Source organism: Pleurodeles waltl, chromosome 4_1 (assembly GCF_031143425.1).
Source record: "Pleurodeles waltl isolate 20211129_DDA chromosome 4_1, aPleWal1.hap1.20221129, whole genome shotgun sequence".
In the NCBI taxonomy this organism is placed as follows: Eukaryota; Metazoa; Chordata; class Amphibia; order Caudata; family Salamandridae; genus Pleurodeles; species Pleurodeles waltl.
The window spans coordinates 862,470,375-862,614,553 of record NC_090442.1 but is presented as its reverse complement, the minus strand read 5'-3'; positions in this window follow the sequence as shown (position 1 = coordinate 862,614,553).

The following is a 144,179-nucleotide window of genomic DNA, read 5'->3' as shown; positions in this document are numbered from 1 at the left end:
CCAAAAAGAAATCTGAGGAAGATTCAGAACAGAAAGTGGGTGAAAATAAAAAGGTAGCAGACACTGAGAGTGATTCAGATGATGAGTTTATAACTCAGTTGTTGCAGAATCGTCCCCCACTGTATAATGCAGTTGCAACAGTAAGCCAGAATGTGGCCACAGCTCCAGCTACACAAAGCCAGGTTCAGATAATTTCAGATGTACCTGTGGTTAATGTTACACAGGTGCCAGTGGTTTATCCAAAAGTTCCAAATGTAAATACAGCTCAGAATGTTCCAGTTACAGCTATGCCACAGCCAATTCAGAATACAGGAATTACTGAGTCCACACCTAATGCACAGACCCTTGTGCAGTTTGTGAACCAGTCAAACAATGCCTATGTATTCCCCAGTGATGACAGCACAGAATGTTGCTCCAAATCAGTCAAATCAAGCTTTTGATACAGTATTGACTATCCAAAGTAAAAAAATAGTGTTACCGCCAAGTCAGAAGAATTTTTCAGGACCAGAAGCATTAACAGTTCCTGTAACAATAGGTCCAGTAGTCCCGTTGAATGCCCAGGTTAATAATCAGAGTGTTCTCCAGATTCCAAATCCAGTATCAGCAATTAATTCACCTTTTGGAACTAATGAAGAAATGGAGAGATTGAGCATGACTGTTCAAGCCATGACCCCTATGAATTAATTTGGTTCGAACCAGACACACAATAAAGTGGGTCCACTGATTGATGTGACATGTCCCCCATGCTCTACATGTTCATGTGTATTAGCTCAGGAGCAGACGATGAAAACATCCTGTATTCATCCACAGCCCTTAACTAAATGTAATAATATTAGTTTACAAGGGTTATCAGCACAACAATTGACTGAATGGTTTGACAATTTGAGCGGAGCATCAGTTCCAGGTAAAATGCCTGAGGGAGAAAAGACATTAAACATGGCTAGATTTCAATTGGAATTAAATGAGATGATTGACTGAACACTTGAATTTGACAGATTAGATTCTTACAATGAAAATTAATTGTGCTTCATGTGCAAGAGGTTTTATGATAAATTAGCTACTTTACCTGAGAAATAGGAAATCAAAATGAATAAGTCCTGACAGTTGAAGAAGAGTTACAGATTAGAATTTCATTCAAGAGACATTGCAACATTGAGATCACATAGAATGAAAATTGACATCAAGGAGTTGATTCTGAGCATTCTAAAATGGTGAGCATTAGATAAATGGAAAGTCAGATAGGCAAAGAAAGGAGATCAGAAGAGAAAGCTGACTGCATCTTCAAATGATGTACAGTAGGCTGAGGGAGCTGTAAAAATGATGCCAATGAGAAAAATTCCAGGAGGGAATTTTGTTCATGTCCCATGGAGCAGAAGTACATACTGTCATTCACAAATGATTACCCAACGTTGAGGGAGAAACCAGGGAAACGGTACCAGCAAACAGAAAGTTTGTCAGTCTTGTGAAGTAGTTGTGGGAAGATCTGAACACTTCGTTTGAGATTGTGATTCCAGCAGATTTATGGGTTGAGTGCAAGAGGAGTGTTGATTGTCCAACTCGTGAGCACCCAGGAGATGCAATAACAGATGCGTCATCTGAAGAGGTGATGAAAACCTATTACAAGGTGATTGAGTTTTTGAAAACTAGAGTTTCCCCTAAAGAAATTAATTGGCAAAGAATTGAAAGAACTTCTCAGGAGACAAAGGAGTCTGTTCATGCTTATTATGAGAAATTGTTGCAGCCCGCAAGCAATACAGTGGCACTGACTTTATTGAACTGATAGTCATGGTTCATTTTATGTTTAAATTCATTCAAGGATTGAAGCCTGAAATTAGCAATATGATTCAGAATAATTTGATTTGCTGAGAAGGAAAGCCGATTGATGACATATTGCATTACACAAAATACTGTAGTGATGATATTCAGTTGAAGCAGAAAAGGTTGAGGGAAAAGGCAATGGTGATGGAAATTAAGTCTGCTCAAGCAGCAGGTATGCAGGGCCCACAGGGAATGGTGATTGTAGTAGAAATGCAGGGAACACATCCGCAAGGAAATATGATGCCTCAGGTCAGAGGAAGAGGTTGTTGAATTTGAGTAGATCCGAATGCAAATGTATCTGATGTTCAGAACATGAAGAAAATGCTTCCTTATAATGTGTGCAGCTACGTCAGACATTGGAAATGGGAGTGTCCCTTTAGTAATGTAAATATTTGGTGCTAGGTGGTGGTGTCTGTCAGATGCTTGACAACATTCAATTTGAAAATCAAGGAGTTCAAAGGCCTCGATATCAAAACATTAATGTTCCTACAGGAGCAGTCCAAATGCAGGTTACCCAGCAACAAGTACAATTTCCCCAACAGCAGATTCAAGTCCCACAGCAAATGCAGATACCACAAGCTCCAATGGCACAGCAACAGGTAATGGTTCCTTAGCAGAACGCGAACCAAAGAACAAATGGAAATTTAAATCAATTAATCACAATACCCATTGAGTGATTTCAGTGATGATGAAATGTGTGAAGAATATATGAGTGAGAGTTTAGAAAAGAAACTATCTGTGTGTTGGCTGCCTCATTGGAGGTAGATCAGTTTGGTCCTTATGTGAAGGTGAGTGTTATGGGTCATGATGTGTCATCCCTGTTTGATTGTGGAGCAACTTCTTCCACTGTCAGATCTGCAGAAGTCCGTAATATGCCAATTTCTGGAACAGATCAGGTCGTAGAAGTAATACCCAGCATTTGGTAAACCCCATTACAGAGCCCATTCTGGTTAAAATAGGAACCTTTGAAGGTCTGCACCGATTCGTAGTTTGTGATACAAGTCCTATGAGCTTGTTATGAAGAGACTATCTATGCAACTTAAACTGATCCATCACTTGTACACATGAAGGGATAGCAATTCAGACCAATAGTGATGATGAGACATCCAGTCAAACTTATGAGATGTATCCTCTCATTACATTGTTTCCTGCCATGACTGTAAAAGACTTGCCTGCTGAATTACAAAACACATTTACGCTGAGAGTTTGGGATCTTTCTGGAAAAGATATTGTATTTATTTGAGGTGTTGAACCAGTCAAAGTAAGTGTTAAGCCAAATACAGCTGTCTCCAGAACACAACATATTAACATGACCACAGAGGTAATTGGAGGTATTATCCCATAATTGCAGACTTTGTTGAACAGGGAGTTCTAAAAGAAGTGATGGCCATCCCATGTAATTCACCAATTATGAGACTGTGAAAGCCCAGTGGAAATACTACATAGTTCAGGATTTCAGAAAGGTGAATGAAATTGTTGTATCCTGTTGTCCTGTAATGCCAAATCCAGCAGTGATTTTATTTCAAATTCCAGGTGAAGCAGAATGGTTTTCAGCTATCAAATTGTCACAGGCATTTTTATTAGTGCCTTTGCATGAGGATAGTCAATTCCTCTTTTCATTCCGAATCAGCAGCTCTGTGTATTCATGGTGCCATATTCCTTAGGAGTTTTCAGAATCTCTGTCTATTTTTAATCTGATCCTGAAGAAGAATTTAGTCTGTGAACATGCCATTACAGTCTGCTTTAGTGCAATACATTGATGACCTACTGGCTGCATCCAACACATGTGAAGCTTGCAAACAAGATACCCTAGCATTATTGAATCATTTGGGTGAAAATAGATACAAGGTTTCCCCTGCCAAATTACAGTTTTTCCAGAAAGAAGTAAAGTATTTGATTACCAAACTGAGAAAGGTGCAAGGAAACTGTTCCAAGAAAGAGTTGCATAATTATGCAAATTAATCCTTCAGTTACACAGAGGGATGTCCGAATGTTTTTGGGCATGGTGAGCTATTGTCACCACTGGATCCAAAATTTGAATGCATGAACGCTTTCACTGAGTTGAGGGAGAGTTTGTGCAGAGCTCCAACTTTGGGAATGCCTAACTACATGAAAGTTGTTGCAATGTTTTGTCATGAACGTGATGGTTGTGCTCTTTCAGTTTTGACACAGTCGCATGGAGGAAGAAACAGGCCAGTGGAATATTCTTCCACCAGATTGGAAGTGGTCAGTGCTGATGTGAACATAAGTCAATGCAAAGGCATTGTGATGGGACATCCTTTAATTGTTTATTTACCACATTTAGTTGAAGTACTTTTGACCCGGTCCAAAACACTATATTTAATCAATGTATGTCTTATCCGTTATGAGGTATTGATCCTTGGGTGAGCTAATGTCAACTGTCAAGAGGTGCACCATCTGGAACCCTGCCACTTTATTGCCTGTAAATGTTAAAGATTCAAATGATGTTAATGAAATGGAACTTGACTGCTCAATGTCACTGAACTGTGCACCAGACCCAGACCTGATTTTCAGATTTAGTAGAGAATTACCAAGTTGTATTTTTTGATGGCTCCTGTTTAAGAGATCATGAAGATACTCTGAGTGCTGGTTGTGCAGTTATCTGGAGTGGGCAAAGTCTCATGGCTTCAAGGAGTCGTTTCAGCCCAATTAGCCAAATTGGTTGCTCTTTCAAGAGCATGCTGCATATCAGAGCAGCTCAAAGTGACAATATTCACAGATAGTCAATATAGATTTGGTGATGTGCAAGACTATGGGCAGTTATGGCACCAGAGAGGTTTTATGACTCCGTCAGGATCACCCATTTGAAATGGTGAAATAATTCATAACTTGTTGAATGCTCTACAGTTACATGAGAAGATTGTGGTTGTCAAGTGTATAGCCCACCAAAAGTCGAATGATTATGTATCATTGGGCAATGCCTATGCTGACCAATGCTGACCAAATTGCAACATATGGTACACTCCATTGTGTCACCTCCTATGAAGAGTGGAGTGATGGAAGTGGGCCAGAGAGACAAATCTAAATTTGTTGATGTCAGTGGTTGATACCTGGGATGAAATAAAGAGGTTCGCGGGATGAAGCAACAGAAGAACACAATGATTGGATTAAAGCAGGTTGTGATCAAAAAGAGGGAGATGATGTTTGGATTCCAAATGAAGGGAAAATTGTGTTGCCAGATTGTTAAAATCGATGGCTAGATATTATCATGATCAGGTTCATCTTGGTAGAGATGAAATGATTCATACTTTCAAACATGATAGTCTCAACGTAGCTAAGCTGCTTCTCAGGAAAAGATACCAGGTATGGATTTCTGACTTCTTTGGAATCAGATCAAGGAACTCATTTTAATAAGGAACTCATAATGTTGTTGTGAGCAGCACTAAACACTGTGCCAAAATTGCACTGCAGTTACAGACCAGAGGCATCTGGATTGGTGGAACAAATGAATGGAACACTGAAAGTTCAATCGGCAAAGGGTTGTGCGTCTGCAACATTGAAATGGCCTGATGCATTACCACTTGTTCTGATGAGCATGCATAGCACCCCTGACAGAAACACAGAACTGTCTCCCCATAAGGTTCTTTTGGGTCGTGAAATGAGGCTACCAGCAGTACCTGCAAATGCACTTTTGAATGTAACAGATGATTTAGTGGTGGATTATTGCAAAGGTCCAACTGATGTGGTTCGCTCTTTGTCTCATCAGGTTGAAGCAGCAACAGTTCAAACAGCTCAATGACAGTGTCACAGCTAGAAAGCTGGTAACTGCCTTTCAATCAAGAAGCATATCGGGAAGACTTGCCAAGAACCAAGATTTCAAATTATCTTGGTGATGAAAACAGCTGTGAAGTGTGCTGGTCTTCCGAACTGGATCGACACAAGCCATACACATAAAGTACAATGTCCTCTTGAAAGCAAAAAGTCTGATCCCTCAAGAGCGAATGCTGATGAAGAAGGGGTTCATCTTGACCAAGTTGTGTGGACAGAACAATTGGCTGAAGCAGCAATTGTGCAAAGTGATGAAGGTGCAAGCAGCCTGCATGCAGACAAAAGTGCAGGAGTGCAAAGTCAAAGTCAACTGATTTCTGCCAGTACAGCAAATTCAGTTGCACCCAAAAAGAGAACTGTGAAAGGAGATAAGCTGCATCTGAACTGGTTTCTGATGAACTCCCATCAATAACAGAAGCAGTTGAAGAGTCAAATCAGAGTCAAGACGAAGATGGTGCTGAAAGTAGAAGGAAAAGGAAAAGAGCGCCAAGTCGAAGATACTTCTCACATGAATGGATTTATCTTGTCACAAATGAATGGGAGAACAAGTTTATGGCCTTTTGTTTTGACTGTGAGAGTTCATTTGAACATTCCTTAACTTGTAATTGCATGTGAACCGAGTTTTATAATAACTTTGCCAATTGATCAACAAAGACATTACACTCTGGAAGTGACCATAAGCGATCATCAGACTGTGTTTTATTGAAAACAAACATTTGAACTATTTTTGAGAGCTGTTAGTTAAATCTTGAAGAACTTTTTTGAAGAACGAAAACTGGTGTAAATAGTGCAAAGACTTTGAAAAGCTGCTTGTTTTTTATTTTTATTTGCTTTTGTTTTATATTTTTTATATTTTTTTCCTTTCCTCCTCTGATTCTACAAAAATGTTAATCCTGGACAGGGCAAATACAGCAAATGTAAATATGTGTGTATTGGTATAATTATAGTATGTATGATTGCATGCATGCATTTTATTGGTTGCAATGAATGACAACATCCAAGCAGGATACATTCTATAAAGATGAGGGATTGCTTCATTTAGATGATACAAAAGGAGATTTGTCTTCCAATGTTTAGTATAGTTTGCTGTGTGAGTATGTGGGCTCAATCAAGGTGTGTGATTGTTATGTATATACACAATTTCCTTTGTCAGTTAAAGAGGGAATTACATATCAAAGCTTACCACTATCTCATGGCATTAGTTGCAGTCTATTTTTAGCACGTTTGTACAATCAAGAGTACATAGAGTATGTCTATTCAAATTGTGATGTAGGGGGTCATTACAACATTGGCGGTAAATGCCGCTTACCACCGTGCAGAAGACCGCCAACACACCGCTAAAGTCGCGGAAAACCACCACAGCTATTATGACCCACAGCTCGGAATCTGCCAAAATTTAGACACCCACACAAGTCCGCCACACCAAAGGTCAGTGATAAACTGGCGATAACAAAACCGACACCGTCACGCCAACAGGAATACACTCACACTATCACGACCCACGAATCCATGCAGCGATCTTTCAACCGCGGTATTCCATTGGCGGTATACACCGCCACGCTCAAAATACACACACATTTACAAAACACTACCACATTGGACAAATCGAAATGCACACACCTGAGACACATACACACACCACTCCCACACATCCAATACAATATAAAACACACACCCACATCACCCACAAACCCTTACGACCACAACTGAAGGCCAGAGAGAGACACCACCATCTACAAACTAGCATCCACAGGCACTCAACACCATCACTCACACAACATCCACGCATAAAACACCACACACCCCTGAACATCACCCCACACATCACAACACACACCACCCCACACATCACCCACACCACCCCATGGCACCGTAAATACACCCCAGGTTCTCTGAGGAGGAGCTAAGGGTCATGGTGGAGGAAATCATCCGGGTAGAGCCACAGCTATTCGGATCGCAGGTGCAGCACACCATCATAGCTAGGAAGATGGAGCTATGGCGCAGAATCGTGGACAGGGTCAACGCAGTGGGACAGCACCCAAGAACACGGGATGACATCAGGAAGAGGTGGAACGACCTACAGGGGAAGGTGCGTTCTGTGGTCTCAAGACACAACATTGCAGTTCAGTGGACTGGCGACGGACCCCTACATCCTCCCCCACAACTAACAACATGGGAGGAGCAGGTCTTGGCTATACTGCATCCTGAGGGCCTCACAGGAGTAGCTGGAGGAATGAACTCCGGTAAGTCAAATCTTAACTATTACATCCCCACCCTACCTGCATGCTATCACATACCCCCAGCCTCGCCCTCACCCCCATCACTCCAACTCCTCACATATGTCCCACTATCACAACCCACTCATCCCAACACCAAGCCCTGCATGCAACACCAAAGCATGGGCACCCATCACCAATGCATGGCCACTGCACATACCCACACACACCCCTAAACAATTATCACACAAGGTCCCACACAAGAACGCAAGCACTGGGGTACAGGGTCACCCACCCATTGCACACCATGGCACACACAGATGCAATAATCATGCGTTTACACCCCTGCAGGACCCCTACCCAACGTCACCGGACAGGAGGGTCCGGACATGTCCACTCCACCCACAGAAGACGCCCACAGTGATGAAAGCAGCTGCGTCCAACTGGATCTAGATGACCAGCCCGGCCCATCTGGGACCACAGGACAGTCGGTTCCCCTCACACTGGCACAAGCCACAACAGAGCCTCCTCCCCCTGAAAACACCAGCACAGCACCCACCCAGTGGGCCCATACCTCTGTCCCCAGGACACGTCAAGCAGCAATGTGTCCACCACTACAGGGAACCCAGGCTAACACACCACCCCAACAACACCAGGGACCTGGGGGCAGTGGTAGTGGGCACACGGTTCAGGGGACAGAGGCCCAGGAACACAGTGGAACTCGGAGGGCTGCTGTGCGAAAGGGGGAGGACAGGCCCAGGGAACCCACTCTCCACAAGGCTCTCTCCAACATCATGGGAGCCTACCACCATTCCCAGGAGACGATGGCAATGGTACTGGCCAAGTTTCAGGAGACCCAGCGGCTGCAGGAGGAACAGTATTTGGGGTTCAGGGAGGAACTCAAATCCATCAACACCACCCTGGGCACCATTGTAGGGGTGGTGAAGGAACTCGTCAACACCAGGAGGGACACTGTGGCACAATAAGGGGCCCCTGACACTAGCCTGGACGATGAACTGCCCACCACCTCCGCCTGCGCTAGTGGACAGGAGGCACTGCCACAGGACCACGACACCAGCACCCCACCCCCTGCAGATGGAGAACCACCCCGCAAGTGGTCCCTGAGATCCACGACAAAGACAGAGAACAATACCAAGACCCCCGCCAAGAAATGAGACCACCCTGATTGTCATCCTTCTGTCCCACTTTGTCACCCTGTCCATCCTTAAATTGCCCTAGCTCCACTTCCTATGCCCCTATGGACAATGCACCTGTGAGACAATTAGACTGAACTCTGCCATGGACATTCCTCCACCATCACCCCTGACCACTTTAATACTACCTCCACCATTTTCCACTTAAATAAACACCCTTAAATCACAAAACAATCTGGAGTCAGTCTGTGCTTTCGAAAATGTGTATTTGCAATAACTGTGTAAAAATGTTATATCCATTGTATTGTCAACATACCTATGTCACACAGCTCTAGTCCATGGGGCAACAAAGCAGATGTCACACAGTGGGACCCACATCTGTGAAATTGAAAGGGAAAGTGACAACTTAGGGTCCATACACTGGGTGAAAGTGACAGACAGATGAGAGGTGGAACAATTATATCAGATGTAGCAGGCAGTGATGTCTTCTTACCTGTGTCTCACTGGAAGTATTGATGAATCACTGTGTTTCTGTTGTCGATGTCCTCTTCTTCTGCTTCCTCTTCTTCACTGTCCACAGGCTCCACAGCTGCCACAACACCTCCATCTGGACCATCCTCCTGCAGAAAAGGCACCTGTCGTCGCAAAGCCAAGTTGTGAAGCATACAGCAGGCCACGATGATCTGGCAAACCTTCTTTGGTGAGTAGAATAGGGAACCACCTGTCATATGGAGGCACCTGAACCTGGCCTTCAGGAGGCCGAAGGTCCTCTCTATAACCCTCCTAGTTCGCCCATGGGCCTCATTGTAGCGTTCCTCTGCCCTTGTCCTGGGATTCCTCACTGAGGTCAGTAGCCATGACAGGTTGGGGTAGCCAGAGTCACCTGCAAATGTTGAGGGACAAATGTTAGACACACACTAACCTGTAGGGACATCCCCATACCCAGACACCTAGTCACACTGTATAGGCTCCATGTCCTCACCTAATAGCCACATACGGTGCGTCTGGAGTTGCCCCATCACATAAGGGATGCTGCTATTCCTAAAAAATGTAAGCGTCATGCACTGAGCCAGGAAACTTGGCATTCACATGGGAGATGTACTGGTTGGCCAAACACACCATCTGCACATTCATTGAATGGTAACTCTTCCGGTTTCTGTACACCTGTTCACTCCTGCGGGGGTACCAAGGCCACATGTGTCCCATCAATGGCACCTATGATGTTGGGGATATGTCCTAGGGCATAGAATTCACCTTTCACTGTTGGCAAATCCTCCACCTGGCCGGAAAACGATGTAGCTGCGCAAGTGTTTCAGCAGGGCAGACTCTGGACAACACGTTGGAGAACATTGGCTGTCACATTCCTGATGCTATGGCCACTGTAGTTTGAAAAGACCCACTTGCAAGGAAATGGAGTACTGACAGCACCTGCACTAGAGGGGGGATTCCCGTGGGATGGCGGATAGCTGACATCAGGTCTGGCTCCAACTGGGCACACAGTTCCAGGATTGTGGCACGATCAAGTCTGTAGGTGGCAATTACATGTCACTCCTCCATTGTCAACAGGTCCACCAGCGGTCTGTACACCGGAGGACGCCGCCACCTCCTCACCTGCCCCAGCGGACGTGCTCTATGGAGGAGAACAGCAAGCAGAGAGTCAACCAACACTGAGGTACGTTAACACAACTTTATTCCTCAATTTTTTAAAACCGCTATGTGCCTGTATTAGTGTGTATGCAAGGCCTAGATGTGTGACGCATTTAAAATTAATGCCATGTGGCCCCCTGAAATGGTGTTTGCCTTACCTGTAATGTGGGACAAGGGGATATGAGGTAACTGCGCTGGCGTTGTACACTGTCGCGTTAGGCGGCCGAAGACCGCGGTGCAATCCTGCATTGGTTAACATTGGACCCTATGGGTCCGAGGAGCCAATGACGATGTACGCCGGCGGTGACGATACGCACTGCCACGGACGTCACCGCCATTTTTTGTCTCTGTTCACTCACTTGATACCTGATCTTCGACAGGAGAGGACCTACACTGCAAGTGCTGCTGTGACCTAGGTCTGGAAGAGACAATGGCTCATGTGTCTGGGGAAAGGGCCCCTGCCTTCAGCACGGAGGAGTTGGAGAAACTAGTGGATGGGGTCCTCCCCCAGTACACGCTACTCTACGGTCCTCCAGACAAATAGGTAAGTACACTGTGAGCATGCCGAATGGGCAATGCCTGTGTGGAGTGGTGTGGATGGAAGATGGGGGGGGAGAATGAGGCGTGCATGAAACGACAGTGAGTGCATGTGCGTCATGGCAAGGGTACGGATGCGGGCCAATGACTGTGACGGTGCGGACGGTCATATCTTCTCCTTTTCCCCTGTACTATGCCTGTAGGTCAGCACCCACCAGAAGAAGGATATTTGGCGTGCCATCGCCAAGGAAGTCCGGACCCTGGGGGTCCACCACAGATGGAGCACCCACTGCTGTAAACAATGGGAGGTCATTCGCTGCTGGAGCAAGAAGACGGCGGAGGCCCAGCTGTGGTGGCCTCCCAACGTGGGAGGGGTGTCCATCGCACCATGACCCCCCTGATGTTCCGGATCCTGGCGGTGGCGTATCCGGAGTTGGATGGGCGCTTGAGGGCATCACAGCAGCCACAAGGGGGCGAGTACACTCTCATTCATCTGATTCTGCGTACAGTGGAGGTGTCTGGGTGGGGGAGGTGGGCTGTGAGTTCCCCTTGGCCAGGGCGATTTTAGTAGGCAAGGTCCTGTCGTAAGGCAGGCCATGTGGCACCCCACCCCACCTGTGTTCAGAGCCAACTACACCTAGTCAGGCTCCTGTGACTTCCATGTGTGCAGCAATCGGGCATAGGCCTTGTACCCCATGTCCCTGTGATTAATTAGGGAACTCAAAGTCCACGGCGTAGTGCAGGGGGCTTCTGTGCCTGTAGTGTCCGCCAACGCTAGCGGTATTGCATGCACTGAACATGTCTTTCTTCTGTCTCCCCCCCCTTTTTGTGGTCTCCCTGTTCTTGTGTGCATTAGCATCATCAGGCGGAGGAGCAGTGGCACCGGAGCAGGAGGGAGCTCCATCCCACATGGCCCTCAAGGGCGAGACAACGGAGTCTGAAGCCACCAGTGGGACGGAGGGTGAGGGGAGCTCCACAGCGGGGACAGGAGCTGAGACCAGCGACACGGACTCCTCCTGTGGTGGGAGCTCCCTTGCGGTGGCGGGCCCCTGTATGGCCACCGCATCTACAGGTACAGCCGCCACCCCCCTTACCAGCACCGCCCTCCCAGCAGCCCCTCAGCGTGTGCCCCGTGGCCACTTACCCAGGAGGGTGGGCATCTCCTTCGCTCCAGGCACCTCAGCCCCTGCCCCAGTCAGCCCTGCTGCCCTCAGTGAGGAGGCCATTGACCTCCTCAGGTCCCTCACTGTTGGGCTGTCTACCATTTTGAATGCCATCCAGGGTGTAGAGAGGAAGTTGCAACAGACCAATGCATACCTGGAGGGCATTCATTCTGGTCAGGCAGCCCAACAGCAAGCTTTTCAGACTCTGGCCTCAGCACTGATGGCAGCCATTGTCCCTGTGTCCAGCCTCCCCCCTCCAACTTCCTCTACCCAGACCCAAACCCCTGTACCTCAGCCTATCCCAAGCACACCATCAGACCAGCATGCACACACCTCAACACACAAGGGAAGCTCTGGCAAACATAAGCACCACACATCCACAGGCTCTTACACAAGCATCATACCCATGCACACATACCAACATCCACTGCCTCCACTGTGTCCCAATCCTCCACATCTCCCTCCTCCCTCCCTGTCTTGTCTCCACTCACACCTGCATGCACTACATCTTCAGCCACTACGTCCATCAACAGCACACCCATCACCCCACCCCTCTCACAAGCACTCACCACCCCCACTACCATTCACACATCCCCTGTGTCCTCTCCCAGTGTGTCTGTGAGCCCACCTCCCATGGTACACAAACGCAGCCACACAGCCACCCAACAGCCATCCACCTCACAACAGCCTCCAGCCCATGCACCTTCACCCAAAGTCAGCAAACGTAAACCTCCTACAACCACTACCTCTTCCTCCACACCCAAACCCCCTCCATCTACCCGTCCCAGTGTGTCCAAAAACCTTTCCTGTCCAACCTTGACCTCTTCCCCTCACCTCCCCTACCCCTTCAGTCCCGTAGGGCCCGCCTTTCCAGGTCCCAACCCAGCACCTCAGCCACAACATTAGCGGAAACAGTGGTGCCAGCAGTAACCGGCTTCTGGAGTGCACCAAGCAGAAGGGCAGCCAGTGTGCCAAGGAGCCCACCCACGGACAGTCCCCCACCTCAAAAACATAAAAGGTTGGCCAGTGCCCGGCGGGAGAAAGGCAAAACATCTACCACCAAAGCCTCTCCCAGGAGTACAGTTGGGAGTGGGAAGACAGCTGCGCCACCATCCAAGGTGGGGAAGGGGCACAGAAAGACAGGCAAGTCTAGAAAACCTGCACGGCGGACAAGACCACCACCAGCACCACTGCCAAGGACACCCCGGCCACCAGCACCACTGCCAAGGACACCGCCGCCACAAGCACCACTGACAAGGACACCGCCGCCACCAGCACCGCTGCCAAGGACACTGCCCCCACAAGCACCACTTCACAGGACACTGTCGCCACCAGCACCGCTGCCAAGGACACCGCCGCCACCAGCACCGCTGCCAAGGACACCACCGCCACAAGCACCGCTGCCAAGGACACCGCCGCCACCAGCACCGCTGCCAAGGACACCACCGCCACAAGCACCACTTCACAGGACACCGCCGCCACCAGCACCACTGCCAAGGACACCGCCGCCACCAGCACCACGGCCAAGGACACCGCTGCCACAAGCACCGCTGTCAAGGACACCGCTATCACCAGCACCACTGCCAAGGACACCGCCGCCACGCGCACCGCTGTCAAGGACACTGTTGCCACCAGCACCGCAGGCCAATGAGCGGCAAAAGCTCTGACGCTACTTGGGCTGCCACAAGCAGGATGAAGCACTCTGGGAACCAAGCCCCCTCCAGAACCAGTGTAGAAAGGCATCCACTACCTCAGTCCTTGGCAGGATGAAGCACTCTGGGCACAAAGCCCCCTCTAGAACCAGTAGAGTATCACATCCACTACCTCAGTCCTTGTCAGGATGAAGCACTCTGGACACCAAGCCCCCTCCAGAACCAGTGGAGTATCACATCCACTACCTCAGTCCTTGGCAGGATGAAGCACTCTGGGCACCAAGCCCCCTCCAGAACCAGTGGAGTATCACATCCACTACCTCAGTCCTTGGCAGGATGAAGCACTCTGGGCACCAGGCCTCCTCCACAACCAGTGGAGACTGTTATCCACTTGTGATACTGTGGCTTTGCACTCCCCAGGATAAAGCAGTAGGCAAACCACCCACTTGAGAGACTTGTGAGACTTTGGCTTTGCACTCCCCAGGATAAAGCAGTGGGCAAACCACCCACTTGAGAGACTTGTGAGACTGTGGCTTTGCACTCCCCAGGATAAAGCAGTGGGCAAACCACCAACTTGAGAGACTTGAGACACTGTGGCTTTGCACTCCCCAGGATACATCAATGGGCATGGAGCCCCCTCGTGGATCTGGCGTCGTACACTCTTCCGGCTGAGGTGCCCCCCCTTCCCTTCCCCCTGAGGTGCCTGTTGTATTTCAATCTGATACCCCAGCAGTGTTCTCTCCATTTTGATCGGGTATCTTGTGTGGGCCTCGCCCATGCATTTTGGGCCCAGTGGTCCAAGGACTTTAATGGTGGAATACCTTGGACTTGTATTCTTGGTGTATATATTTGTTTATAGTGTATATATATATTTTTGAGTACTGGAGTTTAATAGATTACAAACATTCAAATAATTTCCTTTTGTCTTTGCATTATTCCGGGGGGGGGGGTTTGGGGGGTGTAACTGTAATGTATCATGATGTATTAGTGTGTGTGTTGTCGTCGGTGAGGGTGGGGATGGGGGTGGTGCATGTTGCGTGTGTGTGTGTCACTCTTTTTTCCCTCCCCCCTCCCCTGTGTCGTAGGTGCAGTACTCACCGTGTTCTTCACCACCGGCGTTCGTGCTCCTGGTAGAGGAACAGGAAGACAAAGGCAGGGAGTATCTGGAGTTCCAGTTCCATGGCGTCCTGGTTCCCCGTGGGGTGTGTAGAGGTGAGCTTTTTCCCTTCCAATTCCTGTTTCCGCCGTGTTTTTGTTCGCGGTGAATGCACCCCGGAAAAGGTGGCGGATTGGACTGTTGTAATACTGTGGGTGGTACATTGTTTTCCGCTTGTTTGTTGGCGGTTACCTCGGCAGTGTTTGATTGTACCGCCGTGGCGGTCTGAGTGTTAAAGTGGCTGTCTATGTTGGCGGTTTACGCCACGATCGTGATTCCATTCTTTTTACCGCCGGCCTGATGGCGGTTTTACAGCCACTTTAACACCGACCGCCAGGGTTGAAATGACCACCTTAGTGTTCTCCTTTATTTGAACAGCATTGCAAAGGCTAAGAACATAGATATAGTAAGAGGATTCTTTGAGCCTACACTGACTTTTGCACAGCATAGGCACATCGGAATAACTGAATTTGTCTTCTCACACAGGTGTATGCAGCTCTGCCCTGGGGATTAAGACCCCTCTCTCCCCCAGCTTTTACATGGCGGTTGCCCTACCATGTAAAAGCTTGCAGAGACGGGGTGCAGCACTGTCGCGCTTCTCTGAGTGAAAAGCACGCAGGTGCTGTTGCATCCTATGCACCGCAACATTGCCTCTGGCTCAATTATGAGCCGGCGTCAATTTTGTGGGATGCTCCTTGATGGCCAGCGGGCGGAAACACCAAACTTCTAATGGGGCCCGTGGGAAGGCAGTCGTACTGGCGGCAACTTGACAGCGGAAGTTTGGTGGGTAGCCTTTTCTGCCCACCAAACTCTTAATGATCCCCCATTTAAAAATGAAAGGTTTGGCATTCATATTAAATAAAGTAATAATGTAAATTAATTTTACGAATGTTATTGAAAGTTTTAAATTAATATGAGTTGATTGTACTGAATTAAATAATTTGATGAATATGAGTTACATGTTTGCAGAAAAATAAATGCACGTTTAAAATTATTCCAACATGTTACGAATAATGGTTGCAATTAAATATTTGTTTTGTATTTTTTAATTGAATTGCAAGGTGCACAATAGGCTCATTAATGAATTAATGTGTATTAACGCTTTCTTAGTTTAACTAGGCTGAAACATTCATTTTGCAGCAGTAATGGAAAATCACTTGTTTATTCTGTTCCCTCTGACCTGAATTATTTTCCTAAGTTGCTGATGTGATACTGAATGTCCTATTGTATTGAAGGCGAGGAACGTGTTTGTCACTAACAATGTTGCATTATTTGTTCTAGCGTTCGATCAAGACAGGAAACTTACGATTCCCATGAAAATGTGTTAGTTCATTTAGTGTATTGTGAGAGAAGAGCCTGATGCTGCAAAAAGTAAATAATGCAATATTTTGTTGGAACTGTGTGAAATCACTGAGATGGCAATGCATTTTTGCTAGAAAATCTGGAACAGTTGCAAGTTTGATGGTGCCATCGAAAGCCATTGGACACTGAATCTGACGCCTGAAGTGCATGCACTTGAAGGACCAATCAAGAGGATTGTGGTTATTTTAATTAGGGAGAGACTTTGAAAGTTTGAGAGTTCCACTCCTGCCTCGAAGCTGAGAGGGTCTATCTACTCTTGTATTAAGTCTGCTGTCACCCTCTGTCTTTTTTACGTCCTCTGGTGAGTTTTCTCATCTTAGTCTTAACTGTCCCATTTGTTATGCGGTTTCAGTAATAATAAGGCCAACTAATTCTGAACTGCTGATCTGTCCTATGTGCAGCCCTTGTTCTGCACTGTCCGGATGTTGCTGTCAACTGACGCCAGAAGAAGGTGAATATTCCGCCTGATGAAGCATTGCTGTCTGCTGTCCCATGAGGAAAGGTATAACTAAATGTGTTATTTTCTGTTAGATGATTACACCAGCATATTTTTATAGTGATTTGCCCTAAATACATGGTTTCCCAAATTATTTTTGTTTTTGTTTTTGCCCACGTGTTTGCCCGCTCCCACACATGCAATTCTAAATTTGTATCAGGGATGGCTCAGCCCTGAAATCTGAATGTGAAAACTGTATTTTGATGATTTACTGATTTCACCATCATCTGCTTTGAAGTCTAATTGTTATGTGCATATTGTGTTGTTGCTAACCTATTTTATTCTTTTGGAGTGTTTAGACGTTTCGGTGAGCCTATGATTTATATGTATGTTTATAACTTAGTTTTGCACACCATATGTGACATTGATTTTGGGATTGTAATAAAGCTTTGAAACTTTATTTAGTTTGGAATCTAATTGTTATATTGTTTATGGTATCTGGAATTGCTTATGGTATAATGTCATTGATTTGTGATTGAATGATTCTGACTACTACACTCTTCACCAAGTCCAAAGATCGAGTCGACCTCCATAGGTGAGAATAGTAATGGTGTCTCACCTGCGTGTTTATGGTTTTTGAACCAGAGGTGGGGAGAAAAATCTTCCTGGCATAATGCGCCTGCAACACTGTATAACATTTTGGTAAACATTAACATTCAAAGAAGCTGTCAGAAACACTACATACTTAAGTAAAGAACTGACTGGTCTTCCAACTATGCCAAAGGTGCTTTTGGGCACTCAGGCCCTCATTACGAGTTGCCATGGTGGCAGCCACCAAAACACCACCAGTGATGGCGGTATACCGACTGCCGTATTACAAGTTACATAGTGAAGACCGCCAAAAACAGCCTAATCTGACAGTGCCAGGCCGACTGAGGCTGGGAGAGAGGCGGTCCCACCACCAGCCCCACCACACCGACAACATCCTGCCCTCCATATTATGACCCACAAATCAGCACAAGGGTCATGGCATGGCAGAAAATTATTGGCAGTGCGAATCGCCGCAGTCAAAATATCACCTCCACCAGAACCCAACACCACATTGGACAGTATGAATACCCCACACCTGACACACATACCCACACTACACACACGCAAACACAGCACCATAAAACACACCCCCACATAACCCACAATCTTTTGCAAATACAACCACAGGCAGACAGCGAGGACCCACAAACCCATTACTAACCACTGATACACCATAGGCACATATACACTTCACACTCAGCACACACCACACAACTGCACCATGAACACCATACACATCACAACACACCAGGAAACATAGTTAAGCACCCGACACACATTCCATCAAGCCCCAAACACATCACCCTTGCACACAACACCCCTCAACCACTTCACTACCACCATGTCCCCTCAAAAGTACCCACGATTCACAGATGAAGAGTTGAGGGTCATGGTCGATGAAATCGGCAGGGTAGAGTCACAACTATTGGGAGCACTGGCCAAGCAAACATCCATAACTAGGAAAACTGAGTTATGGTGAAGGATCGTTGACAGGGTCAACTCAGTGGGCACCAATCCACAGATAACGGAGGGCATCAGGAAGAGGTGGAATGACCTCAGGGTGAAGGTGCATTCCATGGCATCACAAGACCAGATTGCTATCAAGAAGACGGGCAGTGGGACCCCACATCCTCCCCCAGAGTTCACATCATTGGAAGAGAAGGTCTTGGACATCATGCATCTAGAGGGCCTAACTGGAATAACAGGAGGCCTGGAAACTGATAAGTCACTAACACTCCCCTTGCACCAACAACTCTTGTACAGCATGCGTCCCCATCACCCTATCATCCCCCAATTCACCCCATCTCACACTTCTGCCCCCCAATCACCTGATGCATCTCCCCTGCATGCCACACCACCCGACTCACACTATCCCTACACAGTCCCACCCTATTGCATGGATAGCACTCGCAATGGCATCACATCTCCCACAATTCATCACTCCCTACACATGAAAAGATGCCATTCCCACCTCACAGTGGAACACCTGCATGTGAAACCATTGCACAGGCAACATATACTGGATGCTTTGACTGCGTACTACTACATGGCAATGACAGCAATGCTATCCACTATGCACAACCCTCAATGGAACATGGAAACAATGTCACAATCCATCACCCACAAACAATGTCTGCAGTGCAGCATCTGTCATTACCATCACCGGGAAGCGAGTCAAGCCACTGTATGCATCAGACTATGATGCGAACAAATACACCTCCACAATGTAACTCTCTCCCTCCACATCCAGAGGGACTCCTGCCACTGCCACCCTGCAGAGGATGGCAGAGACAGCAGCCAGCCCTCCCCAGGATGAAGGTCCCAGTGGTTATCTGGACATTGACGACTTACCTGGCACATCTGGGACAAATGGTCAGTCCACCACAACCAGTTCCACACTGTCCACATCTGATTCCTCCACCCCAGTTGCAACAACAACACAGCCAACCCCTCATCCCCAAACCTGTGTTCCAAGAACTGTTCAATCAGCAGTGTGCCCCACAGTGCAGGAACCAGAGTCAACTCCTCACACCCAAGATGATGAAGGTTCTGGTGTAACTGGGAGTGGTTTCACTATGCCAGGGGCACAGGCATTGGGGTCAGTGGGAGGGCACCTGCGGGCGAAGGGATGAGGCCCCTAAGGGAAATGGCTGGCCAGGAGGGCAACTCCCTAGTCCTAGTCCTGGGAGCATACTAGCAATCCCAGGACAAGATGGGCCAGATCCTCTCCTCAACCTTGCAGGAGAACCAGAGTCTGCACAGGGAATACCACCAGGAGGCCACGCAGCAGTGGCTGGCCCACAATGCCACCATGGCTTCCACTGCAGGGGTGCTCAAGGAACTTTAGCTACCATCCTACGTGCATCCTCCACCCACCAGCAGGCTCCTTGCACTAGCCACATACCAACTGACCTATCCACTTCTACCATAGGTAGTGGAATGGAGGTCCTGTCAGAGGACCCGCAGACCACCATCACCCCTCCCTCTGTAGCTGAGGAACCCCACGCAAACAAAGTCGCCCATCCAGACATCCTGCAGGACCTGATACCAAGATCAAAACCACTGCCAGGAAGTGACCCTCTCTTGAACATTCCCCCTTGTGTGCCACTGAGACACCCTATTGACCCTATTGACTGTCCATTGTCATGTCTCCATTTTCCCATGGCCCCTTGGATACTGGATCTGGCCTACCCACAGCTGGACCAAGCCCACTGAGATTATTAGATCCACCATGACTCCACTCATCCTCCATTGCGCTTGTATATCACATTAAACACCTTTGAGCACAGCTACTGTGTCTCGTAGGCTCTCATTATTCTAATGAGACTACTGGATTTTGAGCAGCAGAATCGCCTGTGGTGTGGGAGAGTCTGACCCACTACAGGTGACACATGTCGCTCCCATCTGGGCTTTGCTCCAGCTAACTAGCAGTGCCTCATCTCCAGCCAAGGGCGGGATGGGTGGACAGCTGAGCGCATGACATAATTGATTTCTCTGGGGAACCGTATATAATGACAAACAGAGGCAGTATATGTTTCAATAATGTTTTAATGAAGCAACTGCATCTTAGATAGAATTTTCAAAAGACTAAGGCCCTCATTATGACATTGGCGGTAAATCCCGCTTACCACCGCAGTGACGGCTGCCAACATACTGCCACAGAGGCGAACATCCATTCACCAAATGATGACACACACACCAATCCAACAGAATACTACCACATAAACAAATCCGCTAACCCAAAGGTCAGTGCTAAAGTGGCGGTACCAACACCCATACAATTATGCCAACAAAACAAAGCCCACCACATTATGACCCACAAATCAGCACGGTGGACATTCAACGGCGCTAAACTATTGGTGGTACACACCAGCGCGCTCAAAAAGGACACCCATATACTAAACTGCACAACATTGGCCAATACCAAAAACACACACCTGACACTCATACACAAACCACACCCACCCACCCACAGCACTATAAAACACACACCCACATTACCCACAACGCTTTACGAATGCAACGTATTGCCACCAGACTGACACCAAGACCACTGTGACAACTAGACACACACATCACATATACCATAAATCCCTCACACACCCCACTTCGCACACCCAACGACAGTACCCAACACTCACATACTTACACACACCACACAAAACTCATGTCCCCAAAAAGGCACCCCCATTTCACTGATGAGGAGTTGCGGGTCATGGTGGAGGAAATAGCCAGGGTAGAGCCATAGCTGTTTGGAGCCCAGGTACAGCAAATATCAATTGCCAGGAAGATGGAGCTATGGCGGATGATCGTGGATAGGGTGAACGTTGTGGGACAGCATCCAAGAACAAGGGACAACATCAGGAAGAGGTGGAACTACCAATAGGGGAAGGTACGTTCTGTAGCAGCAAGGAACCAACTCGCCATCCAGATGACTGGCGGTGGACCCCCACCTCCTCCCCCACAGCTCACAGCATGGGAGGAGCAAGTCTTGGCAATACTGCATCCTGAGGGACTCACTGGTGTTGCCGGAGGACTGGACACAGGTGAGTCAACATTTACTACTTATCACCCCCATACCTGCATGCCATCTCACCCCCTCACTCCCATCACTCCACTCCATCCCACACACTGCACCTACACATATGACTAACCCCAATGCCAAGCCCTGCATGCTATACCAATGCATGGACAGCCCTCCCAGCCCTGCATGGACACCCATCTCAAAAGCATGCATAGCATGGAGAACTAACAATCACACAATACATCACCATACACAAACAAAGGTGGCAGGGCAACAGCAACAATAGAGGGGAAATTAGGGATGTGCAATATGTCACAGACATGAAGCATAATACATCACTTACATCGCCACAGGTGCCCCAGCCAATCTTAGCATAGAGGAGGTGCCACGACAAACCAGTCCCCCGACAGAAGATACCCCCAGTGATGACAATAACTCTGGACTTCTGGATCTGGATGAACTACCTGGCCCATCAGGGACCACTGGTCAGTCAGTCACCCCAGCCCACTCCCAGTCAGCCACAGAGCCTCCCCCATCAGTATTCAACACCACAGCATCCACCCAGCGTCCCCACACCTCTGTCCCCAGGACAGATCAATCAGCAGCGTGCCTACCCGGACAGGGACCCCAGTTCACACCTCGCCCCAAGACAATCAGGGACCTGGGGTCAGTGGCAGTGGGCACACCATTCAGGGGACACAGGCGCAGTGGAACAGGGACACTGGTAGGACCGTTGTGCGCTAGGGGGGCTAGGGGGAGGACAGGCCCAGAGAACCAACTCTACAGGAGGCACTCACCAATGTCCTGGGGGTCTACCAACAATCCCAGGACAAGATGGACAAGATCTTTACCAACATGCATGAGAACAAGGGGCCACAGGAGGAACGCCACCAGGAGATCAGGGAGGACTTGCAGGTTCTCATCACCACCATGATCTCCATAGCAGGGGTGCTGGTAGACATGGACAACATCATGAGGGAATCAACAGCACACCAGCAGGCCCTTTCCACTAGCCAGTCAAATGACCAGCCCTCCCCCTGCAGAAGTTGAAACACCCCACAAACATTCCTTACGACTGTCAGAGTCACCAGATCCTCGGGGTCTGCGCACGTTCCCATCACGTCCACCACTGAACAGCTCCAAAACTCTGATAGATAAATCGCAGAGGCTAAGAGAGTTCAAGAGGGGAAGAGGGGATTAGGAAGGGAAACAGCTGGGAAGGAGACCTGTCGTAAGAAAAAGGTTAGAACACACAATATGAAAATTATATCTCCTGAAATCAATACTAGACTATGATTCTAAGCATAGTCATTAGGAAAACATGAACAATCGAAGAATTAATTTTAAAATGACTAAGTTTCAAGATGGCCGGATACCTGTAAGGGAATCAAGATAGATTAAATGAAAACTTTCTTATTCAAGTACTTTCCTTTACATGAGAATCAGAAAAACATTCTGACTAAATTTGAAACCAGTCATATAAATCCTTTTTTGAGAATGCATACTAAGACCATACAATATTGCATCTAGAAACTCTGATCTTCTGTGTACTCTTGAAATGTTTCAACACAAATTGCGCATAGTGTAGATTTATATATATATATATATATATATATATAGTAAACACCATAAAAGGATTGTGCACCATGAATAACACAATATGGATTCAGGAAAACAAATCACATAACTTGTCAACTCGAATATTACATAATAAATATCTTAGAATAGTGGCATACAATAAACAACATGAATTAAACTCGAGGAGAGAATCGTGAGTCTTGTCGATTCGAGTGTCACCATGTAAAATGCCAAGAAATGGTAGTACGCAATGAATATCAAAGTCAAATCAATCATCATTAAACAAATTGTGTGTTCTGCCGATTCTTAAGCCACCATGTAAATGTCAAGAAATGGTTGCGAGCAATGAACAACAAAGTTAAAACACCATAAAACGAATCGCGCGTCTTGCCGATTCTTAAGCCACCATGCAAATGTCAAGAAATGGTAGCGTGCAATGAATAACAAGATTAAATTAGGAAACGAATTGCGCGTCTTGCTGATTCGCAAGTCACCCTGCAAATGTCACAAACACTCAAGCACATATTTCACACGCACAAAGTACTCTGTCAAATCATAAAAGAATTAGGCCCAAGAACATGAGAGTTCTTGATAATGGCGTCAGAAGGCCAGCCCAACCACCGTCTTACCGCCCAGAACAAGGATCTCCAAATGAAGAATGAAAGTCAGATGTCTGGAAGATCAAATAGGCCACTGGGACAGACGCTCAGGAAGTAGCTGCTGCTCTGCACTGGGACCTCTGAATAGTGAGCACTTGGAGCTGGGCTGGCTCCTTTTTATAGAGTCTTGGCCCAGCCCACAACCACACCCAGGCATGTTGCAGGGAAAGTCTCTAGAAGGCCCTGGAAAGGGACCACACCCTAACATACTCTGAAATCCTGCAGCAATACATTGTAAATGAACAGCATTTGTAAGCACATTAAAAATAAGTCTTCAGGATTGAACTCTGCAATGCAAAAGGTTAAACAACAACATATCAGCACAATGCATAAATTACGTTGTTTTGAGAGTGCTGGGTTTTTGCATTCTAGTCGCCAATAGAGAGCGCACTGCCCTGGTGTTGACAGCGACCCAGACAGAAGCCAGAGACACTTGCCAAGACCAAGACCACCGCCAGGAAATGAGACTTCTGATTGTCCCCCTTGTGTCCCACTTTGTCACCTTGTCCACTTTGAACTGCCTTTGCTCCCCTTCCTATGGACCCTTGGACACTGGACTTTGTGCTACACACAGACTGGAACAATACCCTGGACTTTCCTTTACCATCACCCCATTCCATTGTACTTTTTAGTCAATTAGTTGCACTACAATAAACACCCTTGAACACAACTTGAGTGACACTGTTTTATGTGTTGAAAATGTGCATTTATCGAAACAGTCACATTTAGTGCAGATGATCTGAACACTGTGATAGCATACAAATAATGGCCTGTAGCTGTCTGTAGTAAACACATCAGGACATATCACCACCATCTGTAAAATGACAAGCCATCGGTGACAGTAAGTTGAGATGCAAAGGAAGTGAATGCCTTCATGATACAGCCACACAGAAAACTTCAATAGTCAGAATAATGGTCAGTTCCACTGTCTCACCTGTGTGTGATTGGAAGTATTGTTGTATAACTGCCTCCTCAACCTCACTGTCCTCAGGGTCCGCTGCTGCCACAGGGTCATTTCCAGTCCCCTCCTCCTGCAGAAAAGGCACATGTCGTCTGAGGGACAGGTTTTGCAACCTGCAGCATGCCACTACTATCTGGCAGACCTTACCGGGTGAGTAGCACAGGGATCCACTTGTCAGATGCAGGAATCTGAATCTGGCCTACAGGAGGCCAAAGGTCCTCTCGATTATTCTCCTGGTTCGCCAATGTGCATCAGTATAATGGATCTCAGCCCCTGTCCTGGCATTCCTAACAGGGGTCAGGAGCCACAATAGGTTTGGGTAGCCAGAGTCACCCTTAAGTATTAAGGGACAAAAGTGAGCCTTACACTATGCTATGGGGATAACACTTGAAGGCATACAGTGACATACGGTGGATCGGGACTCTGGCTCACCTATGAGCCACACCCTGTGCCTCTGTAGTATCACATTTGGGTTATTGCTATTCCTCAGAACGAAGGTGTCACGCATCGACCCAGGGTACTTGGTAATAACGTGGGAGATGTACTGGTCCACCAGGCACACCATTGGCACATTGTGTGAGTGGAAACTCTTCTGATTCCTCAACACCTGTTCATTCTGGCTGGGGGGCGGGACAAACACAATATGTGTACCGTCAATAGCCCCAATAATATTGGGAATATGTCCCATTGCATAGAATCCCGCTTTCACAGTGGCCAAATCTTCCACCTGGGGGAAAGAAATGTATCTGCACATGTGTTTCACCAAGGCAGACAATACCCTTACCAGCACGATTGAGAACAGTGGCTGTGACATTCCTGCTGCCAAGCCCACCGTCACTTGGAAAGAACCAGTTGCCAGGAAATGGAGCACTGATAGAACTTGCACAAGAGGGGGGATCCCAGTGGGATGACGGATAGCTGACATCAGGTCAGGCTCCAATTGGGCACAGAGCTCTGCGATTGTGGTCCTGTCCAATCTATAGGTGAGTATAATGTGCCTGTCCTCCAGTGTAGCTAGGTCCACAAGGGGTATGTACACGGGGGTGTGTCTTCTCCTATTTATCCAGAGTGGTAGGTATCTAAGGACACAAGAGTGAGTATGCTGTCACAATTTGCACAATGGAACCACCACCTCAGTGTGCATACAGCATTAATGTGATGGGACAGTGGGAATGGCAATGTATAATTTCCATAAATTATGCAGTTATGGAAGATCTGTATGTAGTCCACCACCATGAAATGACGACGCCTGTCCTGTATGTAGGGACAGATGGAAGTGAGGTAACTCCCCTGACGTTGGGCATCATGGTGGAAGACAGTCTTGCACCGCCGTGAAATTCCTCATTGGCTAATATGGGGCTCTATGGAGTACAGTGGTCAATGGGGATCAGCGTCGGTAGTGACGGTGTACACCGCCGCAGATGTACCAGCCATTTTATGTCTATAACCTCACTTGATTCCTGACTTTGCACCAGACAACAGCTACACTGCGTGTGCTGCTGAGACCTGTGTCTGGAACCTACCAGGGACTGTGTGACCAGGTAAAAGGCCCTTGCCTTCACTTCAATGGAGTTGGAGCGCTTGATGGATGGGGTCCTGCACCAGTATGGATGGCTGTGTGGGCCTCCAGACCAACAGGTGAGTACACCTTGAGCACAATGCATGCAAGAGGGTTGCATGGAAATGTGTGCGTAGGCATCATGTCATATGTGGGGGGGTGTCTGGTGGTAGTGTACATGGTGTGCGCCGGGCGAGGTGTGTGCCAATGGATTTGGAAACAGGATTTGGGAGCCATATGTTTGAAAGGCTGGATTGTATGTGTCATGCTATCCTCCGGTCTGTATTACCCCTGCAGGTCAGCGCCCATCAAAAGAAGGGATTGTGGCATGCCATCGCCAAGGACATGCGGACCCTGGGGGTCTACAGCAGGTAGAACACCCACTGCAGGAAAAGGTGGGAGGACCTTAGACGCTGGGCGCGAAAGACTGCAGAGGCCCAGCTGGGGATGTCCTTCCAACAAGGAAGGGGTGCCCGTCACATCCTGACCCCCTGATGGCCCGCATACTGGAGGTGGCTTACCCAGAGCTGGATGGGCACTTGAGGGCATCACAGCAGCCACAAGGGGGTGAGTACAGTGGGCCTTACTACAATAATTGGTAGGTGGCATGGGATTCGGGTGGTGGTTGTGAGTTAGTGGGTGCCCCTTAATGCCAGGCCAGACATTGCAGCGTGATCCAGCTCAAGGGTAATGGGTGTATGGCAAATGCAGGTAACTTAGCTTGTTTGCATTCCATGTCATTCAGGGCTTTGTGGATCCCAGGAGGTGTGCAGTTGGTGGTGTTTGTCCCTCATCTCGCTGTGGCATCTAGCCAATTCAATTCCAGTGCAATGCATAGTGCTCAATCCTGATCCCTGTGTGATGGTGCCAACTGTGGTGTTGGTGCTGCAATTGACCCAGTTCTCCCTTTCTCGCCCCCCCTTTCCTTCTGTCATCCTGTCCATGTGTGCATTAGCATCATCTGGCAGAGGAGCAGGGGCACCAGTGACAGAGGGAGCTGCATCCCACAGGACCCAGGAGGCAGAGTCCACTGACACCGAGGGAACCAGTGGGACGGAGGGCGAGGGAAACACTGCAGCAGAGACAGGAGGTGACAACACTGACTCAGGAACCTCCTCCGATGGAAGCTCCTGGGTGGTGCCAGACACCTCTGTGACCACCCCAGCTACAGGTACAACTGCCACCCCCGTACCAGAACCACCCTCCCAGTTGACCCTCAGCGAGTTGCCCGTGCCTGCTCACCCAGGAGGGTGGGCATGTCCTTTGCCCCAGGCACCACAGGCCCTGCCCCAGTGAGCCCTGCTGCCCTGAGTGAGGAGGTTATTGACCTCCTGAGATCCATGGGGCTGACATCCTTAATCCTTAATGCAGCAATGCAGTACATTCCTGGAAGGCATCCATGGTGGATTGGCAGCCCAACAGACATCAATTCAGGCTCTGGCCTCCTCTCTGATGGCAGCCATTGTCCCTGTTCCTACAATTCCCCCTCCAACTACCAATTCCCAGTCCCAGTTTTTCCTTAACCCCAACCCATCCCATGCACACATACAGGCGAGCATGTACACAAGACATCACACAAGAGTGGCACAGTCAAACACAGGCACCACACTTCAGTCCACAAGCACTCACACAAACAACAGACAGTTGCACAAACATCCACATCCACTGCCTCCACTGTCTCCCCTTCTTCCTCCACCTCCTTCACAGTCACGTCCACACTCACACCTGCATGCCCTGCTTCAACAGCCACCACCAGCATCACAATACCAAACAGCACACACACCTCACTAGCAGACACCTCCACAACATTCATGCACGTGCCCCCTGTGTCCTCTCCCACCCTGTCTGTCACCCCTTCCTAAAGGACACAAATATAGGCATTCAGACACCCAACAGCCATCCACGTCCTATCAGCACACTGGCCATGCACCTGCACCCAAGTCCAGCAGACGTACTCCTCCAACAACCCAACCTCAACCTCCACTCCCATCCCTCCTCCCTCATCTCACCCCACCGTCCTTAAGAAGCTTTTCTTTGCCCAACTTGACCACTTACCTCCCCCTCCACCCGCCCTGCCCGTAAGAGCAGGGTCCCAATGACCCAGCCCAGCACCTCAGCCAAACAGTCCACAGGGACAGTGGAGGCACCTCCTGGTCGTGGAGGCAAGAAAGTGACGGTTCCCACTCCACCAGCCAGGAAAGGGAAGGGTCCCACTCCACCAGCCAAGAAAGGGAAGGATCCCACTCCACCAGCCAGGAAAGGGAAGGATCCCACTGCACCAGCCAGTAAAGGAAAGGATCCCACTCCACCAGCCAGGAAAGGGAAGGATCCCACTCCACCATCCAGGAAAGGGAAGGATCCCACTCAACCACCAATGCCCTCCATCAGAGGGCATGTAGGCCACCCTCCAGGGACAGTTGCACATGGATCCCCCTCCACGGGCAGTAGGCAAGTTCCCCACCTCAGAGACTGTGACCTTGCACTCCCCAGCCTTGAGAAATGGGCATGGAGCCCCCTCTAAGAGCAGTGGGCAAGTTCACCACTTCAGAGACTGTGACCTCGTACTCCCCAGCACTGGGAAATGAGCATGGAGCCCCCTCCAGGAGCATTGGGCAAGTTCCCGACTTCAGTTGAGGTGCCACTCACCCCCCTTCTCCCTGAGGTGCCTGTCCACTTCCGAGATGTTGCCCCTGCACAGTGTTGTGAGGAATTTGTCAGGATCAAGTTGGGGCTTGGACTGTGCCCTGTCATCATGTGGGCCTCATGTACTTTGGACTGGGCATTGGCCCTTTCTCTACAATTGTTCTAAAATTGGTTCATATGGTGGGTGCTATTACAATGTAAGTGCTGCCGACCTGTAGTCCTTGTATTATTATGCGTTGGGGCGTGTGCCATTGGTTTATGTCTGCAGCTGGTTGTGTGTATGGTGTGTGTGTGTATGGTGTGTGTGTGGATGGTGTGTGTCGTGCATGCCGGCTTTTGATGGTGTTCGTACCGCCCCGAAAATCGTGGCGGTTTGCAGGGTCATAATATGGTGGGCGGTACCTTGTCTTCCGCCTGGCTGTTGATGGCTACCGCCGTGGTGCGTGGTCTTAACGCCCTGGAGGAGGTACATTGGCTGTCTATGGGAGTTATTACCGCTATGGTCATAATTTGGCGGTAATTACCACCAGCCTGTTGGCGGTATTACCGCCAGTTTAATAGTCACCACCAATGTCATAATGACCACCTAAGAGTCTTACTCCATAGACAACAATGGAAACATTGATTTTACACAAATTACTTGCGTAAAAAATCAAGCTGCACAGGTAAGGGCGTGTCCAAAAAGTCAGCGATGTGTCGATTCCTTACTCGCAAGTGAGGCCGTGCGTCGGTTTCTTCTCCAGTCGAGTCGGCGGTTCGTTGATTTCCGGACTGGCCCCTCATATCCGTGCAGGGTTGCAATGACTTTGATGCCCAGGGACGATGCCTGAGAAATCCAGTTGCACGGTGTTAGAAAACCGTGCTGCTTGGAGTTTGCGTTGTTATCAGCTGCCTTTCAAGGGCCCAGGGACTGGATAGGACACCACTTGGCAGGGCAGGAGTATCAGCAGGGAGTCCAGGTGCTGGCAGAGGAGGTCTTTCATGGCTCTGAGTCTTCAAAACTGAAGGCAAGCTCAGTTCAAGCCCTTGGAGATTCTTCTTCAAGCAAGAATGCACAACAAAGTCCAGTCTTTGCCCCCTTTACCGGCGGAAGTAGCAACTGAAGGAAAGCCCAACAAAGCAGAGTCACAGGCAGGGGCAGCACTACTTCTCAACTCTTCAGCACTTCTCCTTGTCAGAGGTTCCTCTTGGTTCCAGAAGTGATCTAAAGTCTGGGATTTTGGGCCCACTACTTATACCCCTTTCTGCCTTTGAAGTAGGCAAACTTCAAAGGAAAATCTCTGTTGTTCACAAGATCCTGCCTTGCCCAGGCCAGGCCCCAGACACACACCAGGGGGTTGGAGAATGCCCATTCAGGTGTAAGTCACCACTCCTCCCTCCACTCTAGCTCAGACGGCTCATCAGAATATGCAGGCTACACCCCAGCTCCCTTTGTGTCACTGTCTAGAAGAGATTCACAAACAGTCCAACTGTCAGTCTGACCCAGAAAGGAAATCCACAAACAGACAGTCACAGAATTGTTCAAGTGAGAAAATGCCCACTTTCTAAAAGTGGCATTTTCAAACTAAAAAGCTAAAAACCAACTTCACTAACAGATATATTTTTAAATTGTGAGTTCAGTGACCCCAAACTCCATATTTCTCTCTGCTCTCAAAGGCTCAAGGGGAATCCACACTTTAAAAATATTTAAAGGCAGCCCCCATGTTAACCTATGAGAGAGATAGGCCTTGCAGCAGTGAAAAGAGAATTTGGCAGTATTTCACTGTTAGGACATGTAAAACACATCGGTACATGTCCCACCTTTAACATACACTGCACCCTGCCTATGGGGCTACCTAGTGCCTACCTTAGGGGTGCCTCACATGTATAAAAAGGGAAGGTTTATGCCTGGCAATTGGTAGTGTAAAACTGCACACACACAGACACTGCTGTGGAAGGTCTGAGCCATGTTTACAGTGCTACTATTGTGGGTGGCACAACCAGTGCCGCGGGCCCACTAGTAGCATTTGATTTATAGGCTCTGGGCACCTCTAGTTCACTTTACTAGGGATTTACTAGTAAATCAAATGTGCCACTCATGGAAAAGCCAATTACACATACATTTTACACAGGAGCATTTGCACTTTAGCACTGGACAGCAGTGGGAAAGTGCTCAGAGTACCAAAAACAGCAAAAACAGCCCACCATTCAGTCAAAACATGGGAAGCAGAGGCAAAAAAGATAGGAGAGACCACGCCAAGGATGCCAGGTCTAACACCTGTCTTTATTATAACAAGTATGATTTTCAGTATTACAATATATAAGTACAGTTAACCCATTGGCCATTAAAAGTCTGGAAGATTGACAGAGGGGAGCAAACTGCAGCAAGTATGAAAGTAGTACATAGGTATTCTGAAATCATGTGTCAAGGGAGCCACCAGTCAAGCCAGGAACCAGAGTTGCACCACCCAACAGACCTGCAAATAGACCAAGACAGGGGCAACCATCATGATAGGAGTCAATGTTGGCCACTCAACACACATGCAGTACATTGTGGACCTCTCTAGTGTGAATTGGAAAGTGGAATGTCAACACATTTACCATGGCAGAACCACATTTACCATACATGCATTCCCAATGGTCCATCCCTCACAGCTAACATTAGCCTACTAAAGCAAGTTCCACTTTCAGTAAAAGTCATGTAGTATATTCATCCATTTTGTACAGTGAGGATAAGTAGCAAAACTGATAACACTGCTAAGTTTGGCAGTCCTATTACATATGACATAGCAGTACAGGGAACATACAACATGGGCAATCCTTTGCAGATGTGATGTTAGACAACAGCATAGAAAAAATTGCTCTGACATAAGAAGAGTAACACCACCATGATGACCAAAATGTTTACCCCCAAAACCCATCCAGAGGGATGGTAGCACTTAACACCTCCACTGATGACACACACCAGGAGGGTCCATGTCACAAGGCAGACAGAAGTACAGTTCACATGCCTGTGTTTCATTGGAAGTATTGGTGGATCAACTCTGTTCTACAGTCAGCTGCATCCTCATCACCTGCCTCCTATCACTTTCCATATCACCATCATCAGCCACTGGTCCAGCTGCCACCTCCTCAACATCCAGTAATGGGATGTTATGTCTCAGGGACAGATTGTGTAGCACGCAGCAGGCAACAACAATCTGGCAGACTTTTAGTGGATTGTAGAGCAGGGCACCTCCTGAGAAGTGTAGACACCGGAATCTGGCCTTCAGTATCTCAAAGGTCCTATCGATGACACACCTCGTCCTGCCGTGGGCCTCATTGAAACAGTTTTCCCTATCTGTGGTCGGGTATCTCACTGGTGTCAGCAGCCAGGGAAGGTTAGGATAGCCAGAGTTACCTAGGAGCACAAAGGTTGGACCCATCACAATATCGGTTGAGACACATGGCAGAATGTGAAGAGAGGTGAGATCACAGGTGCACACATACTACTGGATACATACCAATGATCCAGGCCTTCTCTCTCTGTAGTTGTGCCATCATGTGTGGGACATTGCTGTTCCTCAGAATTTAGGAGGCATACACAGAACCAGGAAACATGGCATCACCTGGGAGATATACTGACCAGCGAGACACACCGCCTGAACATTGATGGAGTAAAGGTTTTCATGTTCCTGTACACTTGTTCATTGGTCCTGGGAGGAACCAACGCAATGTGGGTGCCAACAATGGCCCCTTTCAAATGAGGGATATGTGCCATATCATAGAGGTCAGCTTTTACAGTGGCCACATCAGCAAATGGGGGAACCTTATGTAGCTGTCCAGATGTTTGAATAAAGCACACAGTACATCCTTCAACACAAGACCGAACATCTGCTGTGATATCCCTGCTGCCAAGCCCACTGTAATCTAGAACGAGTCTGAGGCTAGGAAGTGTAGGACAGACAGCACCTGTACTGTCAGAGGGATGGAATAGGGATTACATAGGGCAGCCAAGAGATCCAGCTCCAACTGGGTACAGTTCCATTATAGTTTGACGGTTCAGACTAGAGGTGTGGGTGATGTGTCTCTTTTCCAGGGTAACAAGGTTGACTAGGGGCCGGTACACTGGTACATGTCTCATTCTCACCATTGCATGGCATCTAGGAATAGGAGATAGGAAAAGCCACAAGTGGATGTCAACAGTTCACAAACCTCCAAACACTATACTTGTAGCACATAAGAGTACTGTGGACATTACACTGAAGTACACATAATCCTTTTGGGCATGTAGACTGACCGTGTATGCCATCCTAGCTGACAGTTGGAGCCCCAGATAGACAGCTTGCCCCACACTGAAAACATTTGACACTTCCCTGTAACAACGCCCTAGTTCCACAGGTAATAAGGTGTATGCAGCATTTGAACATGTAGATATGGTTACCCGATCTATGAGGCAGCAAGTGACTACACATGTCCTGTCATAATAACCAGTACATCTAACTACACTGTCCATGAATGCTACATGTTTGTGAACCCTGCTTTGATGTGTGAATACAGCTGATCTATGCACTTGTCACTAAAAATCATCCATGACATGCTTATCATTCACCTACAGCACACTAACTGCATGTAAAGTGTCAGCCACCTATCCTGCATGCACAGGACAGATAGAAGTGACCTAATTCCGCTGGCGTTAGTCTTCATGGTGGTAGGCGGGGTCAACCGCTGTGCGACTCCTTGTTGGATAATATGGTGCCTATGGGAAACTGGGGCCAATGATGATCACCGCCGGCAGTGACGGTCATGTAGGCGGCGGCCGTGACCACCATTTTCTGTTGCATAGCTCACTTGTCTCCTGACACTCGTGCAAGTAAGACCTCCACTCCATGAGCTGCTGTGTACTGTCTCTGGGAGCCATGACGCCACACCTTGCAGGAGATAGGGCCCCTGCCTTCACCCAGGAGTAGCTGGAGAAGCTAGTCGACGGGTTCCTACACCTGTATCGACCAGAGCAGCAGGTGAGTCAAATGTGTCTGTCCTGACTGATAGTGTTGTGTGTGAGGTTGAAAGGCATTTGGACGATGCACACGGAGTGGATGCATGCAGATGGCAATGGAGTTGGTGTGTTTGTGCCGTAAAGACACATTAGTGTGGTCATGAGATGTGTCTGATGTGTGAAGTCCACTGCTGTTGCGGTGAAGCCACTCTACATGACTTTCTCCTTCTGTCTGTGTCACCCATGCAGGTCAGCGCCCATCAGAACAAGGGAATTTGGTGTGCCATCACCAAACAAGTGTGGACCCTGGGGGTCCATGCCCAGCGGAGCACCGACTGAAGAAAACGGTGGGAGGACTTGAAATGCAGAGCCCGTAAGTCTGCGGAGGCCCAGCTGGGGACGTCCTCCCAATGAGGGAGGGGTGCCCGTCGGACCCTGACCTCCCTAATAATCAGCATTTTGGCAATGGCCTGCCCTGAGGTAGATAGGCACTTGAGGGCAGCACAGCAGCCACAAGTGGGTAAGTATATACTCATACCTTGCTAATGTAAGGCGTGTATGGCTTTGGGTAACCTACTAGTGGGAAGATGTAGGGTGGATCACTGTTAGATGCACATCGACTCTGGGTATGAGCCACCCTGACAGGATTTGTATTGATTATATGTGCCAATCCCATGCAGACAGGGACTTATGAGGGGACTTACTTCCATGTTTGGGTTTGTCTGGACTCCCTTCACATCTTTTGAGTGACCATCTCTTTCCATCAGCATTAGTATACCTGAGGTGTCAGGGCACTGCCATCAGTAATAGTCTGCCCCTGTGACAGAGGTAATTTGTGAGTTCTCAATCAGCAGCCTTGTGCTGTATGTGTAGATGGCTGCAGGGAGCCAATATATTATTGGCCACATTGTTAATGGATTTGTTGGCATGCGATCTTGTCATGCAGGAATAAGTTGTGTAAGGAGGACAGGGTATGACTACGTAAACAACCATGGGACTGTGCTAAGTACTGTGAATTGTTTGAGCCGTCATCAAGTCAATGAGTGCCAATGTTCCCACATTAGTAGGTTTGTTCTGCATGGCCTTTGTTTCCCATATGATTTCCCACGGTTGTGCATGTCAATGTAAAGGCATGCCCTGTCATCGATTACCAGCAGAATATGAGGTTGTTACTCTGTGTGAATGATGGGTAGGTCTTGAGCCATTGCACCCTTTATTTCTCTCCCACCCTCCCTCCCTTTCCTCCTCTCTCTTTGTGTGCATCAGCATTACCAGGTGAAGGAGAAGGGGCACCAGTGAGTGGGGAAGCTGCAGCCATGGGACCCAGGAGGCTGACACCAACGAAGCCAAGGGAACCAGTGGGGCGGAGGGTGAGGGGAGAGCCACGGGGAGACCAGATCTACAGCATCCTCCTCAGATTCTTCCTCCGTTTGACCCTCCTTGGCTGTGACAGACCCATCTGGGACCAGTCCATCACCATCCTTGTCCACCACCCCCCTTACCAGCAACACCCTTCCTGTCGCTCTTCACCCAGTTGCCCTTGTCCGCTCACCCATGAGGGTGGGCATCTCCTTCGCCACAGGCAGCTCTGCCCCTGCCCCTATCCACCCTGCTGCCCTCAATGAGGAGGCTATAGACTTCCTGAGGTCCATCTCTGTGGGACAGTAAACCATTGTGAATGCCATCCAGGGACTGGAATCAGAGATGCAGCAGTCCAGTGCCTACCTGGAAGGCATTCACAGTGCCATGGAGAGATCATTTCGGGCTCTGGCCTTCTCATTGATGGCAGCCAGTGTCCCTTTGTCTTCTGTCCCCGCTCCAGCAACTATGCCAATCCCAACCCCCTCTCCCCACACCCATCCAGAGCACACAGTCAGACCACCATTCATCCACCTCAACAGACACAGTTCACAAAGAAAAACACAGGCCCCACAAGACCCACCACCGTCATGCACACAGTCAACAGACACATGCAGACACAACAACATCCACTCCCTACACAGACTTCCCCACCAACCCACTCACAGAGATTACAACACTCAAACCTGCTATCACAACATCATCACTCCCAGATCCAGCCACAAGTCCTCTCATGCCCGCTATCACCACAATAGCAGACCCGCATACTTCCACCCCAAACACCACATGCGCACTTATCATGACTACCAACACACGTACATGCAGCACATCCCCCTTACCTGCAGACACCAACCCAACAGACACTCACACATCCACCCTGTCATCCCCCTGCATCTCCCCCTTCCCACTTAGGGCCACATGTAGGTAGCTGTTTGCACGTCATAAACAGCTAAATTCGCTGTTTGCGATGTACAAAAATCACATCACAATGCACAAACCCCATTCTGCAATTCAGTAACCTGGTTACCGAATCGCAAAACGGGATTGCGACTCGCAATTAGGAAGGGGTGTTCCCTTCCTAACTGCGACTGGCAGTGCAATGTAGGATTGTTTTGTGACTGCGAACGCGGTCTCAAACCAAATGCAGTTTGCACCCATTTCAAATGGGTGCTAACTCATTCGCAGTTGTGAATGTCCCTGTAAACATTTTTTCAGAGCAGGCAGTGGTCCGTTTGTTTTTGTAATGCATATCATTTTCCTTTAAGGAAAACAGAATGCTTTACAAAAAAAAAACTGCTTCATTGAAAAGCAGTCACAGACATGGTGGTCTGCTGTCCGCAGCAGGCCACCATCCCTGTGAGGACCTCCATTCGCAAGGGGGTTGCAAATTACGACCCACCTCATGATTATTCATGAGGTGGGCATTTGCGACCCCCTTGCAAATTGCAGATGGTGTCAGGGACACCATCCAACATTTGGATTTGAGACTCGCAAATTGCGAGTCGCTCAGACTCGCAATTTGCGGGTCGCAATTCTGAAAGTTGCTACATGTGGCTCTTAAACCCCTGCATTCACCCTCCCAACAGACACCCAACACACATGGCATCCACCCATGCACCAGCACCCTAGGCACCTACATGTACATACCTTTCAACCACTCCCTCTCCCTCCACTCCCAAACGTTTTTACCATGACCGCCCTTGTGTCCCTAAAAAAAGATTCCTGTATGATTTTTCCCTGTTCCCTCCCACTGGCCCAGTCCCTATGTCCCCCAAGTGCCCAGTTACCCTCCCCATACCCAGTCCTTCTACCTCTCAGTCCTTCCATGGACCCTCTGGTACAGCTCATGCCCCTCCCCCAGCAATTTTCTTTACCCCCCTCCAAACCCAAGGTCACCCCTACTAAACCAAAAACCAAGGTCCCTCCCCAAAGGGCAAACCCCCCAAACACAGACCAAAGGACCCCCAAACCAAAGCCAAGGGCCCCCCCTCCCAAACACAAGCCCCCACCAGCCCCCCTCACCCATGAGGTGCCTGCCTGCCCAATTGTCAAGTTAGACCTAGAGACATTGCCCAGTGTGCCGGGGGCACTATGAACAAACAATTGGACTATGTTGTACATAATTGTTTTGATTCATATTATTTATATTTAATGTATCTGTGCCAGAGAACCATTAGTGTCAAGGGTGACAAACTTGTTTTCCTTCCACATGTATGTGTTGTATATGTGCGATTTGTTGTGTGTGTTATGTGTATGTTATGTGTTTGTGTTGCAGCATGAGTTGTGTCGGTGAGTTGTGCTATGGACTTGTGATGTGTTGTGATGGTATTGTGTGGCATTGCATGGTAGTGGTGTGTGTGTTATGATGCATCTGGTTTGTGCTTTGTATTTGGGCAGAGGTGGCGTGTGATCAGACACACTGTTTTATAGTGTTTTGGTTTGGATTGGTTGTGTGCTGTTGTTGTGTGTTGCTGCCAGTATGTGTTGTCCTATGGAAGTGTACATTCTGCCTCTCTGCCAATGCATTTGTGGGTTTGCGATGGTGTTGTCGTTGTGTGACTGGGTGGTGTTGTGTGTGGATGTGTTTAACAGTGGCGGTAGTATGTGTGTACAGTGCGGTGTGGTGTGTGTATGGGACGTGTATGTTGGTGGTGGTGTGTGTGTGTGAGTGTGTGTATGTAGGTGTGTTAGTGTGTTGGTACGGGTGTATGTTTGCGTGTGTGTGTTGCTGTCGCCAGCTATGCCGGGCTTGTGTGTTGTGTGTGGGTGTGTACTAATCACCTTCCCTCCAGTGTGTGCTAGATGGGTATACTTATGGTTGTTGTCTTCATCGCTGGTTCTGGATTTGTATGGCCAGCAGGAGCAGTGGAAAGACTTCAAGTTCGGGTTCCATGGTGGCTGTGGAAGTTTCTGTTTTCCTGAAGGTGAGTGTCTCCTTTCATGTTGTTTGATTCCACCAGGGTTTCATGGTATTGCCACCGCCCCAGAAATCCTGGCAGTGTGCAACCTCGTAATATGTTTGGTGGAAACATGGTCGCGCCGGCCAGGAGACGCCTGCTGCGGCGGTCCGTCCACACTGGCGGTGGTATTGGTGGGATATTAGCAATGTTCCGCTGGGAACACCATCACACTCAGAACATAGTGGTCTTCTCTGCCGGGCCGCCAGCAGTGACACCGCCATCAACACCATGGCAGTCCTAGGAATGCCAAACCGGTAATGACCACCTCAATCTTAAAATGAAATGATATGGCTTGGCAAGTATACAGGAGGAATTGAAGTGTGCTCAGCTTTGAAAAGGAATGAGCAGAGCAAAAGTATATCAGAATGATCATCCCTCCAAGTATATTAGAGGAGATGCTCTGCGCTGGCTGAAAAGAGCAAAAGTCAGAACCACTGTAAGTCACAGTGAAGTGATCACAAGGAGGGCAGGCAGAACAGAAACCAGGACCACCATGAGCCTTGGCAGCAAGGAGGACAGAAAGAGCAGAAAATTAGAATAGAAAGCAGCAGTAAAGTAGTGATAAACAAGGCACGCCATAGCAGTAGGTTGAATGGAGTAGGAGCCAATATATCACAAACCATATCATGACAACATCCTAATTTGGGTCAAGTTGTCCTCACTGGTCTACACAAAAAAATATATGGCCAACTTAAAGTCAAGCTAGCTCTCACCAAAATCTCTTAAAGAGCCGATTGGGCAAAATAAAACCCATAAATAAGATAGAGAAATTATTGTGTAATGCCCGACTATAATTTTCAGATATAATATAGTCCCTATTGCAATGGAATTATTTCTTAAAGGGGGGAATATAACTCCAAAGGGCCAATACCATGAAAATGAGGAAGGATCCTAAACCAAAGCCCACTTCCTGTATATTGAAATCACCAAGGGCCTGATTTAGAGTGTGTCACAAACACAATGGCTATCCCATCGCCTTATTAGGAGTGCCATAGGATATAATGCACTTGCCATCAGGTAGATGGGATATCCGCTGCATTTGTGAAAAAGCAGCCAATCCACCAAACTCTAAATCCATCCCCAATGTCCAATTATAAATTGCCTCAAGTGGTAATCCCTTGTGTTTTCTGTTTTCTCTGGGCCTGGAATTATCAGGTCTGCAATCTCTGGACCTGATAACTTTGGACCTGGAGAAACCGAAACTGAGGTTTAAGCTGAGCTGCTGTGGCTGCAGGCAGCTGGTGTACCTGACACATGTCCATCTGGCTTTTCTTAAGCATATGTCAAGGGCAATTCGCTAAGAAAAAATGAAACGTGTGACTAGTAATAGCTACTAATGGAATATGCACTTTCTCCACATCAGGACTCAAAGCAGCAACAGTGTGAATAATTATTCTAAAAAAATTTCAATTAAAACAACAGGTAAAACATCAAGGAATTTCTATATCTAACTCAGTTCAAATGAAATGAACTCCTTAACATTAACTAGTTAAGGAAATCTAAAATTCATCTCTCAAGTGCAAAGAAACATCCTGCGCACTCTGCTGAGAAGAATGCAATACAGCCTACAGACAACATCTTTCTAAATCTCACATTGAAAGCAATATGATAGAAAATACAATTAAACATAAATTCAAATGACGTGCAAATTACGAATTACACTCAAAGTCTGAAGCTTTCATAAATAGCCATAAAAAACATGCTACAGTCAGTGAGATAATGAAGCATAGGTGGAACCCCCTTGGATAAATGTCCAATGTCATCTTTATTACAGTGCTCCCCTTGCGTGAAGAATAACTGGCGTACTTGCTGGCGTACTTGCTGGGGCAAGACAGAAAAAGTTAGGAAACATGGGGTTTGTAAAGAAATGAGAGCTGCGGGTCCAGACCCCATAAACAGAAAAGTTAGATGTACATTAAAATATTTGTCTTCTAATTTTTGGAATTTACAACAATATGCATGTACATTTTGCTATGTTTAAAAAAAAATATTATACCTATTTTCTTCTGGGATTTGTTACCTAGATCTCTTGTAATTTACACACTCCTCCTCTCTGCCCTTATTTGCTAACCAAGGGTCAGGTATACAAAATGATTTTGTGAACGTGGAAATTGGCAAAATCTCAGGGTCTGTGACCACAAAATGATGGTGGTCATTATGACATTGGCGGGAACGACGGCCACCAACATACCGTCGGCGTGGCTACCAGACGCCCACCCGCATTATGGCCCTCGACGGAATTCCACCATAAGGCTGGTAGAATACCGCTGATGGTCATGGCGGTGGTAAGGTGGTGCTGCTGTCAGCAGCAGCGCCACACCAGCGCCACACCGCCTAACTTATCTTGAGCCAAACTGCCAATGTCATAATTACAGCCTGCTGGCAGTACCTTTCCCCAAATTACCGCCAACCGCCAGGGTCATAATGAGGGCCTATATGTTCAAACAAATTGAACCCTATTGTGATTCAAACATTCTTTCCAAATAGCCAAAAGGATTTTATGACTCATTTGGCATTACAATTTGGAGGGGTCGTGCAAGTGGTGTACCCTCCTATTTGCTAATTGCAAGGAGATGTCTGAATGGTTTGCACCATAACTGCAAACAACTTCAAAGGTTACTGACACTACAACAGACTTGGTACTACCTTTGGTAAGAGACAACTGGCTCCTTTGGATAGCTTTCCCTTTGAAAATTGAGTTGGGGAGCCTCAGGAGGAGTAGGCAGCAGTCGACTCTCTGCTTCCCTGGTGCTTTCTCTGGTAAGAAACGTTTTGCTTTATTTTATGAAGCAGCATCGGTTACTTTAAGGGACACAGGTTACGTTTAAAAAAAAGTAAAGGTCTGAGTTTAGTATTACAAACAAATAGATAATGTTCTTCATTTCTTTGAATGTCACATGGATTTGCTTGCAGCCAACCACAAGGGGTCACACATATATATTGATTAGGAAGGTCGTTCTGCAATCTCTTGCAACTGGTCATGTTGTGATAAGGACTTTTGACAAAAACCCCATACTTTGTTTTGTTTGTTGTCATGACTAAAATATTGTTTGTTCTAACATGAGTATGTATTTAGTTTATGACAATTAGTTTATTTATGCAAAATATACTAAGTATTCATGTTTATCTACATTTTGCTTGTATTGCACACAATGCACTAATTAAAAGCTTCTAGACATAGAAGGCAGTGAGCTGCAATGCACAGTAATGTGACAGAGAAATAGAAGTTGAGTTATTTTGGCTTGCACCAGGCAAGTGACAAAAAATTGGGTCTTAGTTCATGGCTGTACCGCATGCCTCAAGTTACTTATTTCTATATAATAAATAGCTGTGATGGTATGGTTATTGTAAGAAATTGGCTTAGCCCCACAAAAGCAGTATAAACTTAATCCATGTCAGGGTGAACCACAGAAGTCAATAAATTAACCTGGTCTTATTCCTCTGGAAATCTGATACAAAGCAGCCAAGCTAAACTTAGAGGCAATGTGTAAAGTACTTATACAACACACAAACAGTAATAAAGTAAAAGCATGATGTAAGAACAATCCCAAAACAATTTAGAAACATAGACTTAGGGGCTGTTTCCGAGTTTAGCTTTTGAACCGCCTAAACTCCAATACAGTGGTGAGGAGGCCGCCGTCAAGCCGGCTGCCTCCCCACCTTTGCATTATGATGTTTCCACTGGGCTGTCCAGCAGAAACAGTGCAGGGGCATTGTCCTCAGCTCCCTCAGGGAATCAAGGCCAATGCTGACACACACAGCACTCTTGGAAAGCACACTGTTTGTCATAGCACACAGAGCGCATTCCGAGGGTGCTGACAGGGGAGCCCTAACTCTACATTTCTGTCAGCTTTTTCATGGCAGGGATCCGGTAATGAAAAGGCTGGTGGAAAGGAAAGTCGTGATCAGTACTGTGGTGCTGAACTCGTCACCACCGTGGCTGACCACAACTTTCACGGCCTCCAACCTGTCTGGATCACTGATTTTGGTGGTGGCAGCTGTCTGCTGGTGGTCCAACTGCCAGGATGGTAATCTGGCAGTCGGACCACCAGGATTGCAGTGGTCAGACCACCACCATGAGTTTGGCGGTCCTAGGACCGCCAAACTCATAATCAGCCCCCATGCTTTAATAAATAAAATTACCCCAAAATATTAAATGCCCAATCAGTAAGACAAGAGCTATGAATTTGTAAAGTTTTAGGTAAAAAAAAGGTGGGTATCTGGATGCACAGGACCCGGACAATGTCCTATGTTACAGTCAACCACAATGGAGATTAATTCGGCAACAGGACCAAGTTTGTCCTGCTAGGAGCTGTACCTTATGTCATTGATACAAAGTCTACTTGGCATTGAGTTGAGAGGCTTTGTGACCAGGCTTAGTGAAGCTTTGCAGTGCTTGACCTCAGATCTGATGGAGCTTTCATCTGCATGTTGAGGATTTGCTGGGCTTCGCATCACATGCCCCTGTAGTGCTAGATGTCACTCTGTGGTGGATCAGCTGAAGCTTTCAGATGGGTTCAACATAGCGTGGTTCTTCAAGCTTTCATGTCGCTTGGGAATGGAAGCAGTGAAACATTTGGTGAAGCCTTTGGCTTGGAGCTGCATGGCTTTGCGGGCCTTGCTTCAATTCGTGCTGGATCTGGTGAACCCGTCAATGAACCAGGGAGAACTACACTCTGACTACAGCCAAGGATAAAGGACTTTAATCAGTACTTGGGTGGGGTCAGGAATCACTTCCACTCAGGCCAGGAGAGGAGAGAAGGCCATGCCCAATGGGTCAGTTTAGCTGGACAGTAAGAAAGGCCTTTAGAAGCTTGTTATGTCCCTGAAGTTAAAAAAAGAACCCAGCCAACTGCTGCATGGAGTCACTTCTGGTGATCCTGGGTCCAAGGCAAGCAGGTCCAGTCTTCCTTCTTCAGACAACAGTGAAGTCCCTCTTCCTCCAAAAGCAGGGCAGTCTTTCTTCTGAATCTTCCATAGATCCATAGGTGTTCTGATGAGAGGTTCTTAAAGTCCCATTTTTATACCCGGTGACAATCTTTGCCTGGGGAATTCCTAGACCTACCCCCAAAACGGGTTCTTGTCCGTTGATTCTTCTCCCTCTTCTGGTTGTGGCTTCATATTGTCTAGGGTGACAAAGAGAACTGCAGGCCTGGTGTCAGGTGCCTTTGTATTAACCGCCTGTGTGACCATTTAAGTGTAATCAGCATGGCCCTTTAAGTGTAATCAGAGCAGGGGACAAGTACTCCCCAGCCATCTTGTTAGGATGACTCGCTCCCCTCATACCGAGGTTTCCTTTAACTCACTGTCTGAATGCAATACACAAGCCACAACATGAGAACCATTTGCAGTCATGTGAGCCAGGATACTGGCAAAAAGGCACAGTTGATTGGGGCAGAAAAATGCCAACTTTTTAAAAGTGGCATTTTTAAAATTGAACTCAAAGTCCAACTTCACCATCAAAGAGAATTGCAAACTACAATTCATTTGAGTGCGAACATTATTTTGCTATCTGATCCCAGTCTGAAGTTAACACTGATTAAGTGTAATAAGGTATCCCAGTGTTACAAGTAATCAAATGTGTCAATTAGTTGTAGTTTAATTTTACCAAGTTTGAACGAGAGTGCACAGGCACTTTACCACTGGCTAGCAGGGAAAAAATGCACAGAGTCCTTCAAACCAAAAATAACTGGTTCAGCTAAGGTAGGCAAGGAAAGGCAAAAATCTGGGGTGACCATGCAGAAAGGCCGTTTTCCAACAGTTATGTAGAGGTTTACAAGTTGAGGTTTGTATAGACACATCTGTTGTAATTACAGAGACTGCAGGGCAGGCCTTGCAGTTATGGGTGGGTTTTTAGATTGATTTGTTTTCTCATCACGTTATCTGTGACGTCTACAATTTAGAACGTATAGAACTTCTGCTATTCGTGTGTATATTGCTGCTTGCAATGCTGCAAGTGTCAAAGATGATTGCTTGTCTTTTATGTCCATATGTAAAAAGAGAAATCATGGAATTGCTCTAATTGTTCTGCTTTGCAGCAAGCATTACACAATTTTTGCACTGAGTTGACCTACTTTAGTTTACAATAAACTCAATGTTTTGATCACGTAGTAACTGCATAATGATTGCTCCCCTGAACTTTACATTTGTTGTTTGCATTGTATATTTACTTTTAAAACAAAGACAGCACTTCAGGAGATTGAGCTTAAAAAGGACTGTACAAGAGAGAAAATACAACTATTCTAACCCCCCCGACCTCCTGTCAACCACTCAAGGGCACATGATTCTCCAAGGTGACCATGCTGGATGTCAGAAAGCACATTAAAGAAAATGAGTGCTCGGATAAATGGTCGGAAATTGTCTGTTAAGGGACAAGAAAGTCCAGTGGTCCAAATGGCCCGTCCCCCCTTTCTGTCAGCAACCACAATATATTGGAATTTGAGTCACCCTCAGCCATCACCTCTGTCTCAAGACCGAAGGAAAGAAATGCTTTTAATTGTCACAACGTGTGAACACAATTTGAAGTATTTCAGACATTCAACACCATAGAAATTCACTTTTCAGAGCATTGGTACATGAACATCTAAAGATCTAACACTCGCTACTGCTGGTTGGTTCAATGTCATACGTTCCTTGTCCATGCACAATGACATGCAAAACACGTTGGTGGATGCGTGCCATCTTGGAAGGGAGAAGACTACTTTAGGAAAAAAGGTTTTAAGACTAAGAAAGCCTGACCTAAACTGAATGCATATGTCATCAAACCATAGTGGACTTGGCAGTGGCAAGCAATACATCTAAAATCAAAATTAACAATTGAATCAAAGAATCAAAAAAAGAAAATTGTTTAGACAGTGTCTCCTATTTGGATTACTACAGATCTTTGTTTGTTTGCTTTAAAACTAATTGTCATTTAATCTCGGCCCAATTTGTCAAGAAAGAGAAAGTAAACTTTTACTTTCCAAGTGGACTTAGCAGCAGTCCATGCATCCAGGGTCGGACTGGGCAGTTAATAGGCCCTGGCACCATAGTAAACGTGCTCCCCACTATTGAATGAGATAGCTAAAAAGTATCCATGGTTTTTAACTTTTAAAGACATGCTGTGTAGGTGATTTGCAAGGTATGGGAATCTGATTCGTTTGAGGTTGCAGCAGGAAATGGTTGTGGTAATCTCTAGGGAATCAACAGCTCACACACTGACTTGTAAAACCAGCCCATTGGGCACTGTTTGATTGCCCTATAAGCCAGTCTGACCATGCATATCTGCATGTCCCACTAGGCTCACCAAGCGACTATTTAATAGAGATACAGATTTACTAACATTCTGCATCATGGCGAACCCACTTTTTTAGTGCAGTAAGACGCAAAATGTATTTCAGGAGTCCCAAAGCCACACAAGTCAAGATTTATGTGGCTTAGCATGAGACTTTACCCAAATAGTGAGGCAACACAGCACTTTGTACTACACTATCCTGTATTGGGAAGGCATTATGAGCGAGATCAAATTTGACTAATATATTAGTGACATAGAAGTTAGCATTTTCTAATTAATTTTCATTTAAAATGCCTAACAGAAAAATAACATAGAAATGTAAATTGCGCACATTTAAATGATGGTGGACAATGTGGCCGCCACTCGTATTTTGACATCATGTTTTAACATGAAGATATTGTGCATTTATATTTGAGTAGGTTACTGACATGAATTAATAATTGAAGTATTATTTTAGGAGAAACAGTACAAATGAAGCATATTGTGACTATTAAATGAATACTAATTAATCATAATTACATTGGTTTAAATGAATTTTATTAACATGAGATACATGTGTGCAGAAAAATAAATGCAGGTTTAAATTGTTCTAATATATGGTAATTGATGTTTGGAATAAAATAGTTTGCTTTTTTGAGTCAAATTGTAAGGTGTGCAATAGGATTTGTGTTTATTCATTGTATTAATGTGCATTTAGGCTTTCTTAGCTGAACTAGGCATGGAGTTTCATTTTTGCAACAGTAGAAGACAATTACTTGCTTCATTTTGTTTTCTCTGACCTGAATTATTTACCTAGGTTGTTGATGTGATATTGAATGTCCCATAGTATTGAAGGCAAGGAACATATTTAAATGATAATTATATAACAATATTTGTTCTAGCTGTTGAACAAGACAGGAAACGTATGATTTCCATATGTGAAATGCTTAGCCCATTCTGTGTATCGTGAGAAAGGATTCTGAAGTAACAATTAGAAAATGTAATATTTTATCAGAACTGAATTAAATCATTGATATGACAATTTAATTTCTTGAGAAATTCCGGAATAGATCCAAACTTGATGGACCTCTGACAGCTATTGGATATCGAATCTTGTGAGTAAGATGATCCCGCCTGAAGGACCAATCAAGAGGACTATGGATATTTCTAATTAGTGAGAGCCTTTGGAATTTGAGGGGAGTCCGTTTGTTACCCTTAGTCTGTTAGCTTTGTCAGTCCATCTAGTCTCTCGCTGCTAGAGCTAGTCTGGATGCTGCTTCCTTTTTTCTGAATCCCTCCACCTTTTAGCTATTAATGAATACAACTATACTCTTTATTGACTCATTTGCTTATGCTGTTTAGTACTAAAATGCCCAACCAATTCTGAACTGCTGACCTGTCCTGTGTGCAGCCTGTGTTAAGCACCATACTGATGCTGTCGTCTACTGAGGCCGGTAGAAAGTGAATTCTCTGTCTAATAAAGTATCTCTGTCTGCTGTTCCATGAGGAGAGGTATAACTAAATGTGGTTTCATGTTTCCTTTTCAGCTTAGGTACTTAGACCCACATATTTTTATAGTGAGTTGCCGTAGTTAAATTTTTCTAAATTATTTTTATACTTTTCTTTTTGATTTTGTTCGCATGTGTGAGCCCATTCCCCCACATGCAAGTCCAAATTCATGTTAGTGATAGGAATGGCCCAGGACTGAAATTTGAATGTTGATTAACTGAATTTATCATCTGCTTTGAAATCTGATATTAATGTGCATATTGTGGTTTTGCTAATTTATGTTATTCTTTTGGAGTGTTTAATAATATTGATGTTTAGTAGGCTAAATCTCTTTAGACGTTTTCGTCAGCCTATGGTTTTCATGTATGTTTATAACTTAGTTTTGCACGCCATATACATAACATTGATATTGGTATTGCAATAAATCCTTGCAACTTCATTCAGTTTGGATTTTGATTTAGTGTAAAATTATTCATGATGTTTAGATCTGTTTATGGTTTCTATGTTGTTGATTTGTGTTGAGCTGAATCTGACTACTACTCTCCTCACTAAGTCCAAAGATCCAACTCTGTTTAGGAAGTGAGATAGGGTAAGGTTGTCTCTCCTGTGTGCTTGTGGTTTCCTAACCCGATGCAGGAAGAGGACTTGCGTGGCCATGCCAGCAATTACATGGGAGACGCATGGGAGTTTCTCTGCCTGTGCTCACATATTTTGACGCAAACCATGGCTTACTAATGTCTGGGAACATCAGTTTGTGCCAAAGTGGTGCGCCTATCGGAGGCTAGCGTAACGAGGTGAAATATACATTTTCCCTGATTACTCCCACTTTGCATCTCTGTTGCATTCTGCAGCACACATTCAAAGAGGAATACACCACTAAGGAATGTATTTGTGCAGGAACATATTCCTTCCTGCACAAAACTATCCTGACCACAATGTAGGTTGCCTGTGTTGCTGCTAGATTCCCATAAGTGCACCAGCGCAAGGATGGCACGGAAGTGAGCCATAGTAAATATGAGTGATTTCTACTCTACCTTTCATGCAATACAGCATATACAGTTCCTTATGCACTCCCTTTTGAATTTTTCATTGGGTGCAAACTGGTGAAAGGTGCAGAGGGATATTATTTCAGAGAATGGGAAAATGTGCAGAATTTGATTGTGCTAATTCATCACATTAACCCTCATTCTATCTTAGAAAGCTCAGAATGGGACAGCCAAAGCACTCAGGGTTAAAAGCATGCTATGCGATCCCGGAATCACTACTGGAGACATGCAAAACTTAGAACAAGGCCTGTGGTCTCAAGCAGGAGCTGCTCCTTAACTTTGGCAAAGGAGCGTCAGCCCACTGGCTGTGCCAAAAGCAGAAAATTATAGTTTACTATTTGTATATTTTTCGGCTTCTGGCACAGCCAGCAGTGCAGGGAGGGGTGGGGCTGGGCCAGGACATGGGAGGGGGAGGAGGGGAGAGTGCACCTAAATGCGCATGTCTGTTTGGCTGGCCGTCTGAGCTGTGTTTAATAGCCGGGCTGAAGAAACTGAACAGACCGCCTGGCTGTGTCTGAGCGGCAGTCACTGACACTCAGACCAATCCTGGCACTGTTTTTATGCAAGGTTTTGCATGAAAGCAGTTCTAGGACTGCTGGGGAGCCTGTGCTCGGGCTCCAGCAGTGAATGCTAGGACATCAGAGGAAGAGGAGCGCGAGGCAGCAGGGACGGAGGCACGGTAAGTGCTTTTTTAATTTTTCATTTTTACCTCGTCTCCGTCCCAACCCCGCCCCTCCCCTTGAGTTATGCAGCGGCTGCTGCTGGACTTAAACCAACTACTAATCTGTCTATTGAAAGCTTAATTAGCACAAAGGTCTCCCACTAAGGAGATGATGAGCCTCCCAAGACATTAACATGACTTACCATTTAGACATGATCCTCTCCCAAACCTTTCACGTCTGTCAGAAATATATTGTTTTTATTCAGAAGCAGACAACGGCTGGGTACCCTTTTTAGCTGTGCAATAGCTACTCTGCATTTTGCAATAGATGGCATAAATCATCAAAAGGCAGTAGGTCACGATTTAAGGTTTTTGCTGAAAAATAAACGATGTGTCATTAATCTTAATTAGGCTTCAAATTAGAAAGATTCTTTTCAGAGCAAAAAAAACAACTTTAATATTTTCGAAACTACAGTTCTGAATTATAATGGAAACGCGCACGGACGAGAATCCAAAGAAAACTTTGATTTTTGACTCAGAAAGCAGATTTCTATGCAAAAAGATAATCTGCAAGACTGACAATGCCACATTCAAATAAATATTCTACAGTCACCCAGGAAGTACTCTGAGTCTGATATCTTTCTAAAGCTATTTGCAACTTTCAACAGAAATACGGTAAATATGCACATTTCCACTGTTCGACTCACTAAAATAATTTACATGGTAATGAGACCGATTGAATAACTTTCAATTCTTTCTCAACTATATTATATTGTTGAATGCAATCAGCCATTGTGATCAGTGCATGAAACTAACTAGAGATAACTGCATCAGGATACTCCAATTCTGGTGTTGCTCTGCAAAAGCCTTACATTTTCTGATTTTCAAATGACACACTTCGCAATGTATAGTACGAAAAACCCATAATAGACCCTGCATGCATTTGAAATATTTGCTCACTTTCACATGTAAAGGGATATTTTCAAGCATAAAAAAACAACAGTGTAGGAAACTGGATTACTGGTTAAGGGGGGGGCAAAGCGATACTCAGGTGGCAACCACAATTCCTGGTCAGGGTGAAATCGCAAGCAAACCCCATAATTACCCTATGTGTAGCCCTCTGGTAGCTTGGTGCAATCCCTTTGGGCTTAAGTTGAAGGCAAGTATTTATGCAGTACTTCAAACAGTAATGAAGTAAAACATAACACAAGGAAAATCCCAAACCAATTTAGAAAAATAGAGAAAAGCATAGCAAATTATTTAAGACAAAACAGGAAAAATCCAGTCACTAGAACCTTCCTTTAAGAACAAAGCGCAAATTGTTGTTACCTGGCCTTGCGTGACCAGGATGGATGAAAGTCACAATTTCAAGTTGACTGTGATGGATACAGGAACCAGGATAGTTCTGCTTAAAGAGCTACCTTCAAAAGTTCAAGGTGAAGAGTTAGAGGGGGCCATGAGGAGCAGGCCGAGTGTCACAGACGGTTGTCGCTGTAGCGCAAAAATCCTGTTGGGTGTCGCAGATGGTCATTGCTGGAGATTCGCATTGGTGGTAACAGTGGGTTGCCGATGCTGTACTACGAATTGCAGATATCACGCTGCCGGGCATCACTGGTAGTTGCTAGTAATTGCTGTGTCATGAAGAGTCTTAAAATGCACATAAACCATAAATAAATTATAAAAAAATACGTTACAACAAGGACAATATAGGAAACATATTTTAAAACCTTAATTACACTAACATTAATGAGGAGGAGCTATACTTATCCTCAGTTCCCTGACTTTTATTTTCTTTGAAGTATACAATAAGGATGAAGGTCATATCTTGAATACCAAGGATAAAACAAGCTGAAGCTGAATTAGACATCTAATGAGAAAAGTAGGTTGTTTTCACGTGACATAATCTTACCACAAACTTACCATTCTTTTTTCTTCTCTCACAAACCACACGCACATAAGACTTGACACTTTCCTAAGGGACACAACAGTCCAATTGGCAAAGCCACATCCCCCTCCAAATGGTCACAGAAGAGTGAAACTTGAGTCTCAAGTGCACAGCGAGCTATTGTGTATCCCCAACTGTACATACACATATATTCTAAGATATCATCAAGAAAAAGAGACATTTAGCAGATTACAAATGTGATTGGTGTGATGATAAAATGCACAACTGTGTTCCGATTCAATGGGGAAGTGCAGACTGGACTGTTCCTAATGGATAAGAACAAAGGCTAAATTCTTGAGGTTTTCCCCTTCTGTATGGGCACAGACATGCTGAAAGCCATTACAATGGAAAGTCCCCAGAAATCATATTAGTCTAAACATTTGTATTGGTCTCATTTTTGCTGCCTTTTCAGATGAAGCAAATACATTTGAAAGACCTTAAGAGGCATAAACGTATAAGCAGGTTCCCATCACAGAGTCAGTGACTGGTTCCCTTTCACTTAGACTTTCTTTGGAAAAGCTTTAAAGTGGATGAAGAACATTCTTTGATATTCTAGGCAAATATCTTAATCTCCCGTGCCTAAAACCAAATAAAGTGTAAAATCTGGTTCTCATGTAAAATGTCAGATTCAATTGAAAAACACTCTAATGCTATTTGGCCATGTTTGTGCTGTACATAATTACAAAAAGCAGCAATTGTGCTTATATCTTTGCCTCCCTTTTATCATTGTTCCATTTATTTAAATGGAGCCCGTAGGGCCTCCTGCCACTCCTCCATTCATCAAAGATAAATAAACTACCAATATCATTTCAAATGGCCAGGATAAAAGAATTCCAATATTCACTTTCAACAGCCATGAACTACAATGCAAGACAAATGAAAAAATATTTGATTCCCACACCGGGTTACAAGACTCGGTCCCTAGCGGGGTTTGGGCACAGGGACCTAATGATGTGAAGAGAATATTAAATTACCCTCCGGTGTGGATGACACTACTCCCTGGAGCATCATTGCCACAGGTACCGCAATACAAAATAGCCAAAGAGGGGGAGGAGGGCATAGCTCCAGTAATAGAGGACCTCCTGAAGAAAGGAATATTGCGGGAGATAAGAAACAGCCCCTGCAATATTTTAATTCTCTCAGTGAAGAAGGCCACCACGGGGCCCAATGGGGCCCGGGTGTAAAGATTTACTCAATATTTGTGAGAACTCAATAAAGCAGTAATACCATCATTCCCACTGGTCCCAAATCCAGCCACGATTGTGCCAGTACTCCTAATGAGCAGCCTCCCTTTTTGTGACAAAATAGGTGGAACTCTTTGGTGTAATCTACGTGGCCAAGCGCTGGTGCTGTGCATAGTTCCCTCTTCAACTTTTGGAAAGCCTCCTCACAATTTTCTGGCCATGGTGCTTTGTCTGGCACATCCTTGTGTGTGAGGTTCTGGAGTGGACGTGCAATCAAGGAGAAATTTGGTATCCAATGCCTGCAATAACCTGCAACCCCAAGAAAAGCTCTCATGTCGTTCTATGTTTGTGGCCTTGGGTATTGAGTTGTAATTTCTATCCTGTCTGGCAGCAATCTCCTTGATCCCAGGGACAGCTCATGTCCCAGGTATCGCACTTTGGATTGACAGAACTGTAGTTTCTTGGGGGAAACCTTATGGCCCTTCCTTGCCAGGTGACATAATAGGGCAAATGTGTCTTGAACACATGCCGTCCGTGATGGTGAGGCTAGTAATAAATCATCAATGTATTCTACCAACGTGGACCCTCCCGGTAAGTGCAAGGATGTCAAATTTGTTCGTAGTGCATTGGAAAATATTGAAGGGCTGTCGCAAAACCCTTGAGGGAGCCTTTCCCATGTGAGTCTTTTTTGTCAAAAAGTGAAACTGAATAACCCCTGGGATTCCCTGTGGAGGGGCACGGAAAAGAAGGCATAGCTGAGGTCTAGGACAGTGAAATAGGTGTCTGTACGTGGAATGTTGGATAGGATGGTGGCTGGATTTAGGACCACTGGGAATGATGGTATAACCGCCTTATTGAGTTCTCGCAAATCTTAACTAAATCTTTACACCCAGGCCCCATTGGGCCCCGTGGTGGCCTTCTTCACCAGGAAAATCAAAATATTGCAGGGGCTGTTTCGTATCTCCCACAATATTCCTTTCTTCAGGAGATCCTCTATTACCTGAGCTATGCCCTCCTCCCCCTTTTTGGCTATTTTGTATTGCGGTACCTGTGGCAATGATGCTCCAGGGCGTAGTGTCACCTACACCGGAGGGTAATTTAATATTCTCTCCACATCATTAGGTCCAGGGGCCCAAACCTCGCTAGGGACCAAGTCTTGTAACTATTGTGGGAGGTCCTGAACTTGCACTTTCTCTTGGTGATCACATTTCATAAATGCCTGTAGCATTATCCCATTTTCATTACTTTCTAAAAATATCCCTTCAGGTGAGCAACTGATGGTCACTGCAATTTGCATAGGAGGTCTCTTCCCAGCAAATTGACTGGACAATGTCTACCAAAGATGAATTGGTGCTTTACAACAATGGAGCCTACTTTCAATTTCAGTGGTTGTGTCAACATTTGTTCACAGATTGTCCTGTCATCCATACTGCTGTTATCTGTGTTCCCCATAGTGGTGCGTCTGGTATGTCAGACGCTTTCAGCATCAACCTTGTTGCTCCTGTGTCCACTAAAAATGGTACTGTTTTGCTCAACATTGTCCCATCTACATACAGGCCCACTTGATCCACTGATATCACCGACCCATCAAGTATGTGTCTGGAGGAGGCAGATATGGGAACCCATCATCCTCCCTGTTCCATTGTCCACCCCCCATCCAAGGTGGTGGTGGGAGTTGGGGTGTCTGTGGCCTGTCCTGGTGTGTATTGTTGGCAAGTGCATCAAATACATTGTCTGTGTAAGGTGGGGGTGGTGTTCCATGTTGTTGTCTCGGCTGACTCCTATTCCGCTGTCCCCTTGCTAAGAGGGGACAATTTTGCTTTACAGTGTCCCTGTTGGTTGCAGTGGAAACATGCGGAACCCAGAAGGGGTTGAGAGGATGCTCGTTCACTTTGCCCCCACGCCCCATCCTCTAGTTCTCCCCCTGGCCTGGCTAGTGCTGTAAAACTGCTCCTGTGCCACCATTAACTTAATTTTGTCTCTTTTTGTTTTTTCCTCATCTGCCTTTTGCAGATGTGATTGATAGTCCGCACAGTAGCTGGCTGCTGCTAATACCTTGTCAATAGGTTTCTGTTGCCGGCATACAAAAGATGTTTGTAAGTGCGTCTGAAGGGGATGTTGTAAAAATGCGATTCCACAACAGTAGTACAAAGGGGTCTGTAACGAAGAAGGGTCCCTACGGATTGCAGCATGTTTTGTGCCACCCTAAGGGACCCCTCGCCAAACACATGCACCCTGCCATGTACTGGTGGGGAGGAATAGACAAAGTCAACATGGCACCCCTTGCAGGGTGCCATGCGCACAAACCACTGCCTGTGGCATAGGTAAGTCACCCCTCTAGCAGGCCTTATAGCCCTAAGGCAGGGTGCACTATACCACAGGTGAGGGCAGAGCTGCATTAGCAATATGCCCTTACAGTGGCTAAGTCCATTCTTAAATATTGTAAGTGCAGTGTGACCATATTAAGTACATGGACTAGGAGTTTCTCATGACGAACTCTACAGCTCCATGATGGCTTCACTGAAGACTGGAAAGTTTGGTATCAAATTTCTCAGAACAATAAACCCACACTGATGCCAGTGTTGGATGTATTGTAAAATGCACCCAGTGGGCATCTTAGAGATGCCTTCTGTATTTTACCCAACCCTTTAGTGGAGTGCTGACCAGTCTGTGCCAGCCTGCCACTAACAGACAAGTTTCTGACCCCCATGGGGTCTGAGCCTTTGTGCTCTCTGGAGTCAGAAACAAAGCCTGCGCTGGGTGGAGGTGCTTCACACTTATCCCCTGCAGGAACTGTAACACTCTGCGGTGAGCCTCAAAGGCTCCGGCCTCCCTTTATAGTGCCCCAAGTCACTCCAGCTAGTGGAGATGCCCGCCCGCCGGACCGGGCCCCACTTTCGGTGGCAGGTCCGGTGTGAAAGTTAGTTAAAACAAGGAGGAGTGATTACTGTCACTAGGACCACCCCTAAGGTGTTCAGACCTGAAGTGACCCCCTCCTTGCAGAATTCTCCGTCTTGGTTTGGAGTAGAGGGAACAATAAGGATAGGAAAGTGTCCCCTTCAACAAAGGGAGTGGGCACAAGAATGTTGTAGCCACCCTCAGGGACAGTAGCCATTGGATACTGCCCTCTGACCCCTGTAATGCCACTAAATCTAGTATTTAGGTACACCCCTGAACAGTACACACAAGATTCCTGGCAACGTTAAGAAGAAAGAAAAAAGGAAAAGGATTGCCAAGCTGACCCCAGCAGTGATGACTGCAGACAACAACTGACTTGGCCCCTGCCCTATTGGCTTGTCTGCAGCTTCAAAGACTCCTGCTCCAAGAATGTGATGTATCCTGCTGGAGCTGCAACCTCTACAATTTGTGACCCCTGCGTTCCCCTATTGAAAAGCATTCGGCACCCAGCTCTGTGTTTTACCCTGCACCCAGCCGCCCCTGAGCCGCTGAGAGTGTGTGTTTGGTGTGAACCTGTGGCCTCCCCAGTGCTGATCTAAACCCCCAAGGCTGGTTCCTGGAACTGTGGATACTTATCTGCAATCTGATTTTTACCAAGCACCCCCAGTCCTCATAGGATTCCAATGTAAACCAAATACCAGCATTGACCCCTGCACCCAGCTGGCCCCCTTGTTGCTGGTGGGGCACTTTTGGGGTGAGCCTAAACTTTGACCTGTGGACATCTTAACCCCCGAAGGCTAGGATCGTAGGTCATGTACTTACCTGTTAACTTTGCTAATAACGCCCCCCCCAGGACTCTATTGACTCCTATGAAAAATTGCAGTGTCAACTTCGGGAATCGAAAAGTGTTACTTGTAAACTACTTTACCTGCAAAAAACAAACAAAGTACATTTGGTATATATGCTTGATACCTATTGACAACTGTACTTACCTGCAACAAAGACCCTCTAGTTCTAGAAATAAATATATTTTTGTGATATAAAACATTTGGCCTGGAGTTAGCCATTCAGTGTGTGCCTCATTTCTTGACTGTATGTGTACAACAAATTCTTTGCACTACCCTCTGATGAGCAAACCTGCTCGACCACAGTGCCACAAAAGAGAGCATTATTATTATGTACTTTAGCTCTGCTAAGTCTCTCGCGAGCCCCTGGACTCTGTGCATACTATACAAATTTTTGGGTAGTATGTACAGAGCCAGCTTCCTACATTGGTGGATTAGTAGTAGGATCTACGAATTTGCATTTGCTGGACTACTCAGCCAATATCTGATCACACGACTAAGTTCCAAAATTGCTTTTAGATTCAATTGATTTTTGAACTGATAATTTTTTCTAAATTTATAAAAGTCCTGTTAGGGCCATGGTTAAGTCTCCTTTAGCATTTATTTTTCAGATTTAAAAGTTATCATAGTTAAGGGTAAGTATCTAGAAATAGTTTTTAGTTCCTAAAAGAACCCATTATATGTTTGCCATCCATGTTACTTTCCTCAATGGCACGCCTTTTCCATGGCCCATCACATGTGGGGAGGGATGGGATGATACAACTGCTTTCCCAGTGTTGGTTAAATACCAAATTCCGGCAATGTGCAGAACATTTATGTAGGAAGTGTACCATCTGTGCACAGTACAACACTGGAAAGGGTACACCAACTGCTCCAGGCCACTTCCCACCACCACATGGACCCTTTCAGAGTCTTCAAATGGACTTTATTGAAATGCCCCCTGCACACAAATTCAGATACGTCCTGGTAATAGTTTGCATGTTCAGCAAGTGGACGGAAGTATACCCCACCAAGAACTGCGATGCGCAGACAGTTGCTAAATGCCTTTTGAAAGAGCTGATACCGCGCTAAGGGTGCCAACTGTTTTAAGTTCTGACAATGGACTAGGATTCATTTCACATGTTATTCAGGGCCTTTGTAAAGTATTAGGAATAACACAGAAGTTGCATTGTGCGTACCATCCATGTGCGGCAGGAGCTGTTGAGAGGAAGAATGGGGTACCAAAGAACAAAATAGGAAAGATATGTGCCACAACTGAACTATCTTGGATTGATGCACTGCTGCTGGTGTTGCTTGCTATGAGAAGTACCCCCAACAGGGTTACAAAATTGAGTCCCCACGAGGTGGTATTTGGGGGCCCCATTCACCTACCAGGCCACATGTCAATTGTGCCACTGGCAGTAACAGATGATCTATTGCTACAATATTGCAGAAAATAACAGAGACATTACGTTATCTCCACGCCAGGTGCTGCAGGCCTTGCCAGAAGAAGAAACACCACCAGATCACTGACTGCAGCTAGAAAATTGGGTGTGGGTCAAGGCCCACACCAGACGCCACTGCCTACAACCAAGGTGGAAGGGACCCTACTAGGTTCTGTTAACCACAGCCACAGTGGTCAAGTGGACCCGCAGCTCACACATCATGAAGGTCGTCGGACCAGCGGAACGCCAGCAGCCACCTGCGATACCCATAAAAACGTCACCACCACGCCGAGGTACAATCTTCGATCGACCAGCCACACAAGACAACAGTGACAGGACTTCTCGTGCATGACCCCTACAGGAGCAAGGAGGTGCAAGCGGGTCCCTCAGTGACTCTTCATAGGACTGCTCGTGCTGCACACCTCTGAGGATAAAGGGTGCAAGCGGGTCCTGCCGGCATACATCCACAAAGTACCTTGATTGGTGTCAAGTGCTAGTAACCTCTGACACCGCTCTGTGAGGTACCACAGAGGGAACAGAAGAATAGAGAACGGAATATGAGGAACAGACTGTGATATTATTTCATCAATAATGAACATCATGCTTAGGAGAAAGAAAGAAAAAAAGAAGTGGCCTGCAGTATTGACTGCCACATGTGCACCAGTTCCAGTAATATTAGTGACAATAATACTGATGGTATATGCAAAAGATATATATGTATCTATATCTATATATATATATATATATATATATATACCATTTTTAGATCAGGGAAATTATATAAACAAAAGTGAACAGGGGCGTGTGAACGCGTCAAAGGAAATGGACACACACCTAATGGAAGAGGTAGGGAGCAGGTGACAACCACAATGGGATGAGAATGAAGAAGCTTACGCTGATAACGTATTTGTTCAAATGGTTACATTATATAAAGAAGTTACAAATGTCTCAGATTGCTATGTATGCACCTACCTACCCAATACTATCCAGGGTATTGCAAATTACATGCACATCCTGCTTAGCCAATACGTTTCATGCAATATGGTGAGCAGTATATTGGAAAAGGAGACAAAGAGGAAAGTAAAAAGTAGGATTAGAGTGGGAAGGAAGACAGCAAAAGGACGTAGAACAGGAAGGAATATAGCAAGAGGACGTGAGAAAAGAGAAAGTGGAAAACAAAAGCAGGGACATGAAAGAGTGTGTGAAAAATTGGTCCCTCGACCGGGAGAGAAGGAACTCCATGATGCATTTAATAAAGTAAGGGATTGGGGCGAGACTTCTGCAGAGGTGAAAACATCATCCCTTCAAATAAACAAGAAGAAAAAGGCACCATGGTGCATTCGATACTGCACTGGCATTGCCCCAGTGAAAAATGTGTTGTACAGTGAAATATGCCCAGCACTAAAATCCTCACACGCATTGTCTCCAACATCAGTGACATGTACGAGCACAGGTGTATCTTACAACATTAACATAGATGTGGGGGGCAGCGTATGCTCCAAATTAGACAAAATACAAGATGGCCCAAAGGTTTGTCAGTAGGCATCTCAGCACCATGAGGCATATTTTTTGTGTGTGGAATGTCTGCATATTTAAGCTGCCTGCTGGGTGGCTAGCCTGCTGCTACCCGGCGTTTGTATTACCTCGCATTTTACATGTGGCACATTTGTCCGAAATAGGAAAAGGGGCCCCCCGGAGAATATGCAGAAAAAGGACGCCCTCTTGGATAGATAAGGCTATAACTATAGAAGGAGTATTGATGCCACCATTAGGGGTCATGCATTCAGAACATCAAATACACAAATTAGCAATATTAGTGGAAAAATTGACGAGTTCCACAGCTGCAGCCCTGGGAAATATTACTGAAGAACTAACAGATCTAAGAGCTGTTACACATCATTCTCGCAAAAGATGGTGGTGTATGTCACGTGATCCATCAACAATGCTGCGTATATATTCTGGACAACAGTGGTAATATAGGAAGGGCAATGGGGGAGATGAAGAAGGTATTAGAGGGGGCAAAGGAAGTGTCAGATTTAACAAATGTCAGAGGAAAACTGGGGATTATTGCTGCACGGTTCAGTGGTTGGGGATCATGGCTGATAGAAGTGCTGGTGCTAGGTGTAGTGGCTTTAACAACATTGTGTGTGCTGATAAGGGTTTGCCCCTCCTTCCTGAAAATACTTATAAAGAATGTCTGTCACAGAGATACTGCGCGCCACTGCCAAGTGGACGGTAAGGGTAATGTCAGGGGTGGCAAACCTATTGAAATGGCACCCATCCATCGTGAAATTTGGGTTGTCATTGAGTATCAGAGGGTGGAATGTTGAATTGCATTTTCCTGGGACCCATTCTGAGCCAATTGGGCCCTGTGATACATAATGACAACTAGGCCTATTTCTGTTGAACAACTTATAACTTATCATGAACTGTCCTTTTGATATGATTTGATGTTGCTTGGAAAGCATTATATTGCAAGGCTTGCTATTTTAACAGCCATCATGAAATATCATCACATGCTAGCTTAAGCAATTTTCATTCTCGAAAGTACAATCCTGTGTACTTATTGTTCCTATTTCTGTTTACAGATATATAACGTGATATTAGACATGTAGGGCATATTATGCAAGTTGTTGTCTGGGATTTATTATACATATATGGTGCATTATGAAGAATTAATGATAAACAAATTTAGCAATCTGGCAGAAATAATCATACGTCAATATCAAGAACCAATGAAATGTACGAATTTGCTTGTGGTTTAATGATATAATAGATTGTGTATTACTTCCTTCTTCAGACTGTTTGAGCTTGATCTCTTAGGCTGTTCAGTCTCTGTGTGCACATAATAAACTACTTTACTTATCTAAGGAGCAGACTGATGATTGTTTGTTGTTTTTACAGATTGGGCTGAGCTAATTTCACTTCAACACTGGTACATTTTACAAGGGACTTAGCTGTGAGCCAGGGGTGTGCCAATTGTGAAAACAATGGTACAGTTTAACCCTTTCGCTGCCAGGCCTTTTCCCCCTCAGGTGCCAGGCCTTTTTTGTCTATTTGGGGCCATTCACGCTTAGGTCCTCATACCCTTTTGTCCCCATAAGTTACCCACGCCAAATTTGCGTCCTTTTTTTCCATCATCCTAGGAATTCCAGAGGTACCTAGAGTTTGTGGGTTCCCCTGGAAGAGCCAAGATATTACCCAAAAATTATTTTTTTTTAAAACAAAAATGGGAAAAAGGGCTGCAGATGAAGGCTTGCGGTTTTTTCTCTAAAATGGCATCAACAAGGGGTTTCTAGTACTAAAATCATTATCTTCCCAGCTTTCAGGAACAGGCAGACGTAAATCAGAAAACCCTATTTTTCAACACAATTTTGGCATTTTACTGAGGCATACCCCATGTTTACTATTTTTTGTGCTTTTAGTCTCCTCCCAGTTAGTGACAGAAATGGGTGTGAAACCAATGCTGGATGCCGGACAGCTAAACATTTCTGAAAAGTAGACAAAATTCTGAATTCAGAATTCAGCAAGGGGTCATTTGTGAAGATCCTTCAAGGCTTTCCTACAGAAACTAACAGCTAAAATAAAAAAATATTGAAATTGAGGAGAAAGAAACAGCCATCTTTCTCCATGTTTTACTTTGTAACTTTTTCCTACGATATCAGATTTTCAAAAGCAATATACCGTTACCTCTGCTGGACTCTTCTAATTGCGGGGATATATAGGGCTTGAAGGTTCATCAAGAACCCTAGGTACCCAGAGCCAATAAATGAGCTGCACCTTGCAATGGGTTTTCATTGTATACCGGGAATACAGCAATTCATTTGGTGAAATATAAAGAGTGAAAAATAGGTATCAAGGAAACCTTTGTATTTCCATAATAGGCACAATATAAGGTGTTGAGAGGAAGAGGTTATTTGCACATCTCTGAATTCCGGGGTCCCCATACTAGCATGTGAATTACAGGGCATTTCTCAAATAGACATCTTTTCTACACATTGTCTTACATTTGGAAGGAGAAAATATAGAGAAAGACAAGTGGCAATATCACTTGTTCTTCTATTCTGTGTTCCCCCAAGTCTCTCGATAAAAATAGTACCTCACTTGAATGGGTAGGCCTAGTACGGGATGCAGAAAATGCAACATGGACATATCACATTTTTACATTGAAATCTGACGTGCTTAGTTGTAGATTTTGGCCTCCAGCTCAGCTGGCACCTAGGGAAACCTACCAATCCTGTGCATTTTTAACAACTAGACAGCTAGGGGAATCAAGGATCACATGGCTTGTGGGGCTCTCACCGGGTTCTGTTACCCAGAATCCTTTGCAAACCTTAAAATTTGGAAAGCAAAACACTTTTTCCCCACATTTTGGTGATAGAAAGTTCTGGAATCAGAGAGGAGCACCAAATTTCCTTCCACCCAGCATTCCCCGAAGTCTCCAGATAAAAACAGTGCCTCACTTGTGTGGATAGGCATAGTGTCCGCGACAGGAAACGCCCCAAAACGCAACATGGACACATCACATTTTTACATTGACAACTGACGTGTTTTTTGGAAAGTGCCTAGCTGTGGATTTTGGTCTCTAACTAAGCCGGCACCTAGGAAAAACAACCAAACTTGTGCATTTTTTAAAACTATACACTGGGGGGAATCCATGATGGGGTGACTTGTGGGGCTCTCACCAGGCTCTGTTACCCAGAATCCTTTGCAAACCTCAGAATTTGGCAAAACACTTTTCCCCCACATTTTGGTGAGAGAGAGTTCTGGAATCTGAGAGAAGCAACAAATTTCCTTCCACAGAGCATTCCCTTAAGTATCCCAATAAAAATGGTACCTCACGTCTGTGGGTAGGCAATAGTGAACGCAACAGGAAATGCCCCAAAACACAACATGGACACATTATATTTTCCCAATGAAAACAGACCTGTTTTTTGCAAAGTGCCTACCTGTGGATTTTGGCCTCTAGCTCAGCCGGCACCTAGGGAAACCTACCAAACCTGTGGATGTTTGAAAACTAGGCACCTACAGAAATCCAAGATGGGGTTACTTGTGGGGCTCTCACCAGGTTCTGTTACCCAGAATCCTCTGCAAACACTCAAAATTTGGCCAAAAAAACACTTTTCCTCACATTTCAGTGAGAGATTGTTCTGGAATCTGAGAGAAGCCACAAATTTCCTTCCACACAGCATTCCCCCAAGTCTCCCACTAAAAATGGCACCTCACTTCTGTGGGTAGGCCTAGTGCCCGTGACAGGAAATGCCCCAAAACACAACGTGGACACATCAACTTTTTCCCCAAAAAACGGACCTGTTTTTTGCAAAGTAGCTAGCTGTGGATTTTGGCCCCTAGTTCAGATGGAACCTAGGAAACCCTAGCAAACATGGACATTTATGAAAACTAGACACCTAGGGGAACCCAGTATGGGGTAACTTGCGGTGCTCTCACCAGGTTCTGTTACCCAGAATCCTTAGCTAACCTCAAACTTTAGCAAAAAAACAAGTTTTCCTCACATTTCGGTGCTACAAAGTTCTGGAATCTCAGGGGAGCCACAAACTTCCATCTACCCAGCATTTCCTGAGGTCCACCGATAAAAATGGTACCTCACGTGTGTGGGTAGGCTAGTGCCCGTGAAAGGAAATGCCCCAAAACACTACGTGGACGCATCAAAATTATCACATACAAAACAACCTGTTTTTGCAGAGGGGCACCTGCGTTTTTGGTCCTGGGCTCAGCAGCCATCTAGAGAAACCTACCAAACCCAAACATTTCTGAAAATTAGACACCCGTGGGAGTCCAGAGAGGTGTGACTTGTGTGGATCCTCCAGTATATTCTTACCCAGAATCCTCAGCAGACCTCAAATTTAGCTAAAAAATCAAAATTTTCCCCACATTGCTGTGTGGGATCACCTCACCAGCACAAATTTCCTATCACCCAATGTTCCCTGCAGACTCCTGGTAAAAATTATACCTTACTTGTGTAGGTGGGTCAAGGGTCTGTGACAGGGAAGAGCCACAAACATGTTGAAAATGAGAGGAAACCAAAGCAGGTCCAAAAGGGCTGTTTGAAAAAAAAACCTTGTTAGGCTGACAAGTGGTGCAGAATTTTTATCGGAATAGATGCGAAAATGCTGGGTGGTAGGAATTTTGCAGATTCCTGCAGATTCCTGAAGGTTTCATCACAAAAATGTGGGAAAACATGTGTGATTTCGAGCAAAGTTGGAGGTTTGCAGGACATTGTGGGTAAGAAAATGGTGAAGGGTGTATGTGAAGCACACCACCCTGGACTCACCCAGATGTTTAGTTTTCAGATGTGTCTAGGTCTTGTAGATTTTTCTACAAGGCAGCATCCCAACGTCCAAAAAGTGCAGCTCACACTATTCCAAATGGGACAATTTTTAGAGTTAGATAAGCTCTCATCGCCCAAATGTAAGACGAAAACCCCAAATAATCAAATGTCCTGTTGCTTGACATAGGATAAGTGTGCGGGGAGAGCTGAAAGACTGTTACCCCCTTCAGTTGGGTTGGGGGCATAGAGATGCCCATACTGGTTGGTAGCCACCAGCCCACATTTTTTTTTTTATTCCCTGGCATTTAGTAAGCTTTCTGCCCCGCCCAGAACAACTTTGACCCCATTTATTTGGGGTGGGGGTACGGCCATAACTCCACCCTCTTTTTTTGAAAAAAAATCTTCCCTGGTCTCTGGTGGGCTTTCTGCCCCACTTGGGGGCAGATGGGCCTTACAAAAAGTGGCGGATAAGCCCCCAAGGGGGGCAGAAATGGCCAACCGTAATGTGCCCCCATTGTCTGCCCACCCAGATAAAACACACATACACACACACCAATCCCTGGTGCCTAAGTGGTTCCTGCCCCTCCCCTTGGGGCAGATGGGCCTTATAGAAATAGTCTGATCTATCTCTTGGGGGGCAGAAATGGCCTAAAAGAAACTTGCCCCTCAGGGGAGCGACCCTTGCCTAAGAGGTGCCTACCCATCTGTAAAAAATAAAAAAAATCCCTGGTGCCTAGTGGTTCCTACCCCCCTTAGGGGGCAGATCGGCCTAATTAAAATAGGCAGCTCTGCCCCCAAGAGGAGAAGAAATAACCTAAAATAAATTTGCCCCCCAGGGGAGCGACCCTTGCATAAGGGGTCGCTCCCCTTGCGTGAAACTGATGTAAAAAAAATCCTTTGTGTCTAGTGGTTTCTGCCCCCCGGGGGGCAGATTGGCCTAAGGAAAATAGGCCAATCTAATTGCCCCCCAGGGGAGTGACCCTTGCCTAAGTGGTCGCTCCCCGTCAGTAAAAAAATATTAAAAAATCCCTGGTGCCTAGTGGTTTCTGCCTCTCTTGGGGGCAGATCGGCCTAATTAAAATAGGCCGATCTGCCCCCAAGGGGTGCAGAAATGGCCTAAAATAAATTTGACCCCCAGGGGAGCGACCCTTGCCTAATGGGTCGCTCCCCTTGCGTGAAAATGATGTAAAACAAAATCCCTGGTGTCTCGTGTTGGGGCAGAGCAGCCTAAGAAAAAAAGGGTCGCAGAAATGGCCTAAAATAAAATCGACCCCAGGGGGGAGCGACCATTGCCCAAGGGGTCGCTCCCCATCTGTTAAAAAATAAAACTCCCTGGTGCCTAGTAGTTTAATTAAAATAGGCCGATCTGCCTCCAAGGGGGGGCAGAAATGGCCTAAATAAATTTGCCACCCATGGGGAGTGACCCTTGCTTAAATGGTTGCTCCCCACATATATATAAAAGAAAAATAAAGATCCCTGGTGCCTAGTGGGTTCTGCCCCCACTGAGGGCAGATCGGCCTAATTAAACTAGGGCAATCTGCCCCCAGGGTTGGCAGAAAAGGCCTAATAAATAATTGCCCACCTGGGGAGCAGCCCTTGCCAAATTGGCCACTTCCCTCCTGTGTAAACACAACATAAACAAAAAACAAATCCCTGGTGCCTAGTGGCCATTTTGCAGAAAGGCTTACAGAGACATGACAGGAAAAGAATAGCCTTTCATTTCCTTTCATGCCTCTGCCTGCCCCCACCTCCCCCTCGGAAAAGAAATGCTTTGCATTTCTCTTCCAAATCGCGCTGGAAGCTCAGCTTGCAGCGCGATGGGCGGTGACCTCTAATGAGGTAAACGTGCAATTTGCACGCTGACGTCATCAGACATCACTCTCTGGGGTGGAAGGGGAAGCGATTCCCCTTCCATCCCTGAAAGCGGGTGTGGGTGGGAGGCCCACGGGGGAGCACTAGAGCTCCCCCAATGAGCTGGGTGCCAGACATACTGGTGTCGTCCTCGGCACACTGGAACCGTGGCCGCGGTCGAGACCAGCTCGTACTGGGCACCCTGAGGGTTAAGGAAAGAACACTGGTGCTGGGCTTGGTTAGCATGATTCCAGATCACACTCAGTCAAGTTAGCATCAACACCAAGCAAAAAGTGTGGGATAACCATGCTAAAAGAGGCACTTTCCTACAGATTGATACTGCAATAGTGAAAAACTAAATTAGCAATATTTCACTATCGGGACATGCAGATCACACCCATACATGTCCTACCTTTTAAATACACTGCACCCTGCCCACCTGGCTGCCTTGGGCTTACCTTTGGGTTGACTTACAGAAAATAAAAGGGAAGGTTTGGGCCAACATGGCAGTTTAAAACTGTACACACAGGCACTACAATGGCAGGCCTGAGACATGTTTGCAGGGCTACTCATGTGGTTGGCAAAATCAGTGCTGCAGGCCCACTAGTAGCCTTTGACTTGCAGGCCCGGGGCACACCTGGTGCTCTATACTAGGGACCTACTAGCAAATCAGATATGCCAATCATGGAGAAACCAATCACCAATGCATTTTAGACAGAAAACATATGCACTTCAGCACTGGTTAGCAGTGGTAAAGTGCTCAGAATTTTAAAACTACAAAAGCAGATCAGAAAAATAGGAGGGAGAAGGCAAAACGTTTGGGGATAATCTTGCAAAAAAGACCAGGTTTAGCACTTTCTTTCCTTCATTTCTAGCTACTCATCACAACATTCAATCAATTTTGTCCCAGATCTCTATACAACTATGAAATACTTTTTTCTTATTTTACACTGTAATATCCATATGTAATGTGCAACTGGGAGTATTTGTTTTATGTGAGGAACCTTGTAATAGGCCCAATGGAATAAAAGTTATTTGCATTTGTTACAGCTATGAAGTAAAACAATGCAGATCACTACAGCAATAGAATAGCGACATTGCTTGGATGTCATGCAAATGAAAACATTATAGTTGTGATGCCATGACCGTTATGACTTTTTACTGGCCGAAGAGAAACCATTATTTTAAAAAATCTAATGTTACACATTTAAAATTCCTGAAATAATGTGATATACCTATGTATCTGTTATCTAGTAAATATGTAATATGTTTTCATATTAACACCAGAAACTCCTATGCACTCTAGTCAAGTATCTAATATCAAGTGGGACAGAAATATTTACTATGATCACAAGCGACCCGACACAGTGTCAACTAATACAACTGTATTAAATATATTTCTTTTAACACTTTTACATTGATATGAATATTCACTTCGGTAGAAAATATATATGAACATCTATGCAGTTTGACATTATTTTGCCATGGAAAACTAAGCCTTTCTATCTGAGTCTATCCGGGTTTTTGCTTTATTGGGGTTTTAGGCTATTTTGGTTCTACTATAAAACGACAAACCCGGCTGAATGCAACAGAGATTCCCCTGCGTGAATGATTTAGAATCATATTTTATAGAATGCCCTTGTGCCTGACATATATTGAAGAAATCTCCGGAGCATTAAAATAACTATCACCCTGCAGAACAGAGTAATTGAAAAGGGGCCTCTCCAGCCCCTTTAGGTAAGCCTTCCCAGAGAAAACTCATGGACTGTCACCGTTTACATTACAAGGGATTAATTTTGTTCTTCTACAGTGGAAAAAAGACAACTGAAAATGATTACAAAACCAGTAAAAAACACTCTTGTGTATATACAAACTGCAAACATGTTCACCCATGGGGATTTCTAGGCATAAATCAAATGCATGTATTGCCTACTAAGTAGATAACACTTACTCTAAAATAACCGAACCAGTTCCTTATAAACATAGGTGATTTCGTCATTTTAGACTGCTCTGATACGTTCTAGAATTTGTTAAATGTATTCTTTTTTTCAGATAGTTGCTAAAACGCTGCCCAAAAGAGTAATTTACTTAATAAAGATTTGAAATGTATTCCCTAAGTGCGAATTAAGTCCAATTTTCACCACTGAGCAGCTGAGGAAATTTACTAGTGGCATTTAATCCCCCCATGTTTATTAAGTTATGACTATTTCTGATACATAGACTGCCAAATTTTCACTATGACCCCACCCCCTCCACTCACAGCATTGGTATGTACAGTCTGTTGAGAAAGCAGCTCTCACCTATGTGCAATCCAGTCTCCTGCAGTATTCATTAGAATTCATAGTAGCTCAATCAGCTTCCTCTTTTAGGTTCAGAAGTACAATAGGATGATGATTGTGCAAAGCAGGTGGTTGACAAAATGATAGGTTCAGCGACAGTGTTTGGCTACGTCAACCTCCCTGGGACAGCACCTTGTGGCAGATACTAATCATTGTAGTCGGCAACAAAAAACCTTTTTAAGTTTTCCGGAATCTTTCCAGGAAGTAATTACTGTGTTGCTTTGAGCACTAAAAATCCAGTCCCCCTTGCTAGGCAGGATTTGTGAATAAAAAGTCTAAATTATGATGTAAAAAATGACCTTGCAATTCACGAATGTCTTCTGAAATGCATTATTAGTATTCGGGTCATTCATGAAGATCAACGGATAGAAATAGTAAATGGACATCCAACTTACAACTTGATGGCCGCACTTTACACCAACATACATGGTAAAACATTTAAACACATAAGGACCTCTTCACAAATTGTGGTTTGTAGTTCTTTTACCAGTACCAATAATGAACTACAAAATTCTATTTACAAACCTGTGTGTGGAGGTTCCTCGGCCAAATGTTCTATCTTTTTGTGGAGAGATTTCTGACAGATTGTGGACTTTCCACACGTATGCTCGGTAAATGTGGCAGGGACTGGGGGAGCGGCTTGAAAAGGGGGGCTACTTACTGCTAAAGGTGAAGAGGTAAGAGAGAAGTAAGGAGGGGTTAAGTAAGGGCTAACAAGGGACTTGGGGGGGGACGTGCACAAATCCACAAAATGCTAAGGCCAATCCTATTCACAAACAACCCTCCCAAATATGCTACAGCCATTAAGAACACACAACAGTTGTAAAGGTACTCCTGCTTAGAGCTAGAGTAAGGCCAGCATCACACATGATCACTCAAAGGTACTGTAACACCCTCTCATAGTGAAGAATGGAGATAGGGGCTTACCCACAGGAACTCATTTTAAATATGTAATTATTTAAAATCGATAAAAATAGAAATAAATTTCTTTTGATGTTAAAACAATTATCTAAAACTAAACATATTTGTGTTAGCATATTTTAATTCCTTTTTAGAATGTAAAAATTATTGTAACAATAATTTTATTAAAATAAAAGACATTTATTCATTGTGATTAATTCCCTATATCACTTTTAATAATTATTATTACAAATATATTGTATTACTTTGGCTAATACTATTTATTTAATTTAAACTTCAGATGTATACTACTAATTTAATTTAATGTAGTCAAAATAATGACATTTTAATTTTCAATTTTGTTATCAATGATATATTGAAACGTAATTCAAAAAAGTAATTCGAAAGAATATTGAACATAGGAAATTATTAATATTTTCAAGTTGAATAAAGTTTTCTTAGTTGTCCCTATATTTTACTGTAGGAAGATCACCACCACAGAGTGGAGAGTTGATATTGTTAACCTATAGGGAAAATGTAAAGACTTTACCAAACTTGAAACAAAATCGTAAAAATATGTATATGTTACATATAATTGTAAATTGATTTTATTCATTTATTGTAAATATATTACAAAAAAATGCTAAAGCGCTAATACTATAGTTTTGAATCTAATGTTTATTAAATTACATTTCTTAAATATAATTAACATTTGTATGGCTGTATTAAGAACCCCTCCAAATGACAACATTCACATTTATTTATTAGTATTAAAATGACAACAATGTTAAGTATGCAAATTATTTTGGTGGATTTTTAATATATAGTTTCACGAACTACAGTTACATTTATTTGTACATTCAAAACGTCTATTACAGTATTTTATAATGTAATTGTATTTACATATTTGACATTAAATTAATTATCTCTTTCTCTCTCTCTCTCTCTCTCTCTATATATATATATATACACACATATAGCGATAAAATCAGAATTGTGTAATTTAGTTCATCATCATTTCCTATATTTTCTATGGGTTACTATTTTAAGTGCCTGTATACATTATTTTCTATGGGAGTGTGTTGCAGTATCAGTGGTTGACCATATGTGGTGCTGGACCTATTAGTTTTCCTTTTTGGCAGGAGTGACTTTACACTCATGAATTTTACCCCATCATCGGCTTCAGGGGTGGGGACATTTATTCTTCGAGTAATTTTAAACTTGCAAATGATGAATAGACAATAGTAGCAAAGTTCTCAAAAGAATAAGTGTAAATTTACATGTGCAGACTCACTCATATGTAAGTTTACCTTTGTGAATAGCAGAGCAACTGGCTAGGAAAGCTGGTAAATATTTTCAAAGCATCAGCTTTTCATTGTTCCATCCATGGCAGGCAGTTTTCACTGTGTGATAGACAGTTCTGGCAACAGTGGGATTAATGACTTGCTGCAGACAAGACTTTTATGCTCTGTAATTATGCTCTGTAAATTACCAGACTAATGGCTGCCACCATACAATGAATTGATAAAATGCTCCTACTCTGGTATTTGTTGGGCTTTCTGATTCAAAACACCTGTCAGTTACATACTCTGGACCATAGAAAATACCTGCATTCATGTTTGGTCGGGATGGGCAAAATGAGGCTTGATGTCTATGAAAGACATTCTTCTTACTTATTTACTTCTTTTGCACTCATATGATCCGAGGATTTGACTATTATGATAATTATTTATTGCATGGGCTTTCACATCACCTTATAATACTTATTAAAGGATGTTGCTATATCATATCAAATGACGCTCCCCTTTTTAACACCTTCTAATGAGGCTTGTAAATGTGTATGTGCAAATACTAAACAACAGTGAGGAGTTTTTTATTATTAAAAAAGGAAAAAAGAATACATCCTCCAACATAACATTTAAATAAACAGAAAGTTTTGTATACCTCTGTTGGACCTGACAGCCTTAGGGTGGTCACCCCTAACTTTTTGCCTGCGTCCTTCCACTTTTTAGATACTGTTTTTACTGGTTTTAAGTCTCTGCACACGTTACCACTGCTAACCAGTGCTAAAGTGCTTATGCTCTCTCCCTTTAAACATGGTACCATTGGATCATATCCAATTGGACTATTTAATTTACGTATAAGTCCCTAGTAGAGTGCACTATGTGTGCCCAGGGCCTGTAGATTAAATGCTACTAGTGGGCCTGCAGCACTGATTGTGCCACCCACTTAAGTAGCCCATGAACCTTGTCTCAGGCCTGCCATTGCAAGGCTTGTGTGTGCAGTGTTACTGCCATTTCGACTTGGCATTTAAAAGTACTTGCCAAACATGAAACTCCCCTTTTTCTCCATATACGACACTTGAAGGAGGCTGGCATGGCTTATAGTGGGTACCTGATGGTACTTACACCTTGTGCCAGGCCCAGTTATCCCTTATTAGTAGATTAGTAGTGTTCTAGCAGCATAGGCTGATAGAGGTAGCTATAGCAGAGCAGCTTAGGCTGAACTAGGAGACATGCAAAGCTTCTACTATACCACTTATATCATATAGCACTATATCATAAGAAACACAATACTCAGAGTTACTAAAAATAAAGGTACTTTATTTTAGTGACAATATGCTAAAAGTATCTCAGAGGATATACTCCCTTAGGAGGTAAGTAAAATACACAAAATATACACGCAAACCAAAATCAGGTAAGTAAACAGTTAGAAAAGTAGTGCAAACACTTAGAATACAATAGGATGCAATAGGACCCAATAGGCCTAGGGACAACATAAACCATATACTCCAAAAGTGGAATGCGAACCACGAATGGACCCCAGGCCTAGTGTAGTGTGTAGAGGGTCACTGGAAGTGTAAGAAAACACTAGGGGCCATATTTATACTTTTCGACGCACAACTGCGCCAACGCAGTTGTGCGTCAAAAAATCTAACGCCATTCTGAAGCGCCATGCGGGCGCCGTATTTATTCAATGACGTTAGCCGGCGTTAGCCGGCAGAGCTGCCTGGTGTGCGTAAAAAAAAATGACGTACACCAGGCAGCGCCGGCATAGGGGAATATGGAGCTTGGGCGCCCAAAAATGGGGCATGTCAGGCTGAGGCAAAATTTTCGCCTCAACCCGATTTGCGCCATTTGTTTTGACTCCCAACCCCCATTTAAATGACTCCTGTCTTAGCAAAGACAGGAGTCATGCCCCCTTGCCCAATGGCCATGCCCAGGGGACTTCTGTCCCCTGGGCATGGTCATTGGGCATAGTGGCATGTAGGGGGGCACAAATCAGGCCCCCCTATGCCACAAAAAGAAATAATAATAATTACTTACCTGAACTTACCTTATGTTCCCTGGGATGGGTCCCTCCATCCTTAGGCATCCTCCTGGGGTGGGCAAGGGTGACAGGGGGGTCCCTGGGGGCATGGAAGGGCACCTCTGGGCTCCTTCCGAGCCCACAGGTCCCTTAACGCCTGCCCTGACCAGGCACTAAAAAACGACGCAAAAGCGGCTGGACGTCATTTTTTTTTACCCGCCCACTCCCGGGCGTCATTTTTGCCCAGGAGTGTAAATACGGCGCACATGCCTCGGAGTCACTTTTTTAGACGGGAACGCCTACCTTGCATATCATTAACGCAAAGTAGGTGTCCACGCTAAAAAATGATGCAAACTCCATGGACTTTGGCGCTAGACGCGTCTAACGCCAGAGTATAAATATGGAGTTCGTTTTGCATTAAAAAAAACGACGCAAATCCGGCGCAAACGGAGTATAAATATGCCCCTAAGGGTGTCCAAGATACCCCACCCCAAGACCCTGAAAAGTAGGAATAAACTTACCCTACTATCCCAGAAACCCAGTAAAGTCAAGATAGGGGATTCTGCAAAGGCAACAACTGACTGCAAAGCACTGAAGATGGATTCCTGGACCTGAGGACCTGCAAAGGAAGAGTCATGCAAGTGTCCAGGGGTGGCAGGAGCCCACTAAACCCCAGATGAAGGTGCAAAAGGGCTGCCTCTGAGTGGAAGAAGCCAAACATTCTGCAACAACGGAAGGTGCCAGAAACTTCTCCTTTGGTCAGAAGATGTCCAACGGCATGCTGGAGGACGCAGAGTTGTTTCCATGCAGAAAGACTGCAAACAAGCCTTGCTAGCTGCAAGAGTCACGGTTAAAGATAATGGGTGATGCTTGGGCCCAGGAAGGACCAGGAGGTCACCCCTTGGAGGAGGAGACAGAGGGAGTGCTCAGCAACAGAGAGAGCTCATGCAGAAGCACACAGCACCCACAGAAGCACTTGAACAGGCATTCAAGAAATCTGAGCGTGGCAACAATCTCAACACAACAAAAGAGGGTCCCACGACGCTGGTGGTCAACTCAGCAAGCTGAACAATGCAGGACAGAGTGCTGGGGACCTGGGCTGTGCTGTGCATGAAGTAATCCTTGCAAAAGTGCGCAGAAGGCCTAGCAGCTGCAGATCACGCAGTACACAGGATTACTGTATGGCGTGGGGAGGCAAGGACTTACCTCCACCAAATTTGGACAGAAGGACCACTGGAATGTCAGGGTCACTTGGATCCAGCTCCTGTGTTCCAGGGACCACGCTCGTCAAGATGAGAGGGGACCCAGAGGACCAGTGATGCAGAAGTTTGGTTCCTGCGTTAGAAGGGGGAAGATTCCGTCGACCCACGGGAGATTTCTTCTTGGCTTCCAGTGCAGGATGAAGGCAGACAGCCCTCAGCGCATGCACCACCAGGAAACAGTTGAGAAAGCTTGCAGGATTAGGCGCTACAATGTTGCTGGTAGTCGTCTTGCTACTTTGTTGTGATTTTGCAGGCGTCCTGGAGCAGTCAGCTGTCGATCCTTGGTAGAAGTTGAAGAGAGGGATGTAGAGGAACTCTAGTGAGTGCTTGCATTCGTTATCTGACGAGAAACCCACAGGAGAGACCCTAAATATGCCTCAGAGGAGGATTGGCTACCTAACCAGGTAAGAGCCTATCAGGAGGGGTCTCTGACATCACCTGCTGACACTGGCCACTCAGACATCTTGATTGTGCCCTCACACCTCTGCATTCAAGATGACAGAGGTCTGAGATACATTGGAGAAGCTCTGGACACCACCCCTGGGGTGGTGATGGACAGGGGAGTGATCACTCCCCTTTCCTTTGTCCAGTTTCATGCCAAAGCAGGGGCTGGGGGATCCCTGAACCGGTGTAGACTGGCTTATGCAAGGAGGGCACCATCTGTGCCCTTCAAAGCATTTCCAGAGGCTGTGGGAGGCTACTCCTCCCCAACCCTTAACACCTATTTCCAAAGGGAGAGGGTGTAACCCCCTCTCTCAGAGGAAATCCTTTGTTCTGCCTTTCTGCGACCGGGCTGCCCATACCCCAGGAGGGCAGAAACCTGTCTGAGGGTTGGCAGCAGCAGTAGCTGGAGAGAAAACCCCAGAGAGCTAGTTTGGCAGTACCCGGGGTCCATGCTGGAGCCCCGGGGATGCATGGGATTGGCACCCCAATGCCAGATTTGGCTTGGGTGGACAATTCCATGATCTTAAATAGCCCTCAGAGGAGTGTTGGCTACCTAACCAGGTAAGAGCCTATCAGGAGGGGTCTCTGACATCACCTGCTGGCACTGGCCACTCAGACGTCTCCATTGTGCCCTCACACCTCTGCATTCAAGATGGCAGAGGTCTGAGATACATTGGAGGAGCTCTGGACACCACCCCTGGGGTGGTGATGGACAGGGGAGTGGTCACTCCCGTTTCCTTTGTCCAGTTTCGTGCCAGAGCAGGGGCTGGTGGATCCCTGAACCGGTGTAGACTGGCTTATGCAAGGAGGGCACCATCTGTGCCCTTCAAAGCATTTCTAGAGGCTGTGGGAGGCTACTCCTCCCCAACCCTTAATACCTATTTCCGAAGGGAGAGGGTGTAACCCCCTCTCTCAGAGGAAATCCTTTGTTCTGCCTTTCTGTGACCGGGCTGCCCAGACCCCAGGAGGGCAGAAACCTGTGTGAGGGTTGGCAGCAGCGGTAGCTGGAGAGAAAACCCCAGAGAGCTAGTTTGGCAGTACCCAGGGTCCATGCTGGAGCCCCGGGGATGCATGGGATTGGCACCCCAATACCAGATTTGGCTTGGGGGGACAATTCCATGATCTTAGACATGTTACATGGCCATGTTCGGTTTACCATTGTGAAGCTACATATAGGTATTGACCTGCACGCATGTAATGGTGTCCCCACACTCACAAAGTCCAGGGAAATTGCCCTGAACACTGTGGGGGCACCTTGGATAGTGCCAGGGTGCACTCATACTTAGTAACTCTGCAACTAACCTTCACCAAGTGAGGGTTAGACATATAGGTGACTGATAAGTTACTTAAGTGCAGTGTAAAATGGCTATGAAATAACGTGGACGTTATTTCACTCAGGCTGCAGTGGTAGTCCTGTGCAAGAATTGTCTGAGCTCCCTATGGGTGGCAAAAGAAATGCTGCAGCCCATAGGGATCTCCTGGAACCCCAATACCCTGGGTACCTAGGTTCCATATACTAGGGAATTATAAGGGTGTTCCAGTGTGCCAATCAGAATTGGTGAAAATGGTCACTAGCCTGCAGTGAAAATTTTAAAAGCAGAGAGAGCATAAACATGAGGTTCTGGTTAGCAGAGCCTCAGTGATACAGTTAGGCACTACATAGGGAACACATTCAGGCCACAAACTATGAGCACTGGGGTCCTGGCTAGTAGGATCCCAGTGACACAGGCAAAACAAACTGACACACAAGTAAAAATGGGGGTAACATGCCAGGCAAGATGGTACTTTCCTACAACATTCCTAAGGTATGCCCTAGGTAACCCATAGGGCAGGGTGCTGTGTAGGCAAAAGGCAGGACATGTACCTATGTAGTTTACATGTCCTGGTAGTGTAAAACTCCTAAATTCATGTTTACACTGCTGTGAGGCCTGCTCCCATCATAGGCTAACATTGGGGCTGCCCTCATACATTGTTTGGGTAGTAGTTGCTGATCTGAAAGGAGTAGGAAGGTCATATTTAGTATGGCCAGAATGGTGATATTTATTCCTGCTGACTGGTGAAGTTGGATTTAATATTACTATTTTAGAAATGCCACTTTTAGAAAGTGAGCATTTCTCTGCACTTTAATCTTTCTGTGCCTTACAATCCACGTCTGGCTGGGTTTAGTTGACAGCTCTTTATGCATTCACTCAGACACACCCCAAACACAGGATACTCAGCCTCACTTGCATACATCTGCATTTTGAATGGGTATTCCTGGCCTGCTCTCACACAAAGGAATGCCACACCCCCCCACTGGAACCCTGTCAGACAGGATTGACCTGGCAGGGGACCTGGTGCACTTCTAAGCCACTCTTTGAAGTCTCCCCCACTTCAAAGGCACATTTGGGAATATAAACAGGGCCTCTGCACCTACCAACTCAGACACTTCCTGGAGAAGAAACTTGGAACCAGAACCTGCATCCTGCCAAGAAGAACTGTTTGGCTGCCCAAAGGACTCACCGACTGCTTTCTGTGAAGGACTGCTGCCTTGCTGTTGCCCTGCTGCCATGCTGCTCTCTGGCTGAGGTGAAGAAGTGCTATCCAAGGGCATGGATAGAGTTTGCCTCCAGTTCCCTGAAGTCTCAGGACCAAAAAGACTTCATCTCTTCAAGAAGGACTCCTTGTGTGACGAAATTCGATGCACAGCCTGCCAGAAACGACGCACAGCCTGCATCGCAGTGAAAATTTCACAGGACCAACAGGACACCAGCACCCCACCCCCTGCAGAAGGAGAACCACCCCGCAAACGGTCCCTACAATCCAGGCAGAAGACAGAGAACATTGCCAAGACCCCCTCCCCAGGAAATAGGACTCTCCTGATTGTCACCCTTCTGTCCCACTCTGTTACCCTGTCCACCTTGAACTGCCATTGCTCTCCTTCCTATGCCCCATTGGACAATGCACCTGTGATAACAAGAGACTGGACTCTACCATGGACCTTCCTCCACCATCACCCTAGCCCCTTGCACATACCCCTATGCCTATTAGCACCTAAATAAACACCCTTCAATCAAAAACCAATCTGGAGTCAGTCTGATCTTTCACAAATGTATTATCACAACATTAGCAAAGAATTGTAATGGGAATGTTCATTTACTCATAACAATGTATGACAGTTGTTGGGCAGCAGAATACATAGCAGAAGGCAGAATGGGGTACACAGATCTGAAAAAAGGAAATCCAAAGGGAACAATCAGTGTCCATAAACAGAGGTTGAGAGGCTTCCATGTACAATGTCCTAAAGTATACCGAAATGTGAAGAGGAGTTACAGTCTCTTACCTGTGTGTCACTGGAAGTACTGCATGATGATGTTCGTTCTGTTGTCAATATCTTCTTCTTCTGCCTCCTCTTCCTCAATGTCCACAGGCTCCACTGCTGCCACAAGATCATCACCAGGCTCATCCTCCAGCAGAAAAGGCACCTGGCATCTCAATGCCAGGTTGTGCAACATACAGCATACCACGACGATCTGGCACACCTTCTTCGGTGAGTAGTACAGAGAGCCACCTGTTAGATGGAGGCACCAGAATCTGGCCTTCAGGAGGCTGAACGTCCTCTCAATAATACACCTAGTTCGCCCATGTGCCTCATTGTAGCGTTCCTATGCCCTTGTCCTGGCATTCCTCACTGGGGTCAGTAGCCATGAGAGGTTGGGGTAACCAGAGTCACCTGAAAATTTCGAGGGATACCTGTTAGACTCACACTAACCCTTAGGGACTACCCCATACCCAGACACCTATTCATACTGTGTGGGGACCTTGGGCTAACCTATTAGCCACACCCGGTGCCTCTGCAGTTGGCCTATCACATAAGGGATACTGCTATTCCTCAAGATATAGGCGTCATGCACAGAGCCAGGATACTTGGCACTCACATGGTAGCTTTTTCTATTTCTGTACACTTGTCCATTTCTGCGGGGGGGGACAAATGCCACATGTGTACCATCAATGGCACCAATGATGTTGGGGATATGTCCCAGGGCATAAAAGTCAGCTTTCACTGTGGCCAAATCATCCACCTGGGGGAACACAATGTAGCTGTGCATGTGTTTCAGCAGGGCAGACAACACCCTGCTCAACACGTTAGAAAACATTGGCTGGGACATCCCAGATACCATGGCCACTGTAGTTTGGAAGGAGCCACTTGCCAGGAAATGGGTCACTGACAGGACCTGCACTAGAGTGGGGATACCTGTGGGTTGGCGGATAGCTGACATCAGGTCTGGCTCCAATTGGGCATAGATTGCTTGGATTGTGGCACGATCAAGTCTGTATGTGATTATGATGTGTCTGTCTTCCATTGTCGACAGGTCCACCAGGGGTCTGTACACCGTAGGATGCCGCCATCTCATCATCTGCCCCAGCGGTTGTAGCCTATGGAGGAGAACGGTGAGCAGAGGGTCATTTACCACATAGGTAGCACAACTGTGTCAGAAGTCATGTTAGAGAATCCGTGTGTGAAATCGTAAGTCCCTATAAGTGCCAATATATGCTGTGACGCAGCTAGGTGCCATGCCATGTGCACCCCTGAAATGGTGGCTGCCTGACTTGTGAGGAGGAACAAGGGGAAATTAGGTAACTGCGCTGGTGTTGTGCAGCGTTGCGGTAGGCAGTCAAAGGCCTCCGCGCAACTCCACATTGGTTATCATTGGGCCCTATGGGTTCCAGGAGCCAATGGCGATGTACGCCGGCGGTAACGGTACGCACCGCCGCGAACGTGCCATTTTCTATCTGTTCACTCACTTGACCCTTTACAGGAGAGGTCCTACACTGCAAGTGCTGCTGTGACCTGAGTCTGGAAGGGGCAATGGCTACAGTGTCTGGGGAAAGGGCCTCTGCCTTCACTGTGGAGGAGTTGGACAAACTGGTGGATGGGGTCCTCTTCCAGTACACGCTACTGTACGTTCCTCCAGACAAACAGGTGAGTACACTGTGAGCATGATGCATGGGCAATGCCTGTTTAGAGCGGTATGGATGTAAGGCACATGTTGGGGGGTGGGCTGAGTGCTGCATGTGAGGATGGTCAGTGTATGTGCATCAGGGCATGGGTGGGAACTGGTGGGCAATGAGTAATGACGGTCCGGACGGGTGAATAATTTCCTTTCCTCCTGTACCTTCTCTCTAGTTCAGCGCCTACCAGAAGAAGGGTATTTGGCGTGCCATCGCCAAGGAATTGCAGACACTGGGGGTCTATCACAGACGGCGCACGCACTGCGGCAAGAGATGGGAGGACCTGCGCTGCTGGATCAAGAAGACGGCAGAGGCCCAGCTGGGGCTGGCCTCCCAACGTGGAAGGGGTGCCCGTCGCACCATGACTCCTCTGATGTTCCGCATCCTGGCGGTGGCCTATCCGGAGTTGGATGGGCGCTTGAGGGCCTCACAGCAGCCACAAGTGAGTGAGTACAGTGTCATAAAGCTGACTCTGTGCGGTTTAGGAAGTATCTTGGTGGGAGGTGTGTGGTGTGGGTGCCCCTAGGCCAGGGCGGTCATACCAGGGTATGTCCCTTGTTTGCAGGCTTAGAAGCACCCCTAACCCAATGGTACAATTGGGCAGCTACTAGTGTGCAGGGTCCTGTGTGTGTCAGGTGTGCAGGTGCTGGTGTTAGGCATTGTACCCTATGGGCTGATGACTACCATAGTGAGTGGTTGGCCAAGGCCTAGTGCATAGGGCAGCTCAGTGTGTGTTGTGTCCGCCAACCGTAGTGGTGTTGCTGGCATTGACCATGTGTGTCTTCTGTCTTCCCCCCCTCCTTGTTTTGTCACCCTGTCCTTGTGTGCATTAGCATTATCTGGCAGAGGAGCAGAGGCACCGGAGGGAGCTGCATCCCACATGGCCCATGAGGGTGAATCCACGGAGGGTGAAGGCACCAGTGGGACGGAGGGCGAGGGGAGCTCCCCGACGGGGACAGGAGGGGATACCAGCGACAGCGACTCCTCCTCTGATGGAAGCTCCCTGGTGGACACTTATGTGCCCACCACAACAACAGGTACAGCCGCCACCCCCCCCTACCAGCACCGCCCTCCCAGCAGCCCCTTAGCGTGTTTCCCGTGCCCGCTCACCCAGGAGGGTGGGCATCTCCTTCACCCCAGGCACCTCAGGCCCTGCCCCAGTCAGCCCTGCTGCCCTCAGTGAGGAGGCTATTGACCTCCTGAGATACCTCACTGTTGGGCAGTCAACCATTCTGAATGCCATCCAGGGTGTCGAGAGGCATTTGCAGCAAACAAATGCATACCTGGAAGGCATTCATTCTGGCGTGTCGGTCCAACAGAGAGAATTTCAGGCTCTGTCCTCAGCATTGATGGCAGCCATTGTCCCTGTGTCCAGCCTCCACCCTCCACCCTCCAGCTTCTACTACCCCGACCCAATCCCCTCTACCTCAGCCTATCCCAAGCACACCTTCAGACCAGCATGCACACACATCAACAGACAAAAGTGGCTCTAGAAAACATAAGCACCACACAGGCACTCACACAAGCACTATACCCATGCATGCATACCAACCTCCACTTCCTCCACTGTGTCCCCCTCCTCCACGTCCTCCACCTCCCTCCCAGTCTCGTCGCCACTCACACCTGCATGCACTACATCATCAGCCACTGCCTTCATCGCCAGCACGCCCATCACAACACACCACTTACGTGTAATCACAACCCCACACTACCATTCACACGTCCCCTGTGTCCTCTCCCAGTGTGTCTGTGAGCCCTCCTCCCAAAGTACACAAACGCAGGCACACACCCACTCAACAGCCATTCACCTCACAACAGCCTCCAGCCCATGCACCTTCACCCAAACTCAACAGACGTACACCCCCTACAACCACTACCTCTTCCTCCACTCCCACACCCCCTCGGTCTTCCCGTCCCAGTGTGTCTTAAAAGCTTTTCCTAGCTAACTTTAACCTCTTCCCTACACCTCCCCCACCGACTGTCCCCTAGGGCCAGGATGTCTAGATCCCAGTCCAGCACCTCAGCCACCACATCTGTGTCTGCTGTGATCCGTGCAAGTCCAGGTGGATCGAAGGGGGCACCCGTCAGTGCTGCCAGTGTGCCACCTACAGATGTGAAGGACCACCCGATTCCGCCACCTGCCAAGGTAAAAAAGGGGCCGGCTTCCAGCAGGGAAAAGTCGCAGCACCCACCCAGCAAGGCCGCAGCCAAACACAGAGAGGACAGTGCCAAGGTACCTGCAGCGACTGCCAAGGTGGGGAAGGGACAGAAGACAAAGGGCAAGTCACCTCAGGGCACGATGCCTCCTGGTGAGGGGCTGGTGACCACCATTTCCTCAGGAATGCCAGCGACCTGTACCACAGTCACCACCACCGCAATGACCGCCGCAATGACCGCCGCCACCTGCAATGCCACCTGCAACGCTGCTGCCACAACGTCAGTCTGCAGCATCCTCCCCAAGGATCAGCCATCCGAGGCTGCTGGAGATGGTATGGTGTCTACCTCCACCACAACAGACACCTGCACCACAGTCAGCACCGGCAGCATATCCGCCGCACCCACCGCTGAAGCCACCGCCGCACCCACCGCCTCAGCCACCGCTACCCGCTCCACCATCTGCACCTCCACATGCCCAGCCGGTACCACTATATCGGACATCAGCAGCATCACCAGTTGGCAGCCGCCCAAGGCTGCCGGTGGCATCCTGGACACGCCACTTGAGGCACCACCACCAGCACTGGCACGAGTAGTAGTTGGCAGCCTAAGTCACCGCAGGATGGACTGTGGCTCTGCCTCCATGGAGTATCATGCTACCTGTTCCATGTACATCTCGTGGCTCAGACACCCAGGTGACAGGAGGGTAACTGCCACACCCCAGGTGCAGCATCACTGGGCAAAATGCCCCCTCCAGAACCAGTGGATAGAGACATCCACTCCCCCTATCCTTGGCAGGATCAAGCACTCTGGGCACAATGCCCCCTCCAGAACCAGTGGAACATGTCACCGACTTGAGAGACTGTGGCTTTGCACTCCCCAGGACTAAGCAGTGGGCAACCCACCCACTTGAGAGACTGTGGCTTTGCACTTCCCAGGACCAAGCAGTGGGCAACCACCTACTTGAGAGACTGTGGCTTAGCACTCCCCAGGGGCAAGCAGTGGGCAAACCACCCACTAGAGAGACTGTGGCGTTGCACTCCCCAGGAGTAAGCAGTGGGCAACCCACCCACTTGAGAGACTGTGGCTTTGCACTCCACAGAAACAAGCAGTGGGCAACCCACCCAATTGAGAGACTGTGGCTTTGCACTCCCCAGGACCAAGCAGTGGGCAAACCACCCACTTGAGAGACTGTGGCATTGCATTCCCCAGGAGTAAGCAATGGGCAACCCACCCACTTGAGAGACTGTGGCCTTGCACTCCCCAGAAGCAAGCAGTGGGCCACCCACCCACTTGAGAGACTGTGGCTTTGCACTCCCCAGGACCAAGCAGTGGGCAAACCACCCACTTGAGAGACTGTGGCTTTGCACTCCCCAGAAGCAAGCAGTGGGCATGGAGGCCCCTCAAGGGGCAGTGGCGTCGTACCATCTTTCGGCCGAGCTGCCTCCCTCCCCTCCCCCCTGAAGTGCCTGTGTTTTTTTCGACCTGATGCCCCTGCAATGTCCTCTCTGTTTTGAGGCAGGTGTCATGTGTGGGCTTCGCCCATGCTTTTTTGGACCACTGGTCCACGGACATTTATAAGGGACAGTGTACGGCCTTGTGTATATAATTTAAAATTTGTATATACTGTTTATTTAAATTCTACTGCTATATCTGAATGTTCCAATATAACACTGGTTAGACTCATTTCCTTTTGTCCTTGCGTTATTCCAGGGGGTGACGGGGTGTATCAGTATTGTTGTTGGATGTGTTTGTGTGTATGTTGTTGTGGGTGAGGGTGGGGTGTGGGGGTGTTGCGTGCCGCTTGTGTGTCGCACTCTTTTTCCCCTCCTCCCCTCCCCTGTGTGCTAGGTGCAGTACTCACCGTCATCGCCACCGCCGCCTTCTTTCTACTTCGTGGTGTATGAGAAGATACACCAACCTAAGGAGGATCTGCAATTCGGGCTCCATGGCGTCCTGGTTCTTCGTGGAGTGTCGAAAGGTGAGTGGTTCCCCTTCAATGTACTGTTTCCGCCGTGCTTTTGATGGCGTTGGTACCACCCCAGGAAAGCTGGCGGATTGGCCTCTCATAATAGTGTTGGCAGTACATTGTCTTCCGCCTGTCTGTTGGTGGTGACCGCCGCGGTGTTTGTTGCTACCGCCCATTGACGGAGTCGTTCTTAACAGTCTGATGCCACTCATGGGGAGGGTAGCACCGGTCACATCGGCTCGATACCTTTGGTGGCACAGAGTTGGGGAGGTGAGGGATCGCTGGATCTGATGTTGCATCGGCTCCTTGCAGAACAGAGGAGGTGATACGGCTTCGGGCAAGGCATCAGTTCCTTTGATCCGGTGGGGTCAGTGAATCCACTAGGTTAAGACGCAGTGGGGCAACTTCTTGGGGTTGCTGTCGTCTCACTCTGCTGTGTACGCTGCAGCAGAGTCGGGTGTCAGGGACTTCAGTGACACAGCACTCGGGACTCACGATGTCGCAGGACTTCAGTGAGGCGGCATCAGACATGAGCATCTGTCAGGGTTGTTGAACTCCAGTGGGGACCATGGCTTTGAGTTGCAGGCAGTAGAGCAGAATCCTGCAGCGGTGCTGGTTCTGGAGTCGTACGGCATAGGTGTGCCTGGTTCTTCTTGGTTTCCAGCCAGCTTTTAATCCCAAGGGCCCTTGAACTGGATTGGCACCACTTGGCAAGTCAGGGTTCTCAGCAGAAGTACCCAGGTGCTGGCAGATGAAGTCTTTGATGTCTCTGAGACTTCTCAACAGGAGATAAGGTCAGTCCAAGCCCTTAGAGTGACACTTCACAAGCAGGGTTTCAGAAAGCAAAATCCAGTCCTTTCCCTCTTAAGGCAAAAGCAGCAGCAGCAGCACGGCAGCACAGCAAAGCAACAGGCAAACATACCAGTACATGTCCTACCTTTTAAATACACTGCCTCCTGCCCATGGGGCTACCCAGGGCCTACCTTAGGGGTGACTTTCATGTAGTAAAAGAGAAGGTTTGGGTCTGGCAAGTGGGTCTACTAGTAGCATTTGATTTACAGGCCCTGGGCATTTATGCTGCACAAAATTTGCCAATCATGGAAAACCGCTCACCAAGAGATCCTTTAGACAGAGAGGACTTGCACTTCAGTACAGGTTAGCAGTGGTAAAGTGCCCAGAGTACCAAAACCATCAAAATCAAATTACAGTACAGGATCCAAAACAGGACATCAGAAGCAAAAGGGTCAGGGAAAACCACACCAAGAGCTGCCAGGTCTAACAATCTGATAGAGTATGAAATAGTTAATGCTGAAACAAGATTGGTGGCCACTAATAGCGCTTTGCCTAATATGATAGCTGACATGGTTAGTGAGTGTGCAGCAACAGTTAATGACCAGCCCTGTATATCTAATGAAACCTCTACCTTCAATAATACTCAAAATGGTATAGTTAGGCCATGTTTGTTTACAGCTTCCCATGACATAACAGAACTTTCTGCCACTAATAAGCTAATCTCTCCCCCGCAAAAGAATGCAGGCAGCCTTTTAAAAACACATCCACTAGGTCCACGAAAAATACAAAAGTGAACTGGCAGTAATGAGAGCGGAGACACTTCTCAAAGTCTGACTTCTGATCCAGTCTCTGCGACATCTAAAGGAAAAGAAATGTCCACAGTAAACTGGACAATATTGAAAATAAATTGTGGGCCATACCCAAAGAAATTAAGGTCCGAGTGAGGACCCTTGAAAAGACAATTAAAGAACTTCTGGATATTAATAAGAACAGTAATTCTGCCCATGTTCAATCTAAGGAAACAAAAGCATGTGCAACAACAGTAACATTACCCCCGCAGAAATCAGTCTAAGCAGGGGAGTTGCTGCTGCTGCTCCTACTGCAAACGTTCCTGTAACAGAAAATATAGAGGGTTGTCCCCCTGCCACTAATCACACCACTTGCCCATTGACCAGAAGCCAGGGAAAAAGGCTGGCACACCAAGAAGGCAATGCAAGCATAAAGTCATCTGACCCCATTGAGGATTTTTTACACCTACCTCTGGATGCAACCGCATATGTGATTGTTTAGAAAGTTGTGCAAATATTAAATCCTGGCACAACTGAACCTTGGAGAGTTTTACACAATAAGGCGCTACATTGGCTGTCCGACCAGATATGTGACCCAACTGCTATGAGTAGAGAAATTATAATGCTAAGACAGGTAGCGTGGGTGGGCCACACTATGAAACAAAGCTACCGAGAATGTTTAGTAGTAAACTTCTGCCAGCCACCCATGGTTAAATATTTACTCAATGTCCTTCACCACAGACAGTATAGCAGGAGGATCCTGGAGAAGACTATAATGGCTCTACCGTTGGGGTGTTTTTATAGACCATATTCTGGCAGCCTTGCACAGAACGACCATGGCACGAAACACTCCTCAGTTAAAAAGTGGAGGGGAGACACTGGGAGAAGTGGTAATAGGTTTGCCCCTTGGCAGCTGCGATGATCAGGATTGACAATCAGGGATCCTGATACAAGGAGGTGATCTTTCTAACCAACAAGAAAATATGTATTGAATTAGGGTTTTGTTTACCTCCCCCAGTGTAAAACAACAGTAATTAAGTCATAGACCATAGCTGGTGTCAATAAAAAAATTGGGGAACACAAAATGGCAAGGCCCTGTAAAATGATCATATGTGGTATGGCTTCAAAAAACGTGTCATAAGGGGAAGTTTCATATCGAAAGGTATTCTTCCATTAGTACACCAGCAATACCTTTCCCAGTGGTAGAAGGGAAGGAAAGGGGGTCTTCCTATTGACCTTAGTTCCACTAACCTTGGTAAAATCTTACACAAGATCCCCCTCCTATCAGATTCTGTATCTACAACCTAAAGAAAACTTGGGCTTTGTTTTGATAACTTTTTATAATAACATATTCAATTCCACAAAATGTAGTTTTTGCAGCACTAAGGAAAGACTATGGATTGTTTGTTAGTACTATTAATGAGGCTTACTGTTGCATTCGGGTTGGTGATTTTAATATCACTAAATGCCAACTAGCAGTGGATGAGGCTTATGGGGTCTGGGATGATCTTGGAAACGGACAACCCCACTTGCTACATGACCCATACAGGGACTTGTTAAATGAACTGATGTATCAGTACAACTTAGAATTGATGGTTCAGAGTTGTGGAAATGGGAACATAGAGCCACAAACGTTTGTGGTGGGGGTGGCCATTTGTCAATAGTTGGTCATATCCTAATTTCAAAAAGTTGTATGGCAATGTTTGAATCATTTAGTGTTGTGCAATGTTCTTTTAGCGTGTTACACAACAAAGGGGTAAACCCACAGTAACCCGAAGGACATGGGTAAACAGTAATACATAGAAACAATGGTACAATTGGAAGGACCTGTACTTTAAGGTAAAGCCAGAATCTTCAACTTATCCCACTCTTCAATAACAGCTCATCCCCCTTTGACTAGAGGCAGGTCAGATTTTATCAATGTCAATTAACCAATCCAGGCTCGTGTGAAAGCAGAGACACATCTTCCCCCAAGGAATCTAGGTTGATCCCTTTCGTTTCTTTTATCGGAGTCCTGATGAAGACCAACTGGTGAGGCTACAGTTGGCTCTTTCCCCTTTTCGCTGTGTTGAAATGTCAACAATTGTATCAAGCCTTGATTGGTTAATTAGTCCACTGGAGGGCGATTATAATTAAAGCAGTTACCTTTTCTTGATGAGACTACAGTTATGTTATATTTGTTACTGACAGGCTTCTTTGTACTGATTATGCTATATCTGTTTACCCTTTTTTTGTTTCTACTTAATTCCACGCATGAACACTTCTTCTTTAAGCCCTTCTTTTGTTTCTCTCTGACACTTTCTGTTTTTGGGACAACTATGTGCAAGAATGTGTCAATAATGTATCTGTATTGTTGGATTTATTATATAAAAATATCAAATGTATGTATTTATGTGTCTTTGTGTGTGCATGAAAAGTAGTGTAAACAATATATGCATTTTGCTGTATTGATAAAATCTGACCTACCTTTAGTCAAAGGGGGCTGGGCTACTGTTGAAGAGTAGGGTAAGCTGAGGAGTCCGGCTTTACCTTAAAGTATAGGTCCTTCTGACGTTCTTTTAATGATCATTACCTGTTACTTATTGTGTTAAGCTTAAAGACCATAAGGATGAAACTCAGTTGGCTACTTAAATCAAAATAAAGGGTAATCATGGGATAAGTCTGAGGTGGACAGGTATTAATGATACAACTTTCTTTGAAAAATGTGTCAAGCCCAACCGAGACAAATATTTAATATTGTTAGACTTGGCATCATTGGGATGGTCTCCCCTACCTTTTAGCCTCAACTTCTCAGGTTGCTTCTGTGTGCTGGACTCAGGCTTTGCTGTTTTGTTTGAACTGAACACTTTACGACTGCTGACCAGTGCTAAAGTGTAAGTGTTCCCCATATAAATTTTATGTGTACATTGGCTTATCCAGGATTGGCATATTTTATTTACTAGTGAGTCCCAAGTAAAGTGCACTAGAGGTGCTCAGGGTCTGTAACTAAAATGCTACTAGTGGGTCTGCAGCACTGGTTGTGCCACCCACATTAGTAGCCCTGTAAACATGGCTCAGACCTGCCACTGCAGTGTCTGTGTGCAGTTTTAAACTGTCAATTTGACTTGGCAAGTGTACCCACTTGCCAGGCCTAAACCTTTCCTTTTTATTCATGTAAGGCACCCCTGAGGTAGGCCATAGGTAGCCCCATGGGCAGGGTGCAGTGTATGTTAAAGGTGGGACATGTACTTATGTGTTTTACATGTCCTAACAGTGAAATACTGCCAAATTAGTTTTTTACTGTTGCAAGGCCTATCTCTCTCATAGGTTAACATGAGGGCTGCCTTTAAATATTATTAAAGTTCAGATTCCCTTTGGGAGCAGATAGACATATAGAGTTTGAGGTCTCTGAACTCACAATCTAAAAATACATTTTTAGTGAAGTTGGTTTTTAGATTGTGTGTTTGAAAATGCCACTTTTAGAAAGTATGCATTTTCTTGCTTAAACCATTCTGTTACTCTGCTTGTTTGTGGATTCCCTGTCTGGGTCAGTTTGACATTTGGGCTGTTTGCACCTCTCCTCTAGACAGTGACTCAAAGGAGCTGAGGTGTAGCCTGCTTATCCTGATGGGCGATCTGGGCTAAGGGGAGGGAAGGATTGGTCACTTACACCTGAGAGGGCTGTGCCTGCCCTCACACAATGCAGTCTCAAACCCCCTGGTGTCTTGGGCCTGGCTTGGGCAACGCAGGACCTTGAACACAACAGACACTTCTCTATGAAAGAGGCCTACTTCAAAGGCAGAAAGGCATATAAAAAGAGCACCCAAAACCCCTGAAAATCAGATTACTTCTGGAACCAAGAGGAACGATTTTTGTTGTTTTGGTCTTGTCTTGTTTAGATAAATATTATCTCTTTTTCTAAACCGGTGTTGTGTCATTTTGTAGTGGGTTCACTGTGTTACTGAGTGCGTTGATACACATACTTTACACATTGAATCTGAAGTTAAGCCTGCCTGCTCGTGCTAAGCTACCAAGGGAGAAGAGCTGGAGAAGCTGGAGGAGGATTACTGCCCCTTTGCCTGTGACTGTGCTTTGCTGAGTTGGCATGGAGTAGCTGCTTCTGCTTTAGAGAGGAGAAAGACTGTCTTTTGTGTGACTTCCCACTGGTGAAGAATCACCGAGGGCTGGACCTGAGCTTGCCTCCTGTTGTTGAAGTCTCAAGGACAACAAAGACTTCTCTCTGGCAGAACTTGGGCTTTCTACTGAGAGTCCTGTCTGCCAAGTGGTGCCCTAACCTGTATCTGGTCCCTTGAAAGGTGAAGCTGGTGGAAAAGGACAGAAATCCACGCAAAGACCCCGTGTGGGGAAACTTTCCACGCACCACCCGCCTCGCAGCTGCTAAACGACACGCCGCCGGCCTCGCGGCTAAAATCGACACTCAATCTGCATCGCGGCTGGGACATCGACACAACGTGGCTGGAGAAACAATGTGCAACACCTGCAGAGGCTGTTGCTAACGACACAAGCCCCACGCAGCGCGGTTTCTTGACACCGTGCAACCGGATTTCATAACAACATTACTGGGCACAGAAAATTAATGCAAAACCTCCCTGTACACGAGGTGTCCGCCGAGGATCGGCGCATCACTCTCTTGCGGGAGAGAAGAAACGATGCACACCAACCCGACTGGAGGAGTAAGAATGCACTGTCTCACTTGCAAGTGAGAAATCTACGCGTCACTGGCCTTTTCCGATTCACACTTGCCTTTGCGGCTTTATTTTGACGCTACCCAGGCACTTTTGTGCAATAACAGCGTTCTCACTGTTTTCTAAAAGATTTAAGACTCTTTAAAAAAAAAAAAAATCATAACTGGACTTGTGTATGTCGATTTCTTATTGTTTTGATCTTGTTTTGCTTAGATAAATATTATCTCTTTTTCTAAACCTGTGTTTTGTCATTTTGTAGTGGTTTCACTGGGTTACTGTGTGTATTGGTACAAATACTTTACACATTGCTTCTGAAGTTAAGCCTGCCTGCTCATGCCAAGCTACCAAGGGGCTGAGAGGGGGTTAACTGAGGGTGATTCTCCTTTACCCTGACTACAGTGAGGGTCCTTGCTTGCACAGGGGGTAACCTGACTGCCAACTAAAGACCCCATTTCTAACAAATATGGACTGACAGGGATACTTGCCTACACAGACTACTCACTGCTTTTTGAAAACGGTCTCTTTTGATGGCGCTAGTTACAAAGTAGGAAGGCTAAGTAAACTGAACAAGACAGGATGGTTTGACCTGCAACTGTTCACGTGCCAACCAGAAACTTAAAAGTGCTGTAGAGGTTTTATCAAGGAATATGGAGGAAATTAAATCTCTACAATTAGCTTATAAGCAAGCTTTTAAAACTAGAAAATCTTCTCTTCAAGAAAGGGCCTGAGACGATTTAGTAACATCAGCTGAAATTTAAGATACCTCCCAGTCCTGGAACGTAATACATCAGTCATTTCTTAGAGATTCCTCATCACCTATGGTAGAGTCACATGTTCTTCTAGCAGATTGGATAACATGTAATGGCATGTTATGGCAGGATTGTTAATCCAGGTAAAGAGCTCGTGGCTTTTCCCCCTGATATAATTTTTACAATAAGTCCTCTCTATCTAACACCTTTCACTATTAAACAAGTTAATGTGGCATTGAAAAAATGCACAAAGGTCCTGACAGGGTACCACTAGATACCTACAAATCACATCCTGCATAATGAGCTCCTATTTTAACACAAGTCTGTTTGACAATAGGGAAATAGTATGCCCCTGGAAGTTGGGCAAAATGCATTATAGTCCTGATATTTTAAAAGGGGAATAGGGGGATGTCCAATGCGATATACCGATTTCCCTCCTTGATTCAGCTGCCATATTGCTTGGGAGAATTTCACTTGAAAGATTGGAAACACGGCCTGAAGAAAATCATGTACTTACCAAGTCGTAGTTTGGTTTCAGAGGGGAAATTGGCACCCTGGAACAGTGATTAAACTTAAACTTGCTTATAAACAAGTACACTGTAGCAAAAGAAGACCATATCCACCTATGTTGATTTAATTAGGGCGTTAGAAGTGGTCAACTATGCTAATTTGTGGATCACTTAAAAAAAATAGGTACCCCAGAAGATATTCTTCTTTTGTCCAGTTATATAATTGTTTGATTACATGGCTATGCTGTGACTCAAATGAAGAATGTATCCCCTGGCTTTTGAGTTATGTGAGGAATCCGCTAAGAGTGCATCCTCGCACCTTTTTGTGTTCTCTCCTTATATTAATGAAGTGAACAAATTTCTGCAACACCGAACTGTTGACTCTTTCAAAGCTGGTATGCGTTCATCCCTAATCCTCCTCTATGCAGACGATGCTATCTTATTGTGAACCACTAATAGCTTTCAACATCTGAGAGATAGAATTGTCTCTTTCATGGAGGACATGAAAGTTAATTTAACCAAAACATTTGTTATGGCATGTGGTTCTGGTAACATGAAGAAGAGAACTTATCTTGCTAAAGGAAAAGTATTAGCTGAAAATCAGAGTTTCAGATACTTGGGTGTACATGTTTCTAACACTGGATCTTGGAGGCCTCACTTAAAAATTGGGCTATTAAAATGCATGTGATCCTGTGAAGCTATTTTTAGGTTTGCAGATAAAATTGGGAATGCGCCTTATAGGTAAATGCCACAGCTTTAAAAAAGTAAATGTATTAGAAATGTTGTTTATGGGGCCACACCGTGGGGTTTGTAAATAGTAAGCCACTGCAGACGTTAGAAAAGAAATTCTTATGCAGATTATTGGCTGTACCTTGTTCTACTTCTGGGCATATAATCCAGACGGAACTAATGGTCACTTACTTAGAAGACACTATTGCTACTAGTGCACTTTTCACCTGTCAAAGTATTTGGAGCCAGCCTGGAACCGATTTTACTAAAAAGATATTTAGAGATTGCTTGGCCCTAGATGGCAGGGATACAATTCCCTGGTTAACTCATGTGAAAAATCTTGCGAACGACTTAGGTACTAGTGTCAGTTTCGATGATCCAGTTAGCATGTTACATTTCAGGAAAAATTAACTGAAATCACTGTTGATCAGTGTTTGAAAGTCTAACAATCAGGAATAGAGATACCAGGAGAGATAATATAGAAAAGGGCAAAACAATGGTCCAAAGATACTTTGAAGGGCCTGTGCGAAAGGGACCTCAGAAATATTTAACCCTTGCACAAAATATACAGGATACATTTTATCTCACTAGACTTTGTTTAGGCACATTGCACTTTTCGGTAGCATTTCCAAAAATGGGTGTATGGAATGAAAATCTTCCTAAATGTCCCTGTGATGGTTCATCAATGCAATCCAGTGTGCATGTGGTCCTGTTTTGTAAATTCAACCAGGATATCAGGAAATGCTATTTAAAATCAGTATTTATTCCACATAAATTGTTTCAGTATAAAGAGGCTTATTTTCACTTATGTCAGCTCGACACGGTGGGCTTGTGTTTTGCAGTTTCTTCTGTTATAAAATGCATGAAAACAAATAGCCAACTAGAAAATAGGTGCTAAGGTAAAAGATGTATCCTGAACCTGGTGTTTTATAATTCGTGTTTTATTGTGTAATAATTGTTTTTAAACTATAGTTGTTTTTATTGAATGGACCTGTGGCTGGTGTCTGTATGTAGGCTTGATGTTGTGTGCATGGTGCTGGGGGTGGTGGGGGTTTCAGGGGCAGTTGTGAGTGTTGCTGTGTCTGTGGGTGGATGTTGTTTGTGTGCTTGCCGGTGTGTCTGTGGTGCTTCTGTTTGTGTGCACTACCTTTGTCTGTTGATGTGGATGCATGAGGAGCTGTTTGTGTGCTTGGGTAGGTAGGGGGAGGAGGGATTTGGATATGGAAGAGGGACGAGGGAGGTGGAAGTGGGAAGGAAGCTGTGGGTGACTGGCTGCCATCAGTGAGGATACCAGAGCCTGAAAAGATGTCTGTAGGCCAGACATGAATGCCTTCCAAGAATGCATTAGTCTGTTGTAGCTGAATTGCCAATCCCTGGATGGTATTCACAATTGCAATCTGTCTCATAGAGATTGTTTTCAGGAGGTCAATAGCTTCCTCACTGAGGGCAGCGGAATAACAGGGGCTGGGGCACAGGTGCCTCTGGCGAATGAGACGCCCACCCTCTTAGGTGAGCGGGCACTGCCAACTGGGTGGGGAGCAACATGGAGGGTGGGGATAGAATGGGGGGTGGCGGAAAAGGATGGTGCGGGGGGGGTCCCTGATGGGTCCACCACCATTAGGGAGTGGCCACTGGAGGAGGAATCTGATGATGAGGATGTCAATCTCGTCTCCCCTGCGGCACTCTCCTTGCCCTCCAGACCACTGGGTCCCTCAGTATCGGTGGAATCTTGCCCCTAGGTCCCGTGGCCAGATGCTTCCCCACTCAGCTGTGCCCATCTCCTTCACCTGCCGGTGCTGATGCCTCAGAAAGAATGAGAAATAGGGTCATAACAAATACTTGAAAACACCTCAATCACATCTCTGATTGACAAACCATACCATCCTGTCAAGTAGGCTCAATAAAAACATTGAATCCAAGTGAGACTTTCAGGTGCCATACTTTATGCATGCATGCCATCTGGACTTACCAAAGTTACCCACAGGCCAATCAGGAACCCAGACAATTACAAGTGATTGGCTGTAGTCCTGCAACCACAATGACCAATAAACAACTAAGTGACCTCTCCAACCTCTCAGCTGTGCCACATGCAGCAGACCTCAGTTCACTTGTAGTCAACAATACAATCCCTTGGTAAAGTAACTTCCCATATTTCACTCAAAGTGTATGAGGTACCAACATTTTGAGATGATGGCAATGAAATCCAGCTAACGCTGATACAAAAGTGAAACATTCTGGAGTAGTTGACATGGAAATACCCATGTCACAATGTGCACATTTCAACAATGTATAGCTCAACAAGTGAAACATGTCCTAATAAAGTCAAGAAGGTAGTATCAATGTCACTCTGATAGGCTCCACATGGGTCATTGAAAGGAACAACATTGACATCAGGTCCAACATGTTAGGGAGACTTGTCTCCAGAATGTACACAACAATAAATCAGTCAGCCCTAGGATAGTCACCACTAATGTCTGACATCCATTGCAAGGACACCATCTGAGTGTGTCTGTGGTACCCATTTCTACCTTGCATGTTGAAAAGACACAGAAGTTGCAAAGAAAAATAGGAGGACCCCAACCTGCTGTCAAATGAGAAGCAACATCACTAGGCACATCGTAGGCTTGCCAACCCTGGTATATGTCTGTGGATGAATGCCAGAACCCACACACATGTGATGTCAACATCCCTGCAAGTCACTCCATGATGCATGACAACAGACAGGAACAATCCTCAATCATTCGACATGTGCAATGCACTTTTCATCAAGACTCCACATCAAGAGCATAGTCAAACACGGAGTGGTTCCACAATCTGGGCCTAAATGTCATGTACCACATTGCTTTTGCAGTCTTAAATGACAAATAACATATTATGACGCATGAAGGTATTTGTCAGACAATAAAAAGTGCTGACACACTCCTGTCTGTGGCACAACATGAAATGGATCAGCATTGCTATTCCACTCACAGTTTTCAATGCACATATATGTGAAGGAATACATGCATCAACCCATCAACATAAGTAAAACATGCATGAAATTGTAGGTTAAGGATGTTTCCGGAATAGAAAACAACAACATGCTGACATGTAGGCACAAGGAATGTGGGCCACAGTCATGCAACATTATTCTACTCAATGGACATTCCCCACTTACCAAGGGAAAGTAGTTTACTACAGCTGCAAACTAATAACCATGTTAGCCATGTCACATCTATGCTGGACACAAACACATCACAGACTGCAGTGAGGCACCAGCACACATGTTAACCTGAAGATAACTTCCTGCTGGGTGGGAGCTGTCTAAGCACACATATGCCCAGGCATATGGCAGATGACAGTGATCCCTTTGTCTGTGGCTTTCAAGGGAAGTGATCTGTGGGTCAGAAATTACACCCACTACAACAACAACAAGGAAATGAAAGACCATTTTACACAGCCAGTTCTGATTCCTGCTGGGAAAGTTGTTTAAGGATTCTCCCCAGGTTTGTACCTGATTCCTGGTTCAGAAGGCAGGTAGACCAGTTTGATACACATTTCATGTCAACACAAAAAATCTACCATCTACTGACTGACACATGGCTCATCTCTATTTGTCATGGGGAGAACTCAGTGGTCTACTCAATCACCTGACAAAGTGATAGGCAGGAATTTGCTGTCTACTCACCTCCTTGTGGCTGCATTGCTGCCCTCAAACACCCATCCAGCTCTGGGTAGATCACTGCTAGAATGGAGGCCATTAGGGGAGGTCATTGTATGACGGGCACCCCGCCCACGTTTGGAGGACAGCCCCAGCTGGACCTCCATGATCTTTTGGGCCCAGCGTCTCAGGTCCTCCCACCTCTTTCTGCAGTAGATGCTCCACCGGCTGTGGACCCCAATGGTTCGCACTTTCTTGGGGATGGCTTTCTAAACCCCTTTCTTCTGATGGCCGTTGACCTGCATGGGTGCAAAGGAAAAGACAAGAAATTATGGCTGAGTCACACACATGTCAGTATATATGTTTTTAGGCTAAGCATCTCAGGTGTGCAACATACCAGCCATTGAGTACAGGCATATGACTACGAACACTTCCCAATCTGCAGATCTATCCTCCACCCTGCTTAGACACTCCACTGACTACGTAAACTAACTGACATCTTGTGGTACATGCTCTAGCAACCTGACTGAGAGCTGAGGAACCATGGGGAAAACACACCTCGGTGGCTTCTGAATGGTGCGCTCCTTAGGCACACTCTGTGAGAAAGATTCCCTGCATACAGCTCCTACGGGCTACTCGTAGACTGCAAACTCACACATTACACATGGGTGATGATGAAGGGACTGGCACTGTGGGTGTACAAGGTGTCTCCCTGTCCATATTTGGACATGTGGCCTGACAAATGCATACTCAAGCCAGCTGAGGGGGTGGGGTTCTGTATCATGTACATGTGCCACAGAACATGCTTCTGGACATATGTGTCCATCCTTCAAAGATGGCATGTAACAAGCAAAGGCATGCATTGTCGATCATCTACTATGTGAGCAAACCAATGAGTTGCATATCATGGGTTCCCAAGATTCATCACCATGGGACTATCATATGGGACTATCATATGTGTAAGAAGCCCACACAGGACAAATATGACCGGTGTTATGCTGTCACAGACCTATGGGTGTTAGGGACCTGCGAGGGGTCAGAGACACACATTGACAGTGATGCCAAGTGCACATAATACACAGATCATTGTCTGCCTACTGCAAGCATTTACACACTCATCAGGAAAAAAACCTCAAGAGCCTAGATTGGTTCACATGACAGGACATACTTGGATACAGGGATTGGGTACAGTGTCACAATTGCATAGACCAAAAGATTCTACGCCAGCCTGGACTTGGACCCATACTGGGAGATATACTTTTACAGGGCCTGGTCTTTGCAGGTTGAGCAGACAGAACCTACATGGTGCTCCATTCCCTTCACTTCCATGCATGACAGTACATCATGTAGACAAAAACATATTTGCAGGTGGTGTATATGTAGTAACCTGAAGGACAGAGTGAGTCATGACATACCTTCAGAATAACAGTTTAGTGAGGTCAGATATAGTTTGGAATCTCACAGGCAACAAGCACATAGCTCACTTGACACACACCTAACACATACAACATGCATACACAGCTCATGCTGTCATGCAAATACATGTTGCTTCACATTGGCAACTGCCATGTGTCAAATGATATATGGGGATGGCTGTGATGTCACACCTAGTTTTGTGCATCCAACATAAGGTACAACCGGGTACACTCTAAACAGACACACACACCATCTAAGGACCCAAAATCTGGCACTGAACACAGTTATATGAACATTGACTGTCCCATTGATGCCACAACGACAAACACCTCCGTGGCCTTGATGTTTCATCCTGGCACACATGGGCACAATCTAGCCTGTGAGGAGGGAGGGACAATATGGTGAAGTACCTTGTGAAGAAGTGGATATGAGTTACTTGCTTGTTCCTCTACTGCACAAAAGAGCTGTACATACAGGGGTAGGACCTCCTCCACTAGCTTCTCAAACTCCTCTTGGGAGAAGGCAGTGGCCTTATCACCTGTTGGAGGTGGCATGATTGCTTTAAGAGTCAAAACAAGGCAGCTCAGTTCATGAAGGTCTTGCTGGCAGCAGTCTCAGGAGTCAAGTGAGGGATATTTCAGAACATGGTGGTCATGTCTGCCACGTACATGGCCATCACCACCAGTGGACACAGCCATTGGCCTGCGACTGCTCCTGGCAACACCATTAGCCTGTAGCCGTGTCCACCACAGTAGCAACCACATGCCACCAAGACGATTTCCACCAGCAGTCCTGGGTGGTTTATGATGTCCATTCGAGTAGGTCAGGAAGCTGCCATTTTAGAGTCATGGAATGCTTTATATGGCTAATTATCATGCTTCACAACTTCAAAAAAGTTGATAATATAAATGATAATTGCTTGTCCTGTCCTGTAATGTGGGATTTCAATTTGGGCACCATTTTTGTACATTGCCTGACATGTGGCAACTTGCGTTGTGACCCCCCCTACACACACACACCCAGTAAGTCAGGTTTTGGGACATCAAGTCACAGTCTGAGATGCATTCATTATGCACAAATCCTTGATTACAAGATAGATGATGTGTACACATTGTGGCAAAGCAAGGAGGAAACATGTTGATTTTGTGTCATTGGCAGTGTTGATGTGTACTGTGTATCATGTCTTCAACTTAGGACATGCCTTGCCACAGTTTTTCATTGACATGCCTATTGAGTGGTAGCTAAAGTCATTACTTGTCCTACATAGATACCCATGGAGTAAAAGGATCAGACATTCTCCTGTATACAGTCAACTGCCAGACCTTCAGGCAATGAAAGAAAGACACATTATGCTGATCTACCTTCTGAACAGGCAAACAATCATGGATTTCTGCCGTCAGTTGGAGCCAGATCTGATGCCTGCTATTCGTCATCCATACAGCATACCACCCATTACACAAGTCATGGCAGTGTTGCACTTCCTGGCCACAGGGTCCTTCTAAAATACAGTGGCCCTATTTGCTGTGATGTCCCAACCTATGTTCAGTCTATTATTGAAGGATGTAGTCTTAGCAATGTTAAAACACCTGGACAGTTACATCCACTTTCCACAACGTGAGGATTTTGTCCATGAGAAGACACATGTCACATGTTATACGAGCCACTGATAGTACACATGTTGTCTTGGTTCCACCACATGGCAATGAACAAGTCTATCATGACAGGAAGAACTTCCATTCCATCAATGTCCAAGTTGTTTGTCTGGTGGAACCCTGCATTTCACAGATCTGTGCCCATTATCCGGGTTCAGTCCATGATGCCTTCCTCATGCGGAATAGCGCAATACCACAGCTGATGTCACAACTGTATCCAGAGAGGGTGTGGCTGGTTGGTACGTTACATATGCCCTGTTTGTTTCTGTGCAACGCCTGCAGTATAAAATCAGATGAGAGGGACTCTAGTTGCAGATATATCCAATTCAATTACAGGGAACTCTTCATACCCAAGCCGTCCATGGTTGTTGACACTGGTGAGGAACCCAACTATACCCGGGGATGTCTACTTCAACTATGCCCATGGAAGAACATGGTGTGTCATGGAGTGGGTTTTTGGGCTCCTGAAAGCCAGATTTTGCAGTCTGGGCAAAACAGGTGGAGCCCTCCTCGACTCACCCGAAAAAGTTAGTAAGATCATTGTGACCTGCAGCAACTTCACAACATTGCCCTCAGGAGAGATATCCCATATATTACAGAAGAGGGGGTTCTAGCAGTACCACCAGGTGAGACTCTTGAAATGCCAAGTGAGGATGACAGTGATGAGGAGGAAGGTGAAGACTTGTAGGCAGATCTCATCAATCACTTCTTCACTTGAGTCTAAGTATGTATTGTTATGTGATTACTGTGACTGTATGGTAAACTGTGGGGGTTAGGATGTAGTGAGTAGGTTATTTGTTTCCTATCAACAGGGGATGTGAAGCTAGGCAGTATGCAGCCACGATTTGCTTGCTATGTCAGACTTGGAAATGTTGCAACCTTGATCATCTGCTTTATTTGTGTCAGTTTCCTTGCAATGTGAGTGGATCTACTAACATTTGTAATGCAGTATGGGTCAAATGTGTGATTTTTCATGCCTAGACTCCTTGGTTTGTGGTTTCTCCAGGTCTTTTCACCATAACATCCTTATGTGGGCATTTCAGAGTTGTGACATTGGCAGGTAGCTGTTGCTGTCTGACATATGAAGTGGGCATGGATTGTTCCAGGTAATATTAGTAACAGATATGGGGTGTATGAGTCCTGTGCCAAAGCAGCTCGGATAGTGGGTAGATGAAATTCTAAATTTCACAATACACTTGTTTGATGTGGTGAATTGGTCCAATTGCCTCATGTGTGTGATGCCCTTGAAACATGTCATCTAGTTCAATCCATGCATTCTCCGTTAACATTGTGTTGGCAATTCTCCTGTATTAACTTTGTGTAGCTGTCCATGTGTTTCCTCATTGTAGGCCACAGTGCCTGAGCCACAACACATAGGTTTGTATCATGCTATCAGATGATTGCTCATTGTAATGGGGTGGACCTATGACCAGGGACTGTTGTTCTGACTTCTGTCTATACCATAGCGTATGTTAAGTTAGTGGTCATGGTTTTGGTATGTGATAAGGCTCAAGCTAGTGACAATATACACTGATCTGTTTGCCTATTCTATGGGACAAGGCCTGACAAAACCCTTTCTTCTGTGGTCTGGAGGATGATACCTTTGTGATATTTGACCTCATTCAATATGGTTCTGCCATTTTGGACTATGACAGCCCAGACATTTTAACAGCCTATGTGCTGTACTGTGCAAGAACATATTTGGTATGACCATCACTTGTGTCATTGTGTTGCAAATTCTCCTCAGCAACACTACCTGAGACATATCTCTCCTTCCATTACCATCTTGTGTCTTCCTCATGTGCATCACAATGATTTACATTTTAACCTCTCAATATGTGAAAAAATGGTAATAGAGAGTATTTTTTGTGATAGGTGTGTTTATTTACATTTTCACAGGAAATAATTATTAGACTCAACAAAAAAAGTAAAGTGAAGGGATTATTAATGGTGGATGAAATTAAATTAGTAGATACCACACCATTTGAAGTCCAGTGTCCTACTATCCTTATAAAATGGAAAGAGGATCAGAACCGTCAACAGAGTGAACCTGTGGCACAAAAAGGAGTGAAATCAGGAAGAGGTCACTTGCTGACAGTGGTTGATGTCTTGCTATCCACACCTCCTGGAGTCTTGGGTGGATGTCCTGTTTGTGGAGGGGGGATCTGCTGCTACAGAGGCAAGGGGATCTGAGGCAGGTGCTTCCCTGACAGGGCCTCCCTTCCAGTGGCTGCCACAGATGTTGAAGGGGCTGGTGTTGTTTTGCCAAAAGAAGGGGTGTGGTGTTGCTAACAGTCCCTGATCAGGGTACTACTGCTCTCCCTGAACACTCCAGTTAGGGGGGCCAGGATGGTGTTGGTGGCCTCCCACTTTTCCAGAGACTCACCATGGAAGTCTCCCTGAAGCTGCTTCATCGTCCTAAATTCAGCAAGTACCTGGCCCAACACGCCTTGGGATTGTTGGTAGGCTCCCAAGTCTTGGTTGATAGTGTCATGGCAAGGGCCATCCTCATTAGCCTCATGCCATAGGACAACACCATCCCTTCCACATACTCTACCCCACATGCCTGTACCCTTGGCACAGCTTGCCCCCAACCACTGGTTCCAGGATCATCATTGCCAGTGGTATGTTGCTGTGCCGCAGGATCCTGGACTAGTGGGCACAAGATGGTAGTCATAGTCCTGCTTGAGATGTTGAAGCAGTGGGGCTGGGAGGAGTTGATGTGGTCACGGTGAGGCTCACTGGTGTCAACTAGCTTTAGAATGTCTGAGTGTATTTGCACTTGGTAGGATTGTCATAGACTAATTTTTTGGCAGCAGGGCAGGTGAAACAGTAGCTAGGTAGAATGTGGTATAGGTCATTTTAAGACCTAGTTGACTGGTATGCAGGAAGACCCAGAACCTTGTTGTATATGTGATAGTTGTCATCATGTGGTCAGTACACTGCGAATGTGTCTGCTGCCAATACCATTCGTATGATGCATCTTGGGGCCTTTGATCTGTCTCAAATTTCTTTTGGTTCACTGGTTGATCTGTCCTTCCTGTCCACAATATTTTCATCTTGGCATAGCTGCTCAAGAAGGGTCTAGGTGTTTAGCCACATCAAAGAGTGTACCCTGATCTGGATCTTGGTCCCTCCCAGGTGAGTAATCTTCATTTGTGGGTACACAGACAAATGCACAATGTCATGTGGACATTGGCCTGGTAATAGGAATTTCAGGGACTGACCCTCCTGGGATCTACATTCAGGTTACTCCAGGTACTACCCGCAGTGAACAGATGCCATCCTGTCAGGTGGATACTGTTCAAAGGTAGACACTGTGTTGGCTGAGTGGAGTGAGAGTAGCAGTGCCTCCTGGCCTTAGCATCCCTGTCAGTGCCTGTCCTAGGCACACAGTGAACAGATGTCATCCTCTCAGGTGGATACAGTTCAAAGGCTGAATAGAGAGAGCAGGGTCATTGGAGCAAGGGGACGCTGTGTTGGCTGAGTGGAATGAGAGTAGCAGTGCATCTTGGCCTTAACATTCCTGTGAGTGCCTGTCCTATCCATACAGAATACAGATGTCATCCCCTCAGGTGTGTAGATTCCAATGAGGTGGTGACAATCAAGGTAATTTTGAGGAGGATACCCAGTTCGAGTTTTTGTTATGGTGAAACAGTGCCTGCTGGGAATTGTAGTGCTGCCAATCCGTGTACTACACACACTGTACAGAGTTGTTGTTGCCCCAAGTAAGTCTATTTCAGATGTTAACAGCCAGAGAGGGATCTCTGGACAGGTGGACACTGGGCTGGTAAGCCATTTTACAGTGAAGTTGGCAAAAGGTGATCAGTGAGCATGCATGACAATACATTTTGGTGATATTTTGTTGTTGTGACCTACCCTACTCCACTCCCCCAGGCATTCCTGTCAAGCCCTCTGGATGCAGGATGGCCAAGACCTTTTCCTCTCAGGATGTGAATTGTAAGGGAGGAGGTCGGGGGGCACCGCCAGTCTTTTGGACATGCTGCTGTTACCTAGATGCCAAGGAAGAGACCTTCCTCTTGATGTCGTACCACCGCTTCCTGATGTCGTCCCTTGTGTGCATGGTGGGTCTACAGCATTCACTTTGTTGACTAACCTTTGCCACATTTCCATTTTTCTGGCCATAGTAGTATGATATACCTGTGCTCCATATAGATGTGGCTCTACTCTAATGATTTCACCCTCCATGACTCATCTTCAGTGAAACATGGATGTTTCCAGGGGTGACAAGGTAGGGACGAAGACAATAAGTGGTGGGAAATTAACAGGTGACTGTGAGTTGATGGGTTTGGGTAGTGCAAATGGATGTGATTGGAAGTGGGAGTGTTTTGAAGATATGGGATATGTGCTTAGGGATGTTGTGGGTGTGCCTAATCTATTGTTTGGTGATTTTTTTTATGTGCTCCATCTTGGATGTTTGGCATTGTAAATGCAAAGGGTTGTGGCTTGTGAAGGGGTGTGTTTTATAGTGTGCTTTGCAGTTGTGTTGGATATGGTAATGTGTGTCAGCTGTGTTGTTTTCAAATCCATCCAATGTGGTGTTGTGTTTTACTTTGTTGAACTCAAACAACTGTGTTTCGGATCGCCCTTGTCGGACCGCCATGGTTGTTCGCCACTATGTCTTTGTAGTTGTAATAGGTTCGATGGTTGGTTGATGGGCTGTTGATGCTGGTGGTCAGACTGCCTATTTCCCTCCCTCCAAAGTACTGGCGGTGAGACTTTTGGCGTTCCTGCCTGTGTGACTTGTAATACAGTGGTTTGTATGACCACCAACATGATGGTCTTTTGGTGGCTGCTACTATGTCGGTCTAGCGGTCCGACCGCCAAATTTGTAGTCAGGCCAATCAAGTTATAGGATGATTGATTAACTGTTGTTTTTTTTAAACTAAAAATGTATTTTATAATGACGTGTTTATATTATAGTAATTATTTGATGAATCTTGAAATTTATCTTTTATGGATCTTTTCCGAATACAGATTTGATGATGATTTGATATGTTAACACAGACCTAGGTGTCATTGGCATATCAGTGTTTTGTTATTTCATTTGTGTGTAGTATTGGTCTCAGAGTCTCTATTTATTCATTAATGGAAGAAGATAGATCCATATGGTATGCCACGTAATGCAAACTAGGGATGTGATCTGATCTTGTCCATTTTCAAAATGTGTTAGCTAGATGTCAAGAAGGACTGGAAATAGGTAAGCATTATGACAACTATTCCTAAAAGAGTTGGGGGGGTATTCATAAGAGGATTCTATTGTGTCAAATGTATCAGTTTACTAGCTGTTTCTGAGCTGCATTTCAGATGCATCCATGACTAATAGTAATTCAGAACACTGTATTTCGAGCTGTGAGAGGCATGTCATGTTTGGTAGTTAGAAGACATTCTAAGGCCCGTATTTATACTCCGTTTGCGCCGAATTAGCGTCGTTTTTTTCGACGCAAATTCGGCGCAAAACTAACGCCATATTTATACTTTGGCGTTAGACGTGTCTAGCGCCAAAGTATGGGCAAATAGCGTAATTTTTTTGCGTGAACGCCTTCCTTGCGTTAATGAGATGCAAGGAAGGCGTTCCCGTCTAAAAAAATGACGGCGACGCAAATGCGTCGTATTTATACTCCCGGGCAAAAATCACGCCCGGGAGGTGGCGGGTCAAAAAACCCCGCATTTGCGCCACTATTTAACGCCTGGGTCAGGGTAGGCGTTACGGGGCCTGTGGGCTCAAAATGAGCCCACAGGTGCCCTCCCCTGCCCCCAGGGACCCCCCCTGCCACCCCTGCCCACCCCAGGAGGACACCCAAGGATGGAGGGACCCACCCCAGGGACATTCAGGTAAGTTCAGGTAAGTATAATTTTTTATATTTTTTAAATTTTTTTGGGTGGCATAGGGGGGCCTTATTTGTGCCCCCCTACATGCCACTATGCCCAATGACCATGCCCAGGGGACATAAGTCCCCTGGGCATGGCCATTGGGCAAGGGGGCATGACTCCTGTCTTTACTAAGACAGGAGTCATTTAAATGGCGTCTGGGCGTCGAAAATAATGGCGCAAAACGGGTTGAGGCGATTTTTTTGCCTCAACCTGACTTGCCCCATTTTAAGACGCCCTAACGCCATTTTCCCCCTACGCCGGCGCTGCCTGGTCTACGTGTTTTTTTTCCACGCACACCAGGCAGCGCCGGTCTGCTAGCGCCGGCTAACGCCATTCCATAAATACGGCGCCCGCATGGCGCTTCAGAATGGCGTTAGACGGCGCTAAATTTTTTGACGCTAAACTGCGTTAGCGCAGTTTAGCGTCAAAAAGTATAAATATGGGCCTAAATATTTTGGAGGTTATTTGGGCCCAAGTTAAGCTTCAAGTTAAACTTTCACTGCAAGGGTCAGGTTTTTTCCTGACTGGACAAAAGAATGAAACATACTATCCGCTAGTGAAGCATTTTCCGTTGTTTTCGGTGGGAGCCCGGAATGTTTACATTATTACGAGTTGACTTGAAAACTATTTGAAATAAGTTGTGTAGAGAGCAGAATCCTTTACAATTTTTATGTATGTTTTTGACCATCTTCCATTGGATGTCAAAGGTTCCTAGAAAGATGTTACTGGAATATTGTGTTAGTGGGACGGTCTTCATGCTGTTGAGAGCAGACAAAAAAGGTGGGGTTGGATCCTGGAAGAAGGTAGATGATGAGGTAGCAAGTGTGTTTTTTCTGGTTCGGATGTGATGGCACTTGATGGAAACTATAGGGATCAGAAAAACAGGGGATAAGACATTCTGAGCCAACAGTTCCTGTATGAAATAGATCACTGACACAATTCAGATCCATAAAATAACAAAACAATAAAATATTATAAATTACATATTGATAACAAAAATATTGACTCTGAATCCTTAACTTTAAAAAGCACAAATATCAAGGACACAAATAAAGTTGCTAAAAATATAGAATTTTTATATATATCAAAAGCAAAAATATTGGAAACAAAAATATTGGTACCTTAAAGTAATCATATAATATGTTAAAAATATTGATTTGCACCGTATCAACTACAATATAATTGCTCAAATAAATAAATATTCATTAATAAAAGGATAAAAAATAAATTCACCTAAAAAACAATTACTTCAAATAAACCCAAAAACTGTTAAACAAATTTCAATTAATAAAAATATATTACATCAACAAAATATTCACCCCCCAAAAATATGTATCTAAAATATATACAATAAACACCCTAAAAACAACTACAAACATAAAAAAAACATATATTTGTATTTATATATCTATATATATATATATATATCTATATATACCCATACACATACATATATATGTGTGTGTGTGTGTCTGTGTATATATATATATATATGCATACATACATATGTATATAAAAATGCTTCAAACTACACTAAATCAAACAATAAAATAAAACTATAAACAACTTCAACCAGAAAAATAAACAAATAAATAAATCAGCAGTATAAAAGGCACACTAATTTAAACAACTAATTGCTTCTAAAATGACAAGCCCTACAAGAGTCTCTCAACAAACCATTGAAGAAGAAATATATACATCCCAACTACTATATAACCAAGTAAGTAACACTTATATTTAATCTAAAATGTATTTATTATACTTAAAAAGATAAAATATAATAAATATAAATATATAAAAATAATAATATACCCTCCAACTTTTATCTTTCTACATAGACTTCCTAAAACAAAGGATCTACATCTTAAAAACTAAAAAACTGCTAGAAAATAACAATGATTGGAATCCAGCAAAAATGTTTAAGAAAGTAACTATCCATAAATAAAAAAACAATTTATAAACTCACGCTACTATTGAGCAAAAATAAACCTAAAGACCTAAACCTCTACAACTACCAACAAATTATCATTTAAAATTAAACTTACATTTGTTATTTTTTTCATTCAGCAGCAAAGAAAGCACTGCTCCACATTAAAACAACCCCAATGGAAAAGTTGCTAAATCATGCTAAACGTCTCAACAGAACATACATATTAATAACAAATGTGTAAAAGTTAAAATATAATGATAATATTTATACTATTACACTACTTACAGATACAATGGCAGAGGCCGCCAAATGTATCACTTCACAGACATCTAAGCAGTTACTAAACAACATAGGCTACACCTACAGCCAAGAAACTCCATCATTAGAAACTACAAACTGAAAATGTGCTAAATATTATTCTAATGCATGCTATGAGAGGGCAACTACAAAAGATGATGTAAATTGCTTAAAAGAGCACAACCCCCCCCAAATGTTACAGAAACAGAAGTAAGAGAAATATTGCAGGATATAAGAGACACAAGCCCTAGCTCCCAGGAACCCTCAAAGTGAAATCCTGAAAGATGCACTACCTATAATCCCCTAACACATAACGGGTCAACTACCTCCTATCAGCGCTTTAAAATGTTTAATTGCACAAACTAAAAAAGCCACGAGCGATATCCCACCTACCCCTAGAAGATACCAAGACATAGACATACCTTCACATTTAACAATTACACACAATGAGAAAATTTCCTTTTACATGAGAATCTATATAGTGAGAAAAGAATCTTAATATTTTCTACAGCAAAGAACTTAATTAAACATTTATAAAGTGAAACCTCGGGGACGAATGGGACCTTCACAATGTGCCCCAAACAATTGACTCAGATATACTCAAACATGGTGAATATCAAAACACAAATATCCCTTGTGTATATGCCCTACTACCAAATATACCAAAAAAACAAAAGAGCACTTACTAAGAGCTCTTACATCGCATAAAACATAGAACAAATAACTACTACCCTCAAAAGATAATCATAGACTTTGAGCAAGCCATGATTCAAACCATTCTAAAAATATACTCCCACACAGCTACACAACTCTGTTACTATCATTTCATTCAAAGTATACTGAGACACATCCAAAACTGTGCACTGTGCAGAATATTCCACAAAAAGACAATTTGATTTGAAATTAACAAATGATAGCACTAGTCGTTGTCCCTGTCACAGAGGTAACCAACCACTACAATTTGTAATGGAAATCCCTTTCTACCTCAAAATAAAGAAAAGCATAGGGCTTGATTATGAGTTTGGCGGTTGAACAGTCAGACCACCATGCTGGCAGGCCTAAAAAGACTGCTGCGCTGGCAGTCCCCAGACCACAACATTACGATGCAAACAGGCAGGACCGCCTCATGCCAAGCAAAAAAGCCAGACTGCCAGCGGCACGGCGGCTTGTATCTTAGTGGTCCGACCTCCAGTGCCCTCAGCACTGCGGCCAACGACCGAGTGTATTTCAAACCCAGAGTCACCGTGGTGGTCTCCTTGTGGCTTAACTCTCAATTGAAGTGTATTCACCTGGGAGGATACCATTTGTATAGTATGTGTAGCAGAGAGAGTGACCTCACTGCAACTCCCGGGAGGCCGTATTTCTGTAACCCCAAACACCAGCCCAGTGGTCACTTGTCCAAATACACCTGTTTGGTAACTCTCAATTGAAGTGTACTCACTTGGGAGTATACCATTTGTCAAGTGTTGGTGAGTAGAGGGAGTGAGCTGACTGCAAAGCCCAATAGTCACTGTTTCTGTAACTCCAACCATCTGCCCCACGTTCACTTGTCCAAATACCCTTGTTTCGTACCTCTCTATTTAAGAGTACTTACCTTGGAGTATATCATATGTCAAGTGATATGAAGGAGAGATAGTGACCTGACTGCTACGGCCAGGAAGTCCTGTTTCAGTAACTCTAACCACCAGCCCAGGGTGCACTTGTCCAAATACCCTTGTGTGGTAACTCTTAATTAAAGTGTAGTCATCAGGGAGGATATCATTTGTATAGTGTGTGTAATAGAAAGAGTGGCATGAGTGCAACTCCAAGGAGTCCTTGTGTCTGTAACTCCAACCATCAGCTCAGTGTACACTTATCCAAATACCCTTGTTTGGTAACTCTCAATTGAAGTGTACTCATCTGGAAGAATACCATTTGTATAGTGTGTGTAGTAGAGAAAGAGACCTGACTGCATCTCCCGCAAGCCCTGTGTCTGTAACTCTAAAGACCTGCCCAGTGGTCACTGGCCAATGTACCCTTGTTTAGTAATTCTCAATAGAGGTTTATGCACCTGGGAGTGACCAAGATGCTGATTATACCCATCTCATAGATGTGTCTGTCTTCCTAGCTTTATCTTGACCTGCTAACCCAATATGAAATTATTGAGGACAGGGATGACACCTTACCCAGTGTGTACAACAAGTATTCCTAACGCCTCAAGTTGCATCACCAGATCGGTATTGGCAGCAGACACATTGACACAGCACTGTGTACATGATGACTCTAGTCAAATAAACAAAAATGGCCTGTGTTTGCCTGCATTCCACTCAACTAGGCCTCCAAATGGTCAAAGCGATATGTTGCCTCTCCACTGTGTTGGCTTCACTGGTGGTAAGATGTCATTTTCAGGCCATCTTTCAAATTGCAACTGATCTGCATCATCAGCTGCTTGAGTCCAACAGGTTAGGCATGGATCTCACCTGTCATGTTAAATAACCCAATACCATGGTAACTTGACATAATAGGATTACCTACATCTTAGCTTTGTCCAATGTCTCTGCTTAATGTAACTCAACACCTTTGGAGGTAGATGTCACAATTGAATCAGTAACAATGTATGTTCCTAATCAACAGGTTGGACTGCCACTGGGCGCATGGAGGCCCTGGGATGAAGCCCTCAGTGGTGATAACAGTCCTGGACTTGTGAACGTGGAGGAAGCTCCTGGCCCATGTGGGCAACCTGGTCAGATGGCAACAGTGAGTCTCATTGTGGCCACAATTTCACCTTCCAGCACTGGTGCTTCAAAATTCCAGTCAACGATGCTCCTAAACCTGTGAACCTAGCACAGTTTCCACTATCTTGTGCCCCCCAGTCCTGGATCCTGAGGGTCCAGGACCCAGTTGAAGAGGGCACTTTGTGCCAAAGGCACAGCATCATAGGGGTAGGATGTGTGGGAGGGATGCTGTGGGCCAGTGCAGTGAATCCACTGGGACTACTCTCAGGCAGGACACCATCAGCCACATCTTGGGGGTCTATCAGCAGTCCCACGGCGTGATGGGCCAGCTGTTGACTGAACTCCGGGACATTAGGCAGCTACAGGGGGTCATGATTGAAAAAATTAATGCCTATAATACTGAAATGGGCACCCTAACAGGGGTACTGCAGAAAATTAGCACCACACTGATCCGGGATTTACTCCCAACATCTACCCCTTCCTGTGTGGCAAGTACATCATGCCAAAATACATCTGTGGCAGACACAGGAAGGGAGGCCCTCACAAAGGTACAAACAGCCGCACAGACCCCTGCTACTGCAGCAGCTGATCCCCCCTACCTTGCAAGCGGGGATGTCCAGAAAATAATCCAGGAGGTATGGATGGCAAGACACCCACCACTGCCAGCAATAATCCTCTTTCTTAAGGTCCTCCTTTGTGTGTCACACATTCACTCTGTGGACTGATCCTGAACCACCTTCCATTTCCAATGGGAGGAGTACCCTAGATGTTGGAGTTCCAATGGTATGGCATCTTCTCCAATGATTTCATTCACCATGACTGACCTCTTCACGCTTGTATTTTTGTTGAGCCATGTCACATATATTTTCTGTTGGTCACTGAGTGCTCTTTGACTGCTGTCTATAATTTCACATTTATCCATGTAGATATGTCAGACCATGTGAACCATATGATGATGATTGAAGGTACTTGACCAAGATGGGATAGTGTACATAGTGTCAAGCTCAGGATTACAACCATTCCACACAAACACATACATACAGGTGTATGTTCAAAGAAGACATTTTATTGCAGTGTTCAGTACGTAGGCTGTCTGAAACATTGCAAATCATAAATTATTAAATCATACTGAGTAAATGTTAAAGAGAGTTACAGACCTCCAGACCATGGAAGGAAGGGATTTGTCAGACATTGTCCTGTAGAATAGGCAAACATTGAAGTGGTTGATGTCATCAACTGGAGTCATATCACCTACCACTCCAAATAAATCCAACATTATATAATCCAAGACTCAGACAGATGGCATAACAACAGTTTCTAATCACAGGGCCATTATAATCCAGTGCTCGTGCATCTGGATGCATGACACAAACGTATGACAGTGATTTAGCACATCACTGTGGCCTACAATGATAGAACACATCAACAGCTACATAGAGGTGATGCAAAAGAGTGTTTAGCCAATGTGAAGGGTAACTGACATGGTGGTGGCCTTGGGCTACATATTTTCTGACCATATGAGACACAAATGATGCATCAGGGCCACCACAGGACACAAAAAGTCTAATAGCGTCTTCTAAACTTCCATCCCAACACTGTGCAAGCTGTCTTGGCACAGGTCTCCTACACCCAATGTCTGTGACCTACATTCCCTGGAACAATCCATGTCCACTTCGTATGTCAGAACAGCATTGGTTACCTGTCAATGTCAAAACTCTAAAATGCCCACATGAAGATGCCATGGTGAAGGTACCTGTAGAAAGAACAAAACAAGGAGTATAGGCTTGAAACCACACCTATGAAACAAGTCACATAGCAAGCAAATGTAAAATAAAATGCATTGCAAGGAAACTGACCCAAACAATGTATCATCATCAAACTGGGGATGTGTTAAAAGCTATCTTATCAAGCAGCCTTTGACTGATTATTGCAGAGTATCACCTCCCTAGCTGTTTCTAAAACACTCATCTCCACACATTTGCACAAATACAGTTCATCGTACAGTCACAGCATCACAAGACATACTTACACTCATGAAAAGCAGCTGTTGGTGAGAACTTCCTGCAAGTCAACTACTTCCTCTTCACCACTGTCATCCTCACTTAACATTTCAGGATTCTCACTCAGTGGCACTGCAGACTCCCCATCCTCTGGGATGTATGGGATTATGACCGGGTCGCGCTGAGGGATTACTCAAGACTCGCTTGTCCCATGTACAAGAGTTTTATTGGTTCAAGTTGGCAATTGGTGAGGTCAAGTACAGGTATGTTTTATGGTTTTCTTCATGGGCGGTGTGCAGGATGGCTGTCTCTGTTGTGGTTTGTTCTTCACTCTTCTCTCTCTTTGTCTCCTTGTCTTACAGGTTTCCCCAGGAAGTACATGTGGATAGAACAGAGGAAATACGGTAAGTGGTCAGAGTCGCTTTTGCTTTAGTCTTTTTATGTCTTTCTTCCTGTCTTTCTCCTTTCTCTCTCAGAGCTTCGTTATCTGTCCCTTTTCTGTTTTTCTTTCTCTCTAAGCTCTGTCCTCTTATATTCCGTTTTGCCTTGTTCTATAGCTTCGTGCCTCTTTTCTTTCTTTGGTGCCTGTACCGATCTTATGCGAGGTGCCTTTGATGTGAAATATGCTAAACACAGTACTTTATTGTGCTTGATGGTGTTTTTACCCCCATTCCTCCCTCTCAGTGCCTGTGCCGTTCCTTTTCAGCCCCTTTTCCCCCCTTCTCTCATTTAGTTCCCTCTCATTCTCTCACTCGTTTCTCACAGGGATGTGGTCCCACGCACCTGGAGTTGCCACGCTTCTTCAGAAGCGTGGCGGGCTGTAACGTTCCGTCCTCCCGGTTGCCTGTCTCCGCTGTTCTCGTCAGGCGCCTCAGGCTGTCTTCTCGAGTGGAAGACGGGTTTCGCTGTCTCCCTTGTTCCGGGCTGCCACCACTCTTCTTCTCCTTCGTCCACCTGATGGTCGCTGTCTCCCTCCTCCCGTGGTCGTTCGTCTTCCTCCTCCTGCGGTAATTTGTCTTCCTCCTCCTGTGGTCGTTCGTCTGTCTCCTCCGAACCTCCGACAACTGTAAGTTCTGCCAGTGGCAGTTTTGACCTCCCGTCGGCCCTCCATCCTCGACCATCCCACCAATCACGGGGCGGGAGGCGGGCCAGGCCGAGAGCACCAGAGGCAGAGTCAGCACAAGACGGGGCCATGTGCGGGCGATCAGGATCCAGCCCGTCACAGGGATATTCCTCCGCAGGGTGCAGGGTGATGTCTGACACACTTTCCTGGATGAGTGTAGGAGGTCTCCACCAGCCCAGTCCTGACAGCAGAATCTGGCTTTCAGGAGTCCAAAAGCCCACTTCACTGGCCGCCGTGTTCTTCCATGGACCTTATTGAAGCATACTTCCCCTGCTGTAGTTGGATTCCTCACTGGCATCAACAACCAAGGATGGTTAGGATATACAGATTGTCCTGTCAAGGAATGGGACATAAGTGTAAAAACGAGTCCCTCACTTCATGATTGCAGCACCTGACATTGCACACACACAATCAGGATAGATGTGATTTACCAACCAGCCAGGCCCTCTCTGGGTGCAGTTCTGACATCAGCTGGGGTATGGCGCTGTTCCGCATTATGAAGGACTCATGAGCTGAACCTGGATAATGGGCACAGTCATGTGATATGTAGAGATCCGCAAAACAGACAACTTGCACATTGATGGAATGGCAGCTCTCTTGGTTGTGATAGACTTACCATCAATGGCCTCCACCACATATGGGAGGTGGCTAAAACCTTTAAAGTCAACCTTCACATTGGTTAAATCCTCACGTCAGGGAAAACTGATGTAGATATCTATGTGCTTCACCATTGCTGACAGGAAATCCTTCAACACCAGACTGAACATAGGTTCGGACATACCAGCAGATAGGGCCACTGTATGTTGGAACGACTCTGTGGCTAGGAACTGTATTACTGACATGACTTGTACAATGGATGGTATGCTGGTTGGATAATAGCGGGAATCAGATTTGGCTCCTGCTGACAGCATAAGTCCTGTATTGCTTGCCTATTCAGATGGTAGAGTAGTATGACATGGCATTCTTCTGTGGTCTGCAGGTCTGGCAGTGGATGATAGACAGGAGGTTGTCACATCCTTCCTCCCCCAGGGTACCTATGTGTGACAAGACATGATTTGTAATAAAAGTCAGTGTGTCCCCAACAACATACATGATGCATGCCAACAATATATTGTAACAAAGCATTTCTGACTAGTTAGACAAGACACACAGTACACATCAAAGCTGGCACTTACACAAATGTCACATGTGAACCCCATGGTTTTCAAGAAGTGTCCACAAAATGGATTTGGACGGAAGTCTAAGATGTGCTACACAATTGCCCCTCGAAATGTGACCGTTTATTCCAAACCCTAAAAAGATAGTTTGCATTGGTGGCCCGTGCACCGCCACTAAATGCCATCTGTTCCCTGCAAGACACTACAAGGGTATTTGAGTAGAAGGATCTACATGACAAGACAGATTAATGATGTTTGTGATGCAACTAAACATGTATTGCAAATGTGATGCAGTTTATGAAGCCAAATACTGCATTTCAGAACATCAAAATGTTGGATGCCTGATCTACTCCATTGGATATCCGGAAATTCCTGCTACCACTGGTGAAAGTCATCAGGACGGTAGGTGGTTGTTACTATGATGGACACAACCATAAGCTAGCGTTGTTGCTTGTGGTGGTCGCAACACAATGGCTGAATCCGCCGGCAGTGACAGCCACGTATGTGGCAGATGTGACCGCCATGTTGTGCAGATTCACTCACTTGACTCCTGACACTGCTGCCAGCAACACCTCCATGAACAGAGCTGCTGTGTGCTGCCTCTGGGAACAATCATGCTATGCCCTTCAGGTGACAAGGCCCCTGCCTTCTCCCCAGAGGAGCTGGAGAGTCTTGTAAATGAGGTCTTACTCCTGTATAGACAGCTCTATGGCTCACCTGAGGAGCACGTAAGAATCTCATAGGAACAATTGATACTGTTCAACACCATTCTTTCCCTCCTCAAAGGCAACAATGTGCCCCTGACTGCCAGTTAGACTTCTTGTGTGCCTGTTATTGCAGTCTGAGTCTGTGTGGCATCAATAGGATGTACATAGTGCAGGCATTAGTGACCAGTATCATATGCTGAGTTCAGTCACATTGTGTTATGTGAGCTTTTTTGAGTCCTAGATCCTCCTTGTGTTGGATGTACATAATTATGTCAGGAGACTTTACTGCCATCCAATGACATCTTTTTCTTTATAATGTTTGTAAGTGTTAGACAACATGAATGTGCAAGACAACATGAGCTGTGAATGCATTTTGTAGAAGCCATTTGAGGAGCTAGCAATCAATGTGTATAGTAGTAGAAATCTTTCACCCCACATCATTTGGCCTTGCCAAACTGTAGTCTGGAAGGCATATCCTGACTCACTCTGCCATTTAGGTTGCCAATGGAGTGTCATGTAGGTTCTGTATGCTCCACCTTCATGGACCAGGGCCACTGAAATGTATCTCCCAGTATGGGACATAGTCCAGGCTGTGGTGGAGTCACCGTGGCACTGTGTCCACTCCCTGTACCGGTACAGATTTATAGCACTGATGACAGTCCCACAGTGCATACAGTATTTGATTCCTGGGAGGCCACAAAATGTGACTCAATAGAATAGTCACATAGCAGAAATTGTACAATGCATACCTTCGTATGCTGGATGCCATCTCTGTTGGATAAATACATATGTCCAAAGGAGTGTTCTGTGGTACAGGTACATACCACAGTACCCTCTCCCTGATGTGGCATGAGACTGCAGTTGGTAGGCCACACATCCACAAGGAAGACATTTTCTGTTGCTACCATGCCAGCTCCTTCATTGTCACTCAGGTGTAAGGGTGAAGTCTGTACTGTAGCAGTTGCCTGTAGCAACCGTATGCAGTGAGTCAATCCCACAGAGTGTGAATGTGTTGGTCCAGTCAGGCCTCTGGAGTTTAGCCTTCAGAAGCCACATATGTGTGTAGTGTCTCATTACAGTACATGGTGCTGGAGCAAGGGCTGCATGATGTCAGTAGGCTTGCTTAGTCATTTTAGACCATGAGCAGGGTAGTGGTTTAGTCTGCAGATCGATACAAAAGTATATAGTCATGTCCCTGTACTTATCAGCTTGTGTGCTTAACACTTGTGTGTTAGCAAATTGAACATTTCTAGCTTGGATTTTCTGATATGTGCGTGACTCAACGATTTGTGTGAAAACTTGTGGTTGTAATCTCTTGCTTTGTCTTTTGCAACTATGCGGGTCAACTACCATTAGAAGTTAGATATGAAGAGCCTTCAACCGGAAGATGTGGGCCCTGGGGGTCCACAGCTGGCAGAGTACCCACTGTCGCAAGAGGTGAGAGAACCTGAGATGCTGGGCCCAAAGATCGTGGAGGTCCAGCTAGGTCTGTCCTCCCAACGTGGACCATGCTCCTCCTAATGTTGTGCATCCTGGTGGTGGCGTGCCCTGACCTTGATGGGCAATTGAGGGGAGTACAGCAGCCACAAGGGGGTGACTATAGGGCAGAATCCTGCCTGTCACAATGCCATGCTAATGTGTTAGGCTCTGACATCTCCGCCTGATGATTAGGGATGAGCCATGTGTGACACAGTACTTGAGTGACTGTTCCTATAGATATGTAAGGTATTTCATACTGATGTTATTTGCTTGTTGACCCAGGGATCTAGGACACAACTGTGTACAATACACAAGCAATTTGCTCTCCAGGGATAACATAGCTGTGTACATTGATCAATCAAGTACTGTTTGTTGTAGTGGATGCAAATTCTATGCAACAGACCACTACTCCTCAGTGTTACAGGCCAAAGTAAAGGAAGTGATGGATTACAGTCTTCAGGTTAAATGAATATATTGGCATTTGCCACCCAGAGGCTACTTGTCTTCAGCGTGTGACAGGTGCTGGTGACTCACTACTGTCTGCAATGTGAAGATGGCCATCATACATGTGTCAGAGCATACATTTATCTTTGGGTACAGCTACAGATCTATACTTTCCCTTAGTAAGTGGGGAATGGTCATGGACATGATGTGTGTGCCTTTACTGTTGCCAACATTCTTTGTGCCTTCATGTTAGCATGTGACCCTTTATCTTTTGACAAAATGGGGGTCATTATGACCCTGGCGGTCATTGACCGCCAGGGCCAAAATGATGGGAGCACCGCCAACAGGCTGGCGGTGCCTCCCGGCGTATTTGGACCGTTGCAGGGGTCGCACCGCCGCGGCCGGCGGTATACCGACATTTTAGCCCCGGTGGTGATAATCCACCAGGGCAGCGCTGCAAGCAGCGCTGCCCTGGGGATTATGACTCCCCTACCGCCAGCCTGTTTCTGGCGGTTTGCTCCGCCAGGAAGAGGCTGGCGGTAAGGGGACTCAGGGGGCCCCTGGGGGCCCCTGCACTGCCCATGCACTTGGCATGGGCAGTGCAGGGGCCCCCAGGCAGAGCCCCATCGCGCATTTCACTGCCCGAATTTTGGGCACTGAAATGCACGACGGGTGCTACGGCACCCGCTGCACATCAGCATTGCCGCCGGCTCAATTACGAGCCGGCAGCAATGTTGATGTGACTTTTCTGCTGGGCCAGCGGAAATGTCAAAATAGGGAGCCAGCCATACCGCCAGCAATGGCGGTATTCTGGCGCCCGCAACCTCGGCGGTCTGCCATGCAGATCGCCAACGTTGTAATGACCCCCTATGTGTACGTAGCTGTTTCATGCATGTTCTACCGGTGTTCATGGGATAGTTCCTATATTCCCTCACAAATATGTGCATGTCAACCTGTGTTTGGAATAGGACATTTGCAATGAGAGTGCATTTCATGTGGTACCACAGATAGGAGTGTGTCACCATTGATTGTTGTCTCACACATACCCTCAGCTGACATTGCATGTCATTTAGCATATACAACTGCAGTACCAATGAGGGACAAGACGTGTTTGTCTAGGTGTTTAAGCCACAATGTGCATGTCCAGTGCACTGATGTGGCATCATGTCGCAAAGTGCACAGCACATGTGTAATGGGTAAGATTTTTAATATGACTTTTGGCATGTATCATGGAATGTTTGTGGTTATGCAGAAATCACATGCGTTTGGCTACAACCATCCATCCACAGACATCTCGGTTTGCAGGTCCAGAATAGAGGCAGTGGTGTAGTTTGCATTGGGCAAATTTTTGAGGGCCTTCTACAGGTACTTGGAAATCTTTATGGGCCAGATGTATGTCCATTTTATTTTGCGAGTCTCTAATTGCTACTTTTTGCAATTCACAATTAGAGACTTGCAAATTAAATGTAAAAAAGAGTCTGAGACACATTTAATGATTCTCAATGGGGTCACAAAGACCTACCTCATCAATATTCATGAGGGAGGTCGTAATTTGTGACCCAAATGGGAAAGGCCGCGCTCACAGGGATGGTGGCCTGCGGGGGAACCATGTCTGTGACTGCTTTTAAATGGAGCAGTTTGTTTTTTTAGTTGTCCACAACGCATGTTCCTTAAAGGATAATGGAATGCATTTAAAATAGAAAACTGAAAACTCTTCTTTTTGTTTTTTTCAGAGTAGGCAGTGGTCCGTGGGACCACTACCTCCTCTGTAAAAATATTTATGCTTCCATTCACAAAGGCAAATTTGAAGTTGGTAGTAACTGTGAATGTTTTACAACTGCATTCACAATCGCAAAAAATTCCTACATGCCAGTTGGATTTGGTATTAGGAAAAAAAGCCCTAAACATGCCTCCTCCTAATACCGAATCGCAAAAGCAATTCGGTGAACACGTCACTAAGTTGCATTTTGCTTTGGTACATAGAAACTAGCATTTTTCTAGTTCCAAATGGCCTGATGGCCCGTGTGCAACAGGAAAAGTGCTTCGTACATCCAGCCAATGTCTCTCCAACATAAAAAGTACTAATGGCTTCTACTAATGCAATCCGAGCATGTAATTGTAAGGGGTGCTAGACATTACTGGTGATTTCCCTGAGGCTTGCTGATTCATTGCGTTGTGGATTTTGGGGACACAGCTCCCCGACAATTTGCACATGATGTCTACGGTGTACATTTCCATGCCTGATGTGTGGCCTATCAGAGCAACATTAGTGCTACCTCCATGACTCCACTGGGACCAACTTCACTGTGCATTGTGGATATGTTTCCAATGGGACATGAGTATTTCCATGTCACCTTCTCAAGACTACTGTAGAATTGTCAGCAACATGGCATGTTCTGGGAGCAACATTTCTTATTGTTGTGTTATTGTATATGTGACAAATACATGTCTGCATGACCTTGTGTGGGATCTGTGGGAATGCAGTTGGAATTGGGCTACTATGGTATGACAACAGGGAAGTGATGTGTGCTCCATGAGGCAAAGTATTGAAGGTGACATGGTCTCTTGCTTGTTCAGTGGTTGCTGTGATTGCACAAATTCAGCATTGCAATTGTAGTTGTCTGGGATCTTGATTTTCCTTTGGGCAACTGTTGACAGGTCAGATGGCATGAATGCATATGGTACGGTATGTGTAGGGGCCACGTAGATGGAGTTTGTTGATGGGGCTTACTTGAAATCATGGTAATATTTGCTAATTAGAGATGTTGTTCAAGTGTCATCAAGGACATGTGGTGACCCTATTTCTTTTTTTATTTGTAGTAGCATGAGCCCAGGCAAGTGAAGAAGATAGGGCACAGGCAAGTGGGGAAGCATCTGGCCATTGGACCTCAGGTCAAGATATCACTGGCACAGAGGGACCCAGGGGCCCAGAGGGTTAGGGGAGTGCTGCGGAGGAGACCAGATCTACATCATCATCAGATTCTTCCTCCAGTGGACACTCCCTGGTGGTGGCAGACCTATCAGGACCTACTACAGTACCATCTTTCTCTGCCACCCTCAGTTCTATTGCCCCCCTCCCTGTTGCTCCCCACCCATGTGGGTGAGTGTCTCCTTTGCTGCAGGTACCTCCAATTTAGCCCCTGTTACCCCTGCTGCCCTGAGTGAGAAGGCTATTGACCTCCTGAAGAGTATCTCTGTGGGTCAGACTGCCATTGTGATTGCCATCCAGGAGCCAGCTTTCCAACATCAGCAGACCAATGTTTTCCTGGAAGGCATTCATAGTGCCATGTCTGAAATACAGTGATCTGTTCAGACTCTGGCCTTCTCACTGATGGCAGCCAGTCACCCTTCACATTCCGTCCACTTCCACCTCCCTCTTCCCAATTCAAATCCCCCATTCCCTTACCAATCCCAGTAATGCAGACAGATCTGCATGCACCCACCTCAACACACACAAACAGAACACATAAAAGCAAACACCATAAAACACACCGGCATGCAAGCATCCATACACACAACATCAGCCACCACTTCCCCAGACACCCACACCGTCCCACACACCACGTCAAGGATACCCACAGGCACCAAAACAACAGGTAGTGACATACCCACCACACCTGGAAAACCTGCAGACACCTGCACACCAGACACACAGGCATCCACCACACCCACCAGACCTGCAGACACCACCGCAATAGATACACACAGACATCCACACCTCCACCAAACCTGCAAAAAACACCCCAACAGACACACACACATCTACCACATCCACCATACCTGCACACACCACCCCAATAAACACACACACATCCACCATTACAGTTATACCCGCAGACACCACCCCGAAAGACACACACACATCCACCACTCTCACATCACCCAGCACTTCGACCTCCTAGCACCCCAAGACACACAAACACACACACTCACACAGGTGACAGACACCACCAAAATGTAAGCATACCTCACACACACAACCACCCAAGACATCAACACCGACACACCACAAAACCACTCGTCCAACCCTTTCTGATGACTGTCCCTGTGTTCCAAAGGAAGTTTTTTTTTAACTTGCCCATTCCCTTCTTCCCTCTACCCTTTGTCTCAAACCCAAGAGGGCCTAACCCACATCTAAGCCCATCCCTTCCACATCCAAGTCTACCCCTGCCCCCCTGCAAGCCCCATACCCCTCCCCCCAAAAGAAGTCCATCCCTCCAAAGAAAGATTCCACCCCTTTCAAAAAAATCCCACCCATCCCAAATCCGACCCACCACCCCACCCAAGTATGGTCCATGAGGTGCCTGTCTGCCCACTTGATACCCCTTCCTGTGGAGGTTTGCAGGCAGTAATAGGAGTCAAGTGTATACACAGTACTGTGCATTGAAAGACTGCTGGACTGGCCAATGGTCTTGGACAATTTGCATCTGGTTAAAAATAAACCCAAGCAATTGTTTTGTGGATACACATTTGTCCTGCAATTCCTTTTCTACCTTTATGTTCTTTCTGATTAATTTGTTATGTCTGTCTGTAGTTGAGTGTGTTTCAGTCTGCTTGCTGATCAATTTGCTTTTGTTATGAAATTATGACTTTGTGGGCAGTGCTGGTGCAACCCAGGACAAAGGTAGATGTTGACAGTATGGCTATGTGAGTGTTAATCCAATTGTGGTGTCATTGCATTGTGTTCTGTTTAGTATGGTAATTATTTCATCTTGTGTTGTCCAATGTCAGCATGCATGGTGTTAGACTTTCCCCCCCTGATATGAATTGTACATTCGTCTCATGTGTGGGAGCTCAAGCTTTGTTTGTGCAGATTTGAAGGGTAATCAAGTGTGTTAGCTTCCTTCACATTTGGCAGTGTATGTGTCCATTTTGCTGTGTGTACCTTGCAGCTACTTCATCTAGATGTATGGCCTATGCTGATACAAATGTATGTGCTTTCTTGACTTGCACTTTGACATTTTGCAGCTGGGCATGTCACTTGGCTCTGGTGATGTTTGTCCCTGAAATACCTGAAGGGCCATTTCCTGTGCAAATTTTGTTATGGTGGTGTGTGCAAGTGATATGTGCCCCAGTGCAGCATCCTTCCCTGAGTGCTCCTGATGCTCCCATCCCTTTTGTGCAGGCATTTTTTACATTGTGAGCTTTGTATATTTGCCTCTCTGTCTATTGTGCATCCCATTGTCCTCCCATTGTGTTGTAATGTGGGTGATGTGTGGCTCCATTGCAGGGCTGTTTAATGGGAAGGGTGTTTGTGTTCCATGACACATCCGTACATATGTGTGTTGAATCTGATAACAGACCATGGCATGTGTGCAATGTAAGTGTGTCAGCTATATTATTAGATGTGATGTTGCTGTGTTGTTGGTGTTGGGTGACACAATGTTATGTACTCTTCGCTGTCCCTGTGCCTAACATGTGCAGACGTATGTTTTTGTGTAGTGTAGCAGTGCATTGTTAGAGACCTGCCTATAGGGGATTTTTTGTGGCTGGGAATGTGTCCTTCTTTGTGAATAACTGACTATGTACACAATGACAAGTGTGCTTGATGCCCGTAGCGTGACCCCCATCTCATGTGGATTACGACCTCATGATCTGTTGTTGGGCATAACGGCACAGTTAAGTGTTTGTACTTATGGTTGGTTGCATCCACGGCGACTTAGATTTTGGGCTCCATCGATGATCATCAGCAGTGGCAGGACATGTGTAATGTGCTCCATAGCAACACTGGACATGTAAGTTTGCCTGTAGGTGAGTTTCTTCCTTTATACTCTCCGTTTCTGCTTGCTGAAATGTGGTGGTTGGACCGCCATGGTCACATTGGTTGTTTGCAACCTCATAATATGTCCAGCGTCAAAACAGAGGCTTTACCAGCCTGTTTTTGCTGCCTTCTGACAGTGGCAGTCTTCGCTGCCTGATGGTGCTGGTGGGACTGCGGCAGCGTTTGCTCCACAGGCCCACATGACTCATAATACAGTGGTCAAACCGTCATGCCGATGGTGGTCAGATCGCCGCCATGGTGGTTTACAGACCACCAAATTCCAAATGAGGCCTTTTATTTAATAAGCATTACTAAAGTCCCTCTAGCTCTACCATGGGTAGCAGGAATGGTAGTAACGGGAAATATAACATACCTATCCTGATGTAAACTTCCATCTGATCCCCAAGACCTTAAAACAAAAATTATGTCATAGGTGTACAGCATCTTGATCCATACATCATCAGATGTTTTGCCACATACACCAACTATATTTCAACTTAACATTTTAAGATCACTGCATGATCTTCACATGTTAGACACCACCAAGTTACCTGCCCCAAGTACCAGGGCTAGTCAGTCAAGATCCTCTAGTCTGGTCCACTGCTCAAGGTAATTTCTAAGCTGCAGGCTAGGGCCCTGCCCCTGATGGAGTAAACTGACAGTACCACCTCTCTGCCCAGAGTTCAACTCCCCCATTCACAAGGGCCTTATTATGGGAGGATGGTAGAAGAAGCCTAATGGGAGTACTGAAATTCTACTAGTTGGAACAGTACTAATCTTAAGATTATGAAGAATATTGCCCACCCTCATAGTGTTACTTAAATTAACAACCATGCAGCCACCTGTGCTTGTTTGTTGAGATTTCACTATTTTACCCACTCTCCGAACCATGATAATCTCTTGAAATAGGGGATGATCAAAGTTAAGTCTGCTTGTCAACCAATGTGTAACTTTTTTCTTATTTCCCTGAAAGCTTTCTGGCATTAGGTGGGGCAACCAGACTACATGATGCAGGCATCCACTGTAAGGCTATGGGGTGGATCCGCTCCCGCCTCACTGGAAGAAACCAGAGAGTCAGACTTCCACAATTCATCCCGGAACCAACAGAAGCCAGCTGTGGAGTCCCCCAAGATTCCACCCTGAGCCCAACTCTCTTTAATATCTACATGGCCCCGCTCACCGAGCTCATCATGCACCATGGTCTCAACATCATCGCCTATGCTGACGACATACACCTAATTCTATCCCTTTCCAATGAACCATCAACAGCCAAGCGTAACTTTCACAAAAGAATAAGAGCAATCGCCAACTTGATGAAAGACAACACAGAGATTCTGATCCTGGGCCCCACACCAACTGCCTGGAATAACTCCTGGGGGCCAACAGCCCTTGGAACCACCCCTACCCCACTGACCAGGTTTGCAACCTTGGCATCATTCTCGACTCCTCGCTGTCCATGGCCCGCCAAGTCACAAAGAAACTTCAAACAAAACTCCAGCGAATATAGAACCCAGTGACAAGACTCATCCCAGACATCACCCGCAACAGCCACATCTCTGCCCACCTGAGAAACCTGCACAGGCTCCCCATCAAGAAACGCATCACCTTCAAACTCCTGACACACGCTTACAAGGCCCTGCACAACATCGGACCAGCCTACCTCAACCACCTCCTATCCTTCTACACCCCTCCAGACAACTCCGCTCTGCTCAACTGGCCCTCGATGCCACCCCTCAAATCAGGAAGAACACAGCAGTAGGTAGATCCTTCTCCTACCTTACCTCACCAGCACCTTGAGACATCACAGGTGAGAAGTTGCGCTATGCAAAAGATTGATTGATTGAACCTGGGAGACTAAATGGATTTTATGAGGTAGTATGTCATCAGTGGCTGTATTATCTGTGGTGTTACTAATGGACCTTGGCCACAAATAGGTCTTTAATGGACAGAATGGATGGTAGCTACTGGACTGGCCCTGAGTGGAGACATTAGGGACAGCATGAGTAATACAGGACAAGGGAGCTGAATTACAGAAGAAATTCCCCATATACATATGATTGAACCCCACATTTCTTCCCAATGTTCCCATCACCTCTTCTATATTGGCAATTCGTGTACTAGGAGCATCAAAGAAAGTCGAAATGTTCACTTCCGTTTTAAGAAAAGGTTATTGATTATTACAATGGTCTGCATGTAGTGTGGGGTCCAGGACAGAATTGCTCTGTTTCATCCCCTTTCCCGATTTACTATCAAGCTTAGGCTTACCAGTCAACACAGTACTTTGAGATTTCACTCTAGCCCCCTACCTTTTGGCTCTGTCCAAGTGAGGGGTTGTTCTGTGATAAACATCCATGATATGGTTAATGTGCACAACCTCAATAAAGACACTGTGGGATAAGCCATGTAGATTAAGAGAATCCTATGTATGTAGAAATATTTAGGCAGAGACCCCACTTGACCTTTTAAGGGGTGACCTCACCACAATTAAGGGCCACCTGGTCTTCCACACTTGTGATTTCCTCCGTAAGGACCACCACTGCATTATTGAGGAAGGATAATATAGTCTTATTTTTCTTCGTTTTTTTGTCAGTCACAGGGGTAGAATCTACTTTCCTCTTCCCCATATCTACAGTAGCCACAAGGATAATAATAAATTTCTCATCCAGAAATCAAAGACAGAGCCAGAATACAATATAAGATGGCTTACCATTAAAAGTGGTCTTAATCGATTCTCACAAGCGGAACCAGCTGTAAGGAAGCAAACATTAGGGAAGGGCAGCTCATCCTTTTCTGGGCTCTGACAGGTGCAGAAGGGCCCACCTTAATGTCGCCTGGGCAGGGTTTAGGTGCATCCCATGCATGTTCGTGCAGTGGGAGTAACAACTGCGCTGCATAGCACTGTGTTTCCTCCTGACCCCTCATTACTGGCTGCACAGGTCTCTCTTGGGACTCGAAATCCTGATATTCAGCGCTGCGCACAAAAGGTGTAACAACTGTGCTATATAGCACTGTGGGCCCTCCTCTTCCTCACCCCTCCCTACTGGCTGCAGAAGTCTCTCCTGGGACTTGAAGTCCCAATATCCAGCATCCTGTGCAGCAGGAGTAGCAACTGCACTATATAGCGCTGTGGACCCTCTTCCTCCTGGCCCATCCATACTTGCTGCACAGGTCTCTCCTCCGATAAATTCATACATTTAAAACATTAAATAAAAAAAAATCCTAATACAAAATTAACAGCCAATACATTTGAAAGATATGTATGTACATTTTATAATTACAAAATGTAAATTAATTTTCAAATAAGTGCATATTTATATAATTGTAAATATATTAAAGCATAATGTAAAATGTTTTATTGTAACATAATCAATATTTAATTTTTTGTTTTTTTATTTTAAAAATGTAATATCTTTAATGTATATCTTAATTAACACCAAATGAATTAAAAAATAAAATTCTTAAATTATTAATTTGCAAATTAATTTGCAAATTTAAAATTATTACCTGAAAATTTAAATTTCAAAACACCTATATCAAAGATCACCCCACTCCATGCTCTAAAAACTCAATATTTAATTATACACTTTAATTCAACTAAAATGCAAATTTCAACAAATTCAGAAGTAAAAAATCTTACTAAAACACAAAGAAAAAAAAATATAAACACATACAATAAAACATAGTACAATACATTAAATACTAAGGGCCTCATTAAGAGTTTGGCAGTCCCACCGGGAAGGATGCCACCTCATGGCAGTGGTGTCTTCCTCTGCCCTATTACAATGTTCCCACTGGTCTGACCAGCGGAAACATTGCAAGAGAGCATTCCCGTAGGTCAGACTGGCAGCAATAGTGCTATGAGATAGCACTCGGCTCCATTAAAGGAATGCTATCTCATAGCACGTAGAGGGCAGGCCAGCACTGACAGTGCACATTCTGATTGTGCTGAGCAGGGGGGGTCATGCCATGGACAAGGGCAGTGCAGGGCCCCCTCTGAGGCCCCCAGTACACCCTTACCATCCTCCTTTCAATGCCGGTGAGACCTCGATGAGAAGACTGGCAGTGAGGGAAGTTATAATCAGCCAGATCGCCCTTGATTAGAACAACTCTGACCGCCGTCCCATGGGTCTGCCCACCAGGGTTGTAATTGGGTAGTCAGACCTCCTGGAGTGGGCAGTCCAACCATCAACACGAGTGTGGCGGTCCTCAAACGACCACACTCTTAATGAGGCCCTAAGCAATACATAAATATTATATTACAAATAGCAATATTTTCCACCAATATTTTTTACAATATTAAAAACAACACTACCAATGATATCTTTACCTTGAATATTCATGTCCACAATATTTTTGATGTCCCAAAATCTTTGACGCAATATTTTTGCATTATAATGATATTTTGTCCAAGCACTGTGTAAAATGGCTTATCCTCCTCTTTTGCTTTTGAGACTATCTTTATGAATAAGGGAATAGTCTCCATGGACTAACACACTAAGGCCCTCATTACAACATTGGTGGTAAAAGCCGCTTACCGCCGTGCAGAAGACCGCCAACACAACGCCGCGGAATTCCGCCACAGCTAATATGACCCACAGCACGGAATCCGCCAAATTTCAGATACCCACACAAGTCCGCCACACCAAAGGTCAGTGATAAACTGGCGAAAACAAAACCGACACCGTCACGGCAACAGAAATACCCCCACACTATCATGACCCACGAATCCACACGGCGGTTTTTCAACCACGGTATTCCACTGGCGGTACACACCGCCGCGCTCAAAATACACACACATTTACAAAACACTGCCACATTGGACAATTCCAAATACACACACCTGATACACATACACACACCACTCCCACACACCCATTACAAAATAAAACACACACAAACCCCTACTATCAAAAATTCCTAAAGAAGGCCAGAGAGAGACAGCACCAGCAAGAACAACAGCATCCACAGGCACACAACACCATCACCCACAGAACTTCCACGCACCTCACACAACATACCACTACATATCAGCACACTTATCACCACACACTCCATCCCACACACCACCTACACCTCCCCATGGCACGGCAAAGACACCCCAGGTTCTCGGAGGAGGAGCTCAGGGTCATGGTGGAGGAAATTGTCCGGGTAGAGCCACAGCTATTCGGAGCACAGGTGCAGCACACCTCCATTGCAAGGAAGATGGAGCTATGGCGAAGAATAGTGGACAGGGTCAACGTAGTGGGACAGCACCCAAGAAATCGGGAGGACATCAGGAAGAGGTGGAACGACCTACGGGGGAAGGTGCGTTCCGTGGTCTCAAGACACCACCTGGTGGTTTAGCGGACTGGCGGCGGACCCCCACCTCCTCCCCCACAACTAACAACATGGGAGGAGCAGGTCTTGGCGATTATGCATCCTGAGGGTCTCGCAGGAGTAGCTGGAGGAATGGACTCTGGTAAGACAAATCTTAACTATTACATTCCCACCCTACCTGCATGCCAGCACATACCCCCACCCTCACCCTCACCCCCAGCACTCCAACTCCTCACATGTGTCCCACTATCACAACCCAACCATCCCTACACCAAGCCCTGCATGCAACAACAAAGCATGGACACCCATTACTAAAGCATGTCCACTGCACATACCCATACAACCACCTAAACCATCATCACACAAGGTCCCACACAGGAATGCAAGCACAGGGGTAAACGGTCACCCACCTATTGCACACCATGACACACACAGATGTAATAACTATCCTTTTAGGCCCCTGCAGGACCCCTACCCAACGTCACCGTTGGGTAGGGGTCCACACATGTCCACACCACCAACAGAAGAGGCCCACAGTGATGACAGCACCTCTGCCTGGTCCATCGGGGACCTCTGGACAGTCGGTTGCCCTCACCCAGTCACAGGCCACCACAGACCTTCCCCCCTCTGGAAACACCAGCACAGCACCCACCCAGCGGGCCCATACCTCCGTCCCCAGGACACATTAATCAGCTGTGTGTCCACCACTACAGGGAACCCAGGCTAACCCACCACCCCAACAACAACAGGGACCTGGGGGCAGTGGTAGTGGGCACACGGTATAGGGGACAGAGGCCCAGGAACACAGGGGAACTGGGAGGGCTGCTGTGCGCCAGGGGGCGGACAGGCCAAGGGAACCCACTCTCCACGAGGCCCTCTCCTCCATCATGGGAGCCTACCACCACTCCCAGGAGACGATGGCAACGGTACTGGCCAAGTTTCAGGAGACCCAGCGCCTGCAGGAGGAACAGTATATGGGCTTCAGGGAGGAACTCAGAACCATCAGCTCCACCCTGGGCACCATCGTAGGGGTGCTGAAGGAACTCGTCAACACCAGGAGGGACACTGTGGCACTACAAGGGGCCCCTGACACTAGCATGGACGATGAACTGCCCACCACCTCTGCCGGCGCTAGTGGACAGGACGCCCGCCACAGGACCACCACACCAGCACCTCACCCCCTGCAGAGGGAGAACCACCCCGCAAACATCCCTGAGATCCAGGAACAAGACAGAGCACGATGCCAAGACCCCCGCCAAGAAATGAGACCACCCTGATTGTCATCCTACTGTCCTACTTTGTCACCCTGTCCACACTTAAACTGCCCCAGCTCCACTTCCTATGCCCGTATGGGCAATGCACCTGTGAGACTAATAGACTGGACTCTGCCATGGACATTCCTCCGCCATCACCCCTCACCATTTCACTACCCCCTCCAATATTGAGCACTTAAATAAACACACTTAAAGCACAAAACAATCTGGAGTCTGTCTGTGATTTCGAAATAGTGTATTAGCAATTACAGTGACAAAATGCTCTTTCAATTGTAATGTCCACATACCCATGTCACACAGCTCTAGTCCATGAGGAATCTAAGCAGATGTCACACAGTGGGACCCACATCTGTGAAATCGTAAGGGAAAGTGACAACTCAGTGACCATACACTGGGTGAAAACGACAGACAGTAGAGAGGTAGTTGTGTTAAAGTACATGTAGTAGGCAGGTCTGTACACTTACCTGTGTCTCACTGGAAATATTGCTGGATCACTGAGTCCCTGTTGTTCATGTCTTCTTCCTCTGCTTCCTCGTCTTCACTGTCCACAGGCTCCACAGATTCCACAACACCGCCATCTGGACCATCCTCCTGCAGAAAAGGCACCTGTTGTCGCAAAGCCAAGTTGTGAAGCATACAGCAGGCCACGATGATCTGGCACACCTTCTTTGATGAGCATAATAGGGATCCACCTGTCATATGGAGGCACCGGAACCTGGCCTTTAGGAGGCCGAAGGTCCGCTCGATCACCCTCCTAGTTCGCCCATGGGCCTCCTTGTAGCTTTCCTCTGCCCTTGTTCTGGGATTCCTCACTGGGTTCAGTAGCCATGACAGGTTGGGGTAACCAGAGTCACCTGCAAATGGCGAGGGACAACTGTTAGACACACACTAACCTGTAGGGATATCCCCAGACCCTGACAACCATTCCCACTGACTAGCTTCCAGGTGCTCACCTAATAGCCACACACGGTGCCTCTGGAGTTGACCCATCACATAAGGGATGCTGCTATTCCGCAGGATGTAGGCGTCATGCACTGAGCCAGGGAACATGGCATTCACATGGGAGATGTGCTGGTCTGCCAAACATACCATCTGTACATTCATAGAATGATAACTCTTCCGGTTTCTGTACACCTGTTCACTCCTGGGGGGGCGGGGGGGGGGGCAAAGCCACATGTGTCCCATCAATGGCACCTATGATGCTGGGGATGTGTCCCAGGGCATAGAAATCACCTTTCACTGTAGGCAAATCCTCCACCTGAGGAAAAACGATGTAGCTCCGCATTTGTTTCAGAAGGGCAGACAACACTCTTGACAATACGTTGGGAAACATAGGCTGGGACATCCCTGATGCTATGGCCACTGTTGTTTGAAAAGACCCACTTGCAAGGAAATGGAGCACTGACAGCACCTGCACTTGAGGGGGGATTCCTGTGGGATTTCTGACATCAGGTCTGGCTCCAACTGGGTACACAGTTCCTGGATTGTGGCACCGTCAAGCCTGTATGTGATAATCACATGTCGCTCCTCTATTGTCGACAGGTCCACCAACAGTCGGTACACCGGAGGATGCCGTCATCTCCTCACATGTCCCAGCGGACGGTGCCTATGAAGGACAACAGCGAGCACAGAGTCAAAAAACTCAGAGGTACGTACCCACAGTTTACACAGAACACCATTCATACACAAAAGGTGGCCTGTATGTGTGTTGAGTCTAGGCCTACGTATGTGTGACGCAGTTCAAAATGAAGCCATGTGGGCCCCTGAAATGGCTGCTGCCTGACCTGTAAAGTGGGACAATGGGATGTGAGGTAACTGCGCTGGCGTTGTACACCGTCGCGGTAGGTGATCGAAGACCGTGGCGCAATGCTGCATGGGTTAACATTGGACCCTATGGGTCCCAGGAGCCAATGACAATGTACACCGGCGGTGACAGTACGCACCGCCGCGGACATGACTGCCATTTTCTATCTGTTCAATCACTCGATACCTGATCTTCGACAGGAGAGGACCTACACTGCAAGTGCTGCTGTGATCTCGGTCTGGAAGAGACAATGGCTCGAGTGTCTGGGGAAAGGGCCCCTGCCTTTACATCGGAGGAGTTGGAGAAACTCGTGGATGGGGTCCTCCCCCAGTACACGCTACTATACGGTCCTCCAGACAAACAGGTAAGTACACAGGGAGCATGTTGTATGGGCTATGCCTGTGTGGAGAGGGCTGGATGTAAGAAGGAATGGGGGAGGATGCTGTGTGCATGAAAGACGGTGAATGCATGTGCCACATGGCAAGGGTAGGGATGGGGGCCAATCAGCTTGACGGTGCAGTTGGTTCCCCCTGTACATTTCATGTAGGTCAGCGCCCACCAGAAAAAAGATATTTGGCGTGCCAACGCCAAGGACGTCCGGACCCTGGGGGTCTACCACAGATGGAGCACCCACTGCCAGAAAAGATGGGAGGACATTCGCCGCTGGAGCAAGAAGACGGCGGAGTCTCAGCTGGGGATGGCCTCCCAACGTGGGAGGGGTGCCCGTCGCACCATGACCCCCCTGATGTTCAGGATACTGTTGGTGGCCTACCCGGAGTTGGATGGGCGCTTGAGGGCATCACAGCAGCCACAAGGGGGTGAGTACACTCTCATTCTGCTGACTTTGCGCGCAGTGGAGGGGTCTGGGTGGGGGAGGGGAGCTGCGGGTTTCCCTAGGCCAGGGCGAGGTCCGTAGGCAAGGCCTCTCCATAAGGCAGGCCATGTGGCACCCCACCCCACCTCTGTAGAGTGACAACTACACCTAGTCATGCCCCTGTGTCATCTATGTGTGCAGATGTCGTCCATAGCCTTGTAGGCCATTTCCCAGGAATTGAACAGTGGAGCCCAAGAGCGTGGTGTAGTGCAGGGGTCTTCTCTGTCAGTCGTGTCCGCCAACAGGAGCGGTAATGCATGCACTCAACATGTCTTTCTTCTGTCGTCCCCCCCTTTTTGTGGTCTCCCTGTTCTTGTGTGCATTAGCATCATCAGGCGGAGGAGCAGTGGCACCGGAGCACCAGGGGGCTGCATCCCACATGGCCATGGAGGGCCACACTATGGACTCGGACTTCACCAGTGGGATGGAGGGCGAGGGGAGCTCCACTGTGGGGACAGGAGCTGAGACCAGTGACACAGACTCGTCCTCTGATGGGAGCTCCCTTGTGGTGGTGGCAACATCTGTGCCACCCCCATCTACAGGTACAGCCGCCACCTCCCCTTCCAGCACCGCCCTCCCAGCAACCCCTCAGCCTTCGCCCCGTGCCCGCTCACCCAGGAGGGTGGGCATCACCTTCGCCCCAGGCACCTCAGGCCCTGCCCCAGTCACCCCTGCTGCCCTCAGTGAGGAGGCCATTGACCTCCTCAGGTCCCTCACTGTTGGGCAGTCTACCCTTTTGAATGCCATCCAAGGTGTAGAAAGGAAGTTGCAACAAACAAATGCATTCCTGGAGGGCATTCATTCTGGTCAGGCGGCCCTTCAGCGAGCTTTTCAGACTCTGGCCTCAGCACTGATGGCAGCCATTGTCCCTGTGTCTAGCCTCCCCCCTCCAACTTCCTCCACCCTGACCCAATCCCCTCTACCTCAGCCTATCCCAAGCACACCTACAGACCAGCATGCACACACCTCATCACACAAGGGAAGCTCTGGCAAACATAAGCACCACACATCCCACAGGCACTCACGCAAGCATCACACACATGCAGACACACCAACATCCACTTCCTCCACTGTGTCCCCCTCCTCCTCGTCTCCCTCCTCCCTCCCAGTCTCATCTACACTCACACCTGCATGCACTACCTCTACAGCCACTACCTCCCTCTCCAGCACACACTCCACCACACCCCCCTCACGTGCAGTCACCACCCCCACTCACATTCACACTTCCCCTGTGTCCTCTCCCAGTGTGTCTGTGACGCCCCCTCCGAAGATACACAAACTCAGGCACACACCCACCCAACAGCCATCCACCTCACGACAGCCTCCAGCGCATGCACCTTCGCCCAAAGTCACCAAACGTACACCTCCTACAACCACCACCTCTTCCTCCACTCCCAAACCCCCTCCAGCTACCCGTCCCAGTGTGTCCAAAAAACTTTTCCTGTCCAACCTTGCCCTCTTTCCCACACCTCCCCCACCCTGTCTGTCTCATAGGTCCCGAACTAGCACCTCTGCCACAACATCTCCGGGACCAGTAGTGCCTGTAGTCACCGGAATCTGGAGTGCACCGGCCACCAGGGCAGCCAGTGTGGCACGGAGCCACAGCACAGACAGTCCCCCACCTGTGAAGCATCAGAAGTTGGCCAGTGCCCAGCGGGAGAGGGGGAAGACTCCAACCACCAAAGCCGCTCCCAGGGGTCCCGGTGGGAGAGTGTACAAGCCCAGCTGCCCAGGAGGGGCCCGCCAGCACAAGCCCAGCTGCCCAGGAGGGGCCTGTCAGCACAAGCCCAGCTGCCCAGGAGGGGCCCGCCAGCACAAGCCCAGCTGCCCAGGACAGGACCGCCAGCACAAGCCCAGCTGCCCAGGAGGGGTCCGCCAGCACAAGCCCAGCTGCCCAGGACAGGCCCGCCAGCACAAGCCCAGATGCCCAGGAGGGGCCCGCCAGTACAAGCCCAGCTGCCCAGGAGGGGCCCGCCAGCACAAGCCCCGCTGCCCAGGAGGGTCCCGCCAGCACAAGCCCAGCTGCCCAGGACAGGCCTGCCAGCACAAGCCCCGCTGGGCCATGATGGACCGCCAGCAAAAGCCCCGCTGGGCCATGAAGGACCGCCAGCAACTGAGTCCCTGCAATGGAGACCGCCGCCTCAAGCACCGCTGAATAGGGCACCGCCATCTCAAGCATCACTGAACAGGGCACCTCCATCTCAAGCAGCGCTGCACAGGGCACCGCCATCTCACGCACCGCTGAACAGGGCACCTCCATCTCACGCACCGCTGAACAGGGCACCGCTATCTCAAGCACCGCTGAACAGGGCACCGCCATCTCAAGCACCGCTGTACAGGGCACCGCCATCTCACGCACCGCTGAACAGGGCACTGCTATCTCAAGCACCGCTGCACAGGGCACCACCATCTCATGCACTGCTGAACAGGGCACTGCCATCTCAAGCACTGCTGAACAGGGCACCGCCATCTCAAGCATCGCTGCATAGGGCACCGCCATCTCACGTACCGCTGCACAGGGCACAGCCATCTCACGCACCGCTGAACAGGGCACCGCCATCTCAAGCACCGCTGAACAGGGCACCGCCATCTCAAGCACCGCTGGCCCATGAGCGGCAAGGGCACTGACGCAACTGAGTCTGTCACAGGGTGAATGATGCACTCTGGGCACCATGCCCCCTCCAGAACCAGTGGAGACTGTCATCCACTACCTCTGACCTTAGCAGGATGAAGTACTCTGGGCACCATGCCCCCTCCAGAACCAGTGGAGACTGTCATCCACTACCTCTGTTCTTAGCAGGATGAAGCACTCTGGGCACCATGCCCCCTCCAGAACAAGTGGAGACTGTCATCCACTACCTCTGTCCTTTGCAGGATGAAGCACTCTGGGCACCATGCCCCCTCCAGAACCAGTGGAGACTGTTATCCACTTGAGAGACTGTGGCTTTGCACTCCCCAGGATATGGCAGTGGGCAAGCCACCCACTGTAGAGACTTGAGACTGTGGCTTTGCACTCCCCAGGATTGAACAGTGGGCAACCCACCCACTTTAGAGACTTGAGAGACTGTGGCTTTGCACTTCCCAGGATGGAACAGTGGGCAAGCCACCCACTGTAGAGCCTTGGGAGACTGTGGCTTTGCACTCCCCAGGATGGAACAGTGGGCAACCCACCCACTGTAGAGACTTGAGAGACTGTGGCTTTGCACTCCCCAGGATGGAACAGTGGGCAACCCACCCACTGTAGAGACTTGAGAGACTGTGGCTATGCACTCCCCAGGATGGAACAGTGGGCAACCCACCCACTGTAGAGGCTTGAGAGACTGTGGCTTTGCACTCCCCAGGATGAAACAGTGGACAACCCACCCACTGTAGAGACTTGAGAGACTGTGGCTTTGCACTCCCCAGGATGGAACAGAGGGCATGTGGCCCCCTCGTGGATTTGGCGTCGTGCACTCAAGCGGCTGAGGTGCCCCCCCTTTCCCTCCCCCTGAGGTGCCTGTTTAGTTGCTCTCTGATGCCCCTGCAGTGCTCTCTCCATCACGGTCGGGGATCTTGTGTGGGCCTCGCCCATACCGTGTGGTCCCAGTGTTCCACGGACTTTCTTAGAGCACTACCTGGACTACTATACTTGGTATATATTTTGTAAATGGTGTATATATATATTTCTGCCTACTTGCTTTTAATATATTACAATGGTTACACTCATTTTCTATTGTCTTTGCATTCTTCCGGGGGGGGTTGGGTGGGTGTAACTGTGATGTATTGATTTGCATTAGTGTGTGTGTCGTAGTGGGTGAAGGTGGGGCTGTTGCATGTGTATGTCCCTGTTTTTTCCCTCCCCCCTCCCCTGTGTCGTAGGTGCTGTACTCACCGTGGTCTTCGCTGCCAGCGTTCGTGCTCCTGGTAGAGGAGCAGGAAGACTATTGCAGGGAGAATTTGGAGTTCCAGGTCCATGGCATCCTCGTTCCTTGTGAGGTGTGTAGAGGTGAGCGTTTTCCCTTTGGGATTCCTGTTTCCGCTGTGTTTTTATCCGCGGTGAATCCGCCCCAGAAAAGGTGGCGGATTGGCCTGTCATAATAGTGTGGGCGGTACATTGTCTCCCGTCTGTCTGTTGGCGGTGACCGCCACGCTGTTTGTTTGTACCGCCGTGGCGGTCGGAGTGTTAAAGTGGCTGTCTTTGTTGGCGGTTTCCGCCACGGTCCTAATTGCACATTTTTTTACCGCCGGCCTGTTGGCGGTCTTACCGCCGTTTTAACACTGACCGCTAGGGTTGTAATGACCACCTAAATAATTTGAAGGATGTAGAGGATGTGGGAGGGAGTGTGTTTTAGTTGAAGGAGAGGAGGACTGTATTTGTTAAATGGAGCAATTATTCTGTCGATTGTAGATGGTTGTGCGGTGGATCAGGTTCTCATGGTTGAATTTTCACTGGGGTTTCAAAGTAGGATGGGATGGCCTCTTGTTGGAGTGGATGTTGGCAATAGTGAACCCTGAGTTCTTAGACATGCACCTACTTGCTGGGAGGAGAAAAACACTGTTTAAGGGAGGAGGCTGAGAGTGTTACATTTGACATCAATAATATATGAAGCAACAGAATTTGATGGACCTCTCAATACAAAGTATTCCAACTGTATTGGGCCACTAGGACTGACAGTAGCACATTAATTAGTCATCCTGTTTTAGGCATTAGTATAACATTTGAGAATGTTTTTTCTCTTTCTTGTGATCACTGCAATGGAGGGTTTTTTAAATCTTGGTATTTATATTTGTGTGCATTTGAGAATATTATTTCTTTTTCTTTAGATCACAGCATTTGAGGTTCTCAAAATCTTTATTTATTTATTTGTAATATTGTTGTAGTAGATATTCACCTATTGTTACAGGGAAATATGTTTTCTTGTGGAAAGGAGTTGATTGAAAAAGATATCTTAATAAGATTAGTAGTATGAAATGGAGCGCAGACAATGTGGCCATAATCCTTTGTTTCCCCAATCATATGAGGCACTACCTGGACTCGTTTTTTTTCCCAATGTATTTAAAACAGTATGAAATAGCATGTCCTAGACACTGAGACTGCAATAAGGAACAAAGTGAAGATAGTGCCATAACAGCTGGGTGAATCCCCAAAAATACAGTGAACAAAGAGGACAAGTAGGTGCCAAACCTCGGTGGTAGGTGAGCTTCATGCTCATAGCTTTGCTAGTTCAATGTGCTTTTTAAGATGGTGAGAGGCCGTGGAGGGAGCAGAGATAATGGTTCAGCTTCTGCTGTGGTCGAGCATACTCTGACAAAGAGGGATGCTATCCCCAATTTGTCTACCTCAAAGTAAAGTGTAGACCTGGTTGGATAGAGACCGCTACCCTACTCAAGCAGTTGCACACCTTGTACTACTAATATGATTTACACTTCACTAAGTGGAACTGACCAGACTGGTTCCAGACTTGTGCTCCCATCATTTCATTTTAGACACATGAATTGCGGGTGCTACAAGTATGTTGCTTAAATATTTAGTTAGTAGTAAATATCGGTTTAAGTAGATACGTTTATGGGTTCATTTTTTGGGTTATTTTGTAGCACTTCAGTATGACTGCTTTTTTATTTAAATAAATCTGTCTTGTATTTTGCTCCCCTATCTAAATGTTACTCATGACCTATGGACAGAGGTGCTTCATTTGGATCCTGGTGGCTTGATTTTCAGTGGAGTTTGGGAGTGGGTTCCAAGTACTATTAAACAGTACTAATTCTAATATTAGTCCTGTGTAATAGTTCTTGGAACCCACTCTTCTGTATTCTGTATTGGACCGGCATGCTGTCAACACTATGGTGTGTGTGTAAGTGGGTAAGTTTGTTAAACGCTTAGCCAAGCAAGAATAGGTATCTGAGGCAATGTTGGCTTGTCAGAGAGGATGCAGAGAGATGTTGCACTGTAGAATGAGTGTCAAAGTAATTAATCCATTCTCACTTAATTAGCTTATGTAAGAGTTGGTAGAAATTAGAAAAGGACTCTCCAAGCACAATTAATTGGGAAGAATCCAAGGTATCTGAGATTTAACAAAAATGAGTCTCCTGGAAAGTCAGACCATTTTCGTCAGATCATTTGAACTGGTAGAGAAAAGGTGCAGCACTGCTGAAATCTAGAAATTCAGGGTAAATTATGCACCCACTGATAAGAAACAGCATTTACTACGTGGCCGTAACCATGCAGGCCAGAACCACTCAAGGGTTGGCATGCTTATCTGAACCACGCATGTGCCTGAACCATGCAAATGCGTGGTTAAGGCCCCATGAATATGCGTTGTTCAGACACACAGCAAGAACAGTAGGGAGAGGAATACGGAGGCAGGGTAAGTGGGGCTGCTTTTAGGACAGGGCAAGGTAGTTTCAGGGTTGCGGTGGTGATGTGGGTTCGGGTTTGTTTTTATGGCAGGGCAGGGTGGGTTTTAAATCTCAGGGTGGGGGGTAGATTTTAGGACAGGGTGGGGTAGATTTTAGGGTTCATGGCAAGGCAGAGGGTTGGGGTACTTTTTAGGACAGGATGGGAAAGGCTTTAGGGTTCAGGGTGGGCGTTTGGTAAATTTTAGGACACAGTGGGGTAGGTTTTAGGATTCAGGGTGAGGCAGGCGGTCGGGGTAGGTTTTATACAGGGCAGGGTAGGTTTAGGGTTCAGGGCAGGGATGAGGGGTCAGGGTAGTATTTAGGACAGGGTGGCAGAGGTTTTGGGGTTCATGGTGGGGGGTCGGTTAGTTTTTAGGACAGGACAGGATAGGTTCTAGGGTTCACCATGGGGGCATGGGGTGGGGTAGATTGCAGAGTATGGTATCAGGTGTAAGGGGGCAGGGCGGGGACAATTTACCATAGAAGTTCCTTTCCCAAACATGCTTTTACAATGATATTTGTTGCAAAGACATGTGTGGTAAAGATGCAGTCATTGTTGGGACTGCGTCCTTAACCCCTTCGCTGCCAGGCCTTTTCCCCCTCCTGTGGCGAGCCTTTTTTTGGCTATTTGGAGCAGTTCGCGCTTAAGCCCTCATAACTTTTTGTTCAGATAAGCTACCCACGCCAAATTTGTGTCCTTTTTTTCCCACATCCTAGGGATTCTAGAGGTACCCAGACTTTGTGGGTTCCCCAGAAGGAGGCCAAGAAATTAGCCAAAATACAGTGAAAACTTCGTTTTTTTCAAAAAAATTGGAAAAAGGGGCTGCAGAAGAAGGCTTGTGTTTTTTTCCCTGAAAAGGGCATCAACAAAGAGTTTATGGTGCAAAAATCACCAGCTTCCCAGCTTTCAGGAACAGGCAGACTTGAATCAGAAAACCCAATTTTTCAACACAATTTTGGCATTTTACTGGGACATACCCCATTTTTACGATTTTTTGTGCTTTCTGCCTCCTTCCAGTCAGTGACAGAAATGGGCATGAAACCAACGCTGGATCCCAGAAACCGCAACACTTCTGAAAAGTAGACAAAATTCTGAATTCAGCAAGGGGTAATTTGTGTAGATCCTACAAGGGTTTCCTACAGAAAATAACAACTGAAAAAGAAAAATATTGAAATTGAGGTGAAAAAAACATCAATTTTTCTATACGTTTTACTCTGTAACTTTTTCCTGCAATGTCAGATTTTCGAAAGCAATATACCGTTACATCTGCTGGACTCTTCTGGTTGCGGGGATATATAGGGCTTGAAGGTTCATCAAGAACTCTAGATACCAAGAGCCAATAAATGACCTGCACCCTGCAGAGGGTTTTCATTCTATGCCAGGTATACAGCAATTCATTTGCTGAAATATAAAGAGTAAAAAATAGCTATCAATAAAACCTTTGTATTTCCAAAATGGGCACAAGATAAGGTGTTGAGAAGCAGCGGTTATTTGCACATCTCTGAATTCCGGGGTGCCCATACTAGCATGTGAATTACAGGGCATTTCTCAAATAGACGTCTTTTTTACACACTGTCTTACATTTGGAAGGGAAAAATGTAGAGAAAGACAAGGGGCAATAACACTTGTTTTGCTATTCTATGGTCCGCCAAGTCTCCCGATAAAAATGAGACCTCACTTGTGTGGGTAGGCCTAGCGCTCGCAACAGGATATGCCCCAAAACACAACGTGGACACATCACAGAAAACAGAGCTGTTTTTAGCAAAGTGCCTACCTGTAGATTTTGGCCTCTAGCTCAGCCAGCACCTAGGGAAACCTACCAAAGCTGTACATTTTTTAAAACTAGAGACCTAGGGGAATCCAAGATGGGGTGACTTGTGGGACTCTGACCAGGTTCTGTTACCCAGAATCCTTTGCAAACCTCAAAATTTGGCTAAAAAAACACATGTTCCTCACATTTCTGTGGCAGAAAGTTCTGGAATCTGAGAGGAGCCACAAATTACCTTCCACCCAGCGTTCCCCCAAGTCTCCCGATAAAAATGATACCTCACTTGTGTGGGTAGGCCTAGCGGCTGCGACACGAGACGCCCCAAAACGAAACGTGGACACATCCCATTTTTTTAAAGAAAACAGAGCTGTTTTTTGCAAAGTGCCTACCTGTAGATTTTGGCCTCTAGCTCAGCCGGCACCTAGGGAAACCTACCAAACCTGTGCATTTCTGAAAACTAGAGACCTAGGGGAATCCAAGATGGGGTGACTTGTGTGGCTCGAACCAGGTTCTGTTACCCAGAATCCGTTGCAAACCTCAAAATTTGGCTAAAAAAACACATGTTCCTCACATTTCTGTGGCAGAAAGTTCTGGAATCTGAGAGGAGCCACAAATTTCCTTCCACCCAGCGTTTCCCCAAGTCTGCCGATAAAAATGATACCTCACTTGTGTGGGTAGGCCTAGCGCCCGCGACAGGAAACGCCCCAAAGCGCAACGTGGACACATCCAAATTTTTTAAAGAAAACAGAGGTGTTTTTTGCAAAGTGCCTACCTGTAGATTTTGGCCTCTAGCTCAGCCGGCACCTAGGGAAACCTACCTAACCTGTGCATTTCTGAAAACTAGAGACCTAAGGGAATCCAAGATGGGGTGACTTGTGTGGCTCGGACCAGCTTCTGTTACCCAGAATCCTTTGCAAACCTCAAAATGTGGCTAAAAAAACACATGTTCCTTACATTTCTGTGGCAGAAAGTTCTGGAATCTGAGAGGAGCCACAAATATCCTTCCACCCTGCGTTCCCCCTAGTCTCCCGATAAAAATGATACCTCACTTGTGTGGGTAGGCCTAGCGCCCGCGACAGGAAACGCCCCAAAGCGCAACGTGGACACATCCAAATTTTTGAAAGAAAACAGAGGTGTTTTTTGCAAAGTGCCTACCTGTAGATTTTGGCCTCTAGCTCAGCCGGCACCTAGGGAAACCTTCCAAACCTGTGCATTTCTGAAAACTAGAGACCTAGGGGAATCCAAGATGGGGTGACTTGTGGGGCTCTGACCAGGTTCTGTTACCCAGAATCCTTTGCAAACCTCAAAATTTAGCTAAAAAAACACATGTTCCTCACATTTCTGTGGCAGAAAGTTCTGGAATCTGAGAGGAGCCACAAATTTCCTTCCACCCAGCGTTCCCCCAAGTCTCCCGATAAAAATGATACCTCACTTGTGTGGGTAGGCCTAGCGGCTGCGACACGAGACGCCCCAAAACGAAACGTGGACACATCGCATTTTTTGAAAGAAAACAGAGCTGTTTTTTGCAAAGTGCCTACCTGTAGATTTTGGCCTCTAGCTCAGCTGACACCTAGGGAAACCTACCAAACCTGTGCATTTCTGAATACTAGAGACCTAGGGGAATCCAAGATGGGGTGACTTGTGTGGCTCGAACCAGGTTCTGTTACCCAGAATCCGTTGCAAACCTCAAAATTTGGCTAAAAAAAACACATGTTCCTCACATTTCTGTGGCAGAAAGTTCTGGAATCTGAGAGGAGCCACAAATTTCCTTCCACCCAGCGTTCCCCCAAGTCTGCCGATAAAAATGATACCTCACTTGTGTGGGTAGGCCTAGCGCCCGCGACAGGAAACGCCCCAAAGCGCAACGTGCACACATCCAAATTTTTGAAAGAAAACAGAGGTGTATTTTGCAAAGTGCCTACCTGTAGATTTTGGCCTCTAGCTCAGCCGGCACCTAGGGAAACCTACCTAACCTGTGCATGTTTGAAAACTAGAGACCTAAGGGAATCCAAGATGGGGTGACTTGTGTGGCTCGGACCAGCTTCTGTTACCCAGAATCCTTTGCAAAACTCAAAATTTGGCTAAAAAAACACATGTTCCTCACATTTCTGTGGCAGAAAGTTCTGGAATCTGAGAGGAGCCACAAATATCCTTCCACCCAGCGTTCCCCCTAGTCTCCCGATAAATATGATACCTCACTTGTGTGGGTAGGCCTAGCGCCTGCGACAGGAAACGCCCCAAAACGCAACGTGGACACATCCAAATTTTTTAAAGAAAACAGAGGTGTTTTTTGCAAAGTGCCTACCTGTAGATTTTGGCCTCTAGCTCAGCCGGCACCTAGGGAAACCTACCAAACCTGTGCATTTCTGAAAACTAGAGACCTAGGGGAATCCAAGATGGGGTGACTTGTGTGGCTCGGACCAGGTTCTGTTACCCAGAATCCTTTGCAAACCTCAAAATTTATCTAAAAAAACACATGTTCCTCACATTTCTATGGCAGAAAGTTCTGGAATCTGAGAGGAGCCACAAATTTCCTTCCACCCAGCGTTCCCCTAAGTCTCTCGATAAAAATGGTACCTCACTTGTGTGGGTAGGCCTAGCGCCCACGAAAGGAAATGGCCCAAAACACAACGTGGACACAACATATTTTTTCACAGAAAACAGAGGTGTTTTTTGCAAAGTGCCTACCTGTGGATTTTGGCCTCTAGCTCAGCCGGCCCCAGGGGGGGGGCAGAAATGCCCTAAAATAAATTTGACCCCCACCCACCCAAACCCTCCCTGCCCGGGAGCGACCCTTGCCTACGGGGTCGCTCCCCCTGCGTGACATTGGCGCCAAAAAACAAATCCCCGGTGCCTAGTGGTTTCTACCCCCTTGGGGGCAGATTGACCTAAAATCGACCAATCTGCCCCCAAGGGGGGCAGAAATGGTCTAAATACAATTTGCCCCCCAGGGGAGCGACCCTTGACTGATGGGTCGCTTCCCATCTCTAAAAAAACAAACAAACAAAAAAAAAACACAAAAAAAAAATTGCCCTGGCGCCTAGAGGTTTCTGCCCCCCCTGGGGGCAGATCGGCCTAATACCAATAGGCCGATCTGCCCCCAGGGGGCGCAGAAATGGCCTAAAATAAATTTGCCCCCCCCCCCCGGGAGCGACCCTTGCCTACAAGGTCGCTCCCCTTGCGTGACGGCGCAAAAAAAAGATCCCTGGTGCCTAGTGGTTTCTGCCCCCCTTGGGGGCAGATTGACCTAAAATCGGCCGATCTGCCCCCAAAGCGGGCAGAAATGGCCTAAATACAATTTGCCCCTCCAGAGGAGCGACCCTTGTCCAAGGGGTCGCTCCCCATCTGTAAATAAAAAAATAAAAAAAAATCGCTGGTGGCTAGTGGTTTCTGCCCCCCTTGGGGGAAGATCAGCCTAATCAAAATAGGCTGATCTACCTCCCAGGGGGGCAGAAATGGCCTAAAATAATTCCCCCCCACAGGGAGCGACCCTTGCCTACGGGGTCGCTCCCCTTGGGTGAAATTCACACAAAAAAGAAAACTCCCTGGTGTCTAATGGTTTCTGCCCCCCTTGGGGGAAGATTGGCCTCATCAAAATAGGCCAATCTGCCTCCAAGGGGGGCAGAAATGGCCTAAATATATATTGCCCCTAGGGGAGCGACCCTTCCATCCCTGACTTGGAGGGGTGGTGGGGAACCCCACAGAGGGAGCGCTAGCGCTCCCTCTGGGCTCTGTGCACAGGACGTAATGGTTACGTCCTGGGCACAGCAGCACTGTGCCTCAGGACGTAACCATTACGTCCTGGGCACAGAAGGGGTTAAGGCATGTGCAGTTCAGGCATGCGTGAATCCATTATGCAACCCCCACCAATAACTTCAGGGCTGAAGGCTATGTTGGTGGGATGATGTGGAGGTGTACAGATCTGTAAATGATTGCTTAGAGTTTGAGAGATTTGAGGCTGCAGGAGAGGCAGAGGGGCTAATAAGCAAGGTACAGTGAGGATTCATTTGATATTATTCAATTTGTCTGAGGTAGCAGAGTCTTTTGTGATGTGGTAAAAGTTAGTGTCCTGGTATGTTGGACACTTTTAGTCAAATCAACTACAGCTAGTACAGAAAATGTGTATCACAGCTAAGAAATAGCAATTCAGGATGATAGGCATACCAACTAAAGCTTCATAGGAGAGGGTGATATCGTGCGCTGATGTGTGATTACGTAGATTTGGTAGCCAGATTCTTATGCGCTGAGAAACTGCAGACCACATGTTAACGAGGGGCCCTACAAACAGAGTCTCCAGAAGACTTCTTTTGGTATGATTTAAAATGGAATAGAGTTTCTCACTATAGACTGTCAGTGACAAAAATCCCTCTTGTTGTATGGTCCCCATCTTTGTTATGCTGACTGGTTCTGCTAGTGTTTGAACTCTGGACACTGTGGCACTGCTTTCCAGTCTCAAGAGTATGTGCTCTGACCCCTAAACATGGTGAATTGGCTAATGTCCAATTGATATATTTAACTTTCCAGTAATGCCACAACATATGGTTCAAAGTAATACACCAATCGCCGTGAAAGTTGCAGCACCTATTGTGTCATTCATTAAGTTGACAAGCAAAACATGGCTTCGGGCTCACCTATATAGCCTGACTTGCAGCTTTTAACCCCTTCGCTGCCAGGCCTTTTCCCCCTCCTGTGCCAGGCCTTTTTTTGCCTATTCGGGGCAGTTCGCGCTTAGGCCCTCATAACTTTTTGTCCACATAAGCTAACCAAGCCAAATTTGCGTCCTTTTTTTCCAACATCCTAGGGATTCTAAAGGTACCCAGACTTTGTGGGTTCCCCTGAAGGAGGCCAAGAAATTGGCCAAAATACAGTGAAATTTTCGTTTTTTTCAAAAAAAATGGTAAAAGTGGCTGCAGAAGGAGGCTTGTGGTTTTTCCCCTGAAAATGGCATCAACAAAGGGTTTGTGGTGCTAAACTCAGCAGCTTCCCAGCTTTCAGGAACAGGCAGACTTGAATCAGAAAACCCAATTTTTCAACACAATTGTGGCATTTTACTGGGGCATACCCCATTTGTGCAATTTTTTGTGCTTTCAGCCTCCTTCCAGTCAGTGACAGGAATGGTCATGAAACCAATGCTGGATCCCAGAAACCTAAACATTTCTGAAAAGTAGACAAAATTCTGAATTCAGCAAGGGGTCATTTGTGTAGATCCTACAAGGGTTTCCTACAGAAAATAACAGCTGAAAAAGAAAAATATTGAAATTGAGGTGAAAAAAACATAAATTTTTCTCAACGTTTTACTCTGTAACTTTTCCCTGCAATGTCAGATTATCAAAAGCAATATACCGTTACGTCTGCTGGACTCCTCTGGTTGCGGGGATATATAGGGTTTGTAGGTTCATCAAGAACCCGAGGAACCCAGAGCCAATAAATGAGCTGCACCCTGCAGTGCGTTTTCATTCTATACCGGGTATACAGCAATTCATTTGCTGAAATATAAGGAGTAAAAAATTGCTATCAAGAAAACCTTTGCATTTCCAAAAAGGGCACAAGATAAGGTGTTGAGGAGCAGTGGTTATTTGCACATCTCTGAATTCCGGGGTGACCATAGTAGCACGTGAATTACAGGGAATTTCTCAAATAGATGTCTTTTTTACACACACTCCTATATTTGGAAGGAAAAAATGTAGAGAAAGACAAGGGGCAATAGTACTTGTTTTGCTAATCTATGTTCCCCCAAGTCTCCCGATAAAAATGGTACCTCACTTGTGTGGGTAGGCCTAGCGCCCGCGACAGGATATGCCCCAAAA